Raw genomic sequence first — 117,406 nt, 5'->3', positions numbered from 1 at the left:
CATATGCCCATCAACTTGGCACTCACCTACACGAAGGGTGAGTTTGTAGCAGCCAATTAACCTACCAGCACATCCGTGGGATGTGAGAGGAAACCTGAGCACCAGGCGGAAAACCACAAGACCAAGCTCTGCTGCATTCTTAGCACAGAAAGGCACCCATGTGCCCACACACACACACACACACACACACACACACCTGTGTATATGCACACCACAATGCACGCACACCCTCCACATACAAATGTCTACACACACTTGTGTGTGTACATGCATGCACACACAAACCAGCATATGCACATGCCCACACACACTTTTGCATATGCATACACCAATGCTCACACACCCACGTACACATGCACGTGCACATAGACACAAATAGAAATACACTTCCTCACATAGACACAAATAGAAATACAAAGGCTCTATTGTAATATAGAGGACAATTTTCACGCTGCAATTTTGCACTGAGATAACTGACCACAGTTTCTGTTTTAAGGATGTTTATGAACAAGGGAGGAAAATTTCCACATGTTCTTTACAAATGCTTTTGTGACTTCATGATTGCAAGTGGCCTGAAGGGTCAGTGTCCCGTCCCTATAACCACGTATAACCTTAACAACCAACACCAGAGGGGATCTATCATTTGAGCCTGGTTTCCAGAAATGCGAGTTTGATGTCCAGCTCATGAGTAATTCAGTTAGAGGCAGTCATTTAACCCCTTGAGTCAGTTCCAATCCAAATACATATGAACACCTTTGTCCCAGAGCAGTTCTACATTTAACAAACAAAATTCTACTGATCTTAGTCCTGGCAATCTCAATTTATTAGCAATGGCCCTGACCTTTATGTGTTAGGAGTTGTAGATATTCACAAACCTCTTGTAGAAATGTACTTCCTCTTTCACTTCTCATTAGTCCAGTCCTGAATAGCTGATCTGAAGTGTGATCCCTGGTCCTGGATACTCCAGCCAGTGGTGTAACATCCCTGCATCTATCCTGTCTAACCCCGTAAGAGTACATTCCACTGAGATCACTCTTCATTCTTCTGAAAAAACACAGAGTAAAGGCCAGTCTGCTTAATCTCTCCTCACATGCAAAACACCATCTTGGGAATCAACCTTAGTGAACCTTTGTTTACTCCGTCTTGCAAGCATATCCTGCCATTGGTAGGGAGGCAAGACATGCACACAGGCTGATCCTGGGGAATGAATGGATTCCATTGTTACCATAAATTAATTTTGTCCGTAAGTTGGAAAATACACAAAATATTGCATACGGTAACCTTTTCTCCATGGTATTGTAATGAATGGCATCAAAAGTACGTAAGACTGATAAGAAAGAACAATTACTAAAAGTGGATAGTGAGAGAGAGGAAACTAGTTCTGCTGTTTGTAGCAATGAACATATGTTAGTACATTGGATTTTTGAATTTAACAATATTGTGGGGAGCTCATTCATATGTACAGGTGTCCATAAGTCAGGTGTTCGTAACCCGGGGACAGCCTGTACAATATTCTGAGTGTGGTCTCACCTGGGTCTCTGATTATTGGAGCAAGACAACTCTATGCTTGAACTCAGGTCCTTCTGAAATAAAGGCCAACATAACATTTTTCTTCCCATGTATTTCTTCAGTTCTTATACAGCTTTGCATTTTGAATTTTTCCAACAAAGCAAATCATCCCTTTAGCTCAAGGGAATGCAAACTATCCTTAAATTTTAACTCTTTCACTGGTGAAGCCATCGGTAAATACCCCAAGGCCAATATATCCTATCTGAGAATTGACAACAAGAAATGAAGGTAGCACACCACATGGGCTCTCACCCTGCAACTGAAATATTGTTTTGTCATCTTTGTATTCCCGCTCCCTTGAAGTTGAGGCTAATGGTTTAACGGGCAGGCACGGTAGTGTAGCAGTTAGCGTAACGCTATTACAGCACCAGCGACCTGGGTTCAATTCCGGCCACTGTCTGTAAGGAGTTTGTACGTTCTCCCCGTGTCTGTGTGGGTTTCCTCCCACATTCCAAAGTCGTATGGGTTAGGAAGTTGTGGGCATGCTATGTTGGCGCCGGAAGCGTGGCGACACCTGCGGGCTGCCCCCAGAACACTCTACGCAAAAAAGACGCATTTCACTGTGTTTCGATGTACATGTGACTAATAAAGAAATCTATTTTAAAATGCTTTTTGATGAGATTTTTGCACTTGTTCTTCATTTTCTTCTGGTTTGCATTTGCAATCACCTAAGTTTGTTTGCTCTTCTACTGCTCCATACCGAGCTTATTAAGAAAGTATTCTGATTAGTATTTCCCAGATCCAAGTGAATCGTCTCAAAATTCCCCACTTTGAATTCCACCTGCCATGGTTTTGACCATCCTGCCACATAACTTGCCGTATCCCTTAAATTAGTATCAACCAGAGGCTTGGATATACAATTTTTGATTTCCTTCATCCATGTACCTAAATTAGCAGTGAAATGCTAAGGTACTTATTAACATATTAAAAAGGTCTTCACGCATAATATGCCTTACTGCCAATTCTGTCATTTTTAAGGTTCTGTGCTCCAAAACGTCCTGCAGAAGTCCCCTCACACAGGGTAAAAATCTTAGTAAATTAGAATAAGACTGTTGACCTCCCTGATCGATCAAGTATTTCCAGCATGTTTTTTATTCCGTTTAAGTCAATGGAACTGAATATTTCACCATACTAGATGCAAATGGATTTCTGCATTAGTGTTTCTCATTGCTTAGCTTGCTTTGGAAACTATTGGCACTGCTGATGGGAAATGATATGGGATATTGTAGAACCCAAATGTTATCCTGCTGCAACATTTGAAAAGAAAATAGAAAATTGTTTGACCCCCCAGTTTATTACACAGAAAGGAGGTTGGGGCCAACTTTGGAAAGTAAATTATGCTTTGCAGGAAGTTAGTAATAACGACAAGGCAACTGTCTTTCTCTCACCTGTAAGGACACTGCAGCTGTGAAGCTGTGTGTTATCAATTTATTTCACTGTTCATTAACGCAGCAAAGTTAACGCCAATCAATCACGTGGAATAATGCATCTCAAGTTAAACAAATTCATGAATTCACAGAGCTTTTGATCAAAGAAAATGTGTTAACCAATTTTTCTGAACAAGTTTGGATGTCTGTGAAAGTATATTGAGCAAGTGCTGGCAGGTAAAAGTGCTGAGGCATCTCTGGGATTGAATTTCAAAGGGTGCTGTATTGGAAATAATGAGTTGCAAATGAAAGAATTGACTGACACTTTAATTTTCTTGGCTGGTTTTTCTGTCTGATTCTTTCTTTAGTCTTCCCTTGGGGAAGAGTGAGCAACTCTCTTTGGGTCGAAAAGCTAGCAGATGGGGTTTGGATTCTTGATCTTTTTTGCAGCAATCTCGAAACCTGATACTTAGAGAATCATAGAATTGTTCTGGAATAGTAGGAAGTCATTCACTCCGTCGAGTCTGTGCTGCTCATGGTAGATCTATCAGTTGCGTTCTACCATTTTTTCCCCATAACCTTACAGATTATTCTCCCTCAAAGGGCAAAAATGGGACATGAAACTTTATCTCATATCCCATCTTGTACATTTTGCCAAAAAACCCAGTCCGTGAACGGTCAGCCAACGGGAGCAACTTTCTTAACATACCCATTGTAAACCACTCCTAATCTTTCACACATCTACTGAATCTCCTCTCAACCTTCTTTCCTCCAAGGAGAACAATCCCAGTTTCTTCAGCCCAATTTTGGAGCTTAATCCCTCATTCATGAGACCAGTCTGTAACCTCTCTCAGCCCTACACACCTTCTACAGTTAGATGACCAGGTATGAATGCAGTACTCCAGTTGTTGCCTAAGCAATGTTTTGTATAGATTCAACACAACTTCCCTGCTTCTGTAGTCCATAACTCTATTTATGAATCCTAAGATGTCAAATTCTTTTATCAACCAGTCGTACAAATGACCGGTCACTTTCAAAGATATATATGTCGTACCAAGCAAATCCACTATGTGACAAAACTGCAGTTGCTGGAACTCTGAAATAAAAACAGAAAATAATGGAAACAGGAGACCAGGATTCTGCCATTGCTGGAATCTGGAACAAAACACACAAAATGCTGGAGGAACTCAGCAGGTCAGGCAGCATCTACGGAGGGAAATAAACATTCAACATTCCGGGTCAAGACCCTTCATCAGGACTGGAAAAGAAGAGGGCAGAAGCCAGAATAAAAAGGTGAGGGGAAACACTCAGAGGTCAGAGAACATCTGTGGAAAGAGAAGCAGAAATAACAGTTCAAGTGGAAGACCCTTCATCAGAACACTAATATGACAGGGTCAATTGGTCCCAATTTTCTTAAAATCTCTGTAGATTGTGACTTAATGATTGGAAATCTGTAAATGTATCTCCAAGTACAGTGGAGAGCATTCTGACTGGTTGCATCACTGCCTGGTATGGAGGCTCCAATGCACAGGATCGAAAGAGGCTGCAGAGGGATGTAGACTCAGCCAGCTCCATCACGGGCACAACCCTCCCCATCAAGAAGACTGCATCCATCATTAAGGACCCTCACCATCCGGGACATGCCCTCTTCTCGTTACTACCATTGGAGAGGAAGTACAGGAACCTGAAGATCAACAATCAACGATTCAGAAACAGCTTCTTCCCGTCCGCCATCAGATTTCTGAATGGTCCATGAACCCATGAGCACTACCTCTTCTTTTTTTATTTTTGTAACATAGTAATTTTTGTCTTGCACTGTACTGCTGCCGCAAAACAACAAATTTCGCGTCATATGTCAGTGATAATAAACCTGATTCCTATTCTGGTTCAGAGTACATAATCCCAGCTAGCACACCAGTCCGGTACTAAAGGAGTGCTGCAGTGTCAAATGTGCAAGTTCTTGTACGAGGCCACTGTCTTCCCCAATAGGAGAAAGTAAAAGATCAGGGAGGGAGAGCAGGGATTTCTCCCTGGTGTCCTGGCCATTATTATCCCTTATTTAATATCACTAACAACATTATCTGCTTGCTGCTTTGTTAGAGTTTGCTGGATGAAATTTGGCTCCTGCTTTTTGCATCACAACTGTGACTACTGCTCAAATGTTGCTTCGATGGTTGTAAAATGCTTTGGAATTTTCAGGGATTATGAGAAGTGCCAGTGCAAGTCCTTGGGTTATGAATGGATCTTGGGCAGTGAGGCAAAACAAGCAGTCTTGAGTCCGTTTTCTGTGAGACACAGCAACTGATCTTCAATTAAATTCATTGACAGGAATTAAATATAAGCAACTGTGTAAAATAGGAGGCTAATCTGTTACCACCTCGTGGAGTTTTATTCCACACCCAAATTCTAATCATGAATTTTGTGTATTTTTAATGGCTTCCTTTCTTTGTGTCACTGCATTACAGTCCAAAGTGGGTTCTCTGACCACCCCCACTATCCTGATGCAACAAGGCCAGAGGTCATTGTAATCAGCAAACTCAAGTGTCAGTCAAGGCCCCCTCTCTTGCAGTTGGGCTGGAGATTGTGTGCTCCAGTCTCAAGCACAAAAATCTAGGGGGTGTTGCAGTCTCGTAATGTTGAGGACGCTGCGATGTTAAACTGAGGCAGACTTTAGAGAATCCAGGGCACTGCTTTGAATTTGAGGAGAGTTACCGCAATGCCAGAAAGTCGGCATGGGAACAGACCTTTTAGCCCACCAGCTCTGCACCAACTATCAAGCACTCATTTACACTAATCCCATTTTATTCTCCCCATATTCCCAAGAACTCTCCCGAGATCCTGCCACTCATCTACAGACTGGGGACAATTCACAGTGGCCGGTTAACTTGCTAATCCTCACGCCTTTGAGGGAGGAAACCAGAGCACCCACAGGGAGAACATGCAAACTCCACACGGACAGCTCCAGAGATTGGGATTGTCACTAGCACTGTGAGGCAACAGCTGTGCCAACTGTGACACTGCCCTGTCCAATATTGGTGAATGGTAATTGGTTTATTATAAGATATCTTTATTAGTCACATGTAAATCGAAACACACAGTGAAATACATTTTTTTTACGTAGTGTGTTCTGGGGGCAGCTCACAAGTGTTGCCACGCTTCCAGCGCCAACATAGCATGCCCACAACTTCCTAACCCGTACGTCTTTGGAACATGGGAGGAAACCGGAGCACCCGGAGGAAACCCACACAGACACGGGGAGAACATACAAACTCCTTACAGACAGCGGCCGGAATTGAACCCGGGCTGCTGGCACTGTAAAAGCATTACGCTAACTGCTACACTACCGTGCCTGCCCATTGTCACATGTACAGAGATACAGTAAAAAGCTTTCTTTGCATGCATAAAAAGGTAACACTAATGATTGATCCGTACATGAATGTAAAGGTTTGCACTGTTTTATTGTTGTATATAGTTTGTTTTTTTTATGATGAATGAAGTTTATTTTGGATTTTAAAAAAGCTTTATTTGCATGCCATTCAGACAGATTATTCCACATGTTGAGATAGTACAAAAGGGAAAAAAAAAAGTCCAGAATACAGTGCTACAGTTACAGAGAAAGTGCAGTGCAGGTAGACAAATAAAGTGCGAGGGGAATGACGAGGTAGGTTGTAAGATCAGGAGTTCATCTTTATCGACTGAGAAGTCTGTTCGAGAGTTTTATAACAGCGGGATAGAAGCTGCCCTTGAGCCTGGTGGTATATATTCTCAGGTTTTTGTATCTCCTGCCATTTATCCCTCAGTTATTTGGTCATTGTCACATTGCTGTCGACATTCCAAAAATACTTCATTGGTTGTGAAGCACCTTGAGGCGTGCGAAAAACAGTACAGAAACATAAATATTTATGTTCAGCTGCATAGGCAGTAGACTCGAAAGCAATTGATCTGAGCAGTTACTGGTTAAATAAATTATTAAACAGATTAATTGGTTTAAACAAATAAAAATTGAATTGCTTAAACGAAAATTGCTGAAACATTTACAACATGCAGACTTTGGACGAATTCTGATTTTGGATTGTCAATGAGCCAGAGCGTGTCCTCTGCAGAAGTGCTACTGTCAACAGAGCCCAGCGCCCGGACTGTCAGGTGTTCGGCTCTTTCCGCCTCACCGCCGAAGATGACGCAAAGCCCGGCTCCGGCGGCTCGCCCGAAGTCGCTCGGCTCTTTCCATCCCTCGCCGAAGATGACGCAAGACCCGAGTCGGGCGGCGGAAAACGAATCGCACGGAGTCGCTCGGCTCTTTCCGCCCCGCCGCCGAAAGTGACGCAACAGCCGAGGTCGGACGGCTTGGGAAACGGCTGGCCCCGAAGCCGCTCGGCTCTTTCCGCCGCGCCCGAGGATGACGCGACGGGTGAGCGGATGTTGTCGGTGGCGGGGTGCTGGGGCCTGGCAGCGAGTGTGAGTGAGTGGGGTCGGGGGGGGCCTGTGCGAGGTCCCGGCGGGCGGACGGAGTGGGTGTGTGAGGGAGAGTGTGTGGGTGAGTGAGTGAGATCAGGCCCGGCCTTCCCGTCCCCCCGTCCGGTGCGAGCGGCTGAGGTGGCGTCAGGATGTCCGGCCCAGCTCAGAAGACCGAGAGCCGCGCCATTCCCACCCGCAGGGTGACCGTCAGCGACTCGGCGCAGCTGCCGCACGATTTCAGCACCACCCCCGGGGGCACCCTCTTCAGCACCACCCCAGGAGGTAAAGCCGTGCGCGGCGTCAGGGCTTCGGCCCGTCGCCACACCCCTGATCCCACCTCCCCACCTCTGACCCAACACTTAACCCTCTCCTTCCCCACACTGTCACCCTTCCCTCACACCATCACCACTTCCCTGACCCCACCCCCCCCCACCTCTGACCCAACACTTAACACTGTCCTTCCCCGTACTGTCACCCTTCCCTCACACCATCACCACTTCCCTGACCCCACCCCCCACCTCTGACCCAACACTTAACCCTCTCCTTCCCCACACTGTCACCCTCTCCTCGCCGCAGCACCAACCCTGATCCTGTTGGATGGTTGGAAGATCAGCCCCCGGTTTGCGCTTCCAAGTGTAAGAAGCCAGGGTTGTGTCCATGCCCACGAGGCAAAACATTGCCTTTTATTTCAAATCTGACATAAAACAAAGAAATGGTGCAAATACTCAGCATTGTGCATTGAGAGAAACAACTAACGTTACAAGTTGACAACTTTCTGTGTTGTCATGTTTGATGACCAAGTTAATAAAAGGCAGGTGTTGATCACAACAGCACAGTCTGTTTCGTTATCGCTAAAAATAACTCAAATTTTCAGTACATTTACATAAAGGGTTTCTTATCACTTAACGAGGAAAGGAGTTCTGTGCCCTTTGACTCAAGATGAAACTGATGTATAATGCCTGCTAGTTGGCTTGCAAAATTGAGGTCCATTATGAAACTTTGTTCCTCCTTGAGATTTTAACCTTTTTGAGTAATGTTTAGGTTTCAGATCTGGACTGGTCATACTGTGCTTGTGTTGGAAGGTTGTAGGTTCAAACACCACACCAGAGGTTTGAACACAAAAATCTAGTTAGGTAGTCCAGGACAGGGAGTACTTTTGGAGTTGGTTTATTATTGTCACGTGTGCCAAGATACAGTGAGAACCTTTGTTTACATGCAATCCAGACAGATCATGCCATAAATACATTGAGGTAGTAAAAAGAAAAAACAGAATGCAGATTATGGTATAGCAGCTACAGAGAAAGTGCAGGTAAACAAATAAAGTGCAAGGGTCACGATGAGGAAGATTGGGAGATCAAGAATTCTTCTTTAGCACATGAGAGGTCTGTTCAAGAGTCTGATAACTGGGGGATAGAAGCTGTCCTTGACGCTGGTGGTACATGCTTTCAAGCTTTTGTATCTTCTGTCCAACAGGAGAGGGGAGAAGAGAGAATAACCAGGGTGGGAGGGGCTTTGATTATGTTGGCTGCTTTCCTGAGGCAGTGGGAAGTGTAGATGGAGCCAATGGAGGGGAGGCTGCTTTGCTTAATGTACTGGACTACGTTCACAACTCACTGCAGTTCCTTGCAGTCTTGGGCAGAGCAGCTAGTATACCAAGCTGTGATGCATCCAGATAGGTTACTTTCTATGGTGCATCAGTAAAAATTGGTAAGAGTCAATGGGGATGTGCCAAATTTCTTTAGCTTTCTGTGGAAGTAGAGGCATTGGTGTGCTTTCTTGGCCATAGCGTCAATGTAGCTGGACCAGGACAAATTGTTGGTGATATTTACACCTAGGAACTTGAAGCTATCAACCATCTCCACCTCAGCACCATTGATACAGATGGGCATGTACTCTGCCCAGCTTCCAGAAGTCAGTGACTAACTCCTTTGTTTTGTTGACATTGAGGGAGAGATTGTTGTCTTGACACCATGTCACTAGGCTCTCTATCTCCTTCCTGTACTCCATCTCATCATTGCCTGAGATGCAACTCATTGTGGTGGTGTCATCTGTGAACTTGTAAATGGAGTTAGACCAAAATTTGGCCACACAGTCGTGAGTGTATAGGGAGTATAGCAAGGAGCTGAGAATGCAGCCTTGCAGGGCACTGGTGTTGAGGATAATCATGGAGGAGGTGTTATTGCCTGTCCTTGCTGATTGTGATCTGTTGGTCAGAATCAGATTTATAATCACTGACATATGTCATGAAATTTGTTGTTTTGTGGCAGCAGTACAGTGCAAGATGTAAAAATTACTGTAAGTTACAAAAATAAATAAATAGTGCAAAAGAGGAATAACAAAGTACTGTTCATGGGTTCATGGACCATTCAGAAATCTGATGGCAGAGGGGAAGAAGCTGTTCCTGAAACATTGAATGTGGGTCTTCAGGCTCCTGTACTTCCTCCCCAGTGGTAGTAACACGAAAAGGGCATATCCTGGATGGTGAGGGTCCTTAATGATGGATGCTGCCTCTTGAAGATGTCCTTAATGGCAGGGAGGGTTGTGCCTGTGATGGAGCCAGCTGAGTCTACAACCCTCTGCAGCCTCTTTTGATCCTGCACATTGGAGCCTCCATACCAGGCCGTGATGCAGCCAGTCAGAATGCATTCCACTGTACATCTATAGAAATTTGCAAGAGTCTTTGGTGATGTACCAGGTCTTCTCAAACACCTAACAAAGAAGAGCCTTCTTCATGATTGCATCAATGTGTTGGGGCCCAAGATGGATCCTCTGAGATGTTAATGCCCAGGAACTTGAAGCTGCTCACCCTTTCCACCGCTGATCCCTCAATGAATACTGGTGTGTGCTCTCCCGACTTCTCCTTCCTGAAGTCCACAATCAATTCCTTGGTCTTGCTGACGCTGAGTGTGAGGTTGTTGCAACACCACTCAACCAGCCGATCTATCTCACTCCTGTACACCTCCTCATCGCCATCAGTCAGGAAGTCAAGGATCCAATTGCAGAGGGGGTTGCAGAGTCCTAAGTCTAGGAGTTTGGAGATGAGTTTGTTGGAATTAGGGTATTGAAGGCAGTTGTTGTTTAGATGAGATGTTAAACCAAGGCCACAAGGGTTAAAGAAAGAGATCCCATTCAAGTTCTTTTGAAGAATTCCCAGGAAATTACCCCTGATTAATTGGCCAATGTTTTCTCCCACATTTAGCATCACTAAAACAGATAATCTGGCATTATCATATTGCTGTTTGTGGTTTGCTGTTCAGCACAAGTTGGATGTAATGGTTCCTACATTACAACAGTGGTTATACATCAGAAGAAACTTCTTCAGAGCTTGCAAACCTCTTCAGGCTGTTCCGAAAGGGACATGACAGGAACAGTAGAAATGCAAGCATTTTCTTTGGTGTGGAAGGAATTTAACTAGTTTGCCCTGTTCCTTTAACCCTCCATTGCAGAGAATTTTAATCTCTACTAGATTGTGCAGTGTATTTTAGGTTTCTTGCTGAATTTTCTTCCTGTTTTATCAGTTGTTAACATGTTATAGCAAATTTGATTTAAGCTATTGAGACATTACAAACCATAAAAGCAGAATGTGGTGACATCTACAGGGTTATACTTATTTTTGTACATTTATACTATTCCAATACTGTAGTTATGGCAATTAATTGTGATTCAACCTAGGAAATGAATGCTGAAACCATTATTGGTAGACGATCTGATGTGAAGCAGCTGTCATATTATAGCATCTGTGATTGGCTGCTGCACAACCCATGCTTGTTCCCATAAAGTAGTTTAATTCGTTCTGTGGCTTTGGTGGTTTTTATAACTGACTGAAGGTTTGTGCCCTGCCAAACTAGCTTAATGTCATTATGTAAGAAACATGTTTGCAGTCTTAATTTTCTTAAAGGAATCACTAAAATGGTCGTCTTGCGGCTTTTAATTAACCTTTTGATTGACCTGGTTCAGTTATTCTGTATTCTTGGCCATGTTGCCTCCAACCCTAACACTTTATCTTTTCTTGTCCATAATTTTTTTTTAGTTTCCGTTTTCAATCTTGAAAACTCTTTCTCAACAGATAGTGGGTCTGATTCATGAAACAGTTATGGAAATCACCCAGCCGAGTCTCTCCTCGTCTAATAAAATTCACGCACTTGCTTCTCAACACCAAAAGTCACAAGCAGAATGCTGGCTAATTTTCTCAATTGCACTGCCCTTTATCTGAGGAGCCAGTGCCAATTCTAGTCAAACAACCAGAATTAGAATCAGGTTTATTATCACTGAGTTATATGACGTGAAACTTGTTGTTTTGTGGCAGCAGTACAGTGCAAAGACATAAAAAAATTACAATAAATTACAAGACAAATAGTGCAATAAAAAAGGAATAACAAGATAGTGTTCATGGACTGTTCAGAATCTGATGGCGGAGGGGAAGAAGCTGTCCCTGAGTCGTTGAGTGTGGGACTTCCTGCTCCTGTACCACCTCCCCAATGATAGTAACGGGAAGTGGGCATGTCCCGTATGATGAGGGTTCTTAGTGATAGATGCCGCCTTCTTGAGGCACTGCCTCTTGAAGATGGCCTTGATGGTGGGGAGGTTGGAAACCCAGGATATCCAGAAGAATCTAATCTTATACCTTCCTCAGTCCACCAATCGCTTGGCAATCCTTCTCACCTCTCCACTCTCAGTCCTGATGCAGGGTTTTGACCCAAAACATCGACAATTCCTTTCTTTCCACAGATGCTGCTCGACCCACTGAGTTCCTCCAGCAGATTGTTCATTGCTCTAATCTTGTACATTCTGTTTTGTGTGGCACCTACCAGATCTTCAAACACCCAAACAGTTTGGAGTTTCCCAAAAATTCCCTTTCAAAAGCTAATGGTGTCTGAGAATTTCTGTCTCCCTTGGCTATATTTGTATCAGGATGCTGTGGTGTTTTCTTTTTTGCGGGTTTTGTTCTCTAATTGTTGTTCTTTGTTGGATATCATACAAGAGGTGAAGGGAAATTAGAATTGTATCAGTGACCGGGTGTAGAATGGAATAATTGTTCAGTATGTGCCACTCTGAGATCAGCTCAGATTGTTTCCTCTCCCTGATGGGTATTGCTGGAATTATAGAGGCGTGTTCTGTTTCCTTTCCATTAAAAACCTTTGTTCTCCACTGCCTACTTGCACAAAAAAGAATACAGTAACTTTTGATACCCATGTCCCCATTAAAACTATTATTCTCTCTCATCCTGGCAACTGCCCTTGGTATGGTCCCTAAGCTCAAGGGATGCAGACTTAACAGATATGATGGACACCTAGTTTAACCATTGACAATTAGATCAGTCTGGCCCTGGTCTCCAATGCTCACCATAAGCTGATTTTTGTTTTAAGCACCCCTCTCCTGTCTCCTCTACCATTTCCTCCAAACACAAGTGACCATCCTGTCAGCTGCCTCTGTCAGTTCTCTTCCTGTAGTTCACTATCCAGCAACTGTTGCTGCTGCATCTTTCCTGCAATGTAGATTGTAGGCTGCACAGCCAGCTTACACTTGCCAGAAGCCTTGCACAGACTGATGATCATTTACTGATGTGCTGAATAATGTTCAGCTGTTCACATCCTTTCACCAAAGAATAAGATGCCTGATTTCAGTGGAATTCATTTCCTACTGTAGTACAAACAGTTAACATTTGAGGTTGGACAACTAGAACAATTATTGATTGGTCTAGAACTTATCCTTCAACACAGATGGGTTGGCAGTTGGAATCTTTTTCATTATTGCGTTCCTCAGCAAGGCACCAAGGTCTGCTGGTGAGGCAGAAGAGAAAATTAATGAGAAGATAATTGTTTGCTTGTTATCTTTGATTGGATGCTGTTCTTCCAGAGGATGTGGTGTGATCCATTCCGGATGTCTATCAGTAACACTCAAGAAGCTTCATCAGTCAAGACTCCATTTAGTTCTTCCTACTTAAGAAATGCTGCTCCACTATTTGTTTTTATTAAATGGCAGCACTTAGCATTACTGCAGATTAATTGGTGAGGAAATGAACCTGAGTTCTCAGCTCCCTGTAACCAAGAGTGTAAAATGTTGCATTGCAAAAATTAGTTTTGGTGCTGTTCATGAGTCCCAATTTCTAAGTCAAGGTACTGAGAAGCATGATTGAACATCAAAATGTGGTTAATCCTTTGTGGTTAATGCTGTGATCCTTTGAGACAACTCAAAGTTTGTCAAGTGAAGTGTTGATTAGTTAGGCTTTTATATTGGAAGGTTTATATCATTTGCCTCTTGGAATGTGCTGGTAATAGGAATTAGTAAACTGCTAAATCCACATTTTGTCAATAAGGCAATTGCAGGATAGCTGTGGTCAGATACTTGAGCTGTCAGTGCAGGAGGTTGTTTTGCATCATCAAATTTGAATACAATTTTGGAACTAATACCTATACACCTGGCCACATATGGGGAAGTCCTGCTGTCTCCAGTGTGAATTAATGGCAGTCTGGCTTTAAACATTAGAGCAGATTTAAATGTTGATGGATTGAATGTATAAATTTTGCTGCAAAAATCAGTGTAGCAAGATATTTTTTCATTGTTGCCAACAGCACAGAGAGCCAAACTCAAGCGTGGCCTCTGCATGTTGCACTTGCAGAATAGTTTCGTCATGCCATAACTATGACAACCTAAAGGTTAATTGAAGGTATTGTTATCCAAGCTTGAAATTCGAATTCAAGCAGTTCCACTGTGTTTAAAGATATGCCAAGTGAATATAAAATAACTTCCAAATCTAATCAATCAATTATTGGCAGATAAACAGATTTACAGTCTTGTAACTGCCTTACAATTGATCACTAATGAAGATCGAAATATTTTTGAGGAAAATCTCAAGAGGCATAGATCGAGTGGACAGTCAGAGACTTTTTCCCAGGGTGACAATGGCTAACACGAGGGGGCATAATTTTAAGGTGATTGGAGGAAGATATAAAGAGGATGTCAGGGGTAAGTTTTTTTACACAGAGAGTGGTGGATGTGTGGAACGCACAGCAAACAGAGGTTATGGGGGCAGATACATTAGGGCCATTTAAGAGACTCTTAGATAGACACATGAATGATAGAGAAATGGGGGAGCTATGTGGGAGGGAAGGGTTAGATAGATCTTAGAGCAGGATAAAATGTCGGCAGAATATCATGGGCTGAAGGGCCTGTACTGTGCTGTAATGTTCTATGTTAAAATGCTTTACTATCTTCAAAAGGTTTTCAGTTGTGTTTCCTGTACCTCTTCCCCGTGAAGTAAGTGTTAGTTTTCATTCAGAAAATACTTATTTTCTTACTCCATTTACTCTTTGGTTGACACTGTTCCTGAAACAGGATGTGAGTAAGAATTAGTCCTATCTCTCCCTGCTAATGTAACATGCCTATACATGTTGACAGCTAAGGTATAATCGTGGGTGGAGGTGAGAACAAGGAACTGTTTATTTGCCACCGACTTGTAGCCTTGACACATAACACACTATACCAGTGATTGAGAAGTTGCACAATTCTCTTGACCTAACTTGTCCCTGGTTTTATCCTAACCTGTAGGGTCTTCCTCATTTGACAATACAAACTTAACACTGTATGGTGAATTTTATGCAATAATCCAGGAAGTATTAGTTATCAAAGTGTGTATTCATAGATGCAATGTTGAATCCTTCTTCTTCAATAGTGAAGAAAGGACATTTCATCATCTGTACAGAAGCTTGATTCATTGTTCAGACGCTTTCTCACCATCTCCTTTTGGGGAAAGGGGCAATGAGATCTGGTGCTTACCAAATGCAAATTTTCCCAGAAGTTTTCCTTCTCAACCACCTTGTAATTATATCCAAATACTGAGGTGGATTGAGAAGTGTGCACTTCTCCACAGTGGGTACATTTGAATAAATGCACAGCGCCAACATGAATTAGAATATCTGTTGGGACTAACTTCAAGGTAAAAATCTTTTGCAATCTGTATAATGGATTTGCAGTATCCAAATAGTAGTTTGGGGAAATGATTCTACATTGCCAGTTGTAGGTATGTTATGTCTTCTAATTTTATCCCAAGTGTATATTTCCAGTAATCTGGAGTTCATGTTTACTGCTTTTCAAAGCAGTGTTAATGTATGCTGAGTTATGTCAGTTAAAAGTAAAGAAAGAAGGCAGGAAAATGCATGGAAGTGGCTCTATCGATCTCTGTTCAGTTCCTGGTCCCCTTTGCTTGCTGGTTACATTGGGCAATACTCCAATGTGTGTTCTAAACACTTTCGGTCAGGGATTTTTGGCATATATTCTCATTGGATTTATTCTCACATTCCCCCTCACCAGTTTACCCCATGTCTACCAGGTGCAGTTACACAGCCATACCCCAGTATGTGGTATGAAGGGAAAGAAGGGAAGAAATTTGACGAGCCTAACTCCTGTACTGTATAGCCATGAAACCTGCACTGCCAATGGCAACCCATTTGTCACAAGCAATCATCTAATTTTACCGGTTAGGTAGGTGATTGCTCATGCGTTTTTTTTGGTGTTTTTTTATGTACTTGCCTTCGGTTTTGTACTTCAAGTGTTGCTGTATCAGGTGGCTAATTCTAAATTTTGATGATGTTGGATTTGTCTAGGAGTCCTCTGTTATTTCTATCGCAGAAAACCCAGAGTAATATAGGGGGTGCAGGTGAAGTTGAAAGGGAAATTTGGAAGGCAAAGATGGTACGTGAAATATATTGGCAGGTAAAATCTAGCAAAACCCTAAGATATTTTATCTATACTTGTTGCCGAAGGGGGTAACAAAGGAAAGAATAGATCCCATTAGAGACCAAATCAGTTGTCAGGGTGGTGGAGTTTGGGATGATTACTTTGTACCCATCTTCATGAAAATGAAGGATGCTGCGTGCATTGGCATTGAAGAGGTAGAATGTGAATTGTTGGAGGTTATAAAAACAATTAGATGGAGAGGATATAGTAAGAGGTCAAGCATCCTTAGAAGTGAATAATTCACCAGTCTTGGATAAGTTGTAAAGGAAGAAATGAAGGAAATGGCGTATGCTCTGAATGTCATCTTGCAGTTCTGTCTGGCTATAGCGTGATGCTAGAGCGTAGAATATTGCTGATGTGGAAGGAATGGATCAAGTAATTACAGGCCATTTAGCTTAATTGCAAACTGTTGGAAAACGTTCTGAGGTTTGGGGCTTGGTTGGGATTAAAGGAGGCACGGATTAATCAAAATATTGACAGCATGGATTTGGTGAGGAAACACCATGGCTGGCTAACAGTAATGTTTTTGAGGCTATGACAAGGACTACTGCTAAGGTTGGCATGTTTGATGTATTTTATATGGATATGAATGAGGCATTTGACAAAGACCCAGAGGCAGATTGATCACAGAATTAAAATCCAAGGGATTCAATGTAAAATGGCAAATTGGGTTAAAAGTTGGTTTGTTTGGTTTTAGTGACTGGAGGGCTGTATGTAGCAGGATTCAGGACCTCGCCCTTTATTTGTGGAATATATTAATGATTCAAATTTGAATGTAGTGGCCATGATTATGAAGTTTGCCATTGACACCAAAATAAGCTCTGGAGGAAGAAAGTTCTAAGCTGCAGGAAGATATCAGTGAGGGCAAAAATGTCCAATGAAATCAATAAAGTAGGTGTCAGATAATGCATTTGGAGTTGGTAAACAAGGCAGGAGAATACACACTAACTGAGAAGTGTAGATGAATAGTGGGATATTGGAGTGCGTTCCCACACATCCCTAAAAGTAGAATAACAAAAAGTAGATAATGTGATTAAGAAGGAAAACACTTTATTGACTGAGATTAGAACTTTAGCACAGCGAGGTCATGTTAGGACTGTACAGGATTTGTTAGGACTTGTTGGGCCACAGCTACACCATAGGTAGTTCTGGTCACCACACTAGAGGAAGGATGTGAAAGCATTCAAAAACATGCAGGGATGACTTATGAGAATGTTGCTACAGCTGGAGAATTACTGTTAGGAGGAACAAAAGAGATAAGGGACTTTGGCATGAGTGATGAGGAATTACTTGTTACCCTTAAAATCAACAATAACAGGGATGTAAAGGAGTTCACTCTTCCCCACTGTGATCAGACTTCTGAACCAATCAACTCTTTCACATCCCCTTCCCAGTGGTGCTGCCACGTTCCTGGACTCTTAATTCTACTTCGCTCAGTTATTCTGTTAGCATTTCTTTTTGCACTACTTCAGATTGCACTACAATCTTTGCACCATTCTGCTGCTTTGCGCTCGACCATTGCAGTTATTGTTGTATGTATTATTACTGTGTATACTGTTTACTCTGTGAGCTTCATGTGAACAAGGAATTTGATTGCACCCTGGTGTACGTGACAATAAACTAAACTGAATCTGATGAAAGGATTAGAGGGGAGCTGAGGGAAAAAATAATTCACTCTAAACAGTGGGACTAAAACTTGCTGCTTGAAAGGATGGTAGAGGTAGAGATCTACACTACACTTTAAAAAGTAGCTGGATGATTAATGAAGGATCATAATGCTGTGGGTTAAGAGCTAGTAAGGAGGATTCACTCAAGAAGGTTGGTTCTTGGTCAGCATAGACATGGTAGGCCAAATGACTTCCTTCTTGCTTAATTTTATCTGAATATCAGACAGAACAGTTGTAATAAGAACATAAGAAATAGGAGCAGGAGGAGGCCATCTGGCCCGTCGAGCCTGCTCTGCCATTCAATAAGATAATAGCTGATCTGGCCGTGGACTCAGATCCACCAATCTGCCTTTTCCCCATAACCCTTAATTCCCCTACTATGCAAAAATCTATCTAACTGTGTCTTAAATATATTTAATGAGGTAACCTCTACTGCTTCCCTAGGCAGAGAATTCCACAGACTCCCTAGTCTCTGGGGGGAAAAGCAGTTTCTCCTCATCTCCATCCTAATTCCATTCCCCTGAATCTTGAGGCTATGTCCCCTAGTTTCTAGTCTCACCTACAGTGGAAACAACCTTCCCGCCTCTATCTTATCTATCCCTTTCATAATTTTATGTTTCTATAAGATCCCCTCTCATTTTCTGAATTCCAGCAAGTGTAGTCCCAGGCGACTCAGTCTCTCCTCATAGGCTAATCCCCTCATCTCCGGAATCAACCTGGTGAACCTCCAAAACCAGTATATCCTTCCTCAAGTCAGGAGACCAGAACTGCATGCAGTACTCCAGGTGCAGTCTCACCAGTACCCTGTACAGTTGCAGCATAACTTCCCTGCTGAAGGAAGACTTGCTTGTGTTAAGCAAGATTGACAGTCTTCTACTTCTGCTATTTTAATAAGCACTGCCAAAAACACTGCCCGAAACTGATAAATGATTAGGCTGGAAAAGGAGATGTGTGTGCATAATAGATAATGCCCATAAAATCCCCAAGTTTGTCCGCTTGTCTTTTACTCTGGGCTTTTGATATACTCTCAGTTCCATTACACAGTCCCATCTTCTGAGTGCATACATTTCCTACAACTGATTGAGATGTCTTGGGTAAGATTCCCACCAAGAATAGTAGTTGAAGTTGGATCATCCCTAAAATTGAAATCCTCAAAGAGACTGCAGAAAGAAGATGGCAGCTCAACTCGGACACATTTAAAAATAAGAGTATCTCACAAGACTGCAGGCTATTCCTAAGTGCTGTGCAGACAATGAAATGCATTAGAGGACGGCTACTGCAAGTACCACAGGAACATTGAGGTGTGAATTAAAAATAACATTTGAAATGAGTGCATTTTACACCCTCTGCAGTTGCACTTGTGCACAATGGTGTTATATATTAGTCGAGCTGTGAGCAGGCATGAAACTTCAAGTGGAAATGCTGGTTCTTTACTTTGTGCAGGATCATTCAAAGTGCAGTCTCATTAACACCAGGTATTGACATGAAGCAATCTGGCCTCTTGTGGACAAATAAAATGGTTTCCAATAGTAGGCATCTTTGCATCGTGGCAGCCTCATGTCGGAAAAAAAACTAGCACATTCCATAAAGCTTGTACCAGTGACAAAGAGTAACCCTCTGTCCCTGTTCTAATGAGTGCATTGCTGTTATGTTGCAGGCACCCGTATTATTTATGACCGCAAGTTCCTCATGGAATGTCGCAACTCCCCTGTTGCCAGGACCCCTCCGCGTGACCTTCCAAACATCCCAGGTGTCACAAGTCCAAGTACCACAGAGAAGGTGAAGCCAGCAGTGAACCATGTAAACAGCCATGAAGAGAAGGCAGCTGGTGGTAAGGATGAAGATCGGGGTATTGCTCAGATTTCAATGAAGGCTGGTTTGGGGAATAAAGATTCTTTTGTATTAGGTTATTTACATCAATTATACATTAGTGCATTCAGACTCTGAGCTGTACGAGGGTGTGAAAGCATTAGCTCCATCAGTACTGGCGTGAGCAATTTAAAGTGGTTGAAACGCATTTGTACGCAATCTATACCACACTATTCACAACCTAATGATTGTTGCTTGTGCTGCTGCCAGTGCTGTTTTGAAGTCATGATCAGTGGTTGAGTCTATCTCTGCCTTCTTTAGTAGAAGCACGTGGACCATGTGGTTGAGGTTGGAAGGTATTTTTGTGTGGTGAGATAGCAGATATTAACAATCTTGGGTATAAAAATGCACCCAGTTTCTGTTGGGTTGTTAATTAGACACTGACATAACATTTTTTTTCCAAAGCTAGGAAATTTCACCTGAAATATTTTAAGGCTAAGTCTTCAAGGGATATTTTAAACTTGATATTTACCACATACTGTAACTAAAAATGTGTTGAAAATTGCACTAGTTATAACTTAGTTGAAATTACCTGCCAGTGAAAATCTCTTCAGCTTGCTTACTTATTAGGATACAGGGGCTATTCAATCTACTGAATCCATGCCAGCTCCTAACAGAGTTATCTCGTCAGTCCTGTTCCCCTCTCCATATTTCCCTACAGCTCTGCAGGTTATTCTCTCACATGCCCAAGAGCTCCCCCTTTTCTGCACTAATGGGTAATTTACAGTGGTCAGTTCAGGATCAGAATCAGGTTTATTATCACTGAGAGGTATGACGTGAAATTTGTTGTTTTGCGGCAGCAGTACAGTGCAAGACATGAAGGTTACTATAAATTGCAAAATAAATAGTGCAAAAAAGGAATAATGAGGTAGCCTTTGGCATCTGGGGAGAAAAACTGGTGCACTAGATGGATGTACATGCAGTCATGGGGAGAACATGCTATGCGAGGCAAGGGAGGAGATTGCTGGGGCCCTGACAGAGTTTTAAATCTTCACTGGCCACAGGCGAGGTGCCAGGAGACTGGAAGACAGCAGATGTGGTTCCTTTTATTCAGGAAGGGCAGCAGGAATAAGCCAGATGATGAAAGACCTGCAAGTCTAATATCAGTAGTAGGGAACATAGAACAGTACAGCACAGTACGGGCCCTTAGGCCCATGATGTTGTGCCGACCTATATAAACCTACTCTATGATCAATCTAACCCTTCCCTCCTACACAGCCCATAACCCTCCATTTTTCTTACATCAATGTGCCTATCTAAGAGTCTTTTAAATGTCTCCATTGTATCAGCCTCTACCACCACCCCTGGCAGTGCATTCCAGGCACCCACTACTCGGTGGGGGGGGGGGGGGGGATAAAAACCTACTTCTGACATCCCCTCTAAACTTTCCTCCTCTGACCTTAAACTGATGTCCTCTGGTATCGGCCATTGCCACCCTACGGTAAAGGTGCTGGCTGTCCACTCTACCTATGCTTCTCATAATCTTATACACCTCTATCAAGTTACCTCTATCAAGTTGCCTCTCAACCTGCATCGCTCCAGAGAGAAAAGCCCTAGCTCACTCAACTTTTCCTCATAAGACATGATTGTAATCCAGGCAGCATCCTGGTAAATCTCCTTTGCACCCTCTCTAAAGCTTCCACATCCTTCCTATAATGAGGTGACCAGAACTGAACAAAGTACTGTCTAACCAGAGTTTTATAGAGCTGCAACATTACCTTGAACTCAGTCCCCTGACTAATGAAGCCCAGCACACCATACGCCTTATTAACTACCCTATCAACTTGTGCGGCAACTTTAAGGGATCTATGGACTTGGACCCCAAGATCCCCCTGTTCCTCAACACTCCTATAAGAATCCTGCCATTAACCTTGTACTCTGCCTTCAAGTTCAATTTTCCAAAGCGCATCACTTCACACTTGTCTGGATTGAGCTTCATCTGCCATTTCTCTGCCCAGCTCTGCATCTTGTCTATATCCCATTGTAACCTACGATAGCCTTCTACACTATCCACAACACCTCCAACCTTCGTGTCATCAGCAAACTTACCAACCCATCCCTCCACTTCCTCATCCAATCATTTATAAAAATCACGGAGCAGGGGTCCCAGAACAGATCCCTGCGGAACACCACTGGTCACCGACCTCCAGGCAGAATACTCTCCATCTACTCCCACCCTCTGCCCTCTGCGGGCAAGCCAATTCCAAATCCACGCAGCCAAGTCTCCATGGATCCCATGCCTCATGACTTTCTGGATGAGCCTACTGTGGGGAACCTTGTCAAGCGCCTTGCTGAAGTCCATATACACCACATCCATCACTTCATCAATTTGTTTTGTCACCTCCTTGAAAAACTCAATTAGGCTCATGAGGCACGACCTACCCCTCACAAAGTTTATGCTGGCTATCCCTAATAAGACTATGCTTCTTCAAACATTCGTAAATCCTGTCCATCAGAATCCTCTCCAATAGCTTGCCCACCACTGACACAAGACACACTGGTCTATAATTCCCAGGATTATCCCTATTACCTTTCTTGAACAAGGGAGCAACACTTGCCATCCTCCAATCCTCTGGTACGACTCCTGTAGCCAGGGAGGACCTAAATATCATCACCAATGCCCCAGCAATTTTTTCCTACGCTTCCCATAGTAACCTGGGATATATCCTGTCCGGTCTTGGGGATTTTATCCATCCTTTTCTCTTTGGAAATTATTGAGGGACAGGATTAATCTACATTTGGAAAGGTAGGCATTAATCAAAGATGGTATGGGTTTGTTAGAGGGAGGTCCTACTTGACCAAAGGTAACAGAGGTTCTGAAACTTAAGGGCATAGGTTAGGATAAAGGGCTGAAGGTTTAGAGGGAGCTGGGGAAGATTTTTTTTCTCCCAGAGGGAAGGTAGAATCTGGAATGCAGTGGGAGAGGAAATGGTGAAGGCAGATACTCTCACAATATTTGAGAGAGATCTAGACAAGCTCTTGAATCACCAACGCATGGAAGTCTATGGACTAAGTGCTGGTAAATGGGATTACTATAGATGGGTACTTGATGGTTAGCATGGACAGTGGGCGCCAAAGGCCTGGATCTGTGCCCTACAATGTGCAGACTCCACATACACGGCAAGTGGGGTCAGAATTGAACCTGGAGCTGAGAGGCAGCAACACTAATTCACTCACTGGCTGAAAGACTAAAGTTCCCAACCTGTATCATAAACTGAAATGAACTATAGTAGGTCTTGGGCTAGATTAGCAATTGCCACTGAATGAACTGGCCCTGGACAGAATTGGGGGGCTTCATTAGACTTTCATGTTGATGGGCCAACAGGGAAAATCAGGACGCAGTATTGATAACCATTCAGTGAAATATGTGCACGTGAGGATATGAATCGTATCATGGTGCGGTAGTGAAAAAGGCAACCAAATTAAATAATGTGGACAACAGGCGAAGAACAAGTGGATGAGGTATTAATTTTGAAACCAGTACTGAGTACTGCCTGAGGTGGCGATGGAAGGAAATAGAGCAAGAAAAATAATCCACAAGATGATTATTGATTGAATTTGAAGGTCACTTGGCATTCTTTCTGTTTTCTGTAATAGATGATGCCCAATTTGAGATGGACATTTAAGAAACACCATGTGGTTTCCTCCAAGGTGAGGAGCTTTGGTCCTGGAACCTCGCCATTTGGGCTTGTGCATCAGCCCACTTGTCTTCTCCAAGCCACCAGCTCTACTTATTAACAAAAAAAATATGCAAACATTTTTTGCCGTTGATGGAATCCATCCACTTCTGTGAAGCTGCAGACGTGACACTTTCTTCAAATGCTGTGAAAAGCGTAAGTGCCGCGTGTTTTACGTGGTAGAGCATCTACTGTTCTAATTGGCGACAAGCGTTGTAAAGAGTGGGCGTCTCTCAGGTTCTTGATCTGTTTAATCTGGTTTCAATTTTATACACCTTTGGTAATCAAGGCTAAAGGTTAACCTTTCAGAGATGTAATTCTTGTTGAGAAGGAGGGGAAAGAGCAGGAGAAGGAAAGCCAATGAAATAAAATGAAATTAAGTAATTTGAATTTGTTGTGTCTTGACTTCAGCATTTTCTCAGCATGGTTCCCAGTTCAGAGTTTGTTAACAAAGTTCAATTGTGGAGTGTTATTCTTTTCCAATGTGCACAAGAATAAAACAATACACTTCACCAAATAAGGTATAAGTTGGAGGTAAAACTGGCTTTACATTTTATTTTAAAGTTGTGGTACATGAGAACAGGCTAGCAAGAAAGTACCATCTGGCCTATTGCAATGGGCCATTTACACTCACTGCTTTGCCATCTTCTCTTACCTGGAGCACAACTTGTTCTTCAAAGCCAGCATAGAGGGAATACCTGCAGCAAATAGCAAGTTCCGTCCCCTGAATTATGTGACAAATAGTCATGGCCTCATGGAGATCTGGGTGTCAAAATACTTTGAATTCAAAAGCAAAATACTATACTTGCTGGAAATCAGAAAAACATACTCAGACAGCAAATGTGGAGAGAGAGAGAGAGAGAGAGAAAGTTAACAATTCAGGACAATGATCTTTTATCAGCAGCTTTGAAATGGATCTTGAATAGTTTGAATGTCTGTCAATGGCTCTGAAATTCACAAGCATTTAAAGGTTAAACATTAACTTTTATATTTTCAATCTAATTTAAAATATTTTAAAGATAGAAATAATTAAATGCATTTAAATGTAAACTAATACAATTAAGTTAATACAAGGACTTTTTCCTTGGCATTGAAATGAATAGAATCGCATGAAGTCCAGTTTGGTGTGGCTTCAGTTCCCAGATTTCCCTTCATAACTGCAGGAAGGATACAACACAGCTGGACTTCATGAGGAGTCCAAATGTTGGATCGTCTGAACAACATCAGAAGGAGACATCACGAAATTTGGTCTTCTGCATTCATGTGGATAATCCTTCAGGAGTTATTCAGATTACTAATCTAGTACTGCCCACAGAAAAATGTTGCACCTCTTTATTAATGTCTTGCCTCCCATTTTGGTTGCTAGGTGTCCAATGAGCTCTCTCCATAGTCTTTATTCTTGATAGTCACATCAGGGGAGACAAGTCCTCTAAGCAGCACTATTGCCTGAGGGTGCTACCATCTCCTGTCAGTGCATGAGTGGTCTTGTTTTATCCCCTCATTCTTCCCTGGGGTTTGTGTGAAGGAATAGAAGGATTTGCAAGTCAGTTAATTGACTACTGTCAATAATCCTTCCAAAGTGCTCTTTATAATAGTCAGTAGTGTGGCCAACAGGAGAATTTTGCAGGCTCCGTCAATCTCAGATGAGGTAGACACAAGCTATCTTTAGGATATCGTCCCCAAAATTGGATCTGGTCTCCCAACCCAAAGACTAACCGAAGTAAGTGAACCCTGCACTTTGATGGGTGGGAATGCTGCTACACCAACCAGAAACTGGCTGCAGGATTTGCCCCATGGGCAAATCAAGTTTAATTGGTAGCATGAATCATTTTGAGACACCATTCCCAATCTGCATTCTGTAACTGTGTAATGTGCTTCTGTGCAGTCTTAAGTTTTGTGATATTTTCTGCACACTACAGGAGTCCTGGCCTACAAGACAGAAAAACTTTGCAATTTAGTTGTGATTCAAAAGGTGATATCTCTTCAGCACTTCCACTTCTGTTCACAATTGTCTGATTATGCAGACTGTGGATGTAAATATCTGCTGGCTTTGCAGTACAGAATCAGATTTATTATCACTGACATGTGAAATTTGTTGTTTTGCAACAGCAGTACACTGCAAAGACAAAACTCTGTAAAATAAATTAGTGCAAAAAAAGGAAATAATGAGGTGGTGTTCAGTGATTGTTCAGAAATCTGATGGTGGAGGGCAAGAAGCTGTTCCTGAATTGTTGAGTTTGGGTCTTCAGGCTCCTCCCTAATGGTAGTAACGTGAAGAGGGCATGTCCCAGATGGTGAGGGTCTTTAATGATGGATGCTACCTTTTTAAGGCATCAAGTCTTGAAGATGTCCTCAATGGTTGGGAGGGTTGTTCCTGTGATGAAGCTGGCTGAGTCTACAACCCTCCACAGCCTCTTGCAATTCTGTGCATTGAAGGCTCCATACCAGGCTGTGATGCAACCAATTAGGATGCTCTCCACCATACATCTGTAGAAATTTGCAAGAGTCTTTGGTGACATATCAAATCTCCATAAACCCCTCATGAAGTAGAGCCACTGGCATACCTTCTTTGTGATTGCATCAATGTGTTGGACCCAAGATAGATCCTCAGATGTTGATGCCCAGGAACTTGAAGCTGCTCACCCTTTCCACCGCTGACCCCTCAATAGAGGACTGGTGTGTGTTCTCCCAACTTCCCCTTCCTGAAGTCCACAATCAGTTCCTTGGTCTTGCTGATGTAGAGTGCAGGGTTGTTGTTGTGACACCACTCAACCAGCTGATCTATCTCACTCCTGTAAGCCTCCTCATTGCCATCTAAGATTCTACCAACAACAGTGGTGTCATCAGCAAGTGTATAGATGGCATTTGAGCTGCACTTAGCCAAAGTGGACATGATGATAGTGAATGATTCTTGCTAATATCATATTGCCCTCTTAATGCAGAATTAATATTATGGAAATGGGCACCACACACTGTTACATGCTAGAGTGGTCAGACTCCCCATTAGCAAGGATTTGCAAACACCTACTCCCACTTGCAACTTGGAGCTTTAAGAACCCAAACATTGTTCAGTTTTCACCAAGAGGTGGGCATATTAAGTCAGCAGTCTTCAAGATAAGAATTTCTCCTAGTTACCACTTCATAGAGTTACCTGATACTGAAGAGAGTGGTAATGGTGATCAGAACTGTGTTGCTTCCAAATGCTGATGCATCACTAGATGGTATGTAATACTGAGGCTCACGGAAAGCCTTTCACATTCTCCTTATACTTTCTCCACATGGACAAATGTTTCATTGGACAGAGCGTTGAGTACAAGTTGCCTGCCTGAAGCACCAGAGCTTATTTACAAGTATACATTGATCTCGGTGGCAGTCATTTACACTAAAACACTCCTGAATAAATCCACTTCAGTGTGACAGAAATCTGCTTGCCCATAAAAGGCAATTAATTAACTGCTGTTATGTAATTGGTGAAGTGGAGAATTACTGCGAAAGTATTGAAATGGGAAGCTTCTAGCCAACGAAAACCACTTGTAGGAAAAGTGGTCATTTGCTTATCACCAAGATAATTGGTAATACCCTGAGAAGCAAAATATATTCAGAGAATTTAAGTAATAAAAAAAAATTAGCAACCAAATAGAATTTGAAACTAGGAAAATATGCTGAACAAGTTGATCAGTCTGCATTTAACAATGAGAACCTGTGATGTTCCTGCCCAAAGCAAGCTCCGAGTTGGAAAAGGAAGTGAAGATAATGCCAGTAACCAATTAGTACCGTGAAATGTGCAGTTACTTTTGCCATTTTGGGTAAAGATCCAAATGCGAAACTAGATACAGCAGGCTTTTGCTCAGAAGTGCATGAAGTTGTGTTCAACCATCAAGCAGAAGAGTTTGACTTTCTTAATCTGAAAAAAAAATCAGCAAATTTTGCTTTAATGCTTTGCCAGTGCTGCAAGTTAAGGCCATGCAATCCATTTCCATAAGTGGGCCAGATTGCTCAAGTCTCAGCACTCCATTGCCTGGAGCCCAGGGAACTATTTGTACTTTCATTTCCTGTAGATCAATCAGAAAATGCTTGAAGTTTTCAGCAGGTCTTGCAGCATCTGCAAGGAGATAAACAGTTAACTTTTACATCATTGAGCCAGAACAGCTTACAAATCAAAAAATAATTCAGAATCATAGAATCATAAAAGTGTACAGCACAGAAACAGGCCCTTCAGCCCATCTTGTCCATGCCAACCCTGATGTCCATCTACACTAACCCCATTTACCCACATTAGGCATGCATCTTTCCCATTCAAGTATCTCTAAATGCCTTTTAAACAATTGTATCTGCCTCTACCACCTCCTCCGGCAGCTCATTCCTGTGTGATAAACTTACCCTTTAGATCTTTAAATTTCTCCCCCTCAACTTAAACCTGTACCCTCTAGTTCCAGACTCCCCTACCTTGGGAACAAAATTCTGACCATCTATCCTGTCTGTGCCCCTCAGTTTTATAAACCTCTATGGTCACCTCTCAGCCTCCATTCCACTAAGAATAAACCCAGTTTATCCAAACCCTCCTTATAACTACGGCCCTCCATTCCAGGCGGCAACCTGGTGAATCTCCACTGCTACCACATCTTCCAGTAATGTGAGAACCAGAATTGTACACAAGTGCAATCTAAAGGATGTTTTAGATAACAGCAACATGACATCCCTACTCTTATACTCAATGCCATAAATTATGAAGGCAAGCATACCAAATGTCTTTTTCATTAACCTATCCACCTGTGCCACCTTATTCAGGGGACAACTGGGACAATTTTAATCTCCTGGAATTCAGGAGATCTTTGCAGTTGCTCTGTTCATGACAAAAATCAAAATTATTTTCTGAAAGTGTGCAGATAACATTAATTTCAAGTTGAAAATTAACTGTGCCAATTCCTGTTAAGTAGTGGCATTGAATACCCAAAGACGCAAGTAAAACAAGTGCACCGTAAAAACAGTAAATGTTTAAAAGGGAAGCACTTTCATACTGGAACTGATGGAGAAGTGAGACATTTCAGTTGAACTGAACATTTCAGTTGCGTCATAGCATTAAGCAATAATTCAAGCACAACAAAAGGACGTACAGGTGAACCCCAGGTTATGGACACCTGACAACCATACATATGAGCAAGCTCCCATAATAATAAATTCAAGTCCAATGCACACGTTCATTCCTACAAACGGCAGAACTAGTTTCACCTCTCACTCCACTTGCAGAGATTGTGCAAGTCTTATGTGCTGTCAATATCATTACAAATAATAGAGGTATGGTTACCATAGAGTGATTTTGAACATTTCCCAACTTATGGATAAAATCTACTTATGGACACATGTAAAAATGGAACCCATTTATAACCTGGGGGCAGCCTGTACAATGCAAGTAGCATTGTCTGACCTGCTGACTGTGCATGGACTGAGAATATTAATGGGTATATTACTATCTTTTCCCCATGGAGCCTCAGTGGCCACCTGGCATCTCTGCCCTCATTCCTTGGTGTAGTGGTGAGAAGCTTGTATCTCTGCCCTCATCTCCCATCCTGTTCCTCATTTGCTTCACCCACTTCTGTGACCACTTCATAGATGAGTCAGAGGTACCTAACCAGCCATCGTTCCAAATCCACACTACTGTACCAGAAAGACCACATCTCCTTTTGGTCTCACCAAGTCAGTTTCTGGGCCATTTCTTTTACATGAGTAAATGTGATATTTCTAGACAAGATCTGAGGATTTAGGTCCCAATTCTGGCCTATAATATAATTGGGAGGTGGTTGAGAGGTTGAAGGTGAAGGGAGACATTCACAAGGAGATGAACACACTTCTATAAAAAGTCAGAAACAGATGACTACAGAGATCTCCAGCATCTAAATCTAGGACACACAGATTAACAACATCATCTGCACTACCACTATCAGTAGCAAGCACTGTATCCAAAGTCTGACTGATAAAAAGCAAAAGGCTTTTGTTAAACCCTGCATTTGTTGGATAACTATATAGAACAAAGCTCACTGGCTATTAAAATATTAATATTCTTCTTATCTGCATATGAATGCTCCAATTCTAAGAGTAAACTTGTTTTCACTCAGTCCAAACAGATGGGAGCCTACCCTTCCTACCAGTAACACTATCACTGACTAAAGGTAGTAGTTTAGCAGCTGCAGCCTTTTCATTATTGCTAATTACAAAGTGCATGCGACTCTCGTGCTGCCCAGACCAATTTTAGTGCAGAACGCTGCACTGCACTTGGAGCAATTAAAAGGCCTGGTTCTTATTTGCTCCAGCGTAAACACTATACTTATCTCAATTGGCCTACATACAACACTAGGGACAAAGCACTTTGCATAATGACAAGCAATTGAGTGGTAATTACCTACTCTCTTGCAATGTTCACACTGCACCCTGATAATTATTTTACTATGCTTCCTATTAAACGTGATCATGTCTGACGGTGATGGTTCATGCAGTTGAGTAACCCATTAATATTTGCTTTCACGTGAAGAACCAGAGTTGGATGTGATATTGAAAGTACCAGCAGAAATCAGTTTTGAGTTGAGGAAAACATTAGATTTATAGTTTAAATCTCTCTTCACATCATTACCTGTGGTTTCTCATGAATGGAGCATTCATTAGAATTCAAGACATCAAATTCAGTTTTTGCTTTCTTAGTTCAAAGCCACAATCCTTACAACTGATAAACAGCGATCCTGATTTTCAATTTCTAAATCTCATCACAATCTAGTCTGGTTTGATTCTGCTATCGTTGTCATCTCCTGTAACTCTGCAACCCTCAGAACGCTGCTGCACCAAATAAAAACAGGATGCTGGAGATGTTCAGTAGGTCAAGCAGCATCTACAGAGAGAGAAAAGCCACGGTTAATATTTCAGATCGATGACATTCCATCAGAAAGGTGCTCCTCTAACTCCAGCCTTGCTGGCCTTTGAGCCATGATAGGTGCTACCTCCTCTGACCATTGGTCCAGTTCTGTCTGCACTTTGTCTCTGGCCGCATAAAACCCATCTTTCCAGCCCTCTTTCTCACCCTCTCCATTCTTTAAATCTGAACAAATTAATGGACCCAAGACAGATCACGATATACAAAGGCAGAAGACCAAAATCTGGGTCAAGGAGGAGAAAAGTTTAGAACAGGAAATCCAGAGCTTAGATCTTGACAGCTGAAGGTATGGCTGCCAATGGAGCCACTAAATCTGAAGGTAATCAAGAAGCCCGAATCAGCAAGAGGTTCTCAAAGAGCTAATGGTGGATGAGATTACACTGATGGGAAAGAATAAAACCACAGAGTGATTTGGAAACAAAGTTGAGAATTTTGGAAGACTAGGAACAGCACCTCATCTTCCACCTGGGTAGGTCACAGCCTTCTGGACTCCATATTGAATTCTACAGGTAACTCGATTTCTGTCTGTATCAGTCGTCCTTCTGTGGTGAGAAACATGATGGTGCTGGAGGAACTCAGCAGGTCAAGCAGCATCCGTGGAGAAAAGCAGGCAGTCAATGTTTCAGGTCAGGACCCTTCTTCAGGACAGGATCTTGTTTTATCCTTCTGTGGTGTTGGCTCAGCTCGTTTGTTTTTTCTTTCTTTTTTTCCTTTCTTGGAGTGGAGGACATGTCCGGCCTGACCTGCTGGGCACGTCTTCTTGCTCTGCATTTCACAACTCCTACATTTTTTTGTCTATGTTCTCACTCTCTAACTGCTCCCATTCACTCCTTGTCCAAATAACCGTGTCCACAGCTCATCCCTATGGCCACCCCGGTTTCACCCCATTAGAGACATCCCGCCTTTCCCCACCCTACCTGCAGCTTAACGAGCTCCTTTTGTCTTCTTCCCAGTTCTGACGAAGCGACTTCGACCTGAAGCGTGAACTCTCTCTCTCTGCTTCTCTTCCCGCCGGTGTGGTCTGACCTGCTGAGTACTTTCTGTTTTTATTTTAGATTTCCAGAATTTACAGATGTTTTGATTTTCACTTACTTGAGAACTTTTAAATTGAGGCATTGCTTAATAGGGAGCTACAAAAGAAAATGTACCTTGCTCCACTGCCACTTCTCACAGGGTGCAGAGGCTGATTGTGGACTCTTGGACTGGGCTTCAGTAACTGACCAATCCTCTCATTTACAGTCTGTGGGATCTTGCTGTGTGACACTGCCAGCAGTATAGTTGCAGTAACGGAAGTTAGCCACAGGGAGTGAGGTGCTCTGGGTATCCTGGATGAGATGATACGGTGTAATTATAAGTCCATACACATCTGCAGTTCAAGCCTCTTTCACACTAATAGTGTTCATCATTCTCAACCCTGGATTATATCTCCAGCGACCTTGCCTGAAACTCTAGAATTTTCTCATTAAATGTATTCACCTTTTCAACTTTTTAATTGGTAAATTAGTTTATTGTTGTCACATGTACAGAGGTCCAGTGAAAAACTTTGTTTTGCGTGCCATCCATACAGATCATTTTGTCACATCAGCACATTGAGGTAGTACAAGGGAAAACAGTAACAGAATGCAGAGTAAAGTTGTACAGCTATAGAGAAGGTGCAGTGCAGGCAGACAATAAGGTGCAAGGCCATGACGAGGTAGATTGTGAGGTCAAGCGTTCACCTTATCATAATAGGGGACTGTTCAATAGTCTTATAACAGCAGGATAGAAGCTGTCCTTGAGCCTGGTGGTACATGTCCTAGGACATTCCTTTAAACCCAACTCTTTTGGTTATCTGCCCTTTTCCCCATGATGGTTAGTGGCGTGGTCTCAAATTATTTCTGAGAACTCTCCTGTGAATGACTTGTCTGGTTTTAGAGCACTAAAGGCACAGCTTATTGTGGATTGGAACACTTCCTCCTGGGGACTGTGGGTGAGCTGCCCTCTGGTGGTGTCTGCCTTCTTTCTCTTTTCCTTCCCAAAAATAAACGATTTGGATGTGAATGTACAAGTTTGCAGATGACACTAAAATAGGTGGTATCATAGGCAGTGAGGAAGGATCTCAGAAACTACAAGGGGATCTTGATCAGCTGGGTAAGTGGGCCGAGGAATGACAGGCACGGTAGTATAGTGGTTAGCATAATGCTTTACAGCGCCAGTGACTCGGGTTCAAATCTGGCCACTGTCTGTAAGGAGTTTGTACGTTCTCCCCGTGTCTGCGTGGGTTTCCTCCGGGTGCTCTGGTTTCCTCCCACATTCCAAAGATGTACAGGTTAGGAAGCTGTGGGCATGCTATGTTGGTGCTGGAAGTGCGGCAACACTTGTGGGCTGCCCCAGAACACTGTACGCAAAAGATGTATTTCACTGTGCGTTTCGATGTACATGTGACTAATAAAGAGATCTTATCTTATCTTAAATGGAGTTTAATTCAGTTAAGTGTGAGGTGTTGCACTTTGGGAAGTCAGACCAGGGTAGGACTTTCACAGTGAAGGTTCGGGCCCTGGCGAGTGTTGTAGAACAGAGGGACCTAGGAGTACAAGTATGTAGTTTCCTGCAAGCGGCATCACAGGTAGACAGGGTGGTGAAAAAGGCATTGGTATGCTGGCCTTCATCAGTCAGGGCACTGAATATAGGAGTTGGGATGCTATGTTGCAGTTGTACAAGGCATTGGTGAGGCTGCACCTGGAGTATTGTGTATAGTTTTGGTCACTCTGTTACAGGAAAGACGTCATCCAGCTGGAGAGAGTGCAATGAAGATTTACAAAAATGTTGCCAGGACTCAAGGGCCTGAGTTATAGGGAGAGGTCGGGCAGGCTAGGACTTTATTCCTTGGAGCATAGGTGACTGAGGGGTGACCTTACAGAGGTGTATAAAATAATGAAGGGCATCGATAGGATGAGTGCACACAATTTTTTTCCCAGGGAAAGGGAATCAAGAACTAGAGGGCATAGGTTTAAGGTGAGAGGGGAAAGATTTGAAAGGGACCTGAGGGCCAACTTCTTCATACCGAGGGTGGTCAGTATATGGAATGAGCTGCCAGAGGAAGTGGTTGAGGCAGGTACATTAACAACAATTGAAAGGCACTTGGACAGGTACATGGATAGGAAAGGTTTAGAGGGATATGGGCCAAATGTGGGCAAACGGGACTAGCTTAGAAGGGCATCTCGGTTGGCATGGATGAGTTGGGCTGAAGGGCCTGTTTCCGTGCTGTGTTACTCTATGACTATTTAGTGTTGATCACAATGGCAAATGGGCAAATGTCACTGGAAGGTTTAATAACATTAAAGAGCTGAAAGTTATTACCTTGGTCATTGTTTGCTAACAGAACATAAAATCACCATCTAACCTAACCTTAATGTGAGGCCCTTGTTGTCCTGAATCATCCTAGAGAGAATTTCCATTTATATAACACCTATCACAACCTCAGGATATCCCAATGTGCTTTCCCATACTTGGTCTGTAGCCTTCTATGTGTTGATGACTCAAGCACTGGTAAATGGGATTAGTATAGACGGCTATGATAGTTGGCATGGACACAATGGGCTGAAGGTCCTCTTTCTGTGCTGTATGACTTCTTAAGTGTAGTGAGAGTCTCTGCCTCCACCACCTTCTCAGGCAGTGCGTTCCAAACTGCAACCAATTTCTGGGTTTAAAAGAATCCTCAGATGCCCTCAAAACCTCTGACTCTTCACCTTCAACTTGTGCCTTCTGGTTTTAAACACCTCTGTTATGGGGAAAAGTTTCTCACTATCCACTCTACCTGTGCCTCTCAGTTTTGTGCACCTCGATCAGGTTCACCCTCAGCTGCCTCTGCTCCAAGGAAAACAACCCCAACCTATCCAGTCTCTCTTCATAACTGAACCACTCTGTCCCAAGCAACATCTCCCCTCCAGTGCAATCACATCCTTCCTATAGTGAGGTGACCAGAGCTGCACACAATTCTCCAGCTGTAGCCTACAGTAACCAAAATGTGATAAAGTTGTACCAAGACCTCCCTGCACTGATGTTCTACGCCCTGGCTAACAAAGGCAAGCACCCCACATGGCGTCTTCACCACCTTATCTACTCACACCACCATCTTTAGGGATCTATAGACTTGTCCCTCTGTTCCTCAGTACTCCCTAAGGTCCTACCATTCATGGTGTATCTCCTACCCTTATTAGACCTCCCAAAATGCATCGCGTCACATTTTAAAGGATTAAACTCCATCTGCCATCGCTCAATCCAATTTACCAGCTGATCAATCTTGTTCTGTAACCTAAGGTGACCTTCTTCACTATCAACAACACCCAAAATTTTTGGATCATCTACAAACCTACTGATTACCTCCTACATTCATACCCAAATCATTAATGTATATGACGAACAGTAAGGGTCCCAGCACCAATCCCTGTAGCACACTGCTGATTACAGGCTTCCAGTCACAAAAGCAATCCTCCACCATCATCCCGTCTCCCAATACCCAGCCAATTTTGGATCCAATTTGCCAACGTGCCCTGGATCCCATGGGCCCTAAACTTTGGACCAACCTCCCACATGTGACCTTGTCGAAAGCCAGACTGAAGCCCATTGACCACGTCAACCGCACTGCTCTTGTCAATATGTTGTGTTACTGCTTCAAAAAAACTCAGTCAAGTTAGTCAGACAGGATCTCACACCAGCAAATCCCTGCTGGCTATCCCTGATCAATCCCTGCCTTTCTAAGTGTAGGTTAATCCTGTCCCCTAGCATTTTTAGATGTAGACTCACAGGCCTGGAATTACCTGACTGATCCTTGGTGCCCTTCTTGAGTAAAGGTAACACATTTGCTGTTGTCCAATCACCTGGCACCTTACCTGTGGCCAGTGAAGATTTCAAATTGATCACATGCCTGGCACCAGACAACCGAAACAGAGATTATATTCCAAACTCTGGAAAGGTTATCAGGTGGATAGAAGAAAATATTCAAGGTTGTTTTCAAAGCTGCCTTAAAAATTTGTAACATCCCTTCTGACTGGGAATCCCAGATCGCTCAAAGTGAAGAAAGACAATTCTGGATGGTCCTGAGTCAAAGTCAATTTTATTGTCATCTGCACAAGTCCATGTGTGCACAGGTGCAATGAAAAACTTACTTGCAGCAGCATCACAGGCACATAGCATCAGATAAGCAGCATTCACATAAATTATACACAACTTTTACAAGAAAGAACACAAATAGAACAAAAAAAACTAAGTTCATTGTAGTGCAAAGTGGTCATAGTGTTGCTAAACTGTAGTGATTAGGGTTGTGCAGGTTGTTTCAAGAACTGAATGGTTGAAGGGAAGTAGCTGTTCTTGAACCTGGTGGTGTGGGACTTCAGGCTTCTGTACCTCCTGCCCGACGGTAGTTACGAGAAGATGGCACAACCTTACTGTGGAAATCTTTGATGGATGTTGCCTTCTTGAGGCAGCACCTCTTGTAGATACTACCAGTGATGGGGAGGGATGTGCCCGTGATGTATTGGGCTGAGTCCACTACTCTCAGCAGCTTCTTGCATTCCTGCGCATTTGAATTGCCGTCCTAGACCATGATGCAACCAGTCAGGATACTTTCAACAGTACATCTGTAGAAGTTGTTAGAGTGTTCAGTGACAAATCAAACCTCTTTAACCTTCTAAGAAAGTAAAGATGCCTTCCTTGTGATTGCATCTATGTGTTGAGCCCTGGACAGGTCATCTGATATGTTAATACACAGGAATTTAAAGCTGCTGACCCTCTCCATCGCTAGTCCACTAACGATTGGCACATGTTCGCCCTCCTTCCCCTTCCTGGGGTCAACAATCAGCTCTTTAGTTTTAGTGACATTGGGCACCACTCAACCAGATCCCTGACTCCATGCATTGGAGCACACAGAAGCCCGATGTAAGTGACGGAATGAGTATACTACCTTCCCAATTACTCCTCTGTCTATCCCATCGGGCACCTCCCGCCCCGACTGTAGAAGAGTCTGTTGTCCCCACATTGACTTCACTGGTCACCTCAGAACCCACAGAACTAGAGGAGAAGCAACTCGCCCTCAACCCTGAAGGACTGACAAAGAAGGATAAAAGGACAGGCTCAAGTCGTAGAGAGGTACAGCCCTTCAGCCCACCGAGTCCGCACCCACCATCAACCACCCGTTTACACTAATCGTACTTTTTATTCCCCCACATTGTCATCAACTCCCCCCAGGTTCTACCACTCACCTACACACTATTGGTTTTGGTTTATTATTGTCACTTGTTATTGTCACTTGTACCAAGGTACAGTGAAAAGCTTGTCTTACAAACCGATCGTACAGGTCAATTTACACAGTGCAGTTACACTGGGTTAGTACAGAGTGCATTGATGTAGTACGGGTAAGAACAATAACAGTACAGAGTAAAGTGTCACAGCTACAGAGAAAGTGCAATGCAATAAGGTGCAAGGTCACAACAAGGTAGATCGTGAGGTCAGAGTCCATCTCATCATATAAGGGAACTGTTCAATAGTCTTATCACAGTGGGATAGAAGCTGTCCGTAAGCCTGGTGGTACGTGCCCTCAGGCTCCTGTATCTTCTACCTGATGGAAGAGGAGAGAAGAGAGAATGACCCGGGTGGGTGGGGTCTTTGATTATGCTGGCTGCTTCACCAAGGCAGCGAGAGGTAAAGGCAGAGTCCAAGGAGGGGAGGCTGGTTTCTGTGACGTGCCGGGCTGTGTCCACAGCTCTCTGCAGTTTCTTGCGGTCCTGGGCAGAGCACTAGGGACAATTTACAGTGGCCAGTTAACCCACCAACCCGCACGTCTTTGTGGAGTCTGGGATGGAACTGGAGCATTCAGGGGGAAAACCCACCCAGTCACAGGGAGAACGTGCAAACTCCACACAGACATCACCCGAGGTCAGGATCGAACCCGGGTCTCTGGGACCACAAGGCAGTGGCTCTACAAGCTGCGCCACTGTGCCGCCCAAATGACTCTATGACTAAATGGTTTAATGGCCCAGTGTTTCTGTTCACAGGGCAGTGCTCCCTGCTCATTCACATGCCCTGGATGTTGGCAACGTATCCTACTCACTCTCCCACTTGTGCAGACTGATGATTAAAGACTTTCTAGCTTAGTTCATTTGTCAGGCAAACTTTAAGATCTGCAGTAATTGGTGGATTAATGTCTGCGTGAAAGGTTAAATATCAATGATCCTATAATGACTATGCAAACCATCAATGAAGGAAAGAACATGATGGCTTATAGCACTTAACGTAGATCGTTTTCAGATTATGAGATAGTCTTAGATATCAATTCAAATCAGTCAATACTCCTACAAGTCCTTGCTGTCTAAACACTTGATCTGAGGACTGCAGAGTGTTTCCCTTCGGCTGCCCGCGATGTGATCGGCTTAGCTCCTTGCTGCTGTGAGAACCAGACAGACATTTGTTTATTCATTGTCCCTCTGAAGATGTTGATTGCAGCTAATCAGCTCACATCAGGCTGACTGAATGTGTCCCCTCATTACTGGTTGTGGGAAGGGACGGGGGTTGGGGGAGGGTTGGGTGGTCTGGGGGAGGGTTGGGTGGTCTGGAGGAGGGAATGGCAGATGTTGATGTCTCTAACGTGCCTCTTGATTTGATTCTGGTTCATGTTAGTCTCGTTAAATTGTTCTTTTTTTCTCTCTCTCTTGCCCTCTGCTATTTGATCTCTTCAAACACACTTCCCTCCCTAGGCCTCAGTTATAGTTAAACTTCTGCATTAAATGACACAGGTCTGCCCCGCCAGTACAGTCCAAACACTGTGCTGTAGCTCGGGAGTGAAGTTGTTCAATTAATGCACTGGCAGTGGGAGGTCCAACAAACAATCTGCTGAAGGAACTCAGTGGGTCGAGCAGCATCTGTCGGGGGAAAGGAATTGTTGACGTCTCAGGTCGAAAGCCAGCATGGGGGTCCTCCCCAGCACTCTCGTTTGGCAGAGCTGGGGCAAGGGAAGCATAAAATTTGAGTCCTAAGAGAAGCCTTCAGGATAGTTGACTCAGCAAGCAAGAAAGACTTGCATTTCTGTAGCACCTTTCTTGCCTTCAGAGCGTTCCAAAGCACTTCACAGCCAGTGAAGCCTTTTGAAGTGCATGCACTGTTGTCATGCATGAGTGTAACTGATTCAGGAGTTTCTGTCGGGTTTGCTGGTTTGGGTGCAAAGTTATAGAGAGACGGAGAGCTTCTGTCCCCACTCCTAGCATGAAATCATCTTGAACCCACTGGCTGTTAAGATCTGCTATGTTATAAACTCAGTGGGGTACTAAATCCAAACAGGGACGTGCATGACCTGATAAGTCTGGGAAAGTGGGAGAGTAACAGATTGACACGGTGTGTAATTTGCCATCCTCTACACAGCCTGCAGGTAGTTAACATTGGCACTGGGCATCCAAGATATGTCTAATGTCTTGGACTGAGAACTTATTCTGGGGGGCATTTCTGAAAAATGCAGCAAAATGCATTATTGGTATGGGTTTATTATTGTCACTTGTACAGTGAAAAATTTGTCTTACGTACCAATCATACAGGTCAACTCATTACACAGTGCAGTTACATTGAGTTAGTACAGAGTGCATTGAGGTAGTACAGGTGAAAACAGTAATGGTGCAGAGTAAAGTGTCACAGCGACAGAGAAAGTGCAGTGCAATAAGGTGTAAGGTCACAACAAGGTAGATCGTGAGGTCAGAGTCCATCTCATTGTATAAGGGAACCATTCAATAGTCTTATCACAGTGGGGTAGAAGCTGTCCTTAAGTCTGGTGGTACGTGCCCTCAGGCTCCTGTATCTTCTACCTGATGGAAGAGGAGAGAAGAGAGAATGTCCCGGGTGGGTGGGGTCTTTGATTATGCTGGCTGCTTCACCAAGACAGCGAGAGGTAAAGACAGAGTCCAAGGAGGGGAGGCTGGTGTCCGTGATGCGCTGGGCTGTGTCCACAACTCTCTGCAGCTTCTTGCGGTCTTCGGCAGAGCAGTTGCCGTACCAAGCCGTGATACATCCAGATAGGATGCTTTCTATGGTGCATCGGCAAAAGTTGGTGAGAGTCAAAGGGGACAAACCAAATTTCTTTAGCCTCCTGAGGAAGTAGAGGCGCTGGTGAGCTTTCTTGGCTGTGGCATCTACGTGATTTGACCAGGACAGGCTGTTGGTGATGTTCACTCCCAGGAACTTGAAGCTGTCAACCCTCTCGACCTCAGCACCATTGATGTAGACAGGTGCATGTACACTGCCCCCTTTCATGAAGTCAATGACCAGCTCTTTTGTTTTGCTGACATCGAGGGAAAGGTTGTTGTCATGACACCATTCCACTAAGCTCTCTATCTCCTTCCTGTACTCCGACTCATCACTGTTGGAGATACAGCCTACAACGGTGGTATCATCTGCAAACTTGTAGATGGAGTTAGAGCAGAATCTGGCCACACAGTCATGAGTGTATAGGGAGTAGAGTAGAGGGCTGAGGACGCAGCCTTGTGGGGCACCAGTGTTGAGAATAATCGTGCCGGAGGTATTGCTGCCTATCCTCACTGATTGCGGTCTGCTTGTTAGAAAGTCAAGGATCCAGTTACAGAGGGAGGTGTTGAGTCCTAGGTCTCGGAGTGTGGTGACAAGCTTGCTTGGAATTATTGTATTGAAGGCAAAGCTGTAGTCAAATGAGATGAACAGGTACCTGCTGGCACCTACTACCCCAGCCACAGGCAGCAGTATAACTCAGCCACAAGCCGTCAACAATCTTCACTGATTGTACCAAGGCTGGACGTTGGAGGACCCTCCTGTGGGCTTTGAACAAAGGTCCCGGGACATTCAACAAAGGACATAGTCCTGGCCAATATTTATCCTTCACCCAACATCACTCAAACAAATGATTTATCTGCCCACAATTACATTGCTGTTTGTGGGAGCTGGCTGTGCGCAGATTGGCTGTTGGGTTCACAAAGTATTTTATTGGCATTAAAGGCCATCCTGCATTAATACATCTTTTTCTTAACAGGAACTGTTACAGAATTGGAGCATGCAATTAATTTTCTCTGGGCTGCCTGCTCTGGAGAGGGAATAGAGTCATTTTAGAACAACAACACTCTTGCGAGAGCTTCTGATGGAACAGAGGGCGCATTCAATTGGACCAGAGGATACAGAGTTGGGAATGTGTCGATGAAGCAGGGGTAGGGATAAGATAAGATAAGATATCTTTATTAGTCACATGTACGTCAAAACACACAGTGAAATACATCTTTTGCGTAGAGTGTTCTGGGGGCAGTCCGCAAGTGTCGCCACTCTTCCGGCGCCAACATAGCATGCCCACAACTTCCTAACCCGTACGCCTTTGGAATGTGGAAGGAAACCAGAGAACCCAGAGGAAACCCACGCAGACACGGGGAGAACATACAAACTCCTTACAGACAGCGGCCGGAATCGAACCTAGGTCACTGGCGCTGTAATAGTGTTACGCTAACCACTACACTACTGTGCCTACATCACTAACGTGGAGGTGAGGCAAATTAATTTTATGCCGCAGATTGGAATCTGGAGCTGACAGCCTGAAAGGGAAATGGAAGCAGATTCAGATGGGATTTTAAAAAGGATTTGGATAAATGTCTGAACTGGGTATATATGTGGGATAATGGAAAAACAATGGGGAACGGGCTACTTGGATGGTTCTCTCAAAGAGGGACTCAGGGACAATAGGAATTTTTGATGAGCTCATGGGTATGTTTTCAACAGTTTTATTTTTGGGGTATGTTTCAAATGCAGTTATATTATGGGGGCCAAGGAATTCTCTTCAAACGTGAAAGCATTTTTTTGCAACGGGCAATGGATATTGTTTTATCAGTGCCTTCCATGTCCCAAGGATAAATACACTTCAGAAGGGAATCTTACTGCAGTATGCTGAAGTATTGGCTCTAGGGTGTAATGGGGGCTCTCTCATCTCTGTCGGGAGGTTGTGGATTCACATCCCAATCCAGGTACTTGAGTGCATAATCCAGGCTGACCTATTAGTGCAGTACTGGGGCAGAGCTACATTGTCACACCTGCATCTTTGGGATTGCATTAAATGGAGGAATTTGAACACCAGGATGAGAATTTTAAATCTGAGCTGTTGGCGAACGGTGGACAGAGAGAACTGGGACGATGAGTGATTGGGAGTTGGTGCAGGTGAGGATATGGGCAAGCACAGTACTGCCAGAGCTGGTGTTTATGGAGGTTAAAGAGGGGATGGGGCAGGGGGTGTGTGGCAGAGTACGGCCCAGGAGACTTTATTCATAAAATACACAGTTGCACTACAGGTAGTTCTGCTCCATGTGTTTCCGTAATGTGAATTGTTTATAATCCGATTGATGGATTAGGGAACACTATTTGCGTTCCATGGGCTGCATTCATTATAGCACAACTGTGATCCGGAAAACCTATTTAATTCTGTGGTTTGAAGGCAACTACAGCCTGTTCTGCTATAACGCGACTTTCCATAATGTGGAGTTTCTTAGGAAGATAACTATCACGTTATAGGCAGTACGGTAGTGTAGCGGTTAGCGTAATGCTATTACAACACCAGTGACCTGGGATCAATTCCGGCCACTGTCTGTAAGGAGTTTGTACGTTCTCCCCATGTCTGCGTGGGTTTCCTCCGGGTGCTCTGGTTTCCTCATGCCAAAGACGTACGGGTTAGTTGTGGGCATGCTATGTTGGCACTGGAAGAGTGGCAACACTTGCAGGCTGCCCCCAGCACATCCTCAGTAACGCAAAGAGACCCATTTCACTGTGTGTTTCGATGTACATGTGACCAATAAATATCTATCTATCTACCTGTATGTTGGATATTGCATTCTCTTCACTCCATGTACCAAGCACATCATTCCACTGTTTACAATATTTACACCATCACGACATGTGTTCAATCTTTGTTCCACAGTGAAACATTTGCTGTGTTACATATGTTACATATGGCCCAGCCAGTGGTAGAAGGACCCCGGACTGTGGTCTTTCGCCACCAGGCCTCAGTGCATTCCTCAGCACCTTCTTCTGCATCTTGGAATGTGCCGGCCGGCAGCATTCACTTGCGGACATCTCTCACTGGAAGAGCAACAAGTTTCAGGCAGTGAAACACAATCTGCTGGGGGAACTCGGCGGGTCAGGCGGCATCTGTGGAGGGAAATGGACAGTCGACGTTTTGGGTTGAGACCCTTCACCTGGGCAGAAATGTCGAGTGTCCATTTCCCTCCACAGGTGCTGCCTGACCCGCTGAGTTCCTCCAGCAGGTTGTTTTCTCTTGCTCCAGATTCCAGCATCAGCAGTCGCTTGTGTCTCCAAGTTTCAGGTGGACTTGAGTGCGTCTTTCACCGAGTTGATGACCTGCCAGCTGCAGTGGATGTTTGTCCCAGTTGGTGACCCCGGCAATAGCCGGTGGACCACAGAGTGCCATGTCACACAATTACTCAGGATGAACCCCAACAAACACCGCCGCTTCCCATCTCGGTAAACGCACACTCCTGAAGGAGATGGACGGCGATCTCAGCCAGTGTGCAGTGGGATCAAAACTCCAGTTGTGTATGAAGGATCTGGAGAGGAAGGCCCTTCTCGTCACCAGCCAAGTGGAATAACAGAGTCTAGAGTTGACAAAGGCACGGACTGCAGGTTTGAAGTTTTGCTGTTGATGTTGTAACAATAACAGATGGGGGCGGTACCATTCAAAGGACCTGTAACAGCTCCTCGTGCCCAGGCTGATGTGGATTGAACTAATCTCCATTAGTCTGAACAAACAAATAGGTGTCTGGCTTCAGAGAGCAGAGAGGCTTGTTTATACTGGGGCTGGTCAGTTGAATCCTTTTGTTGTGTCCTGAAGAGTCAGATTGTGGTGCATAGCTAAGCTTAAAACAATATTCCATTCAATGCTGTAAGGGTTTGAACGCCACAGAAAGGATATGAGCGAGTCTTTGATCTGAGGGAACTCCCAGGCAGGAGATTGAGTGTGAATTGACGGATCCAGTTGTCCAGTTGGAGACGGGAATTCATGATCGAAGGCTAATAACGTAAAATTGGGGAAAGATCCGCTTTGTCAATAACATCATCAGCTTGCGCTTCATAAAGAGAGCACAGCTAACGATGGGAAAATGGACGGCAGTGAGAGTTTCCTCCCCAACCGAGAGGCTGAGAGGAGGATTAAGGCAAGGTTTTTAAAATGAGGAAGACCGTTTCCTGTGGTTGAGGTGTCAGAGATGAAGGAACATCGATTTAAGATAGTTACAAAAAGAATGAGGAGAGAGCTTGGAGAAATTACTTTCCATGAACGGTTGTTTAACATGAAATAATTTATACAAGATTTGGGTAAATTGGAAAGGGATACATGTTTGAAACAGAAACAGATGCATGGGGATGGGGAGAGTTGGGCAGTGGGATTACTCTGGAACTGAAGCACAGTTTGGGCTGCAGTGTGATTGTGGGAATGTAGTCTGGGCTTGATGCAGGAATGTGGGGAGAAGGCAGGGCAGTGGGATTAGTCTACGACTGAGGAAAGAGGAGCATCGGAATTATATTGGGATTGATACAGGGCTTTGCTTTGGATTGATAAAAAGCTACGGAGAAAGTGGTGCAGAGGGATTAGTGTTGGACCGCTCTAAGGAGTCAGTTCAGGCAGGATGGGCTGAGTGGCCCTTTTACTATTTCTGATCCTAGTTCTTTTTAAATCAGTGTGACTTCTGATTGGTCTGCACTCCGGTTAAAACATTGCCCGTCATCCAACGAGGGTGGACCCAACGACATCAACAAGGGCAGCAGATGCATGGACACCCCCTCACCCACAGGGTCCCTCCAAGTCACCCACCATCTGACTTGGAAATATCTCACCGTTCCTTCATTTCCTTTCCCAACAAAGTCCAAGGGTGCTCCACAGAACGGAAAGAGCCTCAGTCCCCCTGAATCTACCCGAAAGCTGACCACAGACCAGATGGCCCGGAACCACTCACTCTCTGCCAGAGACTACCTCATTCCCCCGTAGTCATCGTGATACACAGCGAAGCCTGGTACGGTGTTGGAGAGGCTTTTAACTGAGGCTAAAACCTTGTCGTTTCTGATATCACATGACACCTTGGCCCTAGCCAGCAGGAAGCATCCAAGACCAAAATGTTACATCATCAGATTGGACATCATCAGACAGTTCTTGCATCCTGAGGAGAAGGGCCTACTCTTCAACTCAGTGAAAGACTCACTTTGGTCTGCCCAGAACCTGTGGGTCTCCCAGAAATGTCCGGAAATGATTGCTGCTGACTGGCACATTCCAGGCTGCGAGAGTAGGTGCTGAGAGATGCGCTGAAGCTTATTGTAGCCAACACAAAGTCTCTGTGGGAAAGGACAAGTCCAGGGTCCCACTGCCACTGGGCACTGAGAGGCTGGACCCCGTGAGACGGGAACAACTTCTTCCCCTCCGCCATCAGATTTCTGAATGGTCCATGAACCCATGAGCACTGCTTCGTTATTCCTTTTTTTCTGCACTATTTATTTATTTTTGTAATGTATAGTAATTTTATGTCTTTGCATTGTACTGCTGCCACAAAACAACAAATTTCACGTATTATAAGTCAGTGATAATAAATCTGATTCTGATCCTGTGTAATAGGCTCTCAAATGTACCACCGATGCTTGGAGACAAAATGTTAGTGACATTGATATTGTAAGTGAATGGATTGAATTGCTTACTGCAAGGAACGGAGATAGTGGCATGTCTAAGTTGAAGTCGAGTTTATTGTCATGTCCACAAGTACTGTGAGGTACAGGTACAATGAAAAACTTGTTTGCAGCAGCATCACAGGCACGTAGATTCAGACAACACAGAACATAAATTATACATGAATTGTACATACATTACACAAGACAGTGAAGAAAAAGAGTGCAAAGCAAGACATTAGTGCAAAACCACAGTTAGAAACAAGTCATGAAACAAATTATGAGGGGTGTAGACAGGGTGGATGCACACAGTCTGTTTCCCAGGGTTGGGGAATCAAGAACTAGAGGGCAAAGGTTTAAGGTGAGATGGGAGAGATTTAATAGGAACCCAAGGGGCAACATTTTCACACAGAGAGTGGTCCATGTATGGAACAAGCTGCCAGAGGAAGTGGTTGAGGCAGGTATATTAACAACATTTAAAAGGCACTTGGACAGGTACATGAATAGGAAAGGCTCAGAGGGATATGGGCCAAACGCAGGCAACTGGGATTAGTTTAGATGGGCATCTTGGTCGGCATGGACTGGTTGGGCCGAAGGGCCTTTTCCGTGCTGTATGACTCTGTTTCTAAGTCCATGGTAGTGCAAGAGGTGGCCTGCAGTGTTCTGTTGTTGAGGTAGGGTTAGGATTGTGCAGGTCTGTTCCTGATGTCCCGACTGTATTACTGTGTGGTCAAATTTATTTTTGAAAATGGGCTGCTGGAGCCTCAGTGTAGGGTCTGAGAGAACAGCTCGTCCTCTTGACTTTGCTTGTATCAGATTGGACTAGACACCAGAATGCTGGTGCTGCCAACCAGGCCAAACTGAAGGGAAGTCTCCATCCTTCCTGTTTACAGAATCCTTTGTTAATGAACCCTGAACGCTCTGCCTGTCGTTAGTGACGGGTCTGATGAGCGTCAGCAGGTTCTGGGGCAGGGTGGTGTGATCCACCTTCCCCCTCGAGTAAACATGGCTCGCGACAGCTGCAGGCAGAGCCATGGGGCCCACACTGTGAGGAGCACACCTGCCTCTGTCAGAGGTTGCGGGTTCAAATCCCCTTCCTGAAGCTTCAGTGCAAGTCACAGGCTGACATTCCCAGTACTGTATAGAACAGAGATCAGTACAGCACAGGAACAGGCCCTTCGGCCCACAATATCTATGCTGAACACAATGCCAAATGAAACTAAATTCCTGCCTGCACATGATCTATATCCCTCCATTCCCTGCATATTCATCTGTCTGTTTAACAGCCTCTAAATGCCTCTATCGTTTCTGCTTCCACCACCACTCCTGGCAGCCATTCCAGGCACCCACCACTCACTCTCTGTGTAAAAAGCCTGCCCCACACATCTCCTTTAAACTTTCCCCCCTCACCATAAATGCATGTCCTCCAGTTTTTGATGTTGCAGTATTGAGCTGGATTACAAGGAGATGTCAGAAGATGAACAGATGTTCTCCCCAGTGCAGTGATCAATATTTATCCTTCAATAGGGGCCAAGTGTTCGCCACGTGAATGATAGAAAAATGGAGGGCTAGGTAGGAGGGAAGGGTTAGATAGATCTTAGAGCAGGATAAAATGTCAGCACGACGTTGTGGGCCGAAAGGCCTGTACTGTGCTGTAATGTTCTGTGTTCTAATCCATCTGACCAGCCTCACCTGGCCTTTAGCCATTGCTGTTTGTGGGAGCTTGCTATGCACAAATTCTGCCTATAATACTGACGAGAATTCAACGTACTTCATTGGCTGTGAAGTGTTTTGGGACATCCTGGGCCACGAAAAATGTGACAGAAATCAGGGAATCTCTGACTACCAGTGAGTAAAGGAGGAAACACCGCCAGTCGTGTCAGCTGTAGAACAGAAAGGGCAGTGAGTGATGAGGCACAGGCATCCCGTCAATATATATAGTAGCACTGGTGCACACACAGCTACACACATACATGCACACAAACACATGCTTGCACTGCTCACACATACAAATACATGTGTGCTTGAATGCATGCTCACCTGGACACAAACCATGCATGCACACACAAACATGTATGCATTTCACACGGGCACACTCATGCACAACAAACACACGTTTGTGCATACATCCACACCCACGTGTGTGCACAAATGCATGCACTGCACACACATGTATCTGTGCATAAATGTACACATATGCACTGTGCCACACACACACACACACACACACACACACACACACACAGAGTTCCCTATTCCGAGGTAGAATTAACCTGACACTACAAATGTCAATGGATGGTGTGTCTGATGTTACAGTGAGTTGGCTCTTGCCTTTGAGGGATTGCCTTTGGTGTCACTTGCTAGAGGTTCCAGCATCACATCAGCGATTATTTCCCGTCATCCACCAGGGATCCTTCAAGCAGTTGGATTCCATGTTCTCATTGCAGTTGGAACTGTGCTCAGTGTCACTGTGTCTGGATGTGCCCCACACTCCCCTTCACTCAGTCGGCCTGGGGTGTTCGCCAAACGTTCTGCTCTCCTTCTCCCCTCTCTATTTCTGTGCTCCTCCTGCAGAAACACAGTATGTCGGCGCTGAGGACCGTGGGCCGCTGACTATTCCGGAGCGGCTGGGGTACAAGCCGAGCGCTCCGAGGTCACGCTCAGGAAGGTGGAGTTGCAAAACGCAGCTCCAACCTCGCCCTTCCCACCACTCCGCCCCTCCCCACACCATCGCCGACCTCAGCAACATCCCGAAGGGCCGAGACAAAGGTCTGCATCCCTCCATCCAGATGTAGGCGCTGCTGAGTAGACAGGAAGAAACCTTTCCCCATGGCAGAGGTGTCCAACACCAGAGGGCCTCAGTTTGAGGGGAGGAGGAAGAGGTTCAGAGGGAATCTGAGGAAGAATTTTCTCCCCTAGAGGATGGTTGGAATCTGAACCAGAGGACTGGTGGAGGCAGAGCCTCCCATCTCACTTTGGAAGTACCTGGATGAGCACTTGAATCACTAAGGCATAGAAGGCTATGGACCAAGTGTTGGTAAAGGGATGAGTATAGATAGGCATGATGGTTGGCATGGACAAGATGGGCCAAAGGGCCTGTTTTGATGCTGTAATAATCTATGACTGAGGTGAAGTGCTGGAGGAATCTGAGTGGCAATGGAGTGAGTCCTGTTTTCCCTCATGTAAGGGGGACCTTTCGCTCTCTCCTTTCACAACTGCCACAGCCATGGTGATGTTGGTGGTGGGGGTGGGGCTGCTGCTGGGTGAGTTGGGGGAGTGGGTGGTGTGGGAGAGATGTGAGCAACTCCCCAGGTGCGAGGTGAATGGGGGCTCTGTGTTGAGGTTAAGTCATGGTTCAATTCCAGCCGCTGTCTGTAAGGAGTTTGTACGTTCTCCCCGTGTCTGCGTGGGTTTCCTCCGGGTGCTCCGGTTTCCTCCCACGTTCCAAAGACGTGCGGGTTAGGAAGTTGTGGGCATGTATGTTGGCGCCGGAAGCGTAGCAACACTTGCGGGCTGCCCCCAGAGCACTCTACACAAAAGATGCATTTCGCTGTGTGTTTTGATGTACACGTGACTAATAAAGAAATTTTATCATATCTTATCTAAATATGGGTGGTGTCCGCCCAACACCGAGGGTAGGGAGGGAAATCTGTTCACCCACACCCCCCACCCCATCTCTCCCTGCTGCCCTGTGACCGAACTGTTGCGTTGCACTTCCAGAACAGACAAACCAAGGACCTGCTTGTGTCTCAGGTGATAATAAGCGCTTGGGGATCTCTTCGCAGACTCCTGTGCCGATATTCACCCACCAATCAAAATCACCGAAGCAGATTATTTAATTATCATTAAGATATTTGTGGGATCTTGGAAACAGGCGCTTCGGCCCAACGAGTCTGCACTGTCCATCAGTCACCCATTTACACAAACCCTACATCAATCCCAGTTTATTTATTCTCTCCACAATCTCATCAGCTCCGCCCCAGATCCTACCACTCACCTACATGAAGGGCAATTTACAGTGGCTGATTAACCCACCAACCTGCACATCTCTGGGACGTGGGAGGAAACCGGTGCACACCCGGAGGAAACCCATGTGGTCGCAGGGAGAACGTGCAAATTCCACACAGACAACGCCCAAGGTCAGGATTGAACTCGGGTCTCTGGCGCTGTGAGGCAGTGGCTCTACCCACTGAGCCACTGTGCTGGGCCCACTTTGTCTGCTTTGCTTCCTCCATTACAACAGTGACACGAGAGGTGTTTTGTAAATGCAATGTTCTCTCTACTGCACCAAGACACACGTACAACGAGACCCCAAAACCTTGCCCACACGTCCTCCCACCACCGCAGGTTCCTGTGAATTGCTGACCAGGCCTTCTTCTGAGGATCGTTCTGGGATTCCCTGCAGATTCCTGTTGTGACTGCTAAATAAATATGTGCTCCCAGACAGGCAGAGGGAGGGAGGAGGAAAGGGGCACGACCTCTCGCGGCACGGCAACAGAATGTCACTGGGGTCATCCACACTAGACCTCAGGCAGCTGCCAACCAGGCCCAGACACTGATCGTGAGGCAAATCCCCACCTGTTCCCTCTCAGTAAATGTTATTGGTGGAACATACACCAGGTCCGTCTCAGTGGGCTCCCTGTGAACTAACAGATTAGCCACTTACTGCTCCTAAAGCTAACATTCCTACCATGTAAAGGGTGTCTCTGCTCAAAGCCTTTACGTAAATAACAGCCCTTTGCATTTGGCTGCTTTAATATTGAAAAATAGTCCCTGGGTCTTCACAGAGTCATAGAACAGGCAGTCCCCGGTTCCCGCTCCTGGGAACTGTTCGTGACCCAAACTGTTTGTAAGTCGGAAATGACCAACAAACAGTGCGTGGGAGAGGATCACAGAAACAGCGGCGAGCGAGCGGGCGTGGGAGGAGCAGCCGTCAGCCAGCCTCACTGACTCGGTGAATCTGCTCAGCGCCCCCCAGCTCTGCTCGGCTCCACCCACCTACCACCCCATCCCCGGTTGTTAAAGCTCGGAGGGGGGTGGAGGGGCTGGGGGGGAGAGGAAAGAAGCCAGGCAGAAATGCCCCATTCCCACCCAGCAGAAGATACCTGCAGCCCTGCAGCAGCCGACATCCCACCCCCACCCATCCCGCCTGTCTCCCATACACCTGGGGTGTCCATAAGTTGGGCGTTCGTAACACCAGGAGGATCTATAATGGCACAGAAGGCCTGTCAGCCCACTGATTCTGCTGGCCCCCAAAGGAACCATCCCTTCAATCCCAAGCCCTGGTTCTTTCTCCAGAGTCTGCAAATTGCCTTTCTTTCAAAAGCCCTGGTTGGCGCTGCTTCCCCTTCCCCTACAGAGGCTGAGTTCCAGATCATAATAACTCTCCCTCCAAACAAGTTTGCCTTCACGGTCCCTTCCTACATTCTTCCCATCATTTTAACTCTGTGCCCCCATCCATTGAGCCATCCACTACCAGGAACACCTTCTCTCTGTTTACTCTACACCCAACCTGATTGTGCCCACCCCTATCAAATCTGCTCTCAACCCTCTTTGCTCCAAGGAGAACAAGCCTAATTTCTCCTGATGAACTTTATAGCTGAAATGTCCCCTCCCTGGAACCCTACTAATCTATTTTGTGTCCTTTCCTGGCCCTTCACATTCTTCCAAAAATTTGGTGTCCAAAATTGGACCATGTATTCTGACTATGGTCCAAACAATGTTCAAGATACCTTCTCTCCATCTGTGCTGTGTTCCTGTAGTTTTGAAGCCCAGGTTCCGAGATGCCTTACTCAGTGACACAGCTGGTAGAGCCACTGCCTCACAGCGTCAGAGACCTGGGTTCAATCCTGACCTCAGCTGCCATCTGTGTGGAGTTTGCACGTTCTTCTGCATGCTCTGGATTCCTCCCACATCCCAAACACATGTGAGTTGAAAGGTTAATTGGTCGCTGTAAACTGCCCCCAGTGTGTAGGTGAATGGCAGAATCTGGGGGCAGTTGTTGAGAATGTGCGGACATTAACAAATGGGAATTAGTGTAGGATTAGTGTTAATGGGTGTTTGGAGTTGGCACTGACTTGGAACATAGAACACCACAGTACAGTACAGGCCCTTCGGCCCACAACATTGTGCCAACATTTTATCCTGCTCTAATATCTATCTAACCCTTCCCTTCCATTTCTCTACCATTCACGTGGCTATCTAAGAGTTTCTTAAGTGTCCCTAATGTACCTGCCCCCACAACTTCTGCAGGCAGTGCATTCCATGCACCCACCACTCTCTGTGTAAAAAAAACTTACCTCTGACATCCCCCTTATACCTTCCTCCAGTCACCTTAAAATTATGGCCCCTCATGTTAGCCAGTTTCGCCCTGGGAAAAAGTCTCTGACTGTCCACTCGGTCTATGCCTCTTATCATCTTGTACACCTCTATCAAGTCACCTCTCATCCTCCAAAGAGAAAAGCCTAACTCACTCAACCTATCCTCATAAGACATGCTCTCCAATCCAGGCAGCATCCTGGTAAATCTCCTCTGCACCCTCTCTAAAGCTTCCACATTCTTCCTATAATGAGGCGACCAGAACTGAACACAATACTCCAAGTGTGGTCTAGCCAGAGTTCTATAGAGCTGCAACATTACTGCGTGGCTCTTGAACTCAGTACCCTGACTAATGAAGGCCAACACACCATACGCCCTCTTAACAACCCTATCGACCTGTGCGGCAACCTTGAGGGTTGTATTGACATGGACCCCAAGATCCCTCTGTTCTTCCACACTGCTAAGAGTCCTGCTATGGGCTTGATGGACTGAAGAGACTGTTTCTGTGGTGCATCTCTCTGTGACCCTGTGAAGACTCTTTCTACGTGGCTTGTCAACTTCGAAGATTTATGAACACATACACCAGATCACTCTGATCCTTTGGAACCACAAGGATGCAAAATGGATGCAGGCAGGTGGAGCTGTCAAGAGGTTGGGTGTCTGAGGATGGATCTGGAAGCAGCACAGTGAAACAACGGCTTCAGGGAATCACTTGTCGAACACGGAGACCTGCTGGGTCACGGGCTACAAACCAAGGAAAGGAGTCTGTCCTGGCCAAATCACGTAGATGCCACAGCCAAGAAAGCTCAACAGTGCCTCTACTTCCTCAGGAGGCTAAAGAAATTCGGTTTGTCCCCTTTGACACTCACCAACTTTTATCGATGCACCATAGAAAGCATCCTATCTGGATGCTTGGTATGGCAACTGCTCTGCCCAGGACGTCAAGGAACTGCAGAGAGTTGTGGACACAGCCCAGCGCATCAGAGACAACAGCCTCCCCTCCTTGGACTCTGTCTTTACCTCTCGCTGCCTTGGTGAAGCAGCCAGCATAATCAAAGACCCCACCCACCCGGGACATTCTCTCTTCTCTCCTCTTCCATCGGGTAGAAGACACAGGAGCCTGAGGGCACGTACCACCAGACTTAAGGACAGCTTCTTCCCCTCTGTGATAAGACTATTGAACGGTGAGATGGAGTCTGACCTCACGATCTACCTTGTTGTGACCTTGCACCTTATTGCACTGCACTTCCTCTGTAGCTGTGACACTTTGCTCTGTACTGTTATTGTTTTTACCTGTACTACATAAATGCACTCTGTACTAACTCAATGTAATTACACTGTGTAATGAATCGAACTGTACGATCGGTTTGTAAGACAAGCTTTTCACTGTACCTTGGTACAAGTGACAATAATAAACCAATTCCAATACCAATGTATGGGTGGGAGGCTGACATTTTAAAATTCGTTTCCAGGATCTGAGTGCCATCGGCACGGCCGGCGTCTACTGCCCACTCCTCATCGCCCCTGAGCAGGTTGTGATGAGCCATCTTCTCCTGCTGAAGGTGCTCCCACAGTGCTCCTTGGGAGGGAGTTCCAGGATTTAGAATCCACGATTTAGGATTTAGTGACCAGGAAGGCCTGGCGATGTATTTCCAGTTGGGGTTGGTGTGTGACTTGGAGGGAAGGCTGCAGATGGTGGTGGGGGTACCATGTTTTTAACAGTCATGACAGAAATTTGCATTTCTGTAGAAATTATCAGGAGGTTTTAATGACACATTTAATTTTGCTGTTGTAGGAACTGAGCCAGGCACAGTGCAGAGTAAGATCCCACGAGCGGCAATTAGACCACAGCCAGACCATCCGTTTTCACCTCTACCTCTTCAAAGTGCTGCTATAGGATCCCTTATATCCAATTATCCCTGTTTAATGTCTCAAAGAAGCACCTCCCACGGCACAGCACTCCCCTAGCTCCAGAGCATCAGCCCAGATGTTTGTGCTTCAGTCTCTTGAGCAGGACGGCGCCCACAGTCTGACGGAGAGGTGAGCGAGAGAACTACGCACTCACTGGTGATGCAGTTAGGAAACTCTAACCACGAAGGACCAGCAGACCTGAAGCCAAAGCAGGTCAGAGACTGCTGGGGTAATTGGTGACAGGCACCTTGGCATGAGCCGAAGTCTGTCGAAACAGGCGGAACACCAGGGGGGCACCGGAGGTGATGAAGACACACAGGAGGGTCTCACCAGTGGAAGGCTGGTCTGCTTCACATTTTCATCCCTGAAGACTGAGTCCCACCACCCAGGACATGCCCTCTTCATGTTACTACTATTGGGGAGGAGGTACAGGAGCCTGAAGACCCACACTCAACATTTCAGGAACAGCTTCTTCCCCTCCACCACCAGATTTCTGAATGGTCCATGAACCCATGAACACTACCTCATTATTCCTCCTTTGCACTATTTATTTATTTTTGTTACTTACAGTAATTTTTATGTCTTGTACTGTATGATTTCACAACGTTGGTCAGTGACAATAAACCTGATTCTTTCACTGGCAAGGCCAGCATTTATTGCCCATCCGTAAATGCCCCTGAGCGTTTGTAGTGAACCCCTCCTTGAACTGCTGTGGTCCATGGTCCTCCCACGGTGCTGATGGACTGCGAGCACTAGGAATCTGACAGTGACAACAAACAAGTGCCCCTTCAGGCTGGTGTGGGACTTGGAGGGGGAAGTCCTGTACCCAGTGGTGTTCCCAAGCACCTCACACCCTTAACGCGCAAAGTAAGCCCAGGGTACCTTTGCAAATACTGGCGCTCTCCTGGGAATCCCCTGTAAATGGTGACACACTCCAGCAGAGCCACTGCCTCACAGCACCAGCATCCCAGGTTCAATCCTGACCTCAGTTGCCACCTGTTGGGAGTTAAAACATTCTTCCCATTTCCTCCCACATCCCAAAGACCTGCAGGTTGGTAGGTTAATTGGTCACTGAAAATTGCCCTGGTGTGTAGCTGAGGGGTAAAGTATGGTGGGGGTGGGGGGGCAGGGGGGAGGTTGATGAGGATGCAGGGAGAGTAAAAAAAATGGGATGGTGTAGGATCAGTTATAAATAGAAGGTTGATGGTCAGGTAGACTCACCTGCTGCTCTCCTGTACCTCTCAATGCAACAGAGAACTGGAGTTTGGGAAATGCTGTTGTTTTAGGCTTGGTTGCTGCAGTGGGGGTGGAGCACACTGCAGCCACTGATGGACAGAGTGAATATGTAGGATCAGCCCCATCACATTCTAATTTATTGATATATCAAAGTTTACCCAGCACAGTCAAAATATTTTCACAGTACATTTATTACATTTATACAAAAATATATTTTGTCAACTATATATTGTATTTCATTATTTACATTACATATTTTTTTAAATGGAGAGCCATGTGTTGTGCGTGGCTTCATTTAATGACAGCCACACTCCTCCACAATCATGTCCTTGTGGTGACTCAGCACCACTTCCCAGTCCTTGTAGTACAACATGGACAAGGCGCTCATCTTGATTGGTACGCAAGAAGTGCAGGGCACACGCTCTGGATGGAAGGACTTCAGCAGACTCTGCAACCAAAAAAATCAAAAAGCAGAACAAGTTATTCAACTTGGAACAGATTGGTCAGCAAAGACGACTTATGGCTCCTTAAGGCAGAGATCTACAAATCTCTTGAAACAAAAGGGCAGTTGAGGGAAGGATTTAATATCTAAAATACAGGGGTTTTCATGGAGAAGGATTTCCATTGACAAGATCATCGGTAACCAGAGGATAACGACTTCTTTCTTTGTCAAAATAACAAAGAGATATGCAGTGAATTGTGATGGTCTGTCTAAAAGTGGGGGGTGGAAGCAGATTTAACCAGAGCTTTTGAAAGGGGACATGGATAACCACACATAAAGGAAATGTGCTTGGAGCTGGGGAGTGCAACTAGTGGGAGAATTATTTCAAATAAAGGACTAGGTAGGCATAATGGGCTGAACAGCCTCCTGTGCTTAGATTCAACAACGCTAAAAGTCATAGGCCACAAGGGGACAGGAAAATGGGGGTAATGTTGCCGGGACTTGAGGAACTGAGTAATGGAGAGAGGTTGAGCAAGTTGGGACTTTATTCATTGGACCGTAGGAGAATGAGGGGTGATCTTATAGAGGTGTATAAAATCATAAGGGGCATAGATAGGGTGAATGCACAAGCTTTCTCAGGGTTGGGGAATCAAGAACTAGTGGGCACAGGCTTAAGGTGAGAGGGAAGAGATTTATAGGATCCTGAGGGGCAGCCTTTTCACCCAGAGGGTAGTTAGTATATGGAATGAGCTGCCAGAGGAAGTGGTTGACAACATTTAAAAGGTACTTGGACAGGTACATGAATAGGAAAGATTTAGAGGGATATGGGCCAAACACAGGTAACTGGGACTAGCTTAGATGGGAATCTTGGTTGGCATGGACCAGTTGGGCTGATAGTCATACAGCATGGAAATGGGCCTATGTCTGGAATCTTGGTTGCCGAGAAGTGTCAAAAGGAGGTGAGATCTGTGTGATTTGGCACAGAGGGGAATGGGGGAAAAGAGGTTTGGTGAATGAAGAGGTCCAGTAAATGAAGAGGTCCACAAAGTGAAGCACTCGTTAGGGTCACCAGGATCAGACAGACACACAAAAGGCCAGAATAAGAGGCTCAGAGTACTGGAAATTTGGAGGACTGTAGAAAATTGATGAAATGGAAACCAGAGGAATGTACAAAAATTCCAAACCCTGTCAGACTGTGAGGACAGGGAGTACTGGTGTGGGGGATACTAGATTCAGACAAGTTGAGGGATATGATCGGGATACAAGACCACTGCTGAGAGCAATGGAACATCCAAAGCTGGAAGTAGACAAGGTGTACAGATTATCAAGTACTAAATGAGATGGATAGGTTAAACTCAGGAGCCAGTTTGATGCTGCCTGGACTATTTAGTTAACTCATTCTGGTGCCCTTGTCCAAGGAATGGAATCAGAGTCCACACCAGAAGAAGATGGAAGACAGTGAATGAAGAGTCAGATCCACTGTGAACCCATCCAGAGTACAGGAAGTAAGAATTCCAACAACTGGAATGAAGTGGTTCTGATGTAGGGATTAGGAGCAGTTGGTCATTCCCGGTTGCTCAGATATTGAATTTTGGAATAAGCTGCCAGATGAATATTTAAGTCAGATATTGTGGTGGGAGAATGAGGCAGATTGGGGAAATTTAATGGACCTCTTCTCTTCCTTGATGCTTCCTGTGTTTTTCTAGCATCACTTTGACCTGAGTGTTCCTTAGCCCCAGTTGGTGCAGATTCACTAACAGTGTGAAATGATACAAGGCAGAATCAGAGCTCGGAGTTGTAGCTCTGACCAAAGGAAATTCTCACAAGGGAAACAAATAGTTTTTGCTGTTCATTCTCAAGACAGGAGTGTCACTAGCAACGCCAAGAGTGATGATAAAACAGAATCAGGGAATAGACCAATCAGCCCCTCCTGCCTGCTCTGCCATTCAACAAGGTCATGGCCAACTTGAGCTCAGCCCCACCTCCACTCCTTCATTCCCACAAGCTCTAGAAGTGTAGAGATCCTACAATCCATCCCTAATTGCCAATGACAAGAATAGGGGGTGGGGAGTCTTCTTAAGCTGATACAACCTAGTGAATTAGCCACTTCAGAGGTTACTCAAGACCGAACCACATTGTGGGATAGGAATCACATGTAGATGAGACAAGGCTCAAAATGCTTGAGTGAACCAGTTAGGTTATCAGTCTGAATCCCCACTGGAAGACCTCAGAGCTGTCAGCAAGATCAAACTGACCCTCTTCTTCACCAACATGGTGACAAAGAGCCTCCCAGACAGTTGGTTTGAATCAGCATGCTCAGAACACAAGAGGGTAAATTCCCCCCTCCCTCCCATTAGTAGAATCAAGATTTGGGCCTACATTGTGACAACATCATTGTAAATCTCCAGGGGAGGGGTGGCGTGGGGTGGGGGTGCGACACAGGTAAGAGTTGTACTATGCACAAAACCGATCCTGCAAAGGGGCGTATGAAGTTAACTGAAGCTTAAGGTGTTGGAGAGGAATGTCACTGAAGGCAGAAGGGAGTAGAAGGAAAGAGTAGAAATGGTAAGAGGGATAGGGAAAGTGCACAGAAATAATTCAGGAGGGAGGTACATTGGATTTTAAGATCCTTTGGACCATGAATGAGTAATCTCATCAGTTGCCTTAGACGGCTTTCAAATTTGGCATTTTCATAGTCAATTTTGTCTCAGAGGGGGAAATGGGACATACTCAGGACTAGAGCTGAGAGTAGATGAATTGTCTGGGGAAGGGATACGGAGCTATCATCAAAAGATACATCAAATATGTCAAGAGTGAATGAAGTCTGAAGGAGTGACAGTGTAGTGAGAGTGAGATACAAGTTACGTTTACAAAGTAATGGCATCTGAGAAGTGTTATTCCAGTGGGATTAGTTGTGGTTTAGGCTGTAGAGTGGATGACCAGAAATGGTTAACCTGATATCAGAATGGACACTCTGGGACATTTAGAAAAGTATGGCTGCTCCGGTATCACCCTGGATGAAGCAAAATCACCAAGGCAGGGTACTGGTGGCGAGGCACCTCTTCCATCTCACCTGCATGTAGGCATGGTTGGTTGGCATGAAAGTCTCATCCACTGGCGATGGGCACTCCCCGCCACACCGGTAAGCATTGAAGGTTTTGGGGTAAATGACCCATTCGCCCCAGCCGATCTGGTCAAAGTTCACCTCCATATCCATCCTCCGGCACAAGGACTGGTCCCTCCTCAGGTCCAAGGTGCTGTTGCCTATCTTCAACCTTTCCTTCCTGTTCCTCTTCTGCCTCTTGCTGCCCGTGTCCTCCCTTATCTTGCTGGTCAGCCGGTGTTGCACGGTGCTCAGCAGGGTGGAGGTTGCCCCTCCTACCTTGGTGTTATTCCTCTTGAGGAACACCACCATCATGATCTGGTGGGCGCTCCGCTGAGGAAACTTCCTCCGGCTGTCCGCGGCTCCCGGTTTGCTGAGCTTGCCCAGCAGAGGGTGTCGCCGCTCCTCCTCCTTCTGGCAACCTTGGGTGAGAGGTTGGTGCCGATGCCGGGGCCCGGACCCCTCAAGGGACTGGTGGCTCAACCAGCTGCTGAGGAGGCCGGTGATGTTGAAGACCTGCCAACCCGACCTGGCGCTGGAAGGACTTGCGGTGAAGGAGCCCAGAGACGAGCGGTCGCGACACGTCCCGTTGCCGTTGCATTTGTAGCTGTGGCTGTGATTTATGACAACCGTGGAGTTTCGGCAGGCGGAGAACAGGGGTGGGCGGATCCGCAGCTCGGCAAACTGTACCGTCTCACGGGCAGAGATGGAGGTCAGGTCAAAATCGATACCCCAGCTGTCTTCACTGTGATTCCAAGCTGAAAGAGACGGAGTTACTGAATTATAGAAACCTATAACACAGAAAGAGCTCATCAGCTCCAACCTCTGAAAGAGTAGTTACCCCTGCTCCTATAGTTGCATTTATGCAGCACCTTTCACCACCAATAAAGTACTTCTGAAATGTAGGCAGGGTTGTATTGTTGGAAATCTGTACAACCCTAACCTGTTAACCGGTGGATAATCTATTTTAATGATGTTAGCTGGGGGATGACTATTGGTCAGGACCAGTATTCTGGAGGGTATTTTTAACCGCTATCCGCTCGATTTCTGGACATTTAGCAGGATAAGATATCGGCACAACATTGTGGGCCGAAGGGCCTGTACTGTGCTGTAATGTTCTGTGTTCTATTTCCACGTTGCTGTTGGGGGAATTGGCCGGGTGCCAACTGCCCGCATTGTTCCCTACATTACAACCAGCTCCCAATTTTGAAAAAACGTCGCACTTTGTACCAGATGCTTTGGGACATTTCTAGGCTGCCGAGGATATTCTAGAAAAGTGTCAAGTCCTTTTCTCTAGAACACGAGTCGCTCCTCCCCGACCCTGTGTATATCAGACATGTCCGCAGTCCCACTTCTTTAGAACATAGAACACTACAGCACAGTACAGGCCCTTCGGCCCACAATGTTGTGCCGACATTTTATCCTGCTCTATGATCTATCTAACACTTCCCTCCCACAGAGCCCCCCATTTCTCTATCATTCATGTGTCTATCTAAGTCTCTTAAATGTCCCTAATGTATCTGCCCCCACAACCTCTGCCAGCAGTGCGTTCCACGCACCCACCACTCTGTAAAAAAAAAACTAACCCCTGACATCCCCCTTCCTCCAATCACCTTAGAATTATGCCCTCTTTCGGGGGATGTGCCACGGATCATCCTCTCCTGGAACCGAACTCTTGGGGGTCACCTGCCCCCGTTCCGTGAGGTTGCGGGGTTTCGCCGGCTCTGTTCACCCGCGGAGTGAGGAAGGGGTCCGGCATTGCACCCTGACCCCTGATAGAAGGGGGTCCCAGTGGCCAACTAGACTTAGCCTTCCTCCCGGCTGTGGGAGCTGGATATTGGGCAAGGCAAACCCTGGTCTACCACCACACTTCCAAATATCACTTGCTCCAGAGAGCTTTGAAAGGCGATAGAAACCAGTGTCCTTTAACACTGGCGGGCCGTGAACCCACACCTGACCCCGTACAAGTTTCAAGTCGCCTCATCCCGGGTAAATGCCGAAGGAAATTTTCTCAAGAGGAAACACAAACAGGATCTACTTTCCCAGATCGGAGACCTGACGAAGGGTGTCTCGGACCTGTAACGTTAACCCTGTTAACATCTCTCCACAGATGCTGCCTGACCCGAGGAGTATTCCCAGCATTATCCGGGTCTGTTTCAGATTTCGACACCTGCAAAAGGATTTTTCTTTCCCCGAGTTCCAAAAAATGTCAGACTCACCCCTGGCCAAGAGACTGACCACTTCGTCCGCCTGCTGCATCGCCGCCTGGTCCTGGGCGGAGAGATCCCTGCCACCCCTGCCAGTCACAGCCTTGTACAGTTGGATCATGTAGAACGGGTAGCGGGGTCGGTGGCCAGGACCCAGCACCCCCCGCTCAGCGGGCGCGGTCTGGGCTCTACCCAGGAAGCGGCGCAGGTTGTCCCGCTCCTGTTCCGGACTCCCGTACCAAGTGGCCACCACAAGGAGCGGGGCAGAGGTAAGCAGGAGCAGCAGGGCAGCCATCTGGAACGGATCTTCAAGCCCGTTGTCAGTCCTGGTTGATGAGGAAGTTGGAAACTGCAGTCTCTGAGCGACTGGCCGCCTCTTATAACCCAGGACGGGGCGGTTTGATCTCGCCGCCTCTCATTGGCAGACTTTAATTTCCTTCACCCCAATACACACAGGTTCGCAGCTCACCCCGGCCTGGAGGAGGGACAGCCCGCCTTCACTTTCACCTTCCCTCTTTCGTTAAACATGGAAGTTGCGGGTGATCCCCTCCTGCGTGTGAAGTAACAATTAAGTGGAAAACAAGTTTTCAGAAACATTTCCCATCATCAGCAACAGTTTAAATCGGTCTGAGATTAGGGGGGCGGATAGAAAGTTTTTAAACTGTTCCTTGCTGTTTTGGGGTGGGGGTGGTTGAGTTGACCGTGTCTGACCCCCTGATTAATCAGCCGGCCAAACCCCTTTAACCCAGAGTGTCGGAGAAACAGCGACTCGTTCGTTCCGCGCAGAAGTAATCAAATCAGTGTGTTGCAAACGAGATCAGCATTTCAAGAATAAAAGAGCCCATTCAATTCCCAATCCCGCCTCTAATCCATCCCAATTAACCCACATCTCCCTAATCCAGATACAACCGTCTGATTGGAGAATTGTGCTTCTTCGTGTAATATTAGATCAATATATTTAACCCACACACAAGGGTGAAAGAGATACGACTGAAGACCTTACTTTTCTCAGTAATGAAGCCACTAACGAACCTTTCTTTCCAGCCCCCAATCTATTCTGTGGCGATAACTCAGTAACTCCCGAGCTAAAATCGGGACGATGGTCTTGGGTGAAGTTTCAGGTTAGTTTCAGTCAGCGAGGTGTGAGCTGCCGGCCTCTTTGAATTGGGGACGTAAACGAGGTGCTAATGGGCCAAATACCAGGCCGGGTCATTTAATTATACGGTCATTTCTCTCCCCTGCAGCCCAGCTCCCCTCAGCTGGACCCCAGCTGGGGTCCCGGCCACGGAGTGCGGGGGGAGCTTGGGGACCCCCCTCACTGGAGGGTTGTTGGGGACCTCGGGGTTAACATTGTTGCTTCAGTTGTTGGCACTCGGCTGGTGGTGTTAAATCTCTCGCCCGCGCCCCCACACTCATCCATCGACCATCCCACGTCAACCTCCGACTTCTCCCCTTCCTCCCCCACTCCCAATGACCCTCATCCCTCCCCCCCAACTCACCCCACTGACACCACCCACACCCACTGACCCTCCTCTCCCCTCCCCCCTCACACCCACTGAATCTCTGTCCTTCCCCCTCACACCCACTTAATGTCTCCCCGCCTACTGAGCCCTCCCCCACCGCCGACTCCACCCACACATCGACCCCCCACACGCGCTGACCCTCTTCCCTCTGACTCCCTCTCCATCCTCAAGCCCACTGACCCTCCCTCCTGTCATGCATACTGCTCCCCCTCCCCCCGCCTGCCCGCCAACCCTCCCCTCTCCCCTGCCGCCAACCCCCTCTTTCCCCTCTTTTCCCCCTCCCTACCCCCCCATTCCCACTGGCACTCCTCCTTCTCCTCCTCCTACCCCCCCCATCACACCCACCGATCCCACCTCCCTAACTGTACCAACCTTCTCCTTGCCCACTGCACACTCCTGCTCAATCTGACCCTACTCCATATAATTTAGGAACAGGCCATTCAGCCTCCCTTGTTCATACTGTTTTTTCTGTTCCTCATGAGCCTCCTCACACCCCTCTAATCCTGCTCTAGGACCCTCTCCCATTTTCTCTTTCTCACCCCTTCCCGTGCATTTAAATTGCTTCTCCTCAAATACACCTTGGTTATTTTCCCCGATGTCCCTGTGGGAAAGAGATCCACTTTTGGGTTGATGAAGTTTTCCCTGAATCCTCTGCTGAAGGTAGTAGTGACCACGTAAGTACTTTAAGAGAATATGGCCCCGAAAGACCAAAGTGGACATCTTTGTGTGGAACCACAGGAGATGGGCGAGGTCCTCAGTGAATACTTCTCCTCTGTTTTCACCCTGGAGAAGGACATGAAGACTTAGGAACTTGAGATAGTTAGTGGGGAGGTCTTGGGGATAGTCTGCATTACAGCAGAGAGGGTACTGGATGTCTTAAAGCCTATGAAGATAGCTAAATCTCCAGGGCCTGATCAGGTATATCCAAGGACACCGTGGGAAGATGGAGAAGAAATTGCAGGAGGCCTGACTGAGATGTGTGCATCATTGTCGGCAATGGGTGAAATGCCAGCAGACTAGAGGATGGCTCATGTTTGTGTCTTTATTTAAGAAGGGCGGCAAAGAAGAACCTGGGAACTATAGACCAGTAAGCCTAACATTTTTAGTAGGTAAGTTACTAGAGGGGATTCTGAGGGACAAGATGTACAAGCATTTGGAAAGTCGGGGTTGATTAGGGATAGTCAACATGGCTTTGTGCGTGGGAAGATCGTGTCTCATGAATTTGAGTTTTTGAAGAAGTAACCAAGAAGGTTGATGAGGGCAGGGTGGTAGACATAGTCATATGGACTTTAGTAAGGCCTTTGATAAGGTTCCGCATGGTAGGCTCCTATGGAAAGTTAGATTGCACAGGATCCAGGGAGAGCTGGCTCATTGGATACACGGTTGGCTTGATGGTAGGAAGCAGAGGTTGATGGTGGAAGGTTGCCTTTTGGACTGGAGGCCCATGACTAGTGGTGTTCCCCAGGGGACTATGATAGGTCCCATTGCTACTTGTCATCTATATCAATGATTTGGATGAGAATGTACAAGGGGGGCAGGCACGGTAGTGTAGCAGTTAGCGTAACTCTATTACAGTGCCAGCAACCTGGGTTCAATTCCGGCCACTGTCTGTAAGGAGTTTGTACGTTCTCCCCGTGTCTGCGTGGGTTTCCTCTGGGTGCTCCGGTTTCCTCCCACATTCCAAAGACGTACAGGTTAGGAAGTTGTGGGCATGCTCTGTTGGCGCCGGAAGCGTGGCGACACTTGCGGGCTGCCCCCAGAACACTACGCAAAAGATGCATATCACTTATCTGCATTTGCAGGTGACACAAAGATAGTGGGTGTCGTTGACGGTGAAGGTGGGTATCAGGATTTACAGAGGGATCTTGATCAGCTGGGTAAATGGGCCAAGGAATGGCAAATGGAGGTTAATTCAGATAGTTGCAGGTGTTGGATTTTGGGAAGTCAAACCAGGGTAGGATTTTCACAGTGAATGGTAGAGCCCTGGGGAATGTTGTAGAACAGAGGGCCCTAAGAGTATAAGTACATAGTTCTCTGAAAGTGGTGTCACAGGTAGATAGGGTGCTGAAGAAGGCTTTTGGTATACTGGCCTTCATCAGTCAGAGTATAGAAGTTGGGAGGTTACATTGCAGTTGTACAAGACATTGGTGAGGCCGCATTTAGAATATTGTGTTCAGTTTTGGTTGCCCTGCTAGAGGAAAGATGCCGCTAAGCTGGAAAGAGTGCAGAAGATGTTGCCAGGACTTGATAGACTGGGTTCTGGAGAGAGGTTGAGCAGGTTGTGACTTTATTCATTGGAGTGTAGGAGAATGAGGGGTGATCTTATAGAGGTGTATAAAATCATGAGGGGCATAGATGGGGTCAATGCACACAGTGTAGCATATCTGAGTTTGCTGATGACACTAAATTGAGTGGAAAAACAAATTGTGCAGAGAGTCTGCGGAGAGATATAGATAGGTTAAGTGAGTGGGCAAGGGTCTGGCAGATGGAGTACGATGTTGGTAAATGCAAGGTTATCCACTTTGGAAGGGAAAATAGAAGATCAGATTATTTAAATGGTGAAAGGTTGCAGCATGCTGTTGTGCAGAGGGACTTGGGAGTTCTTGTGCATGAATTGCAAAAGGTCGGTTTGCAGCTGCAGCAGGTTATCAGGAAGGTAAATGGAACGTTGACGCTTATTGCTGGAGGGATTGAATTTAATAGCTGGGAGGTTAAGCTGCAACTGTACAGGGTACTGGTGAGGCCGCACCTGGAGTACTGCCTGCAGTTCTGGGTTGGTTCTGGGGATGAGGGGCTTCTCCTATCAGGAGAGATTGAGTTGCCAGGGACTATACTCACTGGAATTCAGAAGAATGAGAGGGGATCTTAGAAACATAAAATTATGAAAGGGATAGATAAGACAGAGGCAAGAAGGTTGTTTCCACTGGTAAGTGAAACTAGAACTAGGGGACATAGCCTCAAGATTCAGGGGAGTAGATTTAGGATGGAAATGAGGAGGAACTGCTTTTCTCAAAGTTGTGAATCGGTGGAATTTTCTGCCCAGGGAAGCAGTGTAGGCTACCTCATTAAATATATGTAAGATACAGTTAGATTGTTGCATAGTAGGGGAATTAAGGTTTACGAGGAAAAGGCAGGTAGGTGGATCTGATTCCACGGCCAGATCAGCCATGATCTTATTGAATGGCGGAGCAGGCTCGATGGACCAGTTGGCCTCCTCCTCCTATTTCTTGTGTTCTTGTGTCTTTTTCCCAGGGTTGGGGAATCAAGGGCATAGGTTTAAGATGAGAGGGAAGAGATTTAATAGGAATCTGAGAGGAAAATGTTTCACCCAGAGGGTGGTCAGTATATGGAATGAGCTGCCAGAAGAAGTGGCTGAGGCAGGTACATTAACAATATTTAAAAGGTGCTTGGACAAGTACACAGATAAGAAAGCTTTAGAGGGATATGGGCCAAATGCGGGCAAATGGGACGGCTTAGATGGGAATCTTGGTCTGCATGGACCGGTTGGGCCAAAGGTTCTGTTCCTGTGCTGTATGACTCACTAACATTGATGGACCCCCTAGTTTCTATCTCTCCTGTGACACTGTCCTGTCTAACTGGGGTAGATTCTAAATTTGGGAATGGACAAATTTCAGATACAAGAATTTTAATTCCAAAACTGAAAGTGTTTGGTGGCCTCAGAAACATAGTCCTGAGTTGCTACAGTACTCATAAATATTACTTCATGACTGGAAAATTGCCAGCCTTGATGCATAAAAGTACAGATATTCAGTTATATACAGGCAGTGTATAACAAGTACAGTGCTCACTTGTCATTTTTGTGCTGCTTTTTAAGTTGAATATACCCTCCAAAATTATTATTTGTATTATTAGAATTTCTGTAAAATGAAATTACTGTTTTATATCGTCTGGAGGTTTTTGTCATGGTGAAGAAGGTTACTGTTGATGGGGGAGATAGAGAGCAGCTCTTTTGAATAAACCCCAGCCTGAGCTGTTATGTGGGCAATAATGTGGTGACTTTTCAATCCTGCTGCCATCCTGTGGTGAGTAAGGTGTTAGCAGGAACAGCTGCCACTTCAGTAGGATCTGCTAGTGCACTGCACCATGGCATTTTGGTGAATTAAAACCAGTTTGTGGAACAAATATCTTGCCTGATGAACAAATGAACCTTTGAAGAATAAAGGAACTCTCTTTTTTTTTAAAAGAAACTAGATTTCCAGATGCAGATCCAGACCAAGATTAGATAGACCACCCTGTCACCAATTAATTACTGATTTCTGCTGTACGTCTTTCTGCTATTTGTCCAGTTATTGAATCTTCAGCCACTGAAAGCAGTCTTATGTAGCATAGATAACAGGCTTCATTGACTTCCTATTTTAAAAAGAGATAATATTCTGCACTGTGTGCTTGTTTCATCTTAAATGATATTGGAAAGATGGTTTGATGATCACTTGCAAACTTTGTGTGACAGTGGTCACTATTGGGATAAGTGCCAATCTAAATTTAATAATTCCTCTCTTTTGTGCTACTTTTAAAAGCACTCTGGCCGTGAAGGACTTTTGGAATGCTGGACTTCATAAAAGCTTTCAAGTAATGGAAACAAGTAGTTGCAGATACTGCAAAAAAAAAACTGGAGGAGGAGAAGAGATCGCTGGACAGCAAGTCGACGTCTTTGATGAGGGAGAAGTCAATGCCAGTGGACTAACTGATTGCAGTAATTGCAATATGGAAGCTGGGAATCTGAATAGGTGGAGAAGGGGGTACTTTGATCCAAAACTAAAGAGTTTTTTCCCATTTTAGGGTTGGATAAGGATGCAGTGTTAACGCAACTCCCAATCCAAAGGACTAAAGCCCCTGCTTCCTCCCATATAACACACATTATTTTTTAAATATAAAGAAAATATATTTTATTTTCCTCTTTTGCATTACACAGTGGTGAAAACAGCACCCTCCTCCATCACCAAGGGGGGATTCAACCTTATTTTTTAGCCAGCACACAGATCTGGTCATGGACCCTTTAAGGCCCCTTTGCTGCTGCACCTTTAAGAGTCTGGGGCTCACTCAGAGACGCGGACCGGCGGTGCCTTGGAGTTCTCGCGAGAGCGGGGCGGGCTGAAAGATGGCGGCGGTTGGGGAGGCGGGAGCGGCGGCGGCGGCCGGAGCGGCGGAGGAGGCGCCGGCCGGGCCCCGGGCAGCTGCCGGCTGCGGCAGGTGGGCACCCGGGGAAGGAGGAGGCTCCGCTGAAGAGCCGGGGGTCCCCAGTGGGCCCGGAAACCCGGGCCCAGGGACTTGAATGGAGAGAGGAGGCGGAGCCTCACCGGTTAATGGGGGTGGGGGGAGTGGAAGAGGGAGCCGGGGGTGGTGGGGAAGGGAGAAGGGGTGGGGGAGCGGGGGGGTGGGGGAGTGGAAGAGGGGGCTGGGGGAAGAGGGAGCCGGGGGTGGTGGGAGAGGGAGAAGGGGTGGATGAGCAGGGAGGGGGGTCGGTGGGGGGGAGCGGAAGGAGGAACCGGGGGGGGGGGTTTGGGGGGGGGCAGGTGGTTTGGGCGGGGGGGGGCAGGGGGTTGGGGTGAAGTGGGGGGGAGGTAGGGAGAAGGGGATGAGCAGGGAGGGGGGAGCTAGGGAGCGGGGGGTCGGTGGGGGGTGAATGGGGGTTGGCGAGGGGGCTCTGTCAAAGAGGGTGTCGGGGGCACGGGAGGTAATTGGGGTCAGAAAGAGGTGATCACGGGGCTCAGGTAGGGAAGTACGAGGGGCAACGATCTGAGAGTGAGGAGAGCGCGGGGACGGCAGAGGTGCAAGGGAGAGAGACTGGGGGAGGTGGAGTGGAGCGCAAGGGGCAACGAAGGAGGATTTGGAGTGAGGGGAGCACATGGGCCAGGGAGGAGGGGCAGGGGTCAGAAGGAGGGAAGAGGGCACATGGGTCAGTGATTGGAGGGGAAACATCTCAAAGGGAAAGGAGACTTGGGGGAGAGGGATGGAGGGATATGCAATTTATATCAATTTTTTTTTGCATAGCTGTATGAATGTGATGGGCTGCTCATTATATCATTGGTTGAATTAAATTTAGTCCTGTTGAATTTTGATCTGTTTGTCTCATTCCAGTGATTCTGCAATGGCAGATGTAACTGTTAACATGAATACAGAGACGTCTGGTTGTAAAGATATTGTAAGTATGGTGGTGTTTTTGTATGAATGAGACTGACTCTCCCGAGTTTGATTGCTGGTCTTTTGGCAGTGGTTAGTGTGATTTTTGTGATCTTTGCCCGGGTTTACTGTCATGCTCAGACCTTTGCTACGTCTCTGATTTAACTCCCACAACTACCTTCCCCCCCACCCTGCCCTTCAGTTGAAAAGGTTGGGTTAGGGAAGGCTCATTTCTAATTATAAAGTCACCTTCCTAAACACTTTTCAGCAAATGCACGAAGCAATCTGTTGAGTCACGAAGCTTAGTCTGGCCTGCTGCAATGTGTTTGAAAGTAATGAAACTCGATTCTTTCACATCTGCACACTGTATGGAACTTTCCTGTAAATCTGACATTCATCTGAAGGAACGGGTAGGGTGTTTACACAGAAGTGTGGTGAACAATTTGGAGGGGAGCTTGGGGGCTGTGATGCTCTCATACAGAGGTCTCTGGTTTGGACCATGCTGCAGGAGAAGCATTAGTGACTTGCACTGCAGAGTGGCCAGCAATGGTATGCCTGCAGCTGTGGTGTGATAGGGAGGGGGGAGGTGTGGGGGAGGTAGTGGGTGGCGCTTGCTGCTATACCACCCTTACTGTACTACGTCATCACCCACTCTCTGGCCACAAGGTTCTCTTTGCATCACTGTGACGTAATGGGCTGCTCGTTACTTGGTTTACGTTGATAATCAGCTTGGGTGTTGATGGCAGTATTTACTCCATTCCTAATGCTTAATTTATTAAACTTGTGTTTGTAAAGGTTGAACGGCAATGTGTTGCTGCTCAGTTCTGCATCCAGTAATTGAACCCTGTTATTTTCAGGAGGTACCCGCTGACAGCACTGAAGTCACTGATAACCAGCAGACAGGGACAGTAGAGGAGGAATCTGTGCGGCATCTTGGTGGAGTGGAGCTCCAGTGTGGGATCTGTGTAAAGTGGTTTTCAGCAGACACATTTGGCCTTGATACCACGTATGTAATTAAATAGGTCACAGGTTCATTCTTGTGTCATGAATTCAGTTTGAAGGGCTCTTGGTCCTGTGTATTTAAGTTGTTGCATTATCTCCTAGTCAGTTTAATCTATCTAGTCACTTTAATTTGATTCCATGACTTGAACCCACTGTCTTGCAGATGGATGGATTTGGGCATGATTGCCCCTAAATACCTTATTCTAAACAATAGAATTGAAAAGCAGAGAAGTCATGTTAAATTTATTTCAAGCTTTAGTTTGGCCACACCCACAAAGTTTTGGTTTCCATGCAGTAAAAAGATTCTAGGGAAGATTTTTCATGTTCTTGGGCAGGGATGTGGGCTCTTTCTCTGTAGAAAAGTGGTCACAGAAATTTAACAGTGAAAGCGTTTGAAGGTTAGATGTTCATTATAACAGCAGACAAAAGAGCTATTGATCAGAAGTAGACACTGACGAATACAAAAAGGGATTTAGAAAAAATGTCATTATCCCGGACATGTTGGAATGTGGAACTCACTACAGTGAGTTGAGGTAAATTGCACAGAATCATTTAAGGAGGAGCTAGATAAATATAAGGGAAAGGAAGGATGATGGTGACAAAGAAGCACGATGGTGTTAGATGAAGAGGGGTGGGAAAAGGCTCTCGTGGAGCATAAACACTGGCATTGACCACTTGGGCTGAATGGCCTTTTGCTCTGCTGGAGACAGTGTAACTGCTGGAGTTGCACAAAAGAGTGCAGATTAAGGTTTTAATGGGAAACTATTTTTCCTCCTCCATCCTAGGTTGGGCTTTCTCCCTCTTTTTTTCCCTCTGCTGTTGCAGAAGTGTTGTCAGGTCTTTGAACCTCTCACCCAGCTAGTGGTTGACAGTTGAACTGGAAATGTAGGTAACAAATGAACCAGTAGATGGCAACACCACTGAGGCAGATCCTGCACTCTTCCTAAGCTGCAATCAGCTGGTGATTTAATTGGCCCTCCTCCTCCCTCTCTCACCTCCCACCATCTGCCCCCCTTTCCCCCAATATCATCAGAGGAGTTTGAGGTTGTCCTTTGATTTAACTGGTCTAGGCAAGTAAGATGGAAGCACAAGAATGATGTGTAGTTTTTCGAGAGATGATTGTACTTCATGGGTTGTTCCAAAGCTCTTCACCACCAGAGGTCATGCAAGGAACCAGACACAGTGAGACTTCATTGTTTTTGTGTTTGTCGCCAGCAAGACTGCATTTACTGTCCACCCCAGTTTTGTTTGTCCTTTCAAAGGGTAAATGAGCTAGGTAACTTTGGGAACAACATTGTACATTGTCAGATGAGGGAAAGACAACAAGTCTCCTTTGGGGATGGGGGACAGGGGCAGGGAAACAAACCCACTGGAGTTTACAACAGTCCGATACCTTCATCGTCACTTTATAAGCACCAGCTTTTGATTCCACATTTAAAAAAAAATAAAAATGAGAATTCCTAAGGATGTGTGATGGGATTTGAATCACTATTATAACCATTGCACTTTTGTGTCTTATTTCCACTAACTGAAATAAGATTACCCTGAACTACTTAATGTGGATGGATTTATGGGTTGTAACTAATTCTGATTAAAAATAGAAAATGCTTGAGTTACTCAGCAGGTCACAACATCTGTGGACAGAGAAACAGTTAATGTTTTGAGTTCATTATTTCATCAACCTGAAATGTTAACATGCTGTTTGACTTGTTGAGTATTTCCTGCACTTTATTTTATCTTGTATTTCCCGCATTTGTAGTTTTATGTTTTTCAACTGCTGTCCAATTCTGATTTATTTATTTTTTTGTTTTTACAGCTCATGCCTTCCGTTCATGACCAACTATATTTTTCACTGCAACCTGTGTCACCACAGTGGGAACACCTACTTCCTCCGAAAACAAGCAAGTAAGATTACGAGCAAAATCCCTTTGTCTGATGGTCAGCTCACTGCCCGGTGTAAAAGCATTGTGATTAAAACTGATGACTTTGCTGTGAAAGTTAGTAGCAATAATTGATGCAAAAAGTCCTGGAATTGGGTTTAGGGAAAAATTCCATCAATCAGTTATGAATCTCCTGGGAGGATCTGCTCGGGATGAGTGCCTAGATGCATTGTGCCACAAGAAGTTGTGGTACCAAGGATAGGAGATTATTACACATCGTGTGTCTTTGCCAACATAGTCAAGTGATGGATGGTTGATTTGTGCCTCACTTCCATCTAGCCACCTTGGTTTCATACCCATTAATAGCTTTGCCTGACAAATCTATAAATGTTCTGAAACTTCCAATTGATTACCAAACTCAACCTTTATTAAGAACTCACAAAAGAGGAGCCATGCAGCCTTGAGTGTCTAGATTCCCACTATCTCTCTTTTATGAGGAACATCTTGCCTTTAATTATATGGTTATTTGGTCTGTCTGAAATGATTGCATTGAAGTCTTTTCAATCAAGTTAAACACCAGTTAGATCGCCTCTTAAACTTGTATATTTGAGAGAAAGCAAATCCAGAATCTGCAAAATTCCCTTAAAGGCATTTTGAAGATTCTGGATTTGTTTTCTCTTTATGCTTTCCTGCTTTCACTTTTTGTTTTAGTCCAAAGGTCCTTGAAGGTTGCAGCAGGTAGATAAGGTGATGAAGATGGAAGGAGGGATGCTTGCCCTCATTAGCTGGGGTGGTCTTGGGACAATTTTATAAAACACTGGTTATGCCACAGCTGGAATATTGTGTGCTGTTCTGGTTGCCACACTTTAGAAAGGACATGATTGCACTGGAGATGGTGAAGAGGAGATTGACCAGGACGTTGCCTGGCTTGGAGTGTTTTGGTTGTGAGGAGAGACCGGATAGATTGTGTTTGATTTCCTTGGAGCAGAGGAGATGAGATGCATAGATAGGGTAGATAGTAAGAAACCTTTCCACAAGGCAGAGGAGTCTAGGACCAGGGGGCATAGGCTTAAGGTGAGGAATAAGAGGTTTAGAGGGGATCTGAGGAAGATTTTTTTTTTCACCCAGAGGGTTGATACAATCTGGAACACACAACCTGAGAAGGTGGTGGAGGCAGGTCCTCTCACATTTAAGAAGCATCAGAATCTCCAAGATGTAGTAGGGTTAGGGATAGGTGCTGGTAAATGTGTTCTAGAGTCATACAGCCTGGAAATGCCCTCTGTACGAATGGCATCTTCCAGCACTTGGCCTGTAGCATTCTATGCCTAGGTGGTCCAAGTGCTCATCTAGACACTTCTTAACTGCTGTCAGCGACTGCTTCCACCACTCTCAGGAAGTTTGTTCCAGATACTTGTCACTCTCTGGTTGAAAAAAAGAATCCCTCCGATCCCCTCTAAATCTCTTTTAGCTCTTAACCTAAATCTCTGTCCCTCAGTTTTATCTTCCTCTGCTATGGGGAAAATATTCCTGCAGTCTACCTTGTATCTATCCCTCCTAATTTTATGTACCTCAATCATGTCCTCTTTTTAACCTCCTCTGCTCCAGGGAAAACAGACCCAGTCTCTCCTCATAACTGAAACATTTCATCCCAGGCAACATCCTGGTGAATTCCCTCTGCAATCTCTCCGGCGTTATCACATCCTTCCTATAACGTGGTGACCAGAACTGCGCACAACTAGCCTGCCGAGGTCTGACCAATGTTTTACGAAGTTGGAGCATAACCTCCCTGCTCTTGTACTCCATGCCCTGACTAATGAATACCAATAGCCCACACGCAGCCTGAGCAACATTATCGACCTGCGCTGTTACCTTCAAGGATCAATGTTCCACAGGGCTCTTGTATTCATGGTATTGTTCCAGGCCTTGTTTGTGCTCCCAGAATGCATCACCTCACTTGTGTCTGGATGAAACTCCATCTGTCATTTCTCAGCCCGTTTCACCATCGCATCAATATTGCCCTGTAGCTTAAGACTATGCTGAACACTATCTAGAACTCCATCAGTCTTCGTGGCATCTGTGAACTTGCTGATCATGCTTCCTATATCCACATCCAAATCCTAAGTGTTACAAGAACATAAAACAGCACCACACAGGAACAAGCCCCTTGGCTCATGCTGTCTGTGCTGACCATGACGCCAAATGTGCCATGATACACATGATCCATATCCCTCCATTCCCTGTATGTTCATGTGTCTGTCTGCATGCTTAAACATTACTATTGTATCTGCTTCTTCCATCACCACCCCTGGCAGAATGTTCCAGGTGCCTCCTGCTCTCTGTTTTTTAACAAAAAACCTTGCCCTGCACATCTCCCTTAAACTTTCCCCTCTCACCTTAAAGCTATACCCTCTAGTATTTGATATTTCTATCTTGTGAAAGAGACTCTGTCTACCCTATCTGTGCCTCTCATAATTTTATAAACTTCTATCAGGTCTCCCCTCGGGCTCGGCCACTCCAAAGAAAACAACCCAAGTTTGTCCAGCCTCTCCTTGTAGCACATGCCCTCTAATCTAGGCAGCATCCTGGTGAACCTGCTCTGCACCTTCTCCAAAGCCTCCACATCCTTCCTCTAACGGGGCAACCAGAATGGAACCCAATATTCCAAATGTGGCCCAACCAAAGTTATATACAGCTGCAACATGACTTCCTGATCCTCGTACTCAGTGCCCCAACTGATGAAGGCAAGCATGTCGTATGCATTCTTTACCACCCTATTGATTTGTGTTGCCACTCTCAGGGATCAATGGACTTGGACCTCAAGATCCTGCTGTACATCAATGTTCTTAAGAGTCCTGCCATTACTGTGTACATTCTCCTTAAATTTGACCTCCCAAAGTGCAACACATCAATCTTGATTAAACTCCATCTCTTGATTAAATGCCATTCCTCCATCCACATCTGCAACTGATCTATATCCTGCTGTAACCTTTGACAACCTTCTTCACTGTCCACAGCTCCAATTTTTGTATCATCTGCAAATTTGCTAATCAGCCCACCTGCATTTTTATCCAGATCATTTGCATGTATATCACAAACAAGAGGTCCTAGCACTGATCCCTGCAGAACACCACTGGTCACAGACCTCCAGTCAGAATAACACCCCTCCACCACTATCCTCTGTCTTCTATGGCCAGGCCAATTTTGAATCTAATTTACCAAGTCTTTGTGGATCCCGTGCATGTTAATCTTCTGGAGAGACCTTGTCAAATGTCTTACTAAAATCCACGTGGACAGCATCTACTGCCCTACCCTTGTCGATCATCAAAGGTCCCAGCACAGATCCCTGTGGATTAGTATAGATGGGTATTTGATTGGTCAACGTAGGCCCACCAGTCTGTTTCTGTGCTCTATGACTCTAATTCCATTGTCACTCCAAATGTTGGCTAACATCAATGCTCAATTCCTCACCCCTCTAAGGCTAAGTTCACAATTATTAATTGGTCCAAACACACTTATTTTCTTAAAGGTCTGAGTTGAGAAGCAGATGCTCTTCTCCAAAGGGGAAGTTGCTGAGGAGGATCAATGTATTGAAGTGCTGTAACCAGGCATGTCTCTATAGTGTGTTGCACAGAATATCTATTAATAGTAAAGGTTTAATCATCCAGAATCTGTAATGAGTTACCAGGGCTCAGGGAATGCTACACTGTTAGAGGTGTCACCTTACAGCTGTGATAGCGAACTGAAGTCCCATCTGCCACGTTGTGCATGTACAAGTTCCCTTGATACATCTGTAAGAGCTGGAAAATTCTCAGGTGTTCTGAAAAATATTTATTCCTCATCCTTATGCTGCTGTTTTTTGGCTTTGCTACATTGCAACAGAGATGGCATTTCAGAGGTGCATGAAAGGCTGCAAAGTGGTTCAAGATAGGTTGTGAAAGGCTCAGGACAAATGTAAGTTTTTCTTTCCTCCCCGTAGACTTGAAGGAAATGTGCCTCACGGGTCTTGCTAATTTGACCTGGCGTTCCCGAACTCAGGACGAACATCCCAAGACCATGTTTTCAAAGGATAAGGTATGCAGTTGGGGCTTGTGTCCAGATAGATACTCCACGGCAGCTCTCCACTGCAGCTCTCCACTGATGCTGCCTAACCTGAGTGTTTCTACCATCTTCTGTTTTTATTTTAGTTTTTAACTAATTATTGACTAAAGTGCTCTGCCTTTCTCGTGCTAGAAAAACAAAGCTGGTCACAGTTCCTTTTTCTAGAATCCAAAGTTGCAGAGAAACAGCTCCATCTTTTGAACTGTTTAAATTTGCTACAGTCTTAAAAGGACCAGGGAAAGTGAAAGTTCTGCGGGTGCGTTTCTGAAGGGGAGTGTTTGGAAAGGTTGGATGAATTGGGATTAATCTCGGCCTTACAGTGGTGTTCTTTGTGTGCCACACAGCCTGTGTAGTTCAAGGATGCAGAAATTGAACTCTGAAAAGGATAAAATTGATTCTGAAAAGGATAAAATGTGGAGAATTCCCTTCTGGCACTGCAGGTGCTTGGAGGATAGGATTCTCTTTCCATGCATGGTTGGGTGACTTTGATGAGGGGGATGGGGATTGTTTGGATTTTCACCCGGGTTGATTGAACAAGAGTCCTCAATAATGTGTTACTTCACTATTTTGGCATAAGGATTTTTTTCTCTTATTTTTCCTTCCTCTGCTGCTTACTTTAATGAAATCGGGGAAATGGTTTCCTGCTTGCACTTATCCAAGCAATTGTTATTCATGAGTGTAGATGGTGAGGGTGAGCAGGCTGCACAGAGTGGTCCTTCATCACGATCTGCATTTTCTGTGTGTCACTGTGCATTTATGGTGAAGCAGTCTAGAGAAGGATTTGGAGCTAACCTCTTAAGATCAAATGTTCCTGACTCTGTCAGTTATGGGCTTTGCCATTGTGACACGTCAGCTCTTGAGCAAGCTCCACCTGCACCTCAAGCCACAAGGGGCCTGACCTATTAAGACGAGCAGATTTTCCTGCAGATCTGTAGGCAAGGGGAGTTGAATTATAAACCTGCTTACCTATTTGGGGATTTTGAAATGTAACATCTAGTGTTTTCTTAAATGCAGTTTCAATTTGAGCCCATTTTCTTGCATTCTGCTGTTTTTTTTCCTGTAGGATATCATACCTTTTATCGACAAGTACTGGGAATGTTTGACTACCCGACAGAGACCTAGCAAAATCACTTGGCCAAACAACATCGTGAAGACAATGGTGAGTGAGTTCCAATGAGAACTGGATGAACATTTTTCCTGTGATTTTGTTTATTGAAAACAAGGGAGTGGTGATAATTGTTATTGATAAACTTCTTCCTGCACATTTACATGTTACCTCTCCAGTCATAAGTTATACAACATGGAAACTGGCTCTTTGGCTCAACTCATCCATGCTGACCAAGGTACCTTCCTGAGCTAGTCCCATTTGCCTGCATTTGGCCCATTTTCCTGTAAGTCTTTCCCATCCATGAATCATCCAAATGTCTCAAATGTTATAATTGTACCTGCCTCTACCACTTCCTCTGGTAGGTCGTTCCATATACCCACCACTCTGTGAGTGTGGAAAAGCTTCGCCTGCCCGCAGGTCTCCTGTAAATCTTTCCCCCTCACCTTAAACCTATACCCTATAGTTTTAGACTCCCTACACTTGGGGGGGGGGGGGGGGTGGTGGGGTGAAGACTGTGGCCATCTGCCTTATCCAAGCCTGTCATGATTTTATTAACCACTATAAGGTCACCCCTAAGCTGCCTCCACTTCAGGGAAAACAATTCCAGCCAATCCAGTCTCTCCCCGTAACTCAAGCCCTCCAATCCCGGCAGCATCCCTGTACATCTCTTCTGCACCTCTCTAGCTTAATGAAGATGTTTATTTCAGATTTTAAATGAGTAACATGTTCAGGGTTGTCACTAACTCGTTGAAGTGCTTGTACTAACAGTCATAAAACTGAGACATCCCACAGCAATTCACTGGAACATTATCAAGCAAAATTTGATGACCAGCTACATACCACATATTTGGTCAAAAGTTTTGAGGAAAGAGAGGTCAAGGGACCTTAAAGCTAGAATGATTTAAAAATCCCCACAATTGGAGGAGTACCTGGAACTTGTAGAATTATATCTCAAAGATTTCTTAAGCCCTTTGAATTAAGATGATGCCCAGCATGAACTTTTTTTTTGTCCCTTTGAGCTTGGCATTGTGGAGAGTACATTTGCCTGAAACCATATTTTGGCCCCAAGAAAAGATTGGCTAAACCTAAAAGTTTGATCTCTTTCATGATCATTGTCTATCTTGGAACAACAACACTGGCTAACCTATTGAGCCTGGTCTTCCGATCAGATTAGTTTCTTGTCATAGACATCAGGGTGTAATGAAATTCCTTGCTCGTGTGAAGCTCACAGAGTAAACAATGTACACAGTAAGAGCAGCTGCTTGCAAAATGGCGCCACTCCCTGGCGCCTTTCTGTTACTCCCGCAGAAGCATTGGAGGCACACTTAGTGATGACCTTTTACCATGTTCACTCTGCTTTATTCAGACATGATGCTCCTGTATCTGTAGTAACACTGTTTGGCAATGCTGACAGTTTGGATTTATATAGCACTTAAAATATAGGTTTTCAATTCGCTTCTGGCCGGTATTTATTGCCCATGTTTAATTGCCTTTGAGAAGAGAAATAACCTTGAACAGCTAACTACAGTTCTTCCAATGAAGGTAGTCCCACAGCACTGTTTGCTATAGAGTTCCAGGATTTTGAAGTTCCACATTGGGCTGCAGTCGGTGATATCCCTATATTTATCTTTGGCGGTCGAGGTTACAGGTTTGGGAGCAGTTGTCACTGCAAGTAACTGCAATGCAATGAGTGAAGCATTCCAATATCTCTCACAGGAACACGTTAAAAAATGACACCAGGAGAGGAGAGACCAAAAATTTGTTTTAAAGAGACTTTATGGAGTTTCTAAAGGAGTAGAGATTGGAAAATTAGTTGGGAGGAGAATGCTCGAAATGATATTTGAAATACATGTCAGCTAATGGTATGGTGAAAGTATTGTAGCATGCACCATGTGTGTTTCAAAGTCCTTGTTCTCATGATGCTAATATTGGGATATAAAATTACATCTGCTGTGAGGACTGGTACGACTTTACAACCAGGGCACTGCCTCACCACACCTCATTGGAAGGGGATTCAAAAATGTAATGGCAGAACTGGCTGGAGTTGCCATAGGTAAAGCCAAATGTTCTGATGAGGTTTGTGGAGCCTTTAACCAATTTCAGATGTCTACAATTTCAGACCAAAGAGCGGGATGTGTTTCTAGTGAAGGAGAACCCGGATCCTGGCAGCAAAGATCCACAGGAGGATTACCCCAAGTTTGGATTACTAGACCAGGTAAGAACCATGGATGTGTAATGTGCACTGCCATGGTGAAAGAGTGAAAATGGTTATCATAATCAGAACACAATCTACACATAAACAAGTTCTCTCCATCCATGCATCAGCCTGCCTGCTGCATATTTCTACGTGATCAATGAAGTTTGTCTCTGGATTTACCTGTCCAAATGCATTCTCATCTGGCTTCACACTCTGTTCTCAGTGAACTTAATCTCATTCACGATTGTGCTTCTCGTATGCTGGTGCGCTGAGTTATTGAGCAGTACTAGTTTGCTTGTTAACCCACTTCGGTTTCATCCACCAATCCCTGTTTTAAAGGGCTTATCCTTGTGTTCAAATCCTTCACCCCTCTCCCCCTACCCTGTACAACATTGATAACCTCCAGTATTAAAGCTCTCTTTAAAAACTGCATTCTCTCAGCTGTGATCTTTGGATCTCCACAACCATTCACTTTAACATTGCTGTGACTTCAGCCCTCCAGATGTTCAGCAATGGAACAAACTGCTGGAAGAACTCAGTGGGTTAAGCAGTGTCTGTGGAGGCAAAGGAATAGTCAATGTTCCAGGTTGAGGTCCTGCATCAGGACTGCAGTGTCTCAACCTGCTGAGTTACTAAGCAGTTTGGTTTTTTTTGCTTCAACTTTCGGCATCTTCAGGCTTTCTTGTTCCCCTCAACCATGAAATTCTGAATTTCTCCACATCTACAGATCTCCAGCTCCCCGTTAAGGGCTTTCTTTTATACATTGGTTGGAGTTTTTAGTTGGAACACACAAAGAATTATATTTATCTGACGATATTCTTCTGAAGCATTTTGGGGTTTTTGCTCTGTACAAATGCATATTTTATTCTTAATGTTCCATTTGTTTAGTCCAGTGATCCAAGTTCATTTGTAAATAGTTGTTTCCATACAGAAAATGCCAAATAAAGTTGTCATGTGCTTTAAATGATTTAAAAATTGACTGATGTCTACTGAGTGCACTTTAACAGAAGGCCACTTGGGGCATTCAACTCTTTGATTAGTCAGGTTTTTGGTAATATGCGCTGATCCATTGAAACTGGCTTAATGCTTGGAACTCTTTTACAGGATCTTTCTAACATTGGCCCAGCATATGACACACAGAAACAAGGTGGATCCTTAACTCCAGGAAGCACCCTCAATGGTATGTAGACGACTTCAAAATTGAACTCGTCTTAGTTTTGAGTTTCTTGCCAGTTTATGACATGAATGTATCTTCTGGCTGAAAATCTATTCAACTAATTAGTCACTTGATAAACTCTTTCTTTGGAAAAACACGTTCATAGTTAAACTAAGCCAGGGGAAAGGATGATTGCCTCCTTAAAGGGTGAGACGTTTCTGACAAATCATTCGAACCCTATTTGCAGGAGGGCAAATTTCTGCACTAAGTATGTGACTGGCAGTAAGTTTATCTACTTGGTTTCAAGAAAAATAAAACTATCATTGACCATATTTATAGCAGCTATTTTGGGACAAGTCTAAAAAAGCCCTTTTTATGAATGTGATTTGCAGTTCACAGATTATTGACAAAACATCTAGAATACTCTGGAAACAAAGTTTAACTTTTCAACAATGGATGCTGGGTAGGAAATGAAAGTTATTTTTAAACCAAAAACTACTTAAATTTAATGAGGTTCTGTCTTGGGGAGACTTTTTTTTTAGTTTACTGCCTAAATCATTCAACTGGGATATGGGTGGGATTATAAATTTAATAGACAGCCCTTCTGTAAAAATTCAGAGCTCGTGTTGAGATGTACAATGCCAAGGTACCTGCATCCAGAGGAGCTGGAAGCCAACTTGTTGGTACTCTGATGCTGTTCAGCCAAACTCTTTCCAATTCCCATCCCATGTGTTGGTTTTCCAGTTAGTCCATCACCTTCCAATGCCAAAATATTGAAACAGTTCAAGCTTCTTGTCTTCCATTTCACTCCCATTACATGGAAACCCACAGAGCTGACTGTCCCCTGTTCTTCATGCAAGAATAGGTTATTTCCTGATTGCCTTTTTTTCGGAAAAGAATTCATGTTGTTATTAAAGAAACTGATGAATGGAAAGCAGGCTGTGGTCTAGAAAACTATCCTTCTACCATCTTGGATTCTGCATGCTGCAGTATCAGTGAAGCTGTTGACAAATGAAGGCAATCAGTCTCTATCAATTTGTCTGCAACCAACACAGATGTGATGTGAAGAAAACTCCATAGTTAGAAGAAATCAAGGATGCAAAGTCAACTGTCCCTACCAAAATACTTATTAAAAAATCCTGTTGCTGTATTCGGTATTTGAAGTGGGACTAAAGTGTAGTATGATATTTTATATGCTTTTGAGGGCTTTTATTGTTTCTGGTCTATTTATAATGAGTAAACATCCCTTAAATATCTACAAAGATGTTATATCCCAGATATAACCAACATTGTGCAGTCAGTCAAGCCTCCCATTCATTTATTGCAAGGCCATTTGCCTAGCAAACGCTGTTAGTCACACATTGCGTTTGGCTGTGTGCAAGGTTTAGTTGGTCCAAGTTGGATACTTGCCTATCTAGAGGTGGGCTTTCCTTGGAAGTTCCAGAGGGAAGTTCGACTATTTGCTTGGTGTCCTGCTACCCCTGGGGGCGACAGGAAACCTTGGGGAAGAAGAGTGGTTCTAACCAAGAGCTGCGTGTGGAACATTGCCTTCAAACTAAATTTTAAAAAAATGCATAAGAATCCATAGTTGATGCTTCTGTTGACTTCAGACTTCAAATGCATGCTGTAACTTCTCTTCCAGGTGGACCTTCATTTGGAGGTGAAAGTTTGTGTCTTAAGAAGTTCTGAAACTTAAGTATTTTGTACCTGGCTTAAAATGCTTGTTTAGCGATTTGCAGTGCCTTTTTTAAAAAAAAACTTTTCCTTTTTCCTCTGATCTGAACTGGGCAAAATATAGCACTTGTGCAACAGGATGCAAATTTGTTGTATTTTCTAATACGGTGGATGTGAGCTGAAGTGTTGGCAAGCAAACCATAATTGGCAGAGTAGTTAATATTGAAACATTGAAAGTGCAGATTAAGGTGATGGCCTCTGTTTCAGTTGTGATGCATTTCTTGCACAGTTCAGATCAGATGATCCATTTAAACTGAAATTTTGAGTGGGTGGTGGTGGTGGAGATGTTCTTGTTTTTGCCACGTTGAGCTTTAGATGATGAGCATTCTAAATGTTGTAAGCTTAGTGTTATAAGTTGCACCTACAGGCGATCTTGGGGAAGGGAGGTTAGGTTGGCCGATGATGTTGGTCACCGTGAAACAGTGTAGCCCCAGGTGAGTTACCATAGTTCAGATCCAGTCAGGGAATGGGATCACATTTAAATGCACTGGATTTCTACGTGCAACATCCTTTCTCCCCCACCCCTGCCCCTCCGGTTGAGTGCTTTCTCATTGCTCTTTTGATCATTATCTCTCCTCCTCCTGGCAACTCCTGCTGCTTATTTTTTCTATTCGCCCTTTGGGTAAATGGGCGGTCAAGATCCTGCTGAGTTTACTGCTCTCGTATATGGGGGCAGCACGAGTTCTGCAACGTTGCTTCAGCCTCCCTGAATGGGGGGTGGGGGGGGAGGGGTGGCGGGTGTGGGAAGGACGAACTGATTGCCTGTTTTTTTTGTATATCCCTGACCCCAGCTATTGCATAAGAGCAAGAGCCAGTTCAACAGTGACATTGTGTCCAATAGCCATCACTATTGATCACCAGGGCTTTCATGTCAGGCATGGCTACTTCCGTTGGCACTGGAGCATGACCAATGTCTGGAGCCTATTCCCTGGCACAAGTTGGTAACATCAGGAGAGCAGACATCAGAACTGAAGTCATTGTCAAGTCTCCCACCTTCCCTCCCCGCCCCACCCCAGTGTGATAGCTTTATGGAGCTCTTGCAGAGCCTTTATTGAAGTGCTGGTCTCCCTGTCCTATGTTAAGCCAGGTCCTTTTTATGCTTCTGGACATTGGCAGCACTCTGCTGACTAAACCCAACAGGCTGACACGCGAGAATCGTGGCTTCACAATTTGTGTTTGCAGGGCAACCCAGCGGTGCAGCGGGCAGTGACGCGACTGGGGGTCGCACCCGTGACTCCACACAAGGTGAGTTGCGATTTCTGCTGGAACTGCCAAGGTCAGAGTGTGGTCGGTTGGGGAGAAGATCCCAGTTATGCTGCAGCTGGGAGCCCTGTTCTCATCACTTGCCAGCGTAGCTGAGATTAGAAAGTCTTCTGTATGGCGTCTTGGATGAAGATTTAGTGAAGAGTTTCAGCTGATGGCTTTGGGTTACATTGTGGTTGATGCACAAGTTTAAACAACCTTAAAGTTGGATGTAGTTTGGTCTACCACTGCCAGCTGTTGGTGAACACGCTTGGGAACCGGAAATGGCAGACTGATGGGGGTAGATAGTCTTCTACAGCTGCAGGAGCAGTGGAGAGAGCTTTAGACTCGTGCTATCTTCAGCTTGATTTTCATTTGCTACAAGATCAGCTGAAAAGCTGAATAAAGGTGAACGGCATGTCTCGTAACTTGGGGCAGCTGTTTGAAATTGTCCTCCTTCAACGAGCTTGCGGTTATTTTCCCATGTGGACAGAATAGGTATCACATAGTACATCAACCTTCCTGATCTAACCCAATGCACCAACAAAAATGCATTTATGTATACATTCATGTGAAGTACCTTTTTAGGTTTAACTTGAGAATATTTTAATGTATGAATTGTTATTTGTTTAAAATGTATGTTAGGCAATATACAGTATCTAAGATTAAATTGTGCTTGTTTTCAAATGTAACCCATAGTGAAGTGTGCGAGATAGTGGAACAAAAGTTACAGTATTGCATCTCTGTATGTAACGAAAGGTGGGAGAGGCTTAATTGATGTGTCGGGCTAAGGGTCTTCAAATCTGGAGACTTGGTTAGAATTAGCTTATTGGTGACTTTCCTTTGTCGTACTCAGTAAATTATTGATGTCTGCTAATTAAGTTGGGTGACTTTAGTTTGTACAGTGTTTATTGATGGTTCAGGAAGATATCAGTCCCACATACAAAAAAATGTCTCCCTTGGAGAAAGAGTGCTTTGAAGAATTTGACTCCACAGGTCATAATTTATGGTGTCCTTGAAAAGACAGATCATTTTCAGCCTCTAATGGGGCTTAAAGTTCTCCAATGCATTTCATTCTGACAGTGATAATTGCAAAACTGCTGGGAAGGGACTTGGAGTGAATGATAAGTATTGTTTGCAGTCATGTTAGCTTCTTGCCTTGATCCTGATGAACCAAGTGCAACTTGAAGTTGGTTACATTTTTTAAAATTCATTTTCTCCTCCTCGCTTCAGCACCAAATAGTTTTCTTAGCAATTACACATATCTTAATGCCCAGACTGAGTTATTTCTTCCTATGCAATTTCCTCTTTCACTGCCTTCTTTAAATCAATAGTTCTCCCACCGCAATTTTCTTCCAACATCTCTCCTGTTGTGAATCGGTCAGAAACCTAACCTAATCCCAAGCACTTCTGCATCCCGAGGATGCAGGAATCTGGACCACACTAGCACATAGGCAAAATGATTTTAACTTTTTGGAAGTATCGAAAAAGTTGCAAAGTTTTAAAATGTGCGTTTTGCAAGCTGCATCTATTTTTGCTCCTGACAGTTTTGTGAGGAGCAAAATATTAGAATGGGACAAAGTGGTATCAATCTTGTAAGCCAGTCAGCTACAGAGGCACACAACTACACCGTTTAGTTTATGTATCAGGACTTGAATGCTGACAGAAAATTATTCTGATCTTTCAAACCCTGATAATGAGGCAGAAGCATCAATGTACGTGCTGCCACAGCATCAATTAGATTGACTCTACCCTTGGTGTAACCAGGTTGCATAATGAAACTAAATGCTTCAGGGCCAGGGATTTGATTTGGTCTAAAGGCATCCATCCTTTATCCTTCATACAGATGGCTGCTGTTTTTTGGGCACTATGTTGAATATTAAATATTAGTGTTCATAATTTCAGGGGCTTGAGTTGGATTACTGTGAACTATAAGCAGACATACAGAAAGGTCAAAACTGGATGGGCATTCTCCTGACATCTGGTTATTTCCAACACTCTGCATCTTAACTTGGAAATCGGTTCCTGGTTCCAGTAGGCAAATTGTCATTCAGTGTTTCCATGTATTCTGCTGAGCATTTATTTTTGAAGTGCACCATTTTGCTTTCATTGAAAGATGAGGATCTGATAACTAGAATAAAGAGAGGTAAAGGCTGTAGGCATGGGCACGAGGAAGCAGTTTTATGAGGAGTACAACTGCTTTTGCGAGGGCGTACATACAGTTTGGCGCAGGAGAGCTGAGGTAGCATTAGCAGTCATTACGAATCCAGGCTGATTCTGCCTGAACACTTTACTTTGTATCCATTGTATATTCAATATTATTTATTTAAAGGGAATTCCTCTATTTGTTCTTGGTACATGATGATCAGATGTAACATACTTGAAGCTGAAATGGTTTTACCTTTAATCGGATAGAATGGACGCCATTCATTTTAAAAAACATCTAATTTTATTTATTTGTTCCCTGTGAGATTCTGGCAGTAACACCCTTGGAGGACAGCATAGTGAGTAACCTTGCGCAACCGTGCTGAAATTAGTTTTGGTGCTGCCAAAATGTTTACTTTTGGGACTCTCCTACTTTGGGCATGTGAAGTAGCCAAATGCTTATGGGCTGGTCTGTGTTCAATACACTCAGAATTGTTAACGTGCTTCTCCAAATGGCTGCTTAGCTTTGGGTTTTGGGTATAGGTTCATTACTTCCAGATCACAGTCTTCAGTGTTTTCTTTCAAAGGTGGCTCTGTTGGAGGGAGTGGAAAAGGAAGAGGAGCAAAACGTAAACAGGATGGCACTTCAGGAGGGGCTGCCAAGAGGACCCGAAGGTGAGGGCCTTTCAGTTGGTGGGATGATGTCCAGGGCCAGCAGCCGCTTAGACAAGTGGGAGTGCAACACTGAAACAGGAGTGTACTTCCTCATAGAGTGGATCCCAGGCTTGGTATCTGCAGGTTCCTGGGGGGGGGGGGGGGGCGGCAGGGGCGATCATGATTCCCTGTTGGAATGACAGTGTGCTGGTTCACAGAGCAATCCAGTACTTTCAGACAGCTTGCACGCACAATTCTCATCTTTCCCTGATGAATATATAAAACAAACTACAGAAGTTGGCAATCTGAAATAAAAACAGAAAATGTTAGAAACACTCAGTAGGTCAGTCAGCATCTGTGGAAAGAGAAACAGTAAACATTACAGGTTCAAGCTCTTTCATCAGCAGCAACACATGAGATGCTGGAGGAGCTCAGTGGATCAGGCAGCATCTATGGAGTGAAATGGACAGTCAACGTTTTGGGTCGAGACCCTTCATCTGGACTTCATGGTGTTCATCACCCCAGATGAAGGGTCTGAACCTGAAGCATCGACCAGTCCAGATGAAGGGACTCGACCTGAAACATTGACTGTCCATTTCCCTCCACAGATGCTGCCTGACCCACTGAGTTCCTCCAGCATCTTGTGTCTTGCTCCAGATTCCAGCATCTGAAGTCTCTTGTGTTAATGAGATCTTTCATGTTGTGCTGAAGGTGCTTGAACCAGAATTGAACCTATTGAGTGTTTCCAGCATTTTTCTGTACTTGTCTTTTCCCTTCCTGGTTCAGGGAGCTTTTCATTATTTAAATTGGGCTTTGGATTGAATGTTCACCAGCAGTTTGATTTGAACTCCTCTCTTCTGACCATTCCTGCATTATATGTCACTAATTACACTTCTATTTTTAAAAAAACTCTAATAGGTTTAAAGCACTTTCAAATATTTTCAGTAGTTTCGAAAGCCCCAATATACGCAAGCCTGTTTTGGGATGTATAGAGTGTTGGTCCACCCCAAGGCTGAGTTTAATGTGCCACTCTATATAAGGATGGTGCTGATTCACTGAGTTTCATGCACTTTCTCGTTTCTCTCCCACCTCCAGGCCAGAGATGAATCCTAATAAGCAGACCTTTTCTTGCCTGTTGGCACACAAAGTAGGAATAGACCACCTCACCCCTTGAGTCTGCCATTTAATAAGATCATGGCTGGTCTGAGTGTAAACTTCGCTTTCACATCCATCCGCAGTATCCTTTTCACCGTGCCTATTGGTAAACTATCTACCCCTGCCATAAAAATACACATGGACTCTGCTTCTATCACTCCTTGAGGAAGAGAGTTCTGAAGTGGATTGTGCACAAAATCTTTGGAGTTAGCTAGGTTATAACTCTGAAAGAAAACTGTTGGTTTTGTTCATTGAGTGAACAAAGTGGATGAGTTTAAAAAAAATTAAGTGTGGTTTGTTTGAATGGAAAGCTGAATAGAGAGAAACCACTTCTACCAATTTAGGTGGTTTAGGACAAGGGAGCAGAATTTAAAAATGAGATCCAGTCCTTGAAGGAATGGTTAGGAAGCACTTCTGCACCCAGAACATGCTAGATATTTGGAGCTGTCTTTGCAAATGGCAACTAATGATGGGTAATTGTTAAGTTTAAATTTAAGGATTGTTTCAGGGATCTGGGGAAGGAGGGATCTGTGGAGCTGGGTCACAGGTTAGCCACTGTTTCAGTGAGCAAAGGAGCTGAATTGACTAGATGCTGGAGTTGATTATCAAAGAGGAAATAACTAACTTTTAAAAAAGCTTAATGTAATCAAACCAAGTTGGCATGTTTTAATGATGGGTAAATTGTATTTAAGAAATTGGCTTGCGTTCTTTTGAGGTTGTAACAGAGATGATAGAGGGGAACCTGTAGATATAGTGTACTTAGATTACCAAAAGGCATTTGTCAAGGTACTGCACGGGAGGCTGGTGCATAATTGGAGAAATTACATTGGCATATATTTAAAAACTGGCAATCTCATAGAAAAAGGCTTTTTTTTTTCAGTTTGTAACGAGTAAAGCACCCCAGGAATCAATCATTTACTACTTACATTAATGACCTGGAGGGGGTGAAGGGTAAGGTGTCCAAGTTTTCTAATAACACAAAAATAGGTGAAAGGGAATGTTGTGATGAGGATATTGTGACCCTGCACTGGGATATAGATGGAGTGAGTGGCCAAAAACTTAGTGTCTGAAGTTTAATGTGGGAAGCGTGAGCTCAGCACTTTGGTAAGAAGAATCTAAAGGTAGATTAGTATCTGAATGGAGTGAGACTGCTAGTGAATGAAATACAGAGGGAGCTTGGTGTTGTAGTGCATGAATCAAAGGTTAGCAGGTAGGTCCAAGCAAGCAGTTAAGAGGCAAGTGGCACTTTGGCCTTTACTATAAAGAGTTTTTAGAGTTTAAAAATGGGGATGTTTTGTTACAGTTGTGCAGGGTGCTGGTGGAGCCACACCTGGAGTACTGCACACAGTTTGGTCCCACTACCTTTTGGGGGAAAAAAATACGGTAACCTTGGAGACATTCCAAGGGAGATTCACCAGACTAGTTCCTGGGATGAGAGGGTTGTCCCATCAAGAGAGGCTAGACAGTTTGGGTGTGTATTCTTTGGAATTTAGGGGTGATCCTTGGGTGGTGTGACCAGGCAGATGTCAAAATGTTTTCATTAATGGGAGAGTCTCAAACAAGGGACCATAGTTTCAAAATAAGGAGCCTGTCATTTAAAATGGAGATGTATAGAAATTTCTTTTTGCAGAGGGTGGTGAATCTCTGGAATTCTCTACCACAGAGAATTGTGGAGGGTGAATCATTGGAAGGTTTTAAAGTGGCGGTAGGTAGATTTTTGAAAGGTCTGGGAATTGAGGGCTGTGGGGAACTGGTACAGATGAGCAATTGGCCTGGGGTAGATCCACCAATATATTGAATGGTGGAGCCAACCAGCTCGAAAGACCTGGTGACTCTTTCCTGCTAATTTCCTTGTGTTCTTGTGACCTGTTCCTTAATAGTTACGAATTTGGTTACAGGCATGAAATATCCCTCCAGCCCTGAAGGAACAAAATGTGTTATAGTTGTGAAGACCTTTCGCAGTATTTGATTATATTGGGAAAGGTGCAAATTTACACTAACGGCTTTTGTTTGTGGACAGATTGGTTTTTATCTAAATCTTTTTCCCAGAAGTTGGTTGGGATTATATACTCTGGAATACTAGGGTCGGCTAAATTTGAACCAGAGGAATGGAATGAAAGGTGTACAAGGAAATTGTTGTAAATTAAATTCTATTTGTGTATCTAATTTCCCTCAGTGACCCACTGTTTGCTGCTCAGCGACTGCCCCCACATGGCTATCCCCTGGAACATCCGTTCAATAAGGATGGATATCGGTATATCCTGGCTGAGCCTGATCCCCATGCACCAGACCCAGAGAAACTTGAACTAGACTGCTGGGCTGGTAAACCCATCCCTGGGGATCTTTACCGGGCTTGCCTCTATGAAAAGGTTCTCCTGGCACTCCACGATCGAGGTTTGTATGCAGGATTCTCGGTGTGTTCTGCCTTTTTCACCTTGGAAATGGGTGGGGGAGTGGGTGGCTGGTGTCACTTGTGGTGGGTGGTGCCTTATTCCCCCGTGGGGTGTGAGCTTGAAAGGAATGCAGAAACGGGGATCTCCAAGGGAATAAGTCAGAGTGGGAATCTGCTTGGATTTCAGTAGTTTTGGCATTCACGCTGTCTCTAATCACTGACCTGCAGGCTGTTCTCATCCTTGCTTGCATTTCTGGGTTGGGCTGGTCATGATGTAAGGTGCAATCAGTGGTATTGGTTTATTATTGTCACTTGTACCGAGGTACGGTGGAAAAACTTGTCTTGCAAACTGATCATACAGGTCAATTCATTACACAGTGCAGTTACATTGAGTTAGTACAGAGTGCATTGAGGTAGTACAGGTAAAAACAATAACAGGGCTCGTTTCACTGCAACTAGTAGACTTCCCCACCTCCACCAAGCTGTTCTGCATTCTTCTTTGGCGGCTTGGGTCTCACTGCCCACCTCCCCTGGATCAGTGCCTCTGAATGGAGGTGCTGACCCAACCCTGCTCATGCCAAGATTAGTGTTGATTTGTGATGAACTTGCCTTGGTTTACCAGACTGGGTGTTCAAAGCACAGATCAGAAGCTTTGTATTCATTGTATCACACTATGGACTCTGAGGGATATGGGCCAAACATGGGCAAATGGGACTAGCTTAGATGGGTATCTTGGTCAGCATGGACCAGTTGGGCTGAAGGACTTGTTTCTGTGCTGTGTGACTTTATGCTCCACTTTCCAGAACCACCATTTACTAAACTGGTCCCTAACGGTAGTATTGATGTTTGGGAAGATAGTATGTGCCACATATTGACCTTCTAATTGAACTTGAGTGCATTGGTGAACATTTATTGGAAATGGTAAGGAGGAAAGGGTTTGAGATTTGACTCTTTGAATCTTTTCCAGCCCCTCAGTTGAAGATCTCAGATGACCGGCTGACTGTGACAGGAGAGAAAGGTTACTCCATGGTGCGAGCATCTCATGGAATCCGGAAAGGAGGCTGGTACTTCGAGATCACAGTGGATGAAATGCCCACAGAGACAGCTGCAAGACTTGGCTGGTCACAGCCCTTAGGTATAGGGCTACAAAAACCTGGGCAAAACTGTAGAAATGAAGGAGATATCTACATGTGGGTTTATCCAATTTCAGTTGGGTGTTTAGTGCAAACTCTTAGCAAGATTGAAAGCTAAGTGGAAAATGGGCTGAAATAGTAGTGTTAATCAGTAGTTGATCGGGTAAAATGGAGCAAGCACACATTGGCATTGATCAAAAGTAATGCAACTGAGATGTAGTTGAATTGAGTGTGGGCTGATGGTTTTGTGAATGAAGGGTCAGTTGCATTTTTCATTGAGTGGAATAGCAAGATGGGGCCTGAAACGCTCATTTATTTTTTTTAAATGTTTTGGAGTAAGCTTTGTTTGGCAGTTATTCTGCTTTAACAAAACACATCCTGTTTCTAACATCTGTTTCCTGGTAAAGGCTGTATAGGTTTGCTTAAAGAAACATGGGTAAAAGACACAGCAAATTCATGTAACTGCAATGTTTAGTTGCTTTAACATGGTTCTTTAAAATAGTATGGTGTCCCAAGATGTTTCACAGGAGTGACATCATCAAAAGCAAAGGCTTGGTCAAAAATATAGATCTTCCAGAAAAGAGGTGGCTAATTCTTGTTTTGGGGAGAATTCTGCAACCAGAGAGCCCGGCTGCCAGTGATGAAATAATTTTAAATGAGAGTTTGAGGTAAAAGACGAGTTGATCCAAACTTGCGATTTTTGAAAGCCCATAATCTTGGATAAAAGGAAGAGCCAAACTGCCCTGGGTTGTTATGCCAACAAAAGAATTTGAGGAGTTTAAGAGTTTGACAGATGTTATTGGAGCTGAAGAGTCGAAGATTCAGAAACTACATTATAATCTTGTTCAAACTTTGCTTCCAGGCAATCTCCAGGCACCCTTGGGCTATGACAAGTTCAGTTACTCTTGGCGCAGTAAGAAGGGGACCAAGTTCCATCAGTCAATAGGCAGACACTATTCTGAAGGCTATGGGCAAGGAGATGTTCTTGGGTTTTACCTCTACCTTCCTGAGGACACAGAGGCTGCCCGGGCACTGCCAGACACTTATAAAGACAAGGTAATTCTCACGGATGTTCACAAATGGATCAAAATGTCAACTGATACAAACCCCACCCATCCATCTTACTCTTTATTTAATATTCTTACAATTAAAATAAAGATTGTGGTCACTGTCAGGGTAAGAAATATGGGAAGAGTAAATTCCACGTGACTATGCTGGGTTGCAATGGGCTGTTTGTTACCATCTTACAAGGAATTAGTGGTAATTGTTTTGAGGGAATGCCCCAGGATCAGAAGTGCAGGCCTGCAAATGAAATGTTAAAACCAAGGTCCCACCTGCTCTCTCAGATGGGCTTAAAAAAAATATCCTGTGGCTCTAGCATGAAGCAAAAGCATGGAAGTTCTTGCAAATACCCTGGTCAGAACTTGTCCATCAACTTACTTTGCTAAAGAAAAACCATCTAGTCGTCAACATCTTACAGGTTTTGGAGTGTCCTCTACACTGGCTGCTGTAAATAACCTCAGGAGATTTGGGGTGAAGCAGGAGAAGGGGACTGGCTAGATTGCTCCACAGAGAGCTGGTAGGAGGTCAGTGGATAGAATGGTGGCCTCCTGTGCTCTTAACTCAACAACCTCTGAAGATTGTGAATCTTTGAAATTATTGAGCTGTGGATGCTTAGTTGCTTTATGTTCAAGGCTCGGAGATTTTGGACCACTGATAAATTGAGGCTTTCGGTATGGGGTCAGGAAAAAGCAGTTGAGGTTAATTTAGGTTCCTTGTGGGACATCCTGACATTGTGCAGCTGGGATATAGCTGCATATCTTTTTAATTGTTTAAAGATGGCAGATTAAAATGAAGGGTTGAGTTGGCAAGCTCCACAATGAGGAGTTAGTGTAACAAAGCTGTGGTCAAATTGTACTGCCTGATCTGTAGCAACGCATGGGAATCCCAAAGTGTATCTCTGTCTATAGACCTGGCTGCCATCTTATACTCCAGATATGGAGAACTCTTCCTTAATGCTGCTTTTGATTGCTAAATGAAGCACTGGTCCAATTAAATTGGGGTGACGGGAAAAACTGAAAGTGATGGACTTTATTTTGTGCAGTTAATGCCCATCTTTCCTTTCAACGTAGGCTTTGATTAAATTCAAGAGCTACTTGTACTTTGAGGAGAAAGATTTTGTGGACAAAGCCGAGAAAAGTCTCAAACCAGCAGCAGGTAGCAAGGTAAGTATTGGTTTATTATTGTCACTTGTACCGAGGTACAGTGAAAAACTTGTCTTGCAAACCGATCGTACAGGTCAATTCATTACACAGTGCAGTTACATTGAGTTAGTACAGAGTGCATCGATGTAGTACAGGTAAAAACAGTAACAGTGCAGAGTAAAGTGTCACAGCTACAGAGAAAGTGCAGTGCAATAAGGTGCAAGGTCACAACAAGGTAGAGCGTGAGGTCAGAGTCCATCTCATTGTATAAGGGAACCGTTCAATAGTCTTATCACAGTGGGGTAGAAGCTGTCCTTAAGTCTGGTGGTACGTGCCCTCGGGCTCCTATATCTTCTACCTGATGGAAGAGAAGAGAGAATGTCCCGGGTGGGTGGGGTCTTTGATTATGCTGGCTGCTAGACCAAGACAACGAGAGGTAAAAACAGAGTCCAAGGAGGGGAGGTTGGTTTCAGTGATGCACTGGGCTGTGTCCACAACTCTCTGCAGCTTCTTGCGGTCTTGGGCAGAGCAGTTGCTGTACCAAGCCGTGATACATCCAGATAGGATGCTTTCTATGGTGCATCGGTAGAAGTTGATGAGAGTCAAAGGGGACAAACCAAATTTCTTTAGCCTCCTGAGGAAGTAGAGGCGCTGGTGAGCTTTCTTGGCCGTGGCATCTACGTGATTTGACCAGGACAGGCTGTTGGTGATGTTCACTCCCAGGAACTTGAAGCTGTCAACCCTCTCGACCTCAGCACCATTGATGTAGACAGGTGCATGTACACCGCCCCCTTTCCTGAAGTCAGTGACCAGCTCTTTAGCTTTGTTGACATTGAGGGAAAGGTTGTTGTCATGAGACCGTTCCACTTATAAGATGTACTTATGCCCCATGGCTCGGTGTCAACTTGCTGTCATCCCACAATTTCTGTGCTTCTGGTCTCGGTTGCCCCCTCCTTTCACTGTAGTTCTGAGGTCTGGTTCCTGCCACGTTCCTCGAGAGCCTGGAGCAGTGAAGCTGAACAGGCCACTCGATCTCTTCCTGGGTGGTGGTATAAGGGGATTGTCTCATCTTGCCCTGCAGAGGAAAATGATGCGCACTTCATAATAAGTCTGCAGTCAGGATTTGGTGCAATGTTCAGGCCAACTTTATATGGCAGAAGTCAGACCAGAACAGCACGTGACGTCTTCTGGATCAGGTGTGAGACGTGGCTCTGACTGGAGGTGGAGCTCTGACCTTGGAGTTGAAAGGTTTAATGTTGCAGTCCCATTCCAGAAATGAATGCGTACTCAGGATGGCACAACAGTGCTGAAGGTGTGGTGCAGCTTTGGAAGAGCTCTCTCTTGGATATCATTTGTTTGTACCGAGGGTTATGTTTGAATTCTTGGGATTGGGTTTGCTGTAGTTAATGTCTTAGATGAATTATGAAACACATTTTATTTTGACCAGATGATATTTTACAAGAATGGAGAGAATGCGGGAACTGCCTTTGAAGATGTGTATGCTGGTGTGTATCATCCAGCAATTTCTTTGTACAAGAACTGCACAGTAAGTACATCGGCTTAAGTTATAGATGGGGTCAAATGAGCTGTTTGTGGTAACAACTCATTCATGTATCATCTTTATTGATGTCTAATGTTCAGTATTGTTTTGCCTTTGTATTTTGGATATTTCAGTTGAAATCCTTGTCCTTCCCATTCACGAGCTGTTCAAGGTGGTGGCTCACTGCCACTTTCTCCAAGGCAAGTAGGGCTGAGTAATGCCATTCTTGCCAGCTGCGCCCACATCCCATGAATGAACACACAAAATATTGAATTGGATCAAGGTGACAAAACTCCGAGTGACCAGCTGCTAAATTATGCCTAAGATGGTCCGTGTTTCACTGCTTAACACCATGGGATGTGATGGCTAAGTGTCTTTGAAGAACTTGTCCTTTTGACTTTCATGTGTCCTATGATGCATCTGGACTGAAAGCCACTGGAAGGATATGTGAATACAGTGTCAGAGTATCAGTGATAATCAGCATTGTAGAGGAGCCCCTTTCTTAATTTCAGTAAAGCTGTGGAAATTCCAAAGCAGATTTAATGGTAGACACCTGGTTTTGGATGCCTGTTATCTGTGTTTTAAAGTGAGAGATGGAGGAACTGAGATATGGCTGGTGGTGGCAGTTGGGAAACATTTACATTTTTTAAAAAAACGATATGGATTTAATGGGTCTTCACATAAGCAAATGGATCTTTTTCATCTGCAGGTTAAAGTTTATTGTCTGACATTAATTCAATTAGAACATAATTAAATAAGTGCATTAGAGAATTGGATGGAATTTTGCTATTCATTTCTACATTTTGAATCAATGTTCATGTTAGTCCAATTACTAAATTTAGTCCACAAGTAATTGACTGATCCAAACAGCTTAAAATGAAGCATGTAGTTCACGTCTGACTGATCTCTTTAGGTGTCAATCAACTTTGGACCAAATTTCAAGTATCCTCCAAAAGACATTCCATTCAAACCAGTAAGTTATGCAAGTAAATTTTTGATTATGTTGTTTACTAAATGCTTTAGTAATAGAAATGTATATTTAGTGATTGACAGTGTTCCATCCATGTGTAATACCACTACTTGCCTTTTACTGATTCACTTGTGTTTTGGAAAACTTTGTGGGAGGGTTTCAAGCTTCAGGTTCTTTGTAACATTGGAAGTGTCAGGTTGGGGCTGTGTTTCCTACATCGTAATAGTGACACATCAGAAATTGAAGTTCAAAGGTCCTACAAGATGCTATATAAGCGAAAATCACTCTTTAGCAGACTTGAGACGCTTGTAAAAGTCTAAGAAATTTGCAGCACCGAGGATGGCCATTTCTCCCATCGTGCCAGTCCTGGCACTTTTGAAAGAGGAATTGTACTTGGTCTCATACCCACTGTAAACAGCATGTTCTCTGTCCTCAAAGTACCTGACCAATTTGCTTTTCTTAAGGAGTCTGCCTTCACCATTTCTTCAACTGAAGAATTCCAGATCCTGACTAGCCTGAGTGGGAGGGAAAAGCTTTTTGTAATGATTTGAGATCTATAACCATCGATTCATTACCCAGTTATGGCAGGAATTAACCAATTGCTTTGTTTGTGCATTAGAGCACAGCATGTTGTGCATTGGACATGTGCAGGTGCTGAGCTCTTAACCGCTCTGGCTTGGCACGCCTCGATTTGCCTCTTTGTCGTAGGGCTAACTGTTGTCTTTGGAAAAACAAAGTCACTTTAATAACACCCCTTGCACTGCCCTGCTGAATTGAGACAAATTTCAGGCATGCAGCTGATGGTAGATATATGTATTCCATTGCAGTAACTCTGTTCAGATGTCCAGTAGCACTGTAGATGCAAGTTTGCCATCTAGTTGACCATCATGAGCTTCTCTGAATCACATTTGAGTTGGAGGAACTAAAATTGTTTTCTGCCTTGGTTTTTGTCCCTTAAGATATCACATTGCTGAAAGAGACCAGTGGTTTCAGGAGCTTGCACCACTAACATTGTCTTTATTTATTTTGCAGATCAGTGACATGGGCTGGTATGCTGTGGTTGAGCACACACTGGCAGATGTCCTTTACCATGCTGAAGGAGAGGTAGATGGCAGGCGAAGCCCTCCGTGGGAGCCATAACTCTCTTGTCACTAAGAAACAAACTTGAGAATTATTTAATGATGTGCTGGTCAGCTGAAGTTAATAGAAGAGGTTCTTCAACCAAGAGCCATCATATTTGGATCATACATCAGTGGTACAGTTCAGGACTGTTTCGGTGTGCGTGGATTTAGCAGAGCTGATCCCAGTGTTAACCTTAACCATACTGCCAGATGTCATTGATCTCCATACACATGTAAGTTGTGAGGTATACAGTTGTCAATTTCATACCTGGTGCATTAACTCCTGTTTCCCCAATAACCCAGTGCAATCATCTGGTCACATGATTGCTTCCGTAAGACGCATTTCCTTTATATTGAGATGGAATCTTCAACCCTAAGTAACAATAGAAATGATGGCATATTCTCAATAGGTCCTGCATTTCTGTATTTTGGATTGATGACTTTGGTACTTAAACCAACTGAAGCTGCTGCTTCATGGAATCCTAACCATCAATTAACTGCTAAACTTCAGATTGGTACTGAACCAAAATAAAGATATGAAGGAAGGTTACTCAACACTTGAAGTTGGATTCCACACTGCAGACCATTGTTGCGCTTTGTGAATTGTAAATGTGTGTAGAAACTGTGCTGGAATAATGGGTTCACGGAAGGAGTCTCTCAGAAATGGGTGCACAAAATGTAGCCCTGCATTTGGATGTCATTTATCCATTATGGAAGCCAAAATTGATGTCTCTATATTTGTGATTTGTGATTATACCACATGTTGTTCTCTCAATTTTGGTTGTAAGCTTTGTTCACTTTCTTTTCGCTGGTAAATTGTGCCAGCAATTTCTGTTTTCAGTCATTGATTTATATATCAAACTTTTTTAATTTGTCTCTTTCCAGTATTATTTTCAGCTTCTAATGTCATAACTTTTCCCAACTTCAACCTAAATTAATACTGATATCAAAGATAGCCCAAACTTTCAAATTGGTTGATGATTGATATTTAAGGAGTCATTCCATTTCATTCCACACTTTGAGAAAATTAACTTCAGCTTTGGTTGTAATAAACAGTTCTGATGCCACTCGCCGTTGGAATATGTGAACATGCCATTCCTCAATTGTACTTGCAGCTTATTTCTTGGTTTGTCTATATTTTTCTGCCAGTTCATTCTGGGTACCACAGCTCGTCCTAGTGTTGTTCTAGGAGGGTGGGGAAATATCAACCAGTTGGAGTTGATGGTGATGCAAAGAAGTTGGTGGTAATGTGTAATACTGTTGACCCAGTGGTGGCAGTTGTAAGTGTGAATGCTCAGATTCAAGTGCCATTGTGTTTTACATTGTGTATTTTAATTGTAAATAAATCTGACTTGTATTTTCAGTCTGTGGAGTGTCTTCCTCTGAGGATTTGGAGAATCTTCATCTCACTGTTATCAATGGACTCTAAATGTATGTTTGACCAAAATAATGCAGAATAGAGAGTACATTAACACAACCACAGGTGTATGGGGAGGATTGCTGTGGATAACCATGTTTGAATTAGCTCCAGAATGTCCAGGCTCTAAGCCAGGGTGTCAGAAATGGTGAGGATCTTGGTCATGAGAAGAGGTTGTTTGAGGTGTATATGCTTCAGGGGTAAATGATAGCCTGCTTAACGTCCAGGGAGATGGGAAGTGGTGTGTGAAGACTGATGAGGGAATTGTCCACAGCTGGACATGTTGACAGAAGGGAACAGAATGGTTTGTGTGATGCGGTCATGTGAAGTAGATGTGCACAGTGCTGATGGAAACCAAATCTAGAATGAGAGCAATACAGGTAAATGTGGGAGAAGTAACAGAATAGAACAAGAGATTGCTGTGGGCTTAATGCAAAGAATCCTGCAAAAAGGAAGGATAGAGCTGGTTGAGGTACATTGCTTGATGTGAACAGGAAGGCACTGAGTTGTATTTCTGTTCTGTGCTCAGTCATCTAATCTCTGCCATCTCTGGAGCTGGGTATATGTGGGGCAGAGAGGAGGCTTTCAAAGTGAAACCTTGCTGCTTATGATTTTTTTTTCCAAGTTCAAGCCCTTGCAGCCTGATCACAATGACGAATAGTGCCGTGAGGAAAGAAAAAGGTAAATATTGGAAGAATAAATGTAAAACCTGTTGGGTATTAATCCAAGGTGTGCATCATCTCATCTCGTGCTATGACCACTTTGATTATTCTTAGCAACAAGGGCCCAGCTGAAGGTCTCCATTGGTGGAGGAAATGACCAATGTGCTTTTGACTTACTTAGTCCTGCCTCCCCTCCGCCTGCCCCCATCATCTTGTACTGCATCCAGTTAACCATCTTGTAGGTCTCTGCAATGACCCCCTCAACACCACCACAATAATGTTGTGATGACTGTTATTGTATCTTGATAATGTATCTTTGAGAAGAAATGTCCAACTTCATGGTGCTAGAAGTTGAAATTTATTTAAATATAATAAATATAAATCCAGGTGCATCGTTTTCTCTGCAGACCTTTCACTAAACAATTTTAAAATTAATAAATAGCCATGTGAATTGTGCTATGCAATTTCAGTTTTAAATACAAGAACTGGAATTTGTGTGTGCACATAGTGCAAAGCCCAGACACCACATTGCCCTACAAGGGAGTGTTTCTGGAAGAGAAACCTGATATTTTCATAGCCACAGATCACTTATCATGTATTCTCTAGCATATGTCAAGTGCGAGCTTGAAATAAACCATAAGCTTTGGGTCAGGAGGATGAGATGCTGTAAGGTAGACACAGATATGCACAGCACATAACCAGTGACCTAGTCCAGTCGAGCTCACTGCCCTGGTTCCCTACTCTTGATTCTGGAGGAACTCCAACACCCCCTGGTGTAACTTTCCTTCTGCACTCCTTAACCTGTCACCAGCCATAGATTGTACAGCAGTTCATTCCAAGGCAAGTAGTTAACATCTCCTTGTGTTCCACGATGGATGGAGAAGCTTCTCCAGGCTACTGCTGTTGATGCTGAAAGTATTTGTGCAGAGTTTTAAATTGGTGTATAAATAGCATGAAATCTGAGGAGCAGGTGTACGTGAGTTCCACATGCCTGTTCTCATTCAGTGTAGCTGACCTTCATTTAGATCCCTTTCCTCACTGTATCAGTGCTAGAACTGTAACATAGTAGTGGTGCGTAGGAACATGGGTCAACTTCTGGGTCACAATAATTTGGTGGGTGACAAAGGGGAAAGTGAAATTGGTGGTTCATTGCATCTCAGATCTTTGAGCACTGTATACAATTTCAGGAAAGGTGTACTTGCCTTGGAGGAGATGCAGAGAAGGATCATTGGATTGAATCCTGGAATGAAGGGAATGGTTGAATAAATTGGGCTTCTACACTCCAGAATTTTATATGACAAGCATTATAAAGAGGCTTGACAGGATAGAGGCTATATTTTCCCTTGGTGGTATCTAAAATTAAGGGATGTAGCTTCAGGATGAAGGGTCACTTAAGAGTGAAGAAGGTTTTTTTTTCTCATTTGAGAGTTGTGTATCTTTGCAAGTATGCACTGCAGAGAGCTGTGGAAGTGAAGTCATTAAATATATTCAAGGCTGAGACTGATTTTTGGACTACAGGGGGATAAAAGGTTATAGAGAAAAGAGCAGAAAATGCAGTTGAGATCAGCAGATCTCCCACAGTCATATTCAGTGGTGGATGGCACAAGTGGCCCACTCCTTTACCACAATGATAAATCTGGCATTGTGCAACTTACTGGGTTTTGTTTGGTGTACAGTCAGTTTGTGATTTGAATTCTACCTTTGACAGCAGGGGGTAACATGGAGGTGCCAATCCAAGGATCTTTGTTCCCATGCTTTTGCAGACCCTTGCTTTCCACAGAAGCTTGAGCAGAGGTCTGAGCTTTTTGTGGCCTGAGAAAATAGAGGACAGAAGTTCCAGCAGAATGTTATTAAACTGGAAAGAGTGCAGAAAAGATTTACAGGGATGTTGCCAGGACTGAATTATAGGGAGAGGTTGGACAGGCTAGGACTTTATTCCTTGGAGTGCAGGAGACTGAGAGGTGATCTTGTAGAGCTGTATAAAATCATGAGGAGCATAGATAGGGTCAATGCGACAGTCTTTTTCCCAGGGTTGGTGAATCAAGAACTAGAGGGCGTAGGTTTAAGGTGGGAGTGGAATTTGAAGGGCAACATTTTACACAAAGGATGGTATGTATGTGGAACAAGCTGCCAGAGGAAGTGGTTGAGACAGGTACAATAACAACTTTTAAAAGGTGCTTGGACAGTTACATGGATTGGAAATGGTTAGAAGGTTTTGGGGCATCTTGGTCAACATGGACCAGTTGGGCCGAAGGGCCTGTTTCTGTGCTGTATCACTCTAAAATAAAGATCTGCTTTCCCCATCTGTTGAGCACAATTGTTTGTGTACGGGGTGTGAGGACCAGCTCCAATGAGCCGAGCCTTTGGTGTCATAGAAAGATCTGGCTACAACAGACCTCCCTGTGTCACTGAGGGTTGCTCACTGACCTTTGCTGCCAAGGTTTGCCTGTTGAAAGAGACACCTGCATTGAAGGATATTTTGCAATAGGCAGGAGTCAGCAGAAGGATGAAAAGTGCATCCTTGCGATGAAGATGAATCTGCCAGCTTTAAAGCATGTAATCAAAGTCTTTGATCTGGTTTCTGACTGGTTCGAAACATCTGGTGTGCAATCTTGCCTGAATTTGGCGACACTTGCGGGCTGCCCTCAACACACACTATGCAAAAGGTGCATTTCACTGTGTTTCAATGTACATGTTACTAATAAAGATATCTTATCATTTATGGGAAATTAATCAAAGGATAGTAGAAGGGGGCTATAAGCTTTGCAATTTAATTAAGGGTCATTTAAGAGAGATGTAAACAATTCTTGAAGGGTAATCCCTTGGTTAAAGTGTTCAGTGTTATTCAGGAAAAGATGAGAAATGTCTTCACTCAAGACTGTATGTCTTTACTGATGTTATTTGAGAATGCTGAGGAAACTGCATGGGGGGTGGTGGTGTAGGAATAAGGCAGAAGAGAAATCATGGTAGACATTCAGCCTTGATCTTACTGAAGGACACAGTAAACCCAAAGCCCTGCATGGGTTACATATTTCATGTCATGAGGTATAATGCTGTCAGGAAACTCTGCTGTTTGGGTTTTTCTGAGCAGTGGAACCATTCCATACCTAACCTGTTTTTGACTTGAGAGCAGTGACACCAAGGGTCAAAAAAAAGTTTACTTGACTATCACTAACACCATTCCTTCCGCTGAGTTAAAAATAATGGACACCATTGTTTTAACTAAAGCCTTATAAATATTAAAGATTTCCAACAATGGAGGATCCTTTCTTTGATCTGGATATTCATTCCAGCCAGTCAGAAAATGGATTTTGTTTTAAACCAGAAGATCTTTGTAAAAGTAAGTTCCAATCAGACAGAAGTGGTTTTTTTTTGGAGATCTCCTCCCACTCAAGAACGCAGGGTATTTCAGCAACTGCTTGCAGCAGCTTTGGAGTCCATGTGCTGGCGCAGGTGTTGAGCAAAGTCTGCTTGAGTTTGACAAAGGACTTGATTGATGAGAGACTTGGGCAACCAACCCTACCAAAAAAGGAAATAACATGCAAGTGTCGTCAATCAGATATTTCAAATGAAAGATTTCTCAGATATCACCTCATTTTTTTTCCCCCATTGCAGAAATGCAGAAGTTCTAAATTTTGAGTGCTCGCTCCATGCTTCTGTTATGTTAAAATTACACAACACAGGAGAGCATTTACCCCATTATGAGCATACTTGCTCTCTGTCTAATTTATACCCTATCACCTGCACTTCCCTAAATCCTGCAATTTTCTGCTTTCAAGGTACAATCCTTATCATTGTTCAATTTCAAAGCCATACACAGCAGCTGAGGAAATTAACATACAAATAATTAAAAGTAATGGTGACTATTGAATCTTGTATCAAAACTCATCTGGTTTGCTAATGTCAAGAGGAGAAAACCTATCCTGTTTGGCCCACATGTGACTCCAGTTCCATAGAACTGTGGTTACCTATCCTCGGAAATGAGCCAGCAATTTACCCAGTTCGGGCAATTTAGAATGTGCAAGCACTGCCTACATTGTGTTAATGAATGAGTGCATATATATATATCAAAAAATATTCAATCAGTCCCTTAAATCTTTTGTCAGGCAATTGGATTTGGGGGTGCTTTTTTGAAAGTTGGTGACCATTTCCTTTCCTTTGCTATGTAGCACATAACTTTACCCAACAAAAATCTATCTTACACTTGTCTAATTGACCAAGGTTTTGTGTGAGGGTCCTCCTGATCTCAGTTAAGATAAAACTTCCTAATGATGAAACAGCTTACAGAGAGGAGGTGGCGAGGCTGGCGGAGTGGTGCTCGGTCAACAATCTCTCCTTGAACGTGGACAAAACGAGAGAGATGATTGTGGATTTTAGAAAGGCTCAGGCTGACCACTTACCCCTGTGCATCAACAGCATCATTGTACAGAGAGTCAGCTGTTATAAATTCTTGGGAATACGTATAGCAGACGACCTGTCCTGGTCAACTAACATCTCTTCCCTCGCCAAGAAGGTACAGCAGCATCTCCACTTTTTACGGCGGCTGAAAAGAGCAAACCTGCCCTCCCCCACCATCACTACATTTTACAGGGGTAGCATTGAGAGTGTCCTGACCAGCTGCATCTCTGCCTGGTACGGTAACTGTAACATCTCTGACCGTAAGTCTTTGCAGAGAATTGCGAGTACAGCAAAAAAGATCATTGGAATACCTCTTCCCTCCATCTCGGATATTTACAATACACGATGCACACGTAAGGTTTATAGAATCATAGACGACCCTTCTCATCCCTCCCACGACCTATTTGTCCCACTGCCGTCTGGCAAGCGGTACTGGACCATCCGGGCCAGAACTACCAGATTGCACAACAGTTTCTTCCCCCAGGCTGTCAGGCTCCTGAATACCCTGGTAGACAAATGCTGTGTCAAAAGCTCTGGTTTGCACAACAGCTGCTGCTGAACATGTTTATACAATGAGTGCAACACACTGAGCTTGTATTTCTCTTATCCAACTCGGTTTTGCACTAACTCTGCACTAAATTTGTATATACTGTTTTTTTTTTGCACTATTTTTATTGATTTTTTGTTTTGTTTGTGTTTGTTGTATGTCCTCTGTTGTGAGAGTCTGGGGGAAATGACATTTCGTTCCGCAGCGTGTTTTTATAGCATGGATGAATGACAATAAAGTAACTTAATTTTGCTTCTGAATGGCTAGCAATAAATTTTAAGATTGATGTTCCCTTATTCTTGATTGCTTTGTCAGAGCAGATTTGGAGAAACTACCCTGTCAAATCCTTTTAATATTTTTAAAGACCTTCATCAATTCACCCTTCAATCTCTCTTTTCACTCAGTGTATCCACCCCTTCCATCCACAATTTTCTCAGTTTTCAAGTAAAAATTCAACTAAACTGTTGAGTCTCATCACTTGCATCATATAAAGCAGATCAGTTCACAGTGCAGTTAAAGAAATCAGTGTTCAACTGAAAAAGCCTCTGGATATTTCGACCAAGACTTTTTCTGACGGCTGTAAGTAATTGCTGAAATGCCTTCCCCTGCTGTTCTGTTGCTTTGTATGTTAACTGCATTTCTGTGCAAGATTTAAGTTGGTGATATTTAAGTATGTTGTCTTATAGCAAAACAGATGGAGGCCTTTTGGGTTCACACCAGCTTCCAGGGGAGCAATTCAGTTAGTCCAAGACTTGAGACAGAAATCAAGTTTCATAAAGATCTAAAAGACTAGAAGTTGTAGGTGTGACCTGCCGGGCATGTCCTCCCACTCTGCATTTCACAACTCCTACATTCTTTTGTCTATGTTCTCTAATTATTCCCATTCACTCACTGACCAGATAACCTTGTTTACAGCTTGCCCCCATCATCGCCCTGGCTTTGCCCTATCAGAGACATCCTCCACCCCCAACATCCCTTCAGCTTCTTTTCTCTTTTTCCCAGTTCTGATGAAGATTCTTCAACCTGAAATATCAACTCTTGTTTCTCTTCCCACAGGTGCAGCCTGACCTGCTGAGTATTTCCAGCATTTTATGCTTTAATTCAATTAATTCCAACTTATTCTCTTCCTCTCACATGCCAATCAATTCCCCTTTTGTTTGTTTCTTCCATCACATACACTGAGGGGTAGTTTACAGTAGTCAATTAACTTACACTGGGATGTGGGAGGAAACCCACCAAGTCACAGGGAGAACATGCAAGACATCCCCTGAGATACGGATCAAACCTGGGTCGCTGGAGCTTTGAGGCAGCAGTATTAACTGCTGCACTTCCATACCACCCTTCTGTTGGAATCCTCCAGTCACAAGGAGCTGACTTGACTAATTTAAGCTGTCATGTGGAAAATATTATCTTTTACCTTCAGGCTGCTCTGTGCTTCCTGATCCAGTACTTTTGGATCAAAGTATCAAACTCGTGTATTAAAATCAACTCTCAACCCTGTTAACCCTTCATCCTCAAATGACTTGCCTTTAGATCGATACTCAGGAGCCACGTGAACTTGGTCTTGTTTGGATCATCTGTAGAGGGATGGAGGATGATGCAGGTCGGTCCATTCTCACCTCTGTAATCGGAGTAAGGTATGTCAACAATGTACCACTGGCAACAACAGAGCAACCACTGTATGGCTGGAAGCCAAGCCACTTGGCAGGGGAATGTGTGGTGATTTATTGTATGAGGCATATCATTGGCACCATTGTCCTGATCATCAAAACCCAATAAACAGTGAAACATCCTAAGGTGCTTCAAGGCAATGTAATCAGCTATAAATGACAGCAAGTTGCAGAGATACGTTGATTAAAAACTTGCAGTCTTTGTGAAGACAGGGCAGAGAGGTCTACAACACTTGAGGCTTTGACTGTGCATGATATTTGGGCAGTATGTGGGGACTGAGAGGTAAATGAGATCAGAATGGGAGAAGAGGAAAGAACGTGCAGAGGTCGACAGCAATGGGAATTTGAAAATGGAATCGTTGCTGGACTGTGACCCAGTGCTGGTTACCGAGCAGAGGGTGATTGGACAAGTTAGAAGATCAGCAACAGAAACTGAGTGACTCCTGGGACGTAACATGGCCAATGGTCATTTCGGAACCAAAATGGGGCTCCAAGTATCCAAATGCATTAATTTGTACACAGGATGAGGAATATTTTGTTTCTTCAAAATCTCCAAGAACTGCTGAAATTATTTGCCAATGTCCTAAGTACGTTCGATAATTAGATGCTGGATTCTGTGATGCGTTACCTTATGAAACCATTCTGCTGAGGCATCATGTCGCAGTGTGTGGACATCCCCGCGAGGAAGCAGGTCGAGCCACGTCTCTTGGCGTAGCGCACGCTCACAAAGTCCCGTGGGCTGACCACATTGCCCGCAGTCTCTGCAGAAGCCTCGTAGGTAACCATAGTTTCCTTGCCGATCTTTTTCAGTATCTTAAAAATTCAGATTAATTTATAACACAATGAACTGCTTTGCCCAGCCAAAGCTCAACTCCAGCAGAGCAGATAGACAGTTATCATTGGAATCATTTTGAATGTTAGAGACCTTTCAGCATTGCACCTGCAAAGGCTCTTTGACAAGAGTTAGCACTTTAGACTCCCCATCCATATCAACCCTGGCTCCTTCCCCAGACTGTACATAGATTTCACCTTCAAGTTCTTATCCAATTCCCCTTTGAAGGCTACTGCTGAATCTGCTTTCACTGCTCTTTCAGGCATCATGTTCTGGACTGAAACCACTCATTGCCAAAAGTAAATCCTCACGATCACCACTACCAACCCTCCATCACTTCGCTCCTTATTCTTTTGCTAATCAGCTTCAAATCTGTGACCCCCCCCCCGCCTCTCAAACGTAAACCTCCCACATCCCGAACGTTCTATTAAATAGCTCGTTAACTGCTTTTTCTCTGGTTTCCACAGAAGAAAAATTATACAAGTCTGGTTCAAGATGATCTTTACCTTATCAGGAGACCACAGTCAGTGCGGATTGGTGGTAAAATCTCCTCCTCACTAACAATCAACACTGGTGCACCTCAAGGATGCGTGCTTAGCCCACTGCTCTACTCTTTCAAGACTCATGACTGTGTGGCTAGGCACAGCTCAAATGCCATCTATAAATTCGCTAATTGACCACTGTTGTTGGCAGAATCTCAGATGGCGATGAGGAGGTGTACAGGAGTGAGATATATCAGCTGGTTGAGTGGTGTCATATTAGCAACCTCACACTCAATGTCAGCAAGACCAAGGAATTAATTGTGGACTTCAGGAAGGGGAAGTCGGGAGAACACACACCAGTCCTCATTGAGGGGTCAGCGGTGGAAAGGGTGAGCAGCTTCAAGTTCCTGGGCGTCAATTTCTCGGAGAATCTATCTTGCATCTAACACATTGATGTAATCACGAAGGCATGCCAACGGCTCTACTTCATTAGGAGTTTGAGGGTATTTGGTATGTCACCAAAGACTCTTGCAAATTTCTACAGATGTACAGTGGAGAGCATTCTGACTGGTTGCATCACCGCCTGGTATGGAGGCTCCAATGCACAGGATCAAAAGAGGCTGCAGAGGGTTGTAGACTCAGCCAGCTCCATCACGGGCACAGCCCTCCTCACCATTGAGGACATCTTCAAGAGGCGGTGCCTCAAGAAGGCAGCATCCATCATTAAAGACCCTCACCACCCGGGACATGCCCTCTTCTTGTTACTACCATCCGGGAGTTGGTACAGGAAACTGAAGACCCACACTCAACATTTCAGGAACAGCTTCTTCCCCTCCACCATCAGGTTTCTGAACAGTCCATGAGCCCATGAACACTACCTCGTTATTCCTCTTTTGCACTATTTATTTATTTTTGTAACTTATAGTAATTTTATGTCTTGCACTGTACTGCTGCCGCAAAACAACAAATTTCACAACATATGTCAGTGTTAATAAACCTGATTCTGATTCCGTAGCACAGCACACCCTTGTGTAATTCGGATGAACTTCCAGTCCTACACTCAGTGCTGCAACTATCAGATTTGAGTGCAGATTGCCAATTAGAATGCCTTTGGCAGACCATTATTAACAGAAGATGCTATGAATGAGTGGCTTTCAGAATTGAACAGCTAATTCCTCTTTATATGTCATACAGCACTGAAACACACAGGCCTTTCGGCCCATCTCAATGCTGACCAAGTTATCTACCTGAGCCAGTCCCGTTTGCCTGTGTTTGGCCCATATCCCTCTAAACCTTTCCTATCCATGTACCTGTCTTTCAAACATTGTAATTGTACCCACATCTACAGCTTCCTCTGGCAGTTCGTTCCACATACCCACCACCCTCTGTGGAAAAACTTGCCCCTCAGGTCCCTTTTAAATATTTCCCCTCTCACCTTAAACCTGTGCCTCTAATTTTAGTCTCCCCCACCCTGGGAAAAAGATTGTGACCATTCACCTTATCTATGGCCCTCGTGATTTTATACAGGGCTGAAAGGTCATCCCTCAGTCTCTCATGTTCCAGGGGAAAAAAAGTCCCAGCCTATCCAGCCTCTTCTTATAACTCAAGCCCTCTGGTCCCAGTAATATCCTCTACACCCCTTCAAGCTTAATGCTGGGTGACCAGAATTGCACACGTGGTCTAATGAACGATTTGTAACATGATGATCCATCTCCTGTACTCAATGCCCTGACCAGTGAAGGCAAGCATGCCAAATGCTTTCTTCACTACCTGCCTACCTATGTCTCCACTTTCAGGGAACTCTCTTTATGTACCCCTAGGTCTTTCAGTTCCACAACCCTCTCCAGGGCCCTACCATTTACAGTGCAAGTCCTGCCCTAGTCTAACAGCATTCACCTTATCTATGCCCCTCATGATTTTATATCCATAGATCCCACATGGAAGGCTGGTTCTAAAGGTTCGAGCTCACGGGATCCAGGGAAAGTTGGCTCATTGTGTCCAAAATTGGCTCGGTAATAGGAGGCAGAGGGTGGTATTGATGGGCTGTTTTTATGGTTGGAAGCCTGTGACTAGTGGTACCACAGGGATCAGTGCTAAGTTCCTTACAGTTAGTTATATACATTAATGAATGTATGATTAGTAATTTTCCAGATGCCACGAGGATAGTGATGGGGTGCATGATGACATCGATCAGTTGGCGAGATGGGCAGGGCAATGGCAGATGGAATTTAATTCTTTTAAGTGTGAAGTGATGCACTTTAGGATGACTTTAGGAAGGGTAGGACACAAGCAGTGAATGGAAGGGCTTTAGGAAGTATTGAGGAACAGACGGTGTCCAAGTCCAAGTATCCCTGAAAGCGGCAGCATAGATAGACAAACTTTTGAAGACATATGGAATACTTGCCTTCAATTGCTGGGGCATAGAATGTAAGAGCAGGGAGATTATGGTATAGCTTTATAAAACACTGGTTAGGCCACAAATCATCTTCTGTGTACAGTTGTGGAGACCACACCTTAGGAACGATGCGATTGCACTGGAAAGGGTGCAGACAATGTTGTCTGGAATGGAGCATCTCAGTTATTGGGGGGAGGGGGTGTCTGGATTTGTTTTCCTTGGAGCAGAGGACTTGATAGAGGAACAGAAAATTATGAGGGGCATAGATGGCGTAGATAGGAGGAGGCTTCCACACCCCCCCCCCCCCCCCCCCCAGCAGAGGTATCTAAGATTGGGAGGGCAAAGGTCTAGGCAAGGGGTATGAGGTTTGGAGGAGGTTACCCAGAGGATGTTTGGAATCTGGGATGCAATCCCTGAGAAGGTGGTGGAGACTGGTACTCTCACAACACTTAAGAAGTATCTAAAAGGGCAAGACATCTAAGGTGATGGACCAAATGCTGGTAAAGAAGATTATTATAAATGGGTGTTTGATGGTCAGCATGGACAAGGTGGGCTGAAGGGCCATTTTCTTTGCTCTATCTGAGCTGTGTGTGATATACCCTGCTCCATCTCCAACACAGTACTAGCATCAAGTACACGTCTTTTTAAATTCATTCTCTAGTTATGGGTGCAACTGGTAACACCAGCGTTCATTGCTCATCTTTCGCTGCTGTGAAGAGTGGGCCTGTTTCTTGGTGTCTGACTGCAGGTTTGATACAACTGGGGAGCTTTCAAGGGCATTGAGGGTCGACCACTTGGCCGTGTCACTGACACAATCACCAGACTGGGAAGGGAAGGCAGGTCTCCTTTCCCAAAGGACGTGGCCGCACTAATGAGCAAGCAGTTCCGGTCACTCCATTCCCCAAGTTGTGTCATATGACCCACGTACCACAGGTTCATTGATTCCTTTAATCCCGAATTTTGTGCCCCATTTGCAACATGTGAAGTCACTGTTTAACAGCAACCTGACGGCAAGTCCACTTACATGTCAGTTGGGCCCTATTAACTTGCTCTTTGTTTTTATGCATCTTTTTGAAAGGAACTAATTGTAGATCCATTGATTCTTGCAGATTAGTTGGATTATTTCACTACAGTGCATGGTTGGCTGCCTTGGGGAATGAATTGTGGTCCTATGAAATATAAATATTTCGTATTTATATGAAATATTTATATAAATTGAAATTAAATCTAGCTCCAGTTTGGAAGCCTGATTTTAATGTGGGTTTTGATTATACCACTATCAAGTTTCATACCTTCACTTGTTTAACGTTTGGGTTCCATTCTCCCATTTGTTCAACTTTGTCAAACAACTCCCTGTAGAGCAGATCCGTGGGCTTATCCATCACAACCTCAAGCTTGAAGACTTTGCCGATCTCTGGAAGCATTTTACTGACCACTTTATCGCCATTTGCCTGTTAAAAGTTCAAAATGTCACTCAAGTTTGGAATGTGCGACTTGCAGTCCCTCAAGCCTGCTCCACTGTTTACAGGTTATCTGTCCATCAACTCCATTTATCCACCTGGCATCCTATTTGTGGACTAAACTCCAAATTATTGCTACGCTATGTGTGAATAAAATTCACAGCCTTCACTTTAGGTCCTTACTGTGAGGTTAGAAGTGGGTTAATGGTGTTTTGCTGTTCAGTAACAGGCCATTTAACCTATTGATCTATAAATGTGATTGTGTTCTATTTGAACCTTCTCCTGCCCAGCTTCATTTAACCCCATCATTCTTCTCAACCAAGAATGAACGATCCATTTGTGATCTGTACTTTGTGCTGAGATCATTGAACAAGTTGAGTTTGCGTCTTTGACCGCATGCCTATGATTTTGCCTGTTTATTCCAGACGTTCAGGTCCAGTTAAAAATTGCAACCAAGCAGACTTGATTTGCTTCTTGGATTTGTTAGGAATTTAAACGTATCATCTCCGAGGCAGTGTTATCCATGGGATGTGATTGATTTATCTTTTGAACTTGGATTGATTGGGGATATTGCAACTTACCGCTTCAATCTCAGACTTCCATCCACTTGTGTCCTGGAGGATGGAGAGGGATTTATGCAGTGCTTCTTCACCTTGCTTAACATAGGCCATTTCCGCATCAGAGTACGGGTTCTCTTCAAGCCTGCAACCTAATCCGAGTGTTAAATGGAGAGAAAAGCGATTAATGCTGAGCATTTGTAGCAGGAGTGGTAGGTTACCAAGGTGATTTCAATTGATCTTGAGTAAACCAAGCTTGGTGTTAATTATCACAACTAATTTCTGTGGCATATCTACCATTGGATTGTTACACTTGACTTCCTTGCTTTTTTCTTAAATGTTTACTGCGATAACTTGAAATTATGATAGGCTTGCATATTTGAAAATCTCAAGTAGTTTAACCAAACTCTGCAGGAGTTATGGTGGAACACAGCATATGCTGACCTTCCCTTTGAGTATCTTTAACACGATTTGGCTGCCTATTCTTGGTGGAATACAAATACAACTGGGATTGCCCAAGGGATACAACTTCAACTGATGATCTAGCTGTCAGGATCCTGCACCCCATGGTCAGAAAAGCTAATTTACCTGAATGTTTGATGCATGATTGGGCATTAAGTGAGATTGGCCACATTGCCATGAGTTACATCTCACTAAAGTTAATCTTACAACTCTATGTTGTACTGATGAGAAACCACAGTTCTCAGTATTCCCAAACTGATCTTCCGTCCTGGAATACATTTGGGAATGCTCCGACAAACATTGAAACTTGATCTACTCAGTGAGATGGGACGGAAGTGCAATTGTGGCCTTAGAATCGGGGAGGACTGGCTATTTGGCCCATCATGTTCCTACTCACTCCTTGCGTAACATTTAAAAACTAAAATCGAAAATAATTGAAATATATATATCGCACTTTTAGTCCATCCACCTTCTCTCCATTACTCTGTCTACACTTCCCACTGCCTTGGGAAAGCAGCCAACGTAATTAAGGAACCCCTCCCATCTTGATTATTCTCCCTTCTCCCCTCTCCCATCAGGCAGAAGGTACAAAACCTTGAGAGCACGTAACACCAAACTCAAGGACGGCTTCTATCCCACTGTTATCAGAATCTTGAACGGACCTATCGTGTTGAAAGATGAACCCTTAATCTCCCAATCTACCTCATTGTGATCCGTGCACTTTATTTGTCTACCTGCACTTCACCTTCTCTGTAACTGCATTCTGTTCTCTTTTTATTACATCGATATACTTATGTATGAAATCATCTGTCTGGATGGCATGCAAACAAAAACTTTTCACTGTATCTCGGTATATGTGATAATAATAAACCAATGCCAAAAACTTAAATAGAGATGGGAGCAAAACAAGCTGATTCTGCCTACTGCCCAGCAAGGCTTGTGCTGAGGAAATTTGCTTCCTGCTGAATCTGTTAATGCTTTGTATCCTTCTCACAGAATCACAGAGAGATACAGCACAGAAACAGGCCCTTCAGCCCACGGAGTCTGCACTGACCACCAAACACCCATTTTCCACCAATCCTGCATTAATCCTATTTTTTTATTCTCCCCACATTGTCATCAGCTCCCCCCAGATTCTACCACTCACCTACACACTATGGAGAATGTACAGCAGCTGATTAACCAACCAATCCCACACGTCTTTGGGATGTGGGAGGAAACCAGAGCAACTGGATGAAACCCACACAGTCACGGGGAGAACGTGCAACATCCACACAGACAGCACCGGAGGTCGGGATCGAACCCAGGTCTGTGGTGCTGTGAGGCAGCAGCTCTACCAGCTGCTCCACTGTACCGCCAGAAGTTTTTGGAAGTCCACAATTCAGAGACATTTAAATTACTTAAAATAATTAGTAATATAAAAATTATTCAAATTGCACAAGAACGATATGCCACAAAAACACATTAAAGTGTGAAAATTAAAACATGTCAGGTATGAATAAATAAACTTATCTTTTCCCATCTAAACTACAGGGGCAAGAACTCCCATTTAAGATAAGATAAAATTTCTTTATTAGTCACATGTACATTGAAACACACAGTGAAATGCATCTTTTGCATAGAGTGTTCTGGGGGGCAGCTTGCAAGTGTCGCCACGCTTCCGGCGCCAACATAGCATGCCCACAACTTCCTAACCGGTACATCTTTGGAATGTTGGAGGAAACCGGAGCACCCGGAGGAAACCCACGCAGACACGGGGAGAACGTACAAACTCCTTACAGACAGTGGCTGGAATTGAACCCGGGTCACTGGCTCTAATAGCGTTATGCTAACCACTACACTACCGTGCCTGCCCATGTGAGTGGCTGATCCTTCTCCAAACCTGGGGCACAGGACGGGAGAGGGGGACGTAACGCGAAGGGATCCCCACAAGATCGGGCTCTGCCATTGATCTACACGTGGAGGCTGGTGACGGAGTGGAGTGGAAGGTGTGACAGCATCAGATGCTCAGCAAGTCCCCCAATTACTGACCTGTGAGTGTCTGAGTATGAGTGGTTCCCTTTAGAACCACTAGCTACAGCCAGTTTGAATCAGCTCGACAAAGAAAGTCATAGATATACCTTAGACATTAAGCTGTTTAAAAAGACAATTTCCTTGCCTTTTGGCTCATAATTCACAGGCCCAGAATCCCCTTAGTTGTCTTCCTGGCTCAGGATCTGAGAGACCATTGCTCAACATAATGTTGGGGAATCTCCGCAAGAAAGCACCCACCATTGGATCCAATGGGGAGTTCAGCGGTGGAGTGTGGTAACAGATCCAACCCCCTTGAAGTTGTAAGGGAATCTCAGGTTCATGGCACCTACCGGCAAGGATGAAGTCATACAACTTGGTCGTTCTCCACACCAGTCATTCTCTCTTCTCCCCCCTCCCATCAGGCAGAAGATACAAAAGCCTGAGAACTTGTACCACTAGGCTCAAGGACACCTTCTATCCCACTGTTACAAGACTCATGAGCAGACCTCTTGGACGATAAAGATGAACTCTTGATCTCTCAGTCTACCTCATCATGGCCCTTGCACTTTATTTGTCTCCCTGCACCGTACATTCACTGTAACTGTAACACTATATTCTGCAATGTTTTTGTTTCCTTTTGTGCTACCTCAATGTACTTGTGTATGGAATCATCTGTCTGGATGGCATGCAAACAAACAAAAGCTTTTCTCTGTATCTCCACACAGGCGACAGTAATAAACCAACCACCAGAAACAGGGCCTTTGGCCTACCATGTCCATGCTGACCATCAATTATCCATCTACACCATTCCCATTTACCAGCACTTGGATGAACCATTGGAGGTTCCAGCAAGATTCGACCCAGTCTTTCTGCTTTGCAATTCTCTCTCTGCAGAAGTGAATCCCTGGTCACTATTCTTGTGGATATTCTAAGCCACATCACCGTGTTGAATATCTCTGCCTGAGATCCCACTGAGCCATTTAGAATCAAATATGGTCTCCAAACTTTCATCCCAACATGCATCAGTTCACGTGGTGACCTGAGAATTCATTAGCCATTTACTCGTCCATTTTGCAAGTTTATCAATTGTTTGTCTTGTTTTTCCCCAAAATTATTCTTTCTTTCTTTGATCAAGACAAATTAATTCAGATTACAGTAAAACAAGTGTGGGAGTGATTTTGGATTGCTCTGAGAGCTGGCATAGACATGATGGGCTGAATGTCCCCCATCTGTGTTGGGAGAAATATGGACCATACAAGTGAAAGCTAAGCACATAAAGATCTGGAGACACAGGAGACTGCAGATGCTGGAATCTGGAGCAACAAACAATCTGCTGGAGGAACTCAGCAGGTCAAGCTGCGTCTGTTGGGGGGAAAGGAATTGTTGATGTTTCAGGTCGAAACCCTGCATCAGGACTGAAAGATCTGTACTTACTGATCAGGGAGCTCCTCCTCCGAACCAGATTTACCCATGAGCTGGGCCCTTGATTCTGCAGCCTGAGATGATTCAGCTTGTGTCCCAGAGCTGCCACTGCTGAACGCCTCAAGCCTTGAGAGCAAGAAGAGAGCGTTAAATTTGTAAGCTGAGAATCTCACCTTACAATTGCAATTACACTTGTGTACCTGTACTGCACTTGCTCTGTAATTGCACTTACTACCTCGATGTAATTATGTATAGCATGATCTGTCTGACATGCAAACAAAAGCTTTTCACTGTATCTCGGACAATAATAATAAACCAGTACCAATGTTCAAAATAAGAAATTCTGATGTCATTTGCAGAGAGCAAATATTGCAACATACACAGTTAAAAAAACAAAACTTGCATTTATCAATGCACCTTTTGCAATTTCAGGACATGTCAAAATCTGTTGAACCAGTCATGTACTTTTGATGTGCATTTACCGCTGCAGTGCAAGAAATGCAGAAGTCAATTTGTGTACAGCAAGAGCCAACAAACAGGGACACGATAGTGACTGGATTAATCTACTGTCAAGGGATGAATACTGGCAGGATTGTTGGAAAGTGTCCTGTTCCATCTAGAAAGAGTGGAATCTTTTCCTGACTCAAGCAACAGAGATTTCCCATCTCATCAAGGATCAGTACTTTAGATGTGCAGTTACCTCAGGAGAGAGCCTGTTTTTGACCAGCAAACGTCTACAGTAAAATATTTAGGATCAAGAGATTGCAACTGCAGTTTAGGTTGGTTCATTCTGTGTAGCAGCATCTTGTTGTTTACTCCTGTACGGGATGGAGACCGTGACAGAAATGATGAAAACTGCTTTTGATATCTTCCATTTCTGTAGCATCTTTAATGCAATATTGGGACCCAAGGCATTTCACAGAAGCATCATTAACAAAAATTGACCCCAAGTCATTGGATGACTGTGAGCTCAGCCACAGATGTACAGGATGTCAAAGGAGGAAAGAGAGACAGAAGGGTTCAGGGAGGGAATTCCAGAACTTAGGATCCAGACATCTGAGAGAGTGGCTTCCATGGTGGAAGGATTAAGTTAGAACATAGAACATCGGAAACCTACAGCACATACAGGCCCTTCGGCCCACAAAGTTGTGCCGAATATGTCCCTACCTTAGAAATTACTAGGCGTACCCATAGTCCTCTATTTTCCTAAGCTCCATGTACCTATCCAAAAGTCTCTTAAAAGACCCTATCGTATCCACCACCACCATTGCTGGCAGCCCATTCCACGCACTCACCACTCTCTGAGTAAAAAAACTTACCCCTGACATCTCCTTTGTACCTACTCCCCAGCATCTTAAACCTGTGTCCTCTTGTGGCCACCATTTCAGCCCTGGGAAAAAGCCTCTGACTATCCACATGATCAATGCCTCTCATCATCTTATACACCTCTATCAGGTCACCTCTCATCCTCCGTCGCTCCAATGAGAAAAGGCCGAGTTCACTCAACCTGTTTTCATAAGGCATGCTCCCCAATCCAGGCAACATCCTTGTAAATCTCCTCTGCACCCTCTCTATGGCTTCCACATCCTTTCTGTAGTGAGGCGACCAGGACTGAGCACAGTACTCCAAGTGGGGTCTGACCAGGGTCCTATATAGCTGCAAAATTACCTCTCAGCTCCTAAATTCAATTCCACGATTGATGAAGGACAATACCCATATGCCTTCTTAACCACAGAGTCAACCTGCGCAGCTGCTTTGAGCGTCCTATGGACTCGGACCCCAAGATCCCTTTGAACCTCCACACTGCCAAGAGTCTTACCATTAGTACTATATTCTGCCATCATATTTGACCTACCAAAACGAACCACTTCACACTTACCTGGTTTGAACTCCATCTGCCACTTCTCAGCCCAGTTTTGCATCCTATCTATGTCCCGCTGTAACCTCTGACAGCCCTCCACATTATCCACAACACCTCCAACCTTTGTGTCATCAGCAAACCTACTAACCCATCCCTCCACTTCCTCATCCAAGTCATTTATAAAAATCACAAAGAGTAAGGGTCCCAGAACAGATCCCTGAGGCACACCACTGGTCATCGACTTCCATGCATAACATGACCTGTCAACAACCACTCTTTGCCTTCTGTGGGCAAGCCAGTTCTGGATCCACAAAGCAATGTCCCCTTGGATCCCATGCCTCCTTACTTTCTCAATAAGCCTTGCATGGGGTATCTTATCAAATGCCTTGCTGAAATCCATAAACACCACATCTACTGCTCTTCCTTCGTCAACGTGTTTAGTCACATCCTCGAAAAAGTTCTGGCATCCTTGAGGCTAGGATTGGAATGCTGCGGATATCTTGGAAAGTTGTAGGGCTAAGGGAGTTACACAGGAGGGAGGTGATACCATGGAGGCAGTTGAAATAAGGATGAGGATTTTAAAATTGGTGTTGGCTAACTCAGGTGCAAATGTAGATCAGGAAGAACAGGGTGTGTGCCGACAGCAAGAAAACTTTCCAATTGTAGAGATAAATTTTTGCTGTACGTCAACAGAAAAGATAGTTTCCTATGGAAACACAAAGTCCAGTCAATAACCAGGATATTATCACCACTTTGTTGATTCGTGTCCTTGCATTAGGACATGTGAAGGATGCCCTGAGAGGTACAAATTTTATGGGTTGATGATTGCAGGGACATTTTTCACAGCAATTTCAAGAATATCTGTCAGTTTAATTGCCCAGCAGTTCCTGTCAATGCAAGGAAGTTCAATGAGGTTAATAAGATACATCCATTTAAAAGCATTTACAATTGTTCTGGTCATTAAGTCCCCTAAACATCCAAACAAGATAGAAGCCAATTCAAACTCTCCCCTCCTTGCCCAACTCCTCTCTTGGTATTTGTATCTGCAGTGGCTGAACTACCATTGAGCTGAGCATCAGAATATTACCAGTTAATCGCCACTAACCAAATGGATATAATTAATTGTTTCCAATTACCTGTTAGTGTTCGAACATGCTGGTAGGAGATTGCCGCACAGAGCTTAAAAGTGGCTGGAATCATCTTGGATCTCGGACAGTCTTTCACTCAAATGTTTTTCTGCCTTTTGTCTATTGTCCTTTTTTTATATACTCTCTGTGAAGGACAACTTGACGTCAGGCCCACAATTTATGGCGGTGGCAAGAACAATGTCAAGTACACTCTCGATGGCTGCGTCCAAATGCCAGGAACATTCACTGAATTAACTTGCGCAATACATCAAGATGCAGTAAAGTTTTACTGCATCACTAAATCATGCATTCGCATATTTTAACGAGGATGAACATTAAGGGGACGAGCTTCTTCCTGCCTTGCTTTGCTGTAAGATGTAAAATCAACAAACTTTGTCAAGGATGTTTCCCACAAAGGTTTGTTTATAACTTTGTACTTAACTTCAAGAATGTTCCCTTTGCTGTATGCTATTTTACTAAATCCAAGGTGTCCCATATGGAAGCTCCTGCTCCCAAATTTGCCCACTCTATTTGGCCTTTACGGAGAA

General features: G+C 44.4%; 4 protein-coding genes across 6 annotated transcripts; 2 read left to right on the top strand and 2 right to left on the bottom strand.

Annotated features, from left to right (window-relative positions):
• Nucleotides 1-7,324: 7,324 nt before the first annotated feature.
• LOC127584390 (eukaryotic translation initiation factor 4E-binding protein 2-like) lies at nucleotides 7,325-23,730 on the top strand. Its single transcript, XM_052041175.1, has 3 exons — nucleotides 7,325-7,673; nucleotides 19,452-19,625; nucleotides 23,261-23,730. Exons 1-3 carry the CDS (start codon nucleotides 7,541-7,543, stop codon nucleotides 23,287-23,289), a joined length of 336 nt encoding a protein of 111 aa, XP_051897135.1. The 5' UTR covers nucleotides 7,325-7,540; the 3' UTR covers nucleotides 23,290-23,730.
• Nucleotides 23,731-54,545: 30,815 nt separating this feature from the next.
• On the bottom strand, nucleotides 54,546-60,919 carry LOC127584345 (nodal homolog 2-A-like). The gene is made up of 3 exons (XM_052041060.1): nucleotides 60,171-60,919; nucleotides 57,922-58,709; nucleotides 54,546-54,854 (listed from the first exon to the last, which is right to left on the bottom strand). The coding sequence occupies exons 1-3, from the start codon at nucleotides 60,451-60,453 to the stop codon at nucleotides 54,702-54,704; spliced, it is 1,224 nt and encodes a 407-aa protein (XP_051897020.1). The 5' UTR covers nucleotides 60,454-60,919; the 3' UTR covers nucleotides 54,546-54,701.
• Nucleotides 60,920-66,750: 5,831 nt separating this feature from the next.
• On the top strand, nucleotides 66,751-97,998 carry ash2l (ash2 like, histone lysine methyltransferase complex subunit). 3 transcript variants are annotated; one of them, XM_052041057.1, is made up of 18 exons: nucleotides 66,768-66,892; nucleotides 67,781-67,844; nucleotides 68,680-68,828; nucleotides 70,641-70,729; nucleotides 74,681-74,775; nucleotides 75,866-75,961; nucleotides 78,030-78,125; nucleotides 79,212-79,287; nucleotides 80,906-80,923; nucleotides 82,180-82,242; nucleotides 84,972-85,059; nucleotides 88,370-88,587; nucleotides 89,553-89,720; nucleotides 90,581-90,774; nucleotides 91,851-91,943; nucleotides 93,370-93,468; nucleotides 94,376-94,435; nucleotides 95,465-97,998. In XM_052041057.1, the coding sequence occupies exons 1-18, from the start codon at nucleotides 66,801-66,803 to the stop codon at nucleotides 95,570-95,572; spliced, it is 1,866 nt and encodes a 621-aa protein (XP_051897017.1). In that variant the 5' UTR covers nucleotides 66,768-66,800; the 3' UTR covers nucleotides 95,573-97,998. The 3 variants fall into 3 exon arrangements, with proteins under 3 accessions (XP_051897019.1, XP_051897017.1, XP_051897018.1); XM_052041058.1 differs by lacking the exon at nucleotides 80,906-80,923; XM_052041059.1 differs by lacking the exons at nucleotides 80,906-80,923; nucleotides 82,180-82,242 and having other exon boundaries at nucleotides 66,751-66,892.
• A 2,841-nt stretch (nucleotides 97,999-100,839) lies between these two features.
• Nucleotides 100,840-116,931, bottom strand: LOC127584289 (steroidogenic acute regulatory protein, mitochondrial-like). Its single transcript, XM_052040960.1, has 7 exons — nucleotides 116,868-116,931; nucleotides 113,883-113,996; nucleotides 109,998-110,125; nucleotides 109,249-109,407; nucleotides 104,876-105,060; nucleotides 104,105-104,198; nucleotides 100,840-101,151 (listed from the first exon to the last, which is right to left on the bottom strand). The coding sequence occupies exons 1-7, from the start codon at nucleotides 116,929-116,931 to the stop codon at nucleotides 101,041-101,043; spliced, it is 855 nt and encodes a 284-aa protein (XP_051896920.1). The 3' UTR covers nucleotides 100,840-101,040.
• Nucleotides 116,932-117,406: the final 475 nt, after the last annotated feature.

Source organism: Pristis pectinata, chromosome 29 (assembly GCF_009764475.1).
Source record: "Pristis pectinata isolate sPriPec2 chromosome 29, sPriPec2.1.pri, whole genome shotgun sequence".
In the NCBI taxonomy this organism is placed as follows: Eukaryota; Metazoa; Chordata; class Chondrichthyes; order Rhinopristiformes; family Pristidae; genus Pristis; species Pristis pectinata.
Note: the sequence above shows the minus strand (reverse complement) of the source record. Positions and strands in the feature narration are given on the sequence as shown.

Excerpts from the sequence above, each read along its gene's own strand:
- LOC127584390 (XM_052041175.1), top strand. The coding sequence starts at position 7,541 with ATGTCCGGCCCAGCTCAGAAGACCGAGAGCCGCGCCATTCCCACCCGC. Across the intron at positions 7,674-19,451 it reads CTTCAGCACCACCCCAGGAG|GCACCCGTATTATTTATGAC; the intron begins GTAAAGCCGTGC and ends GTTATGTTGCAG. Across the intron at positions 19,626-23,260 it reads TGAAGAGAAGGCAGCTGGTG|ATGATGCCCAATTTGAGATG; the intron begins GTAAGGATGAAG and ends TTTCTGTAATAG.
- LOC127584345 (XM_052041060.1), bottom strand. The coding sequence starts at position 60,453 with ATGGCTGCCCTGCTGCTCCTGCTTACCTCTGCCCCGCTCCTTGTGGTG. Across the intron at positions 58,710-60,170 it reads GGTCAGTCTCTTGGCCAGGG|CTTGGAATCACAGTGAAGAC; the intron begins GTGAGTCTGACA and ends CGTCTCTTTCAG. Across the intron at positions 54,855-57,921 it reads CCAACCATGCCTACATGCAG|AGTCTGCTGAAGTCCTTCCA; the intron begins GTGAGATGGAAG and ends TTTTGGTTGCAG.
- LOC127584289 (XM_052040960.1), bottom strand. The coding sequence starts at position 116,931 with ATGATTCCAGCCACTTTTAAGCTCTGTGCGGCAATCTCCTACCAGCAT. Across the intron at positions 105,061-109,248 it reads CAAACGTTAAACAAGTGAAG|ATACTGAAAAAGATCGGCAA; the intron begins GTATGAAACTTG and ends TGAATTTTTAAG. Across the intron at positions 104,199-104,875 it reads CAGCAGAATGGTTTCATAAG|AGGTGAGAATGGACCGACCT; the intron begins GTAACGCATCAC and ends CTCCGATTACAG.
- ash2l (XM_052041057.1), top strand. The coding sequence starts at position 66,801 with ATGGCGGCGGTTGGGGAGGCGGGAGCGGCGGCGGCGGCCGGAGCGGCG. Across the intron at positions 85,060-88,369 it reads GCTGCCAAGAGGACCCGAAG|TGACCCACTGTTTGCTGCTC; the intron begins GTGAGGGCCTTT and ends AATTTCCCTCAG. Across the intron at positions 88,588-89,552 it reads CCTGGCACTCCACGATCGAG|CCCCTCAGTTGAAGATCTCA; the intron begins GTTTGTATGCAG and ends AATCTTTTCCAG.